General features: G+C 40.2%; 1 protein-coding gene and 1 long non-coding RNA gene across 3 annotated transcripts; one reads left to right on the top strand and one right to left on the bottom strand.

Moving 5' to 3' along the window:
• Positions 1-48,070: 48,070 nt before the first annotated feature.
• LOC113608906 (uncharacterized) lies at positions 48,071-122,524 on the bottom strand. Its single transcript, XR_003428446.1, has 3 exons — positions 121,528-122,524; positions 117,916-118,094; positions 48,071-48,366 (listed from the first exon to the last, which is right to left on the bottom strand). It is a non-coding gene; the product is annotated as an uncharacterized LOC113608906 (long non-coding RNA).
• A 200-nt stretch (positions 122,525-122,724) lies between these two features.
• LOC113605831 (spindlin-1-like) lies at positions 122,725-123,740 on the top strand. Of its 2 annotated transcripts, XM_027079472.1 has the most exons (2): positions 122,725-123,089; positions 123,393-123,740. In XM_027079472.1, exons 1-2 carry the CDS (start codon positions 122,853-122,855, stop codon positions 123,642-123,644), a joined length of 489 nt encoding a protein of 162 aa, XP_026935273.1. In that variant the 5' UTR covers positions 122,725-122,852; the 3' UTR covers positions 123,645-123,740. The 2 variants fall into 2 exon arrangements, with proteins under 2 accessions (XP_026935273.1, XP_026935265.1); XM_027079464.1 differs by having other exon boundaries at positions 122,725-123,740.
• The last annotated feature ends 20,439 nt before the right edge of the window (positions 123,741-144,179 follow it).

Raw genomic sequence — 144,179 nt, 5'->3', positions numbered from 1 at the left:
TTCCCATCCAGCCTCAGTGGACATTTTTTATGCACAATTCCTCAACCAGCACTGACAGTGATTTTCAATTGAAATTGCAGAGAGCCAAGGGCAAAGGTCATCTGAAATTTCTTTTGAAGTAGCTTAACTGGATTTTTACAAATAAATGGAAAATTGCTATGATACAGGGCTTATTTTTTTTTACTACAGTTTATAAGTTCCTTTATTCACCTTTTTCAGGAAGGGCAAACTGTTACCCTTTAGCTTAATGCACAATTTTTTGTGTGTGCAACAAAAAATTTCCAGTAACTACAAAAACAGTGATTTTATATATATATATATATATATATATATATATATATATATATATATACACAAAATTTTTATTCCTTTTCATATTTGTCACATGTTTCTTTTTCCTCATTTGGGAATCTCAAAGTATTACAAAGGGTAATAAATTCCCATTTTGTACATGGGTTAGAATTCAGTACAGAAGTCTTATTTATAATTTTATATAATCATATTGCTATAACTACATAACTCAGTGAATTGTTTTTTAATCTATATTTTAACTATTATCAGAAAAAAACAGAATACACTGAGCCCTTTAGATCAAAGCTATATCACTAGAGGAAAAATCCAGTCTCTACTTAGCATTGCTTCTGATTGGCATAGAGAAAAATGTGATAGATATATTTTTTTCCATATATGAGCCATTTCAAAAATTTTTAAAGTATACCTACAGAAGAGAATCATTTCAGCCAGCAAACTTTTATTTTCCACACTTACATTGCCAAAACCATATTATCCTTCACATCTTCTCATTTCTCTGATTGCCCAAGTTGCCTAAATAAGAAGTTGTGGGCATCTGCCAGCACCTTATCTAGTCAAAGATTTCTCAGCTAATTCCATTCATAGGCAGCTGATTGAATGGTAGCAAGAAGCCAAAGGAAGAAATCTGCCGTTCAAATAGGGAAGAATCGTTCTTCTCCAAAGTTGATATGGGGTGAGCCCTCAAGTCTAACCCAGGATGGAAAAATGAAAATGGGGTACAGTGATTAGAATAGCTGGGAAAGACTTATGCATTAGAACAGAACTAAATAAAGAAGTTGTATTTTTAGCCTAATCAGTCCAAGTAATATGAAACTACTGTAACTAGTATTAATAATATTATCAGCCAATCATTTTTTTTTTTTTTTTTTTTTTGCAGTATGCGGGCCTCTCACTGTTGTGGCCTCTCCTGTTGCAGAGCACAGGCTCCGGACGTGCAGGCTTAGCGGCCATGGCTCACGGGCCCAGCCGCTCCGTGGCATGTGGGATCTTCTCGGACCAGGACACGAACCCGTGTCCCCTGCATCGGCAGGCAGACTCTCAACCACTGCACCACCAGGGAAGGCCCAAGCCAATCATTTTTTTAAATTAATTTATTTATTTGTTTTTGGCTGTGTTGTCTTTGTTGCTGCATGCGGGCTGTCTCTAGTTGCGGAGAGTGGGGAACTACTCTTCGTTGCAGAGCGCAGCCTTCTCATTGCAGTGGCTTTTCCTATTGCGGAGCACGGGCTCTAGGCACGTGGGCTTCAGTAGTTGCGGTACACGGGCTCAGTAGTTCCGGCTCGCGGGCTCTACAGCACAGGCTCAGTGGTTGTGGTGCATGGGCTTAGTTGCTCCGCGGCATGTGGGATCTTCCCAGACCAGGGATTGAACCCGTGTCCCCTGCATTAGCAGGCGGATTCTTAACCACTGTGCCACCAGGGAAGTCCCCAGCCAATCATTTTTGAATACTTAACCTGTCTCAGCCACTAAGCGAAATTCATTACATTTTACAAGTGTGATCCTAATATATTTTCATTCATTATGACACTATCAGGAAAGCACAAATATAATCCCCATTTTACAGATGAAAAACCTGAAACATGAAGAGGTTAGGTAACTTGCTCAACATCATACAGCTAGTAAAGGACAGTGTCTGAATTCAAACATGTCATGACCCTGTGCCTTCTATTCTTTACACAATTCTTGCATAGTTTACCACAGAAGTAAAAAGGTTTTCATTTTGGACAACAGACCTCAGGTGGACAGAAAGGAATCAACCACAATCACACTTAGTAGTAATAATGCATAGCCTGCTTTTATTATTTTTTCAGTTAGTTATTCCTAATAAATGCAATAAATACCCACAAATGTATTTCCCAAAACAAAAAGCCAGAACCTTGACTCCAACCTCCATCTAACTTGGGTGTTCAGCATCCCAATACCCAAACTCAACTGATCTGAGGTGAATCTCATCCTAAATCCTATTATCATAAATCCCTCAATTTCTTTTAAATCAGTATTATTGCATCTATATGCATTCCTTACAAAGTATGTAGTTTTTCCTTTGGTTGTTTTTAACGTTGATTCATCTATGTTACTTCACACCTCTGTAGTTCACTATCTTCAACTGAGGTACAACATCCGTGACGGGAATACTCATTATTACACAATCTTGGCGATGGGCATTTGGGCTCTGTCCTGTTTTTGGTTTTGTTTTTGGCTTTTCTTTTTCAGTATGATGAACAATGCAGTTATACATTTTTACATGTGTCTCCTGTTATTGGTATCAAGTTTCTCTTGGGTATATATCCAGGAGCAGAACTGCTGGGGTAAAGGATACATGATGTTCAAGCCTAGGAGATAATGTCAAACTACTTTCCAGAGAGACGGCACCAGGGTACACTCCCACCAGCAACACTGAGATCCTGGTAATCTTCGTCATTTCCAATACCTGATGATATCAGACTTTAAAATTTTCCCCAATCAACTAAGTGTAAAACTGTACTTGTTGTGGTGTGGACTTGCTTCTCCCTGACCACTAACAATGCTGAACATCTCTTCATTTGTGTACTGGCTGAATATTTTCTTCTTCTGTGAAATACCTGACTCATGGGCCAAATCTTTGCTGGAGAAATTGCCTTTATTTTAGCCTTAGTTTTGGTAACTTTAGAGTTAATTCTAGATCTAATAGAAATAGGATAGTAACCCCATTTGATCACAGCACCTAATAACTGCTTAGGGATTGACTTAACTGCCTTGAAGTTTTTTCTGTTGTCTTTTTGCTAAAAATCGTTTGATTATATTTTATAACCACATTCAGAGGATCTTTTTGCATAATTAGATGATATGCAAAGAATCCGTAGTTTTTAGGACCGAATTTCTCCAAAGCACATGAATTTCTAGTGGCCAGAAACAACGACTGCTAAATATTTCACAGATCGAAGGCATGGTGCCTGATTCAAAGGTGTGCTTGCAAAGGCTGACAAGTGGGGAAAGACATTTGCCTTTATAAGGATGTCATAAGCAGCCTTTCACTTGACAGGAAATTATCAGTGCATACAAATGCTGGCTTAAAGCCTGGGGATATTCAATTGTACCCTACTCATTATTCTTTATAATTCCAGGTGCTAGCGTCCACAGCTATTGTCCAAAGTGTTACAGAAACAAATCCAGTAGCAGGAAGCTCAGACACCTGTTACAACTTGAACCACAAGCAGTACTTGTAAGACAATTCATATGGATACCGACAAGAGAGCAGCAAGTGTAGCCACTGGCCATGCCTCACTAACACAGAAGGGAATTACAACTCCATGGGAAGAGTAGACACGGTGGAGCTGGAATGAAAGACCCATCTGATTAATAATTCACACACACTCAGGACACTAGCCAAGCTCGCTGTGCGGTGCAGCAATTCCTGTTGGATGAGCTCTCCATCAGGAGATTTCTGTCCCTAACTATCATGGAAATGGACCCACCCGTCTACAGGCTCAGAAGGTGTGAAAGCCAGAGTACACCTCGCTCACCTCATGACCCCGCACTGTGAAGGGCATAGGAGCCAGACAGAGTAACAGAGGACCAGGTCTACAAAACAAAAGACCCACAGACCCATCGTGGACGAGTCTTTCTATGTCACCGACCATGTTTCATTTTTCATGTGGTTCATTTTTAACCAAACCTTTTATTTACCTTATAAACTGCCAAGTTAAATGTATTGTTTAGTAGAGTCACTTGAACAGAAAGAGCCCCACCAACTTTACAGTCACTCTCCTGGTGTCCTGACTGGGCAGGACAGATAAGTCCTGTTCAGCATAGGATAGCAATACACTGCTCTGGGGAAGCTTATCACCCACAGCACCCAAAAATGTGTTTCCATGTGCTCTTAACAAAAACAAACCAAAAAAATGTAGTATTTGTTGTAAGATTCTTTTCCACCTATAAAAATAGCAGTTGAAAATATTCAGAAATGTATAAAGTGAAAATATTAAAAATATCTATTGTCCCCCAACACAGAAAAAAGAAAAAAACTACAGATAACTGCTGATTTCTTTCCCTCCTGTTGTTATTTCTGTTTTCCATAATTTATATACAGACACTTTCTTTTTCTTGTTTTCCTGCCTCCTTCACTTCCCCCAAAATTCAGATCACATGGTTTTGCATTCTGATTTTTCTTTAAGAATATATTATTAGGGCTTCCCTGGTGGTGCAGTGGTTGAGAGTCTGCCTGCCAGTGCAGGAGACACAGGTTTGAGCCCTGGTCTGGGAGGATCCCACATGCCGCGAAGCAACTGGGCCTGTGAGCCACAACTACTGAGCCTGCACGTCTGGAGCTTGTGCTCTGCAACAAGAGAGGCTCTGCGACAGTGAGAGGCCCGCGCACTGTGATGAAGAGTGGCCCCTGCTCACTGCAACTAGAGAAAGCCCTCGCACAGAAACGAAGACCCAACACAGCCAAAAATAAATAAATAAAAATTAAAAAAACTATATGTATATAGTATTAGCGTTTCATTTTGTCATTATTCTTAGAAACACAACTTCTAAATATTGCATAATAGGCCATGATACGGATCTCTCACATTTTATTTAATTATTTCCCTGTTGTTGAACATTTGTTGTTTTACCAATATTGTATCATAAGATACGATGCCACATGAACATACTTGCACAAAAATCACTGTGTACATCTCTTATTCCCTTCGGGAAAATTCTTAAAAGTAGAATTTTGTATCAAGGGGAAAATTTTTAAGGCTTTTAAAATATATATTCCAAATTGTTCTCCAGAAAGTTGCATCTATTTATATCTCTATCAGCAGTGAATAGAGTGCCTCTCAACACAGAACATTATCATTTTTAAATTTCGGATAATTTGATGGGAGAAAAATAATATCACATCGATTTTATTTGCATTTCTTTGATTATTAGAGACTGAACTCGTGATATTTATTAGCTATTTGCACATTTTCATTTGTCAATTAACTTCGATATCTTTATTCAATACTTTGGCATCTTCCTATTTTTGTTGTTGATTCATAAGAGCCTTTTATATAATGATGGTAATAGTCTGTTGTATATGCTGCAATATTATTCAATAACGTTTTGCTACTAAGAATAAATTTAAATTTTTTATAGACATACAACATTTCTAAAGTTTCTTTATGTTGTCAGATATAACAATCTTCCTTTTAAGGTTTCTTTGTTTTTTTGCCTTAGAAAGTTTATTTCCATAATAAGATTTTTTTAAAACCTGTGTTTTCTTTCAGTTGCTTCATTTTAGTGTATAACTATTTTATCCACTTTGATCTATTTTGGTGTGTGGTACTAAATGAGAACCTAGTAAGATTTTTATTCAAATAATTAAGCAATTGTCCTGACATCCTTTATTGAATGTTCTCTCTTCAAACTAATTTGTGATGTTATTGTTATATATACTAGGTGATCTTTTATGATTTATTTCTAGACTACCTTGATTCACTGGGCAGTCTATACCTCTATCAGCACCACACGGTTTAAAATATTATAGCTCTAGAATACAATTCAATATGTAGAAAGTCCCCCCTCAGCTCTTACAACTATTTTATTTTTTTCAAAAGGTTTTATTCCATTTTTTCCCATTTATTCTTCTAGATGATATCTGTTCTCTACTTTAAATTCGTCCTCTGGTGGATAGGAGATGCAAATAAGAGACTCAAAAAGCATATTAAGACAGGATAAGTTTACATTCACACCATATTTACAAGCTGAGCTAATGATTTTAAGGCTTTATGCTCCTTTATTGGGATATACACTAAATTAATTATTAATTATTGATATATACTAGAATTAGTTATTTATTACCCACAATAATACAGTTGAATAGTATGCCTTAATAAAAATATTACCAAAATTTCATTTTAGTTAATATCTTTGACTGCTTTCCACTTAAACTCTCTACCAGTGCTGTTAGAAAAAAGCCAAAGGGAAAGCTTCAGATTTTGTTTCATTTTTGTTGTTGTTTTTTGACCTTCTTTGGCAGATGTGACAACAAATCCCAAAACTGGCTGATGATATATCCAGAGACCCCTCAGGCCTGCATAATCCTCCTACTGGAAGGCAATGCCCGAGAAATCAAGAGCAGAAATTTTAAAGCCATCTGTCAAGTATTTATTTTACATTATTTTCTTTAGGATTAAAGAAATACGAAACATGAGAATAAGCTATAGAGCTTCGATTGCAAAATCACTGCTATAATAAAATAAGAAAATATAAAATGAATAGAATCAGCTACTAGAGTCAACTAATCACACACTCCACTAGGGAAGGAATCGCTCTATAACACCCCATGGCCAACGGATGATTTTGTTTTGCATGAACTTACTCTCAGCGACAGCTCTCTGACCAACCCCAGGACATTGAAATAAAAACCTAAAAATAGAAATTAGAAACTACTCAAAGAAATAAATCCAAATTTGTTTAAAGGCAATTAACTTGGGATGCTCTGTGATCCCAAATAACAACTCCCAAAATAATTGCTAACATGTTTAGTGTTGCAATATTTGTTGTTCCACAGTAGAAGCTTGTGGATGAGAAGCAACTCGGCCATCACCATCAATACTAGCAAACAGATGGCAAGTAAGGCTCTGGACAATTCTCGGAATTCAAAGCCCAAGACAGAAGCCTCCCCTTGAGAAGCTGACAATCTAATTGAGTGGTCAGGGCACACACAAGCCTCACACAGCAACACGAGGTCACACGGAATCAACACCAAACAAGTATTAGAAGAAATAAATCATTCACTCTCTATGTTTTGTGAACAAATTCATTTGTGGTTCCAATTTACTTCCTACCCTTAATTCCCTTTTGCCTGAATGTTCTGACCTTTGTGTTTAATTAGCTTTGCTGAATTATATGCCTCTGATTCAGCCACTTTACTTCTTTTAGGGCAAGGTAAAGACACTGCTGAAGGAATCAATCGTAACGATGGAAGAACAGTTACAAACTGGGATACAAATAGCTCATCCACCGGGTTCCTATAAAATCCCCACACTGGCTCAGGGTCAAATCTTAAAGTCCAGCCTACTGCTAGGCTATCTTCCCAAAGTCATCCCTCACCAACATCAGACCCCTTAGCAGCATCATATTCGCTTGGCAAATATTAATCCCAACGCTCAAAATTCAGCTTCAAAAAGCTGCATTAAGACTGAAGCAGAGCTCTTTACACAAAAAATAAACCAGGCATCTCAAAACATTTAAAATCAAACAGATGAAAATGTTGCAATATGATTTTTTTTGGACCTTTACTGGGTCTAATTTGCTTTGGATTCATGATTTTTACGTTTTCTAAAGGATTTATATTTCTATGATGTATATGATATCCACACTGTTCCCAAATCGATATCAAATGAAAGGCTTCCCTTGCTACCTCGTCCCCAGCCTACCAAAATAGTGCTGTCTAATCAGGCATCTCTCTGCAGGAAACAGGCCTTCCTACGCAGGAAGCACAGGAAAGGGGACTGGAGACAGCCATCCCAGTGGCTTTTCTGCCAGAAAGGACAAAATGGCTCTCCTGGCAATTCCTGACTCAGGAAATCGCTGAATTAAGTAGTCAATCCACAAAGTAATTTAGCATGTCATCTGCTTCCTGGCAACAGATATTTGGAAGCATTTGTATTTTAATTCAACTCTGTCATCATCGGGGCTAGAACGCCTTCTCTCCGAGGACCTCAAGGTCAGAGATTTTCCTGCAGTTTCTACAGAGAAACTTCTTTTAGTTTCCTCCTCCTTTTTTCCAGGCCCTGGCAGTCTGGCCTCCCCTTTGATTTCTGTTGAGGTCAAGCGAACCCTTGTCTTCAGAGCTAAATATAAGTTGTGTGGGAGTGGGTGGAGACCCCCGCAGCTGTGGTGTGGAAAATACACTTGTGAGGTTGCAAAAGAGGGAAGGTATGAGGGCATGCCCAGGAGTCAAAGGAGCGTTGTTCCCTCTGGGGGACAGGGAATTGGACAAGAGGTCGGTAACATCCGTTCCGCTTGGTCATGGACTCTCTGTGTAATGCTGTACACATAATTTTGCTCCCTGTTCCTCCACTTCTCCGTTTTGGCAGTGAACTTAACCAAGTGCCAGTCATCTTCTTCCTTTGCAGCTGTTAGAGACAAGTAATGTCATAAAGCCATGGATACCCTGCATGTCACAAACCGATAGCCAAAACATGTGCATAGGGGACCTCAGGAGACATATGCTGTGGGTGACAAGAATCCTGCACATGGATAGAGCAGTTTCTTACAGCTGGTGAACACGTGTACCCACAAAGTAGCTAAAAGTGAAGCATAGAAAATATAAGCAGCAGGACCGTGTAATTCTTACTGTACACACACATCTGTAGATCTTTACCACTTGGGGAGAACGACGGCTAAATCCAGATGTGGATAACAAGGCGTCAGGAAGGTGATGATTTTTATCTGGGGCAGAGGTCGCTTTGCTCCTCTCTCGTCAGGGGCTCCCTATGGCTTCAGCAACCGGGCCCAGGAAAGTGTGTCCCAATGTCATAAATGGCAGAAAAGAGATCTCAACCAAATACCCAAGAAGCACTGGGTTTTGAGTCTCCTAGAGTTATGACCCATATCTTCCAGAAAAAGCTAAGCTGAGACAGGTGAGACCTTCCACATACCTTATTGCCTTTGGCTCTCGCAGCAATTCAGTGAGGTCAGTAGAATTATCCCATTTTACAGATGATGAAAATAAGACTTAAAGAGCCTAAACAGTATATTCATAGTTCATCAATGCACTAAGGGGTGAAGGTGGGATTCTGAATCTGTCTGATCCCGAAGTCTGTTCTCTTTCCACTGTTTCATGCTGTCTTCCATACACTATTTCTATTATTCTCTATACACTTAAGCTCTTGAATTTGTAAAATGGGGATAATAGTATCTAACTTTGTGAAACTGCTACAAAGATCAAAAGAAATTACATATGTGAGAGCATTACACAGAAATGTAGAGCATTATTCCAATAGCAATTCCATGCAACAATGTTTATATCTCTTCTATACCTCCAGCTTTGTTATTACAAACACATGGGAAAAGTGTATACTGGGCCAGGAACATGGATCTTATTTGGCACATAACTGAAATATCATTTTGCATTTCATTGACTTTAATGAATTTACATATTTTAACCCAGTTCAACTAGATTTTGAAGTGTTGTATCTCAGAAGTTCTAACAGATATCCAATTCTACATGAATAATTCATTTACTTTTAGTTTATTGCTTCAAAGGTCTCATTTAAAAATCCACCTGTACTTAAACACTGTCACATTCTTTAAGGACAAACTTGCATAGAAATCATATTATGGCTAATTAAGTATGACTGCAAATTCATGGGCAACTATCAAAAACAGGAGCCTAATGAAATAGAGGGATTTCTCCTAGCCCTGATTTTCTTTCAATTTGCTGCAGTCATCACCTCCCTGTTAGGCAAGGAGCAGAAATACACATCACCAGACTTGCACCAACCTTCAGGAAACAGGAATAAAATGTAAATTAAGATGGCTTATATATTATTATAAACAATTTGTTATTCAAATTCACAAAAGGGGATATTCATCAGGCAAACTATCCTAAAAAGCTTCCTATTAAGAAACAAATTCCAAAGTTTAACATTTGAAAACTACATAATTTGAATACATTTTTGAACCATCTAATGGAATATCAGATTGATTCCACATGTGCAGAGCTTGTAAATAGCTCAGTAATTCCTCCACTGTTTCCAGACACAAACTAATGGCCTCCTTTTCTTTCCCTGATAGAAAATTAGGCTTTTTTTTTCCAGGGTCGGGGGAGATTGTGGGGAAGCAAGGACTATAATGGAAAAATGTAATTCATTCAGGACTTCAGGGCAGTATTAGAGATTATGTAAATCTTTTCTTCACAGAGTATGTGCCTGTGAAGAGAAAAGCCCCCCACAATTTCAGGGATCAGCACACAGCCATGTAACAAGCTAAATTTTTGTCTTGTTTTTTAAAATCTTTGAATTACATTGTGTGCATTTATAACTGATAGAAAAGAGTTGTTTCAGTGAGGGGCACTAAATAAATAGAACAGGATTAGCCTTACATAAAAATACTTCCATATTCAGGAGTCATTCATTTCTCTCATTTTGAAACTCTTTAGTTGGAGAAATGCCAGATCATGAGACACGGGGGTCAGAACACCTGGATTTTTTTTTTTAATAAATTTATTTTATTATTTTTGGCTGCGTTGGGTCTTCATTGCTGCACACGGGCTTTCTCTAGTTGCGGCGAGTGGGGGCTACTCTTCGCTGCGGTGCACGGACTTCTCATTGTGTGCAGAGCACGGGCTCTAGGCACGTGGGCTTCAGTAGTTGTGGCTCACAGGCTCTAGAGCACAGGCTTAGTAGTTGTGGCACACGGGCTTAGTTGCTCTGCAGCATGTGGGATCTTCCTGGAATAGGGCTCAAACCTGTGTCCCCTGCATTGGCAGGTGGATTCTTAACCACTGCGCCACCAGGGATCAAATCCCAGAACACCTGGATTTGATCCAGATTTTGTGATCTCGAAATCATCTTATGCCTTGGAGTCAATCCCAGCATCACTTGCTCTGCCACGTGATTTCTAATGTACAATATCCTCCCATCCACACTCTGGGACCCCGAGATGATAGTGATTTTTACAGGGCTGTTGTGAAGATTAAGCAAGTAATGGCTAATATATTCTGTGTAGAACCATGCCAAGATGTGATACATGCACAGGAAATACTCATTTTTGTTCTTGCTGTCATTATTATTTAGATAATGGTTGCTAAATAATGGGACCTTCAGTTTCAACGCCAGTGCCATGTTACTTAAAATTTCATCAAAATAAAGCTAATTCTCCTGCCTGCTCAAAAGGAACACACAAGTATCTTTTAAATCTTTTCCATTTACTCTCTAGCATCTGAGCTCCTGTGTTATCATAAATCAGCTTAATTTCCTTTATTAAGAAAGGACAGGGATTTCCCTGGCGGGCCAGTGGTTAAGACTCCATGATTCCACTGCAGGGGACATAGGTTCGATCCCTGGTGAGGGAAATAAGATGCAGCATGCCTCAGGGCATGGCAAAAAAAAAGAAAGAAAGAAATGACAGAACACCTCCCCAGTGTGGAAACTCCCCACAGTTTTCCGGGGCCTATGGATGGTGTCTTGGTACTGATTTCCTGTTCCATTTAAGAGGGAGCTTAGTAACTGTGAACCAGAGAGCATTCGGCCAGGCAGCAGGCACTCACAGCGTCCCTGAAGAGTTCCTAGTAGGGCCTGCTTTCCAGAGAGATCTGTGAGGGAGCCTTGCCTCAGCACTTAGAGTAGAAAGTTTAAGAAGTCAACCCTATAAAGCCCCTGAAGATGAAAGGAAGTGTTGACAAAGGACTACAGATATCCTCTCTGTCCTTCAGTGTCCTCTGGGCTTATGAAAGCACTTTCTACAACAGATACTTAAATATTATTCACACTATAAACAAAAATCTTTTGAAATTATTTTAATTAGATTTGGGGTTTTTTTTCCATCTTGGGATGGAAACAGAGAGATTTCTGTTCAAAGAAATTATTGTTCCCCTTCAGAAGTCATAGGAAGTACAAGGTAACCTGACAGCCCTAGTCCCAGGAGTTTTCTAAGCTGCATTCCTTAGACCAGGTGCTTAGCATTAAGTTTTTCTGATACTGAACCAGGTGTTATTTCAGAAAAATAATTTTAGTAGACAGAGACTGTTTCAGCAAGTTTCCTTGCTCAATCAAAATCCATTTCACACTACTCAACTCTCTGAGAGACCAAAAATCTAAGCACCTGGTATTTATAATAAAGATCTTACTCTGTGCCAGGCACTGTTCCAGGTGTTTTATTACATTAAATAATTTAATTCTCTGGGATCAGTCCTATGAGTGTTATTATTGTCCCATTTTACAGATGAGGATGAAATTCAGAGACATTAAATAACTTGCCCAGGATCACACATAGTACATACGGGAGCAAGTATTTAAACCCAAGAAGTCTGGCCCCAGAGTCCTCCATCTTAAGCACTCAATTATATTACCTTTTACTTTTCCCAAAATAAAAGCTAATGTCTTTAAATTTTAGGATATCACATAGCATACTTCCACTATAATAAAATTCTCAATACCTCACTTTAGAATGTAATTAAAGGTAATAATGTATCCCAGGAAATCAACTTACCAGTTTAATGAGCTGTGGTTCCTATATATTTCTGTGTATACATCACTTCAGTCAATCCGCAAGTGTTTATTTTCAGCAAATATGTCATCTATACCTATATAGATATATACATACATATACAGCCTATATGACAGAGGACATTGCTCAGTCTATGCTTTTCTTTGTAATAAATACTTTTCTCTAGAGTAATCATTGGCATCAGTTACACAGGAGCATGTTCAAGGCCCTTTGTGCTGGCCTTCACAGAGGAGACAAAGTTATATGAGTTAACATTTATACCTCAGTCACCTTCGTCTTTAGAGTTTTCAGTGCTGTAAGTCAGTTTGAAACACAGTGCTGTCTATATACCAGGAAGTTATGTGGCTTAGTCTATAATGATTTTGCAGAAACCCAAAGTACCGCAGACATCTGAATGAGTGTTGAACCAATGATTAATTTCCAACACATATTGGAAGATATTTATTGATGAATAGTTATAATCAAATGTTGGAAATAACCTGACTAGCTATTTATAGGCACCAAAGTCCCTCAGTCACTTCTGAGGTTAGGGCTTCCCTTTCAGTTGCTATAAACACAACTTCCTCCCAAGACTCTGTTTATACGTCTGCTTGTCAAGCCAGCGCCAGTCACTGGCGCTCCCGTTTTTACTGCCACTGCCCCCTCATCCTGTTTATAGAGCAGAGAGGGCGACCACGGATGCAGAATTATTTTAACTCATCAAAACCCTGGAGAAACTATAGCCAGTTTTGTTTTGCTTTAAGACGATTCATTCGTCAGTTGGAGCTTTAGCTTAATATTGCTTTTCCAAGAGTCAGTCACATAAAGTTCATTGGCCTGAGCAAACAAAGGTGAATAATTTAAGGCAAATCATACCAAAACTAAATACCTATAGTTACAATCTTCCTTGACTTCCTCAAGGGAAAATTTACACTATCAACTCAGGGCAAAGGATCCCTTTATTTTTAAGAATGAGTCTTGTTAGAATTGCCTTGGGAAGTTTTTAAAAATAGGTAGATAGATAGATAGATAAGTAGTTAGATAGATATAGATAGATAGATAACTAGCTAGATACATATAGGTAGATAGATAGAGATAGATAAGTAGATAGATATAGGTAGATAGATAGATAAGTAGTTAGATAGATATAGATAGATAACTAGCTAGATACATATAGGTAGATAGATATAGATAGATAGATAGATAAGTAGTTAGATAGATATAGATAGATAGATAACTAGTTAGATACATATAGATAGATAGATAGATAGATAGAGATAGATAAGTAGATAGATAGGTAAGTAGTTAGACAGATATAGGTAGGTAGGTAGATAGTCAGATAAGTAGTTAGTTAGATAGGTATAGGTAGATAGATAGACAAGTAGATAGATAAGTAGTTAGATAGATATAGGTAGGTAGATAGATAAGTAGTTAGATAGATATAGGTAGGTAGATAGATAAGACAGATAAGTAGTTAGATATAGGTAGATAGATAGATAAGTAGTTAGCTAGATATAGGTAGGTAGATAGATAGATAGATAGATAGACAAGTAAATAGATAAGTAGTTAGATAGATATAGGTAGATAGATAGATAGAGATAGATAAGTAGATAGATAGATATTTGAGCCCCACACCAATCAATTAAACCAGTTTCTTTTTTTAAAAGCTCCCCTTTGATTTTGTTGTGCAGCCAAGATTATGAACCACTGCTCAAAAGTCAGTATCCATGACAAACAAATGACCAAAGACATGTTTTACATAGGATTGGATCAAAGAGATCCCTGCTCATTTTCACCCAAACCGTCCAAACAGATTGGCATGAAATGGCCATACTGGTTGGGTACAGAAAGCAGTCCTCCGGCACAGAAGACCACACTGTGTCCTCGGATTCATTGTCCTCCTTTGACAGAGCCTCACTGTAACTTGGTCCCTTTAAGAATGGGACAAGTACACTAAGGGTTAGCGTCCAGAACCTTGTGAGCATAAAGAAGAAATTAGGTTTTGATCCTTACCGTGAGGTTCCAGTGAAAGGAGAGAACTGGGAGACTCCCTTGAAGTTCAGTGCAACTTCCTCCATAGATCAAAAGACAGCCTTGAAGAGAAGTTATATAATGCCTTCACTGTAAGAAAGAAAGGGGAGATCAGAGATTAAAGCTCAGAGGTCCTATCTCTTGGGATGCCTTCACCCACCCAGGGATCTTTGATAAAGATGTGATGCTGCTGAAAATCAATTCAATTTCACGTTGAGAAAGAGCAGAGCAGTCCCCGACAGCAGGAGCTGGCCTGGTGCTGACAGATAGGCTCTGGTGTTCCCCTATTGGATGGAAAGGATTTCAAAGAACATCTACACTAGGCAAGGCCACTCTGTAGCCATGATGGATGAGGACAGACACGAGACCACGATGTTTCAACACAACACCTTGAACATTGTCCAAACAACAAAAATGAACCAAATCCACATGTCCTGACTAATATGAGTTCCGGCTGTGGATTTACTGATTACAGCTATAGGCGCAGTCTAGTCTCCCTTCCTTCTAGATTAGATCTATGATGATACCAATCACAGACAGTGTCCAATTCAGAGCAAAGCCCCACTTCCTCAAACCTTCACCCAAATCACCTAACACAAGCCCCAATTCTATCATTACTCATTTCTGCCACCACCCACAGTTCCCCATGAGGTGTGTTCTCTTTCACGACAACGAGCCATAAACAGATCTTGTTTACCTACAGGTGGATTCTTGGTGGTCTCTGCCAGGAAAGCATTGGCAATGTTTTCTTTAAGCATGTAGTGCATGCCACTTCAAGAATAAAAGAAATGTAAGATAGGTCTTAGTATTCAAAGTGTTGAAGTGGGATAGGAAGACCTCTAGGGAATGGAACAGAACCACATGATCAAGGCTATGTGTGCACACTGGCAGAGAGGTGCCAGACCACTCTTGAAAATTGTCAAGAAGGTGAGAAATAAGCTTTGCTTTGAGAGAAGGACAGAATTAGAAGATGTAGAAGTCAGGCACACGGGCAATGGGATAACATTCCATACTGTTTCATGACTTAGGGACCCAAAAGTTTCATTCTTCTCTTGGTTCAACAATTTCATCTGCTAGCATTTTACCCCATACTTTCTTGAAGGTCAATAATTTGGAAGAAGAAAGGCACCTAATACATTTTAACTTTTCAGATTTTCCTTCCGTGTTTTGAAGAAAGAAACAATGTCCAGTCCATTGTTGAGCCAAGTCCTAGAAGCACACGACAGGAGTAAAATAATGCCTGTGTTCTAAGATTGTACTAAATTCATGACACATAGAATTAAAAAAAAACAAAAAACAGCAACATGAAAATGTCTCTGTTGACATCAGCTGGGGAGATGCATACGGTGTGTTTGAAGATTATTCAGCTGAAAAGGAGAGTCTTTCAGTGAATCAGGCCAATATAATAACCCCACAACTAACTGCAGTTGTATGACAGTTTTGTTCCTTTTTCTCCCTCTGTGTTCCATTTCAGAGATTAATTGGTTTAGACGATCAGTCAAACAATACAACCCTGTGTTTCTCAAACAAATCACATCTGCATAGGATTTTATATATTCAGTCACCTCTTTATCCTTTCTGTAGTTCAGTGAGGTTTTTAAAAAAATTTTTAAGCTTTTTTTTTTCTTTCAAATGAAACTTCATGCGAGCTGTGATGCAAAAGAGAATAAAGGAAGAGTGCTATTGTTGAAGTGGGGTGGACCTGGGGAGACCCATAGTCACACTCTCCACCCCACCTCTGTGCCCTTGAAGGTCTCTGAGAAATTTCTAGAACTTCAAAGAACATGATTCTAAACAACTGCTCTGCTAAATCACCTCCACAGCTCTTGGCTGCTGCCTGTCAGTGATTGAAACTTGTGAACTGGCAGAAATTGAGACAGGAGAGAGGTGAACTGAGATCCTTGGCATGTGAAGAGAACATACATGGCAGAGGCTCATTACCGGCTAGGGCACAGCTCAGCTGCCTTCAAAACTTCCTCCCACGATGGAGCCACTAGAGAAAACAGTATGGAGGCTCCTTAAAAAACTAAAAATAGAGCTACCATATAACCCAGCAATCCCACTCCTGGGCATACATCTGGAGAAAACTCTAATTCAAAAAGACACTTGCACCTCAATATTCACGGCAGCACTATTTACAAGACATGGAAGCAATGCAAGTACCCATCAACAAATGAATGGATAAAGAAGATGTGGTATATTTATACAATGGAATATTATTCAGCCATAAAAAAGAATAAAATAATGCCATTTGCAGCAACATGGATGGATCTAGATTATCATATTAAGTGAAGTAAGTCAGACAGAGAAAGACAAATGTCATATGATATCACTTTTATGTGGAATCTGAAAAAATGATACAAATGAACTTATTTAGAAAACAGAAACAGACTCACAGACATAGAAACAAAAAGTTATGCTTACCAAGGGTTCTGGCAAGGTGAGGGAGTAAAAGGATGTGTGCTCACTCCCTCTTGTGAGAGCACTGGAATCACAACAAATTAATAACTAAGATCGCTGAAGAAATCAAAGAGGAAATCAAAAAATACCTAGAGACAAATGACAATGAAAACATGACAATCCAAAACCTATGGGATGCAGCAAAAGCAGTTCTAAGAGGGAAGTTTATAGCTACACAAGCCTACCTCAAGAAACAAGAACAATCTCAAATAAACAGTCTAACCTTACACCTAAAGGAACTAGAGAAAGAAGAACAAACAAAACCCAAAGCTAGTAGAAGGAAAGAAATCATAAAGATCAGAGGAGGAATAAATTAAATAGAAAAAAAGAAAACAATAGCAAAGATCAATAAAACTAAAATCTGGTTCTTTGAGAAGATAAACAACATTGAGAAACCTTTACCCAGACTCATCAAGAAAAAGAGAGAGAGGACTCAAATCAATAAAATTAGAAATGAAAAAGGAGAAGTTACAACAGATACCGCAGAAATACAAAGCATCATAAGAGACTATTACAAGCAACTCTATGCCAATAAAATGGACAACCTGGAAGAAATGGACAAATTCTTAGAAAGGTATAACCTTCCAAGACTGAACCAGGAAAAAATAGAAAATATGAACAGACCAACCACAAGTAATGAAATTGAAACTGTGATTAAAAATCTTCTAACAAACAAATGTCCAGGACGAGATAGCTTCACAGGTGAATTCTATCAAACATTGAGAGAAGAGCTAACATCCATCCTTCTCAAACTCTTCCCCAAAATTGCAGAGGAAGGAACACTACCAAACTCATTCTACAAGGCCACCATCACCCTGATTCCAAAACCAGACAAACATACTACAAAAAAAGAAAATTACAGACCAATATCACTGAGGACTATAGAGGCAAAAATCCTCAACAAAACGCTAGCAAACAGAATCCAACAACATTAAAAGGATCATACACCATGATCAAGTGGGATTTATCCCAGGGATGCAAGGATTCTTCAGTATACGCAAATCAATCAATGTGATAAACCATATTAACAAACTGAAGAATAAAAACCATATGATCATCTCAATAGATGCAGGAAAAGCTTTTGACAAAATTCAACACCCAATTATGATACAAACTCTCCAGAAAGTGGGCAGAGAGGGAACCTACCTCAACATAATAAAGGCCATATATGACAAACCCACAGCAAATATCATTCTCAATGGTGAAAAACTGAAAGCATTTCCTCTAAGATCAGGAACAAGACAAGGATCTCCACTATCACCACTATTATTCAACATAGTTTTGGAAGTCCTAGCCATGGCAAACAGAGAAGAAAAGGAGATAAAAGGAATACAAATTGGAAAAGAAGTAAAACTGTCATCGTTTGCAGATGACATGATACTATACATAGAGAATCCTAAAGATGCCACCAGAAAACTACTAGACCAAATCAATGAATTTGGTAAAGTTGCAGGATACAAAATTAATGCACAGAAATCTCTTGCATTTCTATACACTAACAATGAAAGATCAGAAAGAGAAATTAAGGAAACAATCCCATTCACCACTGCAACAAAAAGAATAAAATACCAAGGAATAAACCTACCTAAGGAGGTAAAAGACATATGCTCAGAAAACTATAAGACACTGACGAAAGAAATCAAAGATGACACCAAACAGATGGAGAAATATATCATGTTCTTGGATTGGAAGAATCAATATTGTGAAAACGACTATACTACCCAAAGCAATCTACAGATTCAATGCAATCCTTATCAAATTACCAATGGCATTTTTTACAGAACTAAAACTTAAAACTTGTATGGAGAAACAAAAGACCCCGAACAGCCAAAGCAATCTTGAGGGAAAAAAACGGAGCTGGAGGAATCAGACTCCCTGACCTCACACTATACTACAAAACTACAGTAATCAAGACAATATGGTACTGGCACAAAAACAGAAATATAGATCAATGGAACAGGATAGAAAGCCCAGAGATAAATCCACACACCTATGGTCAACTAATCTATGACAAACGAGGCAAGGATATACAATGGAGAAAAGACAGTCTCTTCAATAAGTGGTGCTGGGAAAACTGGGCAGCTACATGTAAAAGAATGAAATTAGAACACTCCCTAACACCATACACAAAAATAAACTCAAAATGGATTAAAGACCTAAATGTAAAACCAGACACTATAAAACTCTTAGAGAAAAACATAGGGAGAACATTCTTTGACATAAATCGCAGCAAGATCTTTTTTGACCCACCTCCTAGAGACATGGAAATAAAAACAAAAATAAACAAATGGGACCTAATGAAACTTCAAAGCTTTTGCACAGCCAAGGAAACCATAAACAAGACGAAAAGACAACCCTCAGAATGGGAGAACATATTTGCAAACAAATCAATGGACAAAGGATTAATCTCCAAAATATATAAACAGATCATGCAGCTCAATATTAAAAAAACAAACAACCCAAACAAAAAATGGGAAGAAGACCTAAACAGACATTTCTCCAAAGAAGACATACAGATGGCCAAGAGGCACATGAAAAGCTACTCAACATCACTAATTATTAGAGAAATGCAAATCAAAACTACAATGAGGTATCACCTCACACCAGTTAGAATGGGCATCATCAGAAAATCTACATACAACAAATGCTGGAGAGGGTGTGGAGAAAAGGGAACCCTCTTGCACCGTTGGTGGTAATGTAAATTGATACAGCCACTATGGAGAACAGTATGGAGGTTCCTTAAAAAACTAAAAATAGAATTACCATCTGACCCAGCAATCCCACTACTGGGCATATACTCAGAGAACACCATAATTCAAAAAGACACATGCATCCCAATGTTCATTGCAGCACTATTTACAATAGCCAGGTCATGGAAGCAACCTAAATGCCTATCAACAGACAAATGGATAAAGAAGATGTGGTACATATCTACAATGGAATGTTACTCAGCCATAAAAAAGAATGAAATTGGGTCATTTGTAGAGACATGGATGGACCTAGAGACTGTCATACAGAGTGAAGTAAGTCAGAAAGAGAAAAACAAATATCATATATTAACACATATATGTGGAATCTAGAAAAATGGTACAGATGAACCTGTTTGCAAAGCAGAAATAGAGACACAGATATAGAGAACAAACATATGGACACCAGGGGGAAAAGCGGGGGTGGTGGTGGGGGTGGGATGAATTGGGAGATTGGGATTGACATGTATACACTGATATGTATAAAATGGATGACTAATAAGAACATGCTTTATAAAAAAAAGTTATGATTACCAAAGGGGATGGGGAGGGGAGATAACTTAGGAGTTTGGGATTAATAGACGCAAACTATTAGATATATAATGATAAACAACAAGTTCCTACTGTATAGAACAGGGAACTATATTCAATATTCTGTAATAAACCATAATGGAATAATATATGATAAAGAATATATATATATATAAGTGAATCACTTTGCTGTATACCAGAAACTAACACAACATTTTAAATCAACTATACTTCAATAAAAAATGAAAAAACACTTCCTCTGCATCCCCCACTGCCTCCTCTAAGGTACTGCTATACTTCCTCAGGTGCTTCCTAAGTGCTCTTTTCAGCCAGCTCTCGAAAGTCATCAGCCATTATCTCCTCTCCTGGCCCCTCCCATTACTTAAATCTCTATCCACTCAACCCTCCTTTCACTTCTGCAGCCTCAGCTGGGCACTGCTTTCCCCTCTGGTGGGCACCACCCCAGTGGAATCATCCTTGCAGCCCAGCTCTGCAAACGTATCAGCTAGGCATCACCTGTACATCCTTTCTTATGTTACTTCTGTTAGGATGGAACCAAGTCATACTGCCTCTGACTGCCATGTCTTATGGATCCTTGAGTGAAACAAGTCTTGAAGAGCTCACTTCAAGTTAGAGTACCTTGTCATCTCTCTGGATGCAACTTCCAAAAGGAGTCTACTTCGGTTTAGGAAAGCCACCTATGTAGCAGATGTCACGTCATAGAACCTCCCTTTTCTCCTACCTCTCCTCTATTTGGCTCTGCTTGTTTCCTAGGTGACCATACATAGCCTCATGGTTCTAGACACCATGCATGTCCTAAAGATTCCTAAATGTATACCCCTAGCCTCAACCATATCCCTAAATCTAGATTCACACATCCAACTGACAATATGATATCCACCCTTGGATGTCAAATTTGTGCCTCAAACTTACACGCTAACAGATAAATATGTGTCTATATTCTGCTCTCCTCCCCAACCTCAGTGTTCCTCATTTCAGTAAATGACACCACCTTAGCACCTTAATGGAACTTAAAGCCTGTGACCCTGACTTAGAGAAAACTTGGACGACCACAGGTCAAGATGATTTGTTATGGCAATGTACCAAGCCGACTTTCATCTCAAGTTTTCCAGTAAAACCTAAGGTGAAGGAGTGTCCTACAGTGAAGCAGTACTACATGAAATTCCCTCCTAAAATAGTGTTGAGAGATTTTATCCTCCTTTTTTTTTTTTTGGGTAGGAGAATCTGAAAGGTGTTATGAAGAGAATAATATATTTTAAAAAACAAAGTGTCTCCTTCTTCTCTAAAAATGATTGTTCTGCCAGGTCTGAAAAGCAAATGTGGAATTTACTTCAAATTGGTTGGTCCACCAACACCAAAAAAGTAAATAAATAAATAAAAATCACAATCATGTTCTAACACACATTTATCTTCATCAGCACAATTTCAAGCCTAGGAGGATTATTTTGGCCCCAACAGCAAGAGCCGCAAATATCGTTTACAGAGAAAGAAACTGAGGCTTAAACAAGTTCGGTGTCCTCTCCAAACCAGAACAGCCAGTAAAGGCCAGAGGCCGCCTTTGCACTCAAGCCTGGTGGCCCCAGTGAAACGGCTTCCGGCCACTCTACAGCTCTATCACCTACTCAAGTCACATTTTCTTTGGTTCCCCTTTTGGTTTGAGCCACTTTGACTTGCACTTATTTAATCAGCTTTTACTTCTCAATCCCTTTGGGGAAACTATAGAAAATTGCTATTTCTCCTGTACTGTTTTTATTATATTTCTAATCCCCTTACAAGGATTTGGCTGGTTACAAGAAATTGGCAAGTTACAAATAAATAAACTCCAGATGGAGTCCATATAACATGTATACTTCAAGTTATTTGTTCTACTACTACTAATAAAGGTCTAACAGTATACACTGGTTTAAAGGATTTAATGTCATGCCAAACTGAGACATTGTCTCTGCCAGTCTTATGGAAATTTCTATTTGAAAATAGGAGGAGCGTGGAGCTGATATCTCCTTACTCATGGTGCAGGGGCATTTCTGGGGATGCATCTGTGACTTAGTGGCAGCCTGATTAACATCTCCATGTGAGGACATCTTAGAGCGCAAATAGATAAAAGACAGCACAAACTACTTTGGTTTCAGCCAAATGGGTGGGTGAGGAAATAGTTGAATTACATCAAATTGCTAGTTGGCTGGGGTTTTTTTTGTGTTTTTTTTTTCACTGAATTCAACCATCTATGGGTTTTGCTTCTCTAAATCTGTTCCTATGCATAGTCACAGCCTTATTTAGGAATTAAATCCATTTTTCATTTTGAGGCTCTTGATTCCTGATTCATCTCAGTCCACATACCCTGGCAGGCATCCACATACACACACAGGCCATGTTGCAAATGTTGCTTAGTAAATTAGATGTTTGGAGTGCCAAACACATTTTCTCCATACAAATCGTGTTACAGATGGTGGTTAGTTATCCAGTCCAGACAGCAAATGCTTGCATATACACCGTACAGGTGAATGACAATACAGAAGAGCCTTAGAGATGCTAAGCCTGCTGAGAGATGCTAAGGGTGTACCGTTTCAGGAAACTGGCATGGAGGCTCAGCTCTCTCCCTGGGCCAGTGCTCTGGGGCCCCAGGAAGAGCTTTGAAGATGGAGTCAGCCGGCTCCTCTGGGGATTCTGAACTAGATGATGAGAAGTCACAGCTTGTCCAGAGGGTAGCAGCTCCCATAGCAGTGATGCTCACTCCAGAGCGTGGCAGGAAGAGGGTGGTGGAGGCAGAGATGCTTCTGTGTGTGGCCATTCATTCAGGCAGGCTGCCTGCTCATCACGGTAATGACTGCAGGGTACAGTCCACCTCTAATCAAGTCAGGAGCCTGTCAATGAGGAGGAGAGGATGCCGGTTATTTGTAGGCAACCAGCAGTCTCTGGCCCCTCACGTGTCATTTCAACTAATTACAAACAGATTAACTCAACTCTAGATGTTATTCAAAGGGCAACTAAAATCCTGAATAAGAAACGTTAACATAAACTTTCCCTCCTGGAAGCACAGAGCTTTAAGAATAAAGAAACATCAACATCTGGTGAATTTCCAAAGCATTATAGATGTTTCCTTTTAATAGCAGTCCGAAGGCAAACCAGGATGTATATATTTTCACCATCTCTTGCATTAGGAAAGGACCTCCACTTCCACTCTTAACAGACTTGTTTAGGATTCAATTTTCCCTCTACTCTGATTTCAAACTATTAAAAACAAATGAAAAGAGCCAGGCTAAGCCAAACTTGCAAGGTTTTCCAATGGAAAACACTTCATGCTCTTTCAGGAAGCCACAAGCAAACCAGGTCTGACAGCTGACCTTGATAGAATTTTTTTCCCCTCTTTTTAGGTGGGAGGGAGAGGGAGACTTGACTTATAGAATAGAAGCATTTAATTTAAAATTTTCCCAGGGTATTCTCTATAGCGGATGCTTCTCCATCAGTCTATTCAACCACTGCTGGGAGAAGGAAGAATCAAGAATAATGGGTTTCTGGCTTGGGTGCTTGGGCAGAGAGAGGAGTATATGAAAATGAGTTCAATATGAGACATACTTAGTTCATTGTGCCTATGGGATATGCATGTAGTTAAGCAAATTGAAATGAATGCCTGGCACTCCAAAGATACATCTAGCTGGAGTCACTGTGAAAGTCATAAGGATATAAAAGTTAAAGTCTGGCACTGATGTGGTTATCCAGGAAAAGAGAAAAAAGAACACAGGACAGACCTCAGGGAACACCATTGTTTAGAGCAGGGCTTCTCAGACTTGAAGTGGCAGCAGGGGGCCTTGTCAGAATGCAGATTCTGACTCAGTAGGTCTGGGGTGAGGCCTGATTTCTGCATTTCTAATCAGAGCCCAGAAGTTGTTGATGCTGCTTGATTTGGACCACACTTAGAGTAGTAAGGATCTGTGGACAGCAAATACAAAAAAGGGACCTGAAGGACAATTAGAGGAGTAGAACGGGAAGAAAAAACAACCCAGAGGCTCGGTCTGTGGAAGCTGCAGGAGGAGAGGGTTTCAGTAAGGACGTGATCATGTGCTGCAAATAGGTCAAGATTAAAGAGAATGGGGTGTTTGGCAATGGAGAGGCCATGTGATGATCTTTGTAAAGCAAAAGCCCAAAGACAGACTTGAGTGGGCTGAAGAATTAGGGAAGTGAAGACAGTGACCATAATCTTTATATGCCTTGGAGAAGCAAAAATACCAGCAGTGGTCCGAGCGTCACCTTGGAGTTTCCCAAAGGAGAAGTGACTGTCCTCCTGTTGGCAAGGTGCCTGCCATGTGGTGCTTTGCAATTGTCACTATTAAGGGCCTCTGTACTTTGACCAAGCAGATTTAAAAGTAGCAAACCATTTGTCTGTCATGATTCCTTCCCAGGTTTCTGGGCAGAAGCTTAAACCAAAAGAATTACAATAAATCTAGGCGGGGGGAACCTGTGGATCATGCTCATAACATTCTAACTAACCCATGTGCACACCTGTGGAAGATGGAGGAAACACGTGAAAATGACAATAGTTGCATCACTATTGTGGGACTGCAAGTAACTTTCAAATTTTTCTTAATTAAAAGAAAGAAATAATTTATCATGTACGCCATTTTTTAAATAGTTCACAAATATTTTGGATATATAATAAAAATCTCAGAAAGAACCTAAGATGCTTACTTGCTTCTCAGCTGCTTGATACAACATACCGGACAATTTTTCCTTTCGTTTCTTGAATTAACATGGGAACAATATGATACTAAGCATATTCTGTGATGATATATATGAGCTCATTTATTTCAGATAGTATTATTTCCTTCCTATGTCTAGTCATTGCCAAGAAAATAAAGTTAAAGGTTCTATTTGTAAAAGAATGAATGTTCTTACTTGATAAATTTAGATAACTCACATTACAATTTATTCTTGGAGTCCTTCCCTTCCTCATCCATCCATTAATACATAATGCATTTCTGATTTTTCTTTCTCACTCAAAAGCTGTATTTGGAAATCAGTTAATGAACTAAACAAATCTGCAAAATTGTTTTTAAAGGCATAAGAGAAACCCTTTGATACCATTATATTAACACCAGAACTTTTTCTATTCCAACACAATGGCACATGTTTCTCTCTGTATTATATCTGAAGGTAAATTATTTAAGCAATTTTCTTAGTAACTGGCAAATGGTACTTGTGAATTCATTTATTTAATCACGGACAACTTAATGTAGGCCACTGCATATCTCTGTCTATTCTGTTAAAGCCAAAAGCTTGAAGAGAAATGTGTTCCTGGGAGTCTAAATGCCTTCAAGAAATTGAGTCTAGCAGGCTTACAGTGCCTTCTACAGAGAAGTGGGAGAAGCACACAGCAGGGCCATCCATGGCCTGTGAAAAGCAGTTAATGTCTCCCAGCCACAGATGTGTCATCATTCATAAAGCACTACTAAATATGTGGAAAGGTCAAAACAAAAGTCTCTGCTTTTGTACAATTCTGACCTAAATTTATGACTGGAAAACCTTATAGAGGATATTGTACTTCTCATTTTCTATGCTGTATAGAAAATCATTATCAGTGAAAATTGAAAGAAAAAAAAAAGGATTTCAAAGCAAAGCAATAAATTAGCTGTGAAAGAGAGAATTTATCTTACCATACCCTTTCCCAAACTGAGTATTATTACTTCTGAAATCCTTGTCAATTGATGAGTGGAAAATGGTGTACCATCGATGCTTTTGTAAGTGCAAGGCCCAGGAATTGTTAACTTCAATGCATCCTCCCTCCCATTCCCTTCCTTTCACTCTGCTTCAACTGGTTCCTCTCAAACACTCCCTCTCTCCCATCCAGATGGCCCTACAGTAATGCTTTAAGATTAGTATTCCAATAATCTCCTGATCTTTCACAAAACAATATTGTAAAACCTTTCTTTCTCTGCCACGTGCTTTACCACACTTCACAGTTGCCAGCAACTTTTTTATTTCCATGTTTATCCTTGTATAGGAAGGGGGCTTCAAACTGCATGTGAGTTGTATGCTCCAATGAGCTTCAGACATATGGTTGCATGTCTGTGAACTGGTGAGAAGGTCTACCTGACATCTATGTGCATGAGGACCCAAGACTTCCATTCTAAGAGAAGAGTGAGGTATGACAATGATTTAGTTGTCAGAGGGAAGAGACAGTTTGACTCTAACATGGTGGTTACTCCCAGCCTAACTCCCTCTAGAATTGTCTTAAGTCTTACGGTGAATGGTAACACTCAAGATGAGAAACTAAAAATCTGTTTTCCCAAGAGTTCTGTTGGGGCACAAACAGCAATGATTTTGTGCCTATTCAACAGAGAGTAACAGCAAAAGGGAAGAAAAGTACTCCTGACACGTCACATCACAACAGAACACCAACCCCTGCAGGACTTATGCTCTCCAGTAGCCCTGCAATATCCTGCTTAGTGGCCTTTGGTGGATATAGAGATACACAGGAAGAAGATGTTGGAATGGAAAGAGAGGATAAAAATCAAAGAAGCCTCATGGAAACCAAATACGACATATCCAATTCTTCCTGGGGACTCCTAGAAATAGCTGGAAAGATAGAGTCAACTTCACAGAGGTCTGAAGTCAAGGGAAGAAAAGCCAGTAAAAAAAATGTGTTTCAGTTCTCATAGGATTGATTTTCATCCTGTGCAATTAATATATTTTGGAACCAAAATTCTCTTGGTTCCTGAAAAGGTATATAGAGTAAATTTCATTATAGTTAGATTTTAAGTAAGGCAGATTTGCAATTCTGGAAAGATTTTTGTGTGCTGGTTTCTATACACAGCAAACTAAAGGGGGGGGGGCAAAAGTATCAGAAGAGAATATTATTTCAAGAGATAAGTAAAGATCAAATGTTTCTTAAAAATGGATGTTTGTTTCACTTTAGGTAAGTACTCGCAAATTTACATTTGTGGCTCAATAGTTATAAATCTGTATGTTATTTATCTTATCAATATCTATTGGATCCCTCTTTCTGACTTAAATTCTCATCAACCCCCAAAATTCCATAATGTTTTTTAACATGGAACTTTCCATTAAGATTTAGAGCCATTTGCCTTTGAATATTCATGGTCTCAGTCACATCAGAAATGAGAAAGTATGGCATCATAAATATTATATACACAATTCCAATCTCTGAGGAAATGGTGATCTGTTTTATTTTGTCTTGAAAATATTAATATTTTACTAAAATATGCCAATTTATTTGTCGGAAGAAAAATATAGATTCATCACTGAGAAAAGAAATCTGAAAAATCCGTAACACTATTTAGCACAGAGCTACATGATTATGCTGAAGAACAAAGGTAACAGAAATCTTAAAGACCATTTTCATTGGACCTCCTTTTGTCTTACAAACAAGAAATGGGCTTATGGTTACCCAGTGATACAGTACTAGAATGTTAGATCTAGTATTAGATCCAGTACTAGAATGTTAGCTTCCCAACCATCAGCCCAGCGCTTTTCTCATGCTGCTAGAAAACTGAGTCCTTGGGTTTCTCCAACATCAGTTTCTAGAATGATGCCTTAAATGTTTCTCCCTGGGCTCACAGAAGAAACCAGGTTCCTATCTCTGTTTCACTATTCTGCCCAATCTTAAACTTTGCCTTAAGGCATATTCTCTTCCTAGCTATGGAGTTGATAATAGGGACAATTCTCTTCGAAAATGCAGGAAAGTGAAGCAAGTACTACAACCCATGGTGAGAATCAGGCTCTCACTCATTCCCATCGTTCCTGTCCACTTTTGAGGTTTCATTGCAAATACTTCTTAAGAAGAAGTATACTCATGCAACCTGGAAGACTTCTTAACAGCATTTGGACTTTGTGACCTTCTGCCATACTCCATTCTCTTCATAGGAATTGAGTAAAGCAGACATGTCATTGACTAAAGAATTTTCTCTAGGCTTCAGACCTCTTCCTCCACTCAGATAAGTGGACCTATTTCATCTGCACTCTAACAGACTATTGCATGGGTAAGCAAATGTCCAGAAAGCTCTAAAGATGTGTGTTAATTAGGAAAGTGTTTCAATACCATAACATCGAAGAGTGAAGAGTGATCATTGTACTCACTGCCAAATTTCTAGGAAATTGACCAAGTACCTGATTTCATGACCATTAGCTATGAAGAAGGAAACTGGAGCAGCAAAACATAAAGCAGCTAATAACCTGATAGCAGTGAAAGAAGAGCCAAAGAGAAGACGAGGGATGAATTACAGCAAGGCTGTCTCACTGTATCTGGTTGAGTAAGTGCTAGAATGGGAAATCCCAGATCAAGTTCCATGTTCCATTGGGTTGTGTTACATAGAGTGCCAGGAATGCCTGCAGACTTAAGAAAGCTTCTTTCCATTGGCTTTCTTTTCATTTCACAACAGAGGGGAAAGAAGATACTGTCAGAAAGTGCCTGGGCATCTCTGAATTTGTATAAGGATAAAAGAGGGTCATCAGGCTTTTTATTACTGTGGTTGAACTTCCCACCAAGACCAGTTTTGCAGGTGGTATTTCTAAAACAGGAAGCACTGAGGCTGGCTGACATTCCAAGCTCAATTTCAAGTAGATACTACAACCTTCAGCATTGTCTACAGACCACAGCTAAATTTTGTAATACCCAGAGATTACCAAATTATTTGCACAATTTCTAATTTTTGACATTTTCCACTTCCCTCCCAAATTTTAAATATGTCAATGCTATTTTTATTCCTCCTCTAGATTATTTTGTTCTTAAAACTGACACTTAAAATAATTTTCTTACTAATGGGAGAAAAAATTTAAAAAGAAGACACTCTCAAATGAATACTTCCTAGCTAGATTCCGTCCAAGGGAGTTATGAGAGGTTCATGATACAGGACACCTTTAAGTATCACTTGAAGGATACATAGACTCATGATTTATAAGGTCTGTGATCTATGAATCATAGCTATGTGCTGGCAGAGATATCAAGATGACACTTATAGTGGGGTGTTCCAGGAAAGCACTGGACAACAGGAGAGGGGGTATCTGTCCGAAGTTTACTCTTGAGAGAGTGATGGAAGAGACTTTCAGAGGTCAGACAAGGGAGGCGACCAGGGAAACTCAGTGGATTACACAGGTTCTCACTCTTAGAGCCTCCCTGTCCAACACCCCTTTATCCTTGGTTTCTGGCCACTTCCCTAATACAGCCTGGCCTGCCAACATCTAGCTGAGGCCACTCAGGGATACACGGAGACAGTGATGCGTGGAAGTCGTGGTGGCAGCAAGACCAGGTTAGGTTTCAGTGAAGCCATTTAAGTCTCAATGGAAAGTCTTTTTTTTTTTTTTCTGCTCAATAACACATTCATACCAACTGAACAGGAAGCAGACAAGTTCAGTACAAGTTCAACTTCTACTCCACCTCTTCCCTGTGCCATGGTTTAAGACAGGCTGCAAGACCTAAACTTAGTTTCACATTACACCCACACATACTTTGGCTCCATTGTAAAGCGAGGTCAGCAGACAGCATATAAAACATGAAATACAAATCAGAGTTCTTGTGGATGTATTGCCAAGAGATCTAATCACTGGCAAATTCTACCTCTCGGGATTGTAATCTTTGGCTCACCTCCGCTGCCTGCCCCAGATGGCCCATAGGTAGACAGTGCAGGACCAGGCCCTTCTATATCCCAGGCATCATGCTCGTCACATTCTTAGTGACAAACAGTCTGAGGTGACAGTGTGACAGCAAAAACAGATGGGAGCCATAGTTTTAGTCATATCCCATATTTCTCCATTTTTTTTTACAAGCCAAGAAGACTGCTGCTGATATTTGAAATGAGATGTCAGTGACCAGCAGGGATGTCATTCTAGCAATAGTGATGGAGCAGGGGTGAGAGAGGCCAGCTGGACATGACAAATGTCAGATTAGATCAATAGTCAAGTCATACACATGATAAATAGAAATGGCAGTGAAGTATAAGGAAGGCTGTAGGTATGTGTATTTAATGAGACCACACCAGCATTTCAAAGGTTCCTGACACAGAAAAGGATTTCTATGGCTAAATAAAGTTGAGAAAAACTGGGTTAAACAAACACTGATTTCTTTGTGCAGGATTTTTCAGAGCCTTTAGTGTGCTATTGTGTGTTACAGATCTCCAAGAAGCAATTTCACCATCAAGCTCTTGTATTATGGACATTATTAACATCTCATGGGACATGTCTCCATTTGATAAATGCTAGACAGTTACCATATTGCATGATTTCTATTCAATGTGAGGCTTTAAGAAAATAATTATTGACATTTCTTTCCATTCCATTATTTTAGGTTCTACCATTTATTTGGGTAACAATAGCACTAAAGGATCAAACAGACAATGTTAGAAAAACTGATCTAAACAAATGGGAAATGATATAAAGCAACTAAACTTTGATCTAATAATTGACCAATAAATCATCATCCCTATAAAGTCAATGCTTCCAAAAACAGAAAGTAATTTCTGGAAAATACTGAACATGATTCAGTAAACATTTGCAATGTAAAAGAACATGGAGGAAAACTGCCAAGCAGATTAACTTATATGTAGCTTCAGAAAAATTATGTAGTTGATAAAATGTTATAAATGGGAATGTGATCATTATACTATCCCCAATAATAGCTACTTCTTCATTAGCTCATGTATCAAGATTCTCACTTCCTTTAAATAGTCACTGATGTCTCGAATATCAATCTTTTGGGCTTATTTTTTTAAATATAACAATATGGGAAAAATACTACCCCTGAGATTAAAAAAACAAGAGGCCCATGAACACGTTATGTAATGTACTTTCGAAAACTTGAAAATCTACAAAAGGAAATATGAATAAAAAAAAAACTTTAAATGATAATAAATTGTTCTCTTGCAAAGAAATGGAAAGTGTTTTAATCCTCTTAGCAAAGAACTATTTTCAGAAATGCAGACCTGAATATTTTTCAGAACTTTTCTGTTATTTAACATATTTTGCAAACTGAGACAGATAAGCCCTTATGTAAGCATTATTACCTTAAATAGGTATGTATTGTTAAATTTTAATTAGGCAAATTTGCTTCATCTCTGAAATATAAATATGCTTGCATATTTAGTTACCACAACAATAGTATGAGACTGGGGTGTTGACAGTGAAAAAGAATGCCTGGCTGTGAATTTTTGCTGTTGTTATCAAAAGCAAATTCCGAAGAATTTCTAAACTTGCTCCATGGTATCTTAGAACATGAGAGTCTGACTGACTAGTTCTCTTAAACACACACACACACACAGACATATGTGTGTGTTTGTATGTATGTGTGTGTTTATATGTATGTGTGTGTTTATATGTATGTGTGTGTATACATGTATATATCAATACATATGTGTATATGTGCTCCTTGGTTTTTTCAGTTAAACTTTATTGGAGGTCAAGCTATATCAATGCATATAAGGCTGCTTCATAATTTTTTTAGATTGCTGCTTAAAGTCCATTCTATGGCTATTTCATAGTTTACTTAACTGATTGCTTTTGAAAATTTAGATTTTATTGGCTTTTATTTTTGCTTTTGCTATCACAGAAATGGTAAAAAATATGTCTGTACATATTTGAATGTTTCTGAGTATGTATGATTAATTGCTAAAAATAGAACTGCAAAAGCAGAGACTGTGCATTTTTAAGTTAGCTAGATATTGTTAAAAAAAATGTCCTTCAAACAGGTTTTTACACCAGGACCAACTACCCTTAAGAGGGCCTGATTCCCCTTTTCTGTATCTGGCTCTATTTCTGGAATCTAGCCTATTCCGTTGGCAAGTACCACACTATTAAATTACTATAACTTTGTGGTTGGCTTTATTTTCTCTAGGGTAAGTTTTCTTTCCTTATTCCTTTTCATTCTGAATTGTCCTGGCAATTCTTGCATGTTTATTATCTCATATGAAATTTAGAATCAGCTTGAATAGATCTAAAAACTTAGCAAGAATTAATAGCTTTATGATATGGAATTTTCTATTCAAGAGTAAGCTATGCCTTTCTACTTATTCATTTGTTTTATGTTTTCAGTAGAATTTTAAAATTTTATTTTTGTAGACTTTGCATACTTTCCTTTTATAGTATTCCTAGGTATTTTATCTTTTTCTTTCTATTGCAAATGGGACATTTCCTTCCAATATATTTTTTAGCCAGTTGTGTAACAAACTTCTTGATTTTGGTTTATTAAGTGTAAATGTTTTTCTTAGTTCTCTTATTAATATAAGTTTTTCAGTTAATTGTCTTGAATATTCAAGTATAAGATTATATCATTTGCAAGTAACCATCATTTTACCTCCTTCTTTCTAAATTTACACACCTAATTTTTAAAATTTATTTAGTTACATTGGCTAGTATCTCTAGAACAAGAACAAAGAGCTTAATACATGCTAGGCAGTGTGTTAGACATTTTCATTTGTTTTGTTTGATCCTCATAACAACCCCTGTGGTTGTATTACTTGTCTACATTTCACAGAATCTAAGTGTAGAAACTGAGATCTTAGATTAAGTTGCTCAAAGTCACATCGCTGATAAATAGCACAGACAGATCTTAGAGAAGATGATGAAAAGTACCCAAAATAATTAATCATTAATGTTTGTGAAAATATCAAAGTGAAGAAAGCACTAAGAATTACATAGACTATTTTCACTTACCTGTTACGAACCTTAAGAAAAATTTAATAACTTTGTACCCAATATGGAGTTAATCATATGAGACTCCTTTTTCCCCTCAGTGAGACACAAGCACTATTTTTTTAAACAGAATTAGCACCAAGTCATGGACCTTTTAATACTCTAATAAATCCATCATCTGGAGAGGTCAAGCACACATCACAACCAGACTCAGGAATTGTAGTTTTAGAATCTGATCAAGTTATATTTTCTCTATTTGCTGCAGATAAAAAAAATGGCATTAACAAGTGAAACAGTCACATCTTTTCAGCATGCTTCCTTATTTTTCAGTATTTATTGTACAAGTACCTTGTGTCATATTATGGACTTTATTGCAGACATTCATCATCACTGGATATGATGCTGAAAATGGGGCTGTGTTTTCTTCCGTATTGGCTCAGAAAGGGCAGTCACAGACGTGAATGGATCTGAGCACAATAATGAATCATGGAACAAAGGACTATCATTAATAATTAGCACAGCTGGAGTAGGTTTCATCTGCATAATTACCTACCATCCTTTTTTGTCTCACAACTTTGACATGACACAGAGCAGTCACTGGAATGTTTTTGTTATTTTAGAAAAATATCTTCAACTGTGGTAAGGATGCCTTGGAATGTGGCTTAAAGAGGTGCCCTTCAGGATAAAGCACTTGACCTTTCAGAAACAGCAAGAAAAGTTTTTCATTTTTTAATGTATGTCTGAAAAGAGAGAGTGCATTATTTGTCAGCATAAACTCTATTGGACTTCTCATCCAGCCATAGAAGGTTTTGAACAAACACAGGCAAATGTACATGAATGCATTAAACTCAATATTGTTCTGTCCCAAATCCATAATAAGAGTAGTTCATATTCACCTGAAACAATTTATACCAAATTGTCCAAACATACACGAAAAGCCAATTCCTACCTGATCTCAGCGTCCTGATGTATTTGTAATAAAGCAAGGAATCTGTTTTTTCCTTTTCTCTTTTTCTGGTGAGTATTTATCATGCATGGTATGAAAACAAAGAATGTGAAAAACATGATAGCTAGTGGGAAGCAGCCACATAGCACAGGGAAGACCAGCTTGGTGCTTTGTGACCACCTAGAGGGGTGGGATAAGGAGGTTAGGAGGGAGACGCAAAGGGAGGGGATATGGGGATATATCTGATTCACTTTGTTATAAAGCAGAAACTAACACACCATTGTAAAGCAATTATACTCCAATAAAGATGTTAAAAAAAAAAAAGAATGTGAAAAACAAAGACGTCTTTTAAAGACAGAATAAAAACCTCATTTTGATATTGCCCCTATTGAAGAGCCAGGTTGATTTTTCTATTTTTCTATTCTATATTTCTATAGTATAAATCTGATCATACCACTCTCCTAAGTGAAGCCATTTGATGACTTCTCACTTCTCTTATCTACCAAACTCCCAGCATACTTATGGTCATATGACCCCTTGAGTTAATAGTCCAGCCATACTGCCCACCTGACATCCCACAGTGTATCGTGCTCTTTCTTACTTTTTGTCCTCAGCGTATGATATTGTCCATGCCTGTGATGCCTTCTTATCCTGTCACTTGTTGAATGCCTCCCTCTCCTGCCTGCATAGAGCATACAGCACTTACTTGCCTTTTTATGTCTCAGTCTCCCCCATAGGCTGTAAGTCTCTTGAAGGCAAGAACTGGAACTTGTACCATGTTATATCCCCAAGGCATGGTTTGAAGCCTGAAATATAGTAACCTCCCATTTATTGAGTGAATGAATGGAAATCTTATTACCCTCAAACTACTTATAAGTGATTAATGTGTGACAGGGCAATTGTTAAGGTTTTTATTACTCTGTGACAGACTAATCATATGGTATTTTCAATCTCCACTCTGGCAGATGTTGTAGGTTGATTTGCTTGACATGTTATGGTGAGGATGAGCAGCTCTGGGTTCCATTTCCCAGACTCCTGGAGCAAAACATGACTAGGTATATGACCTTGAGAAGTTATTTTGCCTTTCCATGCCAGAGTTTCCTCACCTGTAAAATGAAGATGCTTATAAACCTTTCCTTGTGGTGTTGTTGGGAGGATAAAATATTGATAAAGCATGCATGTTGCTTGGCACTGGGCGGGGCATATAGTAAAAACACCATAAGTGTTTGCCATTGTAATTAGAGCTTGTCACACACAAATGACTGCCAGTAAGCCTTGTTTCATTTGGGGTTTTCACCTGGGCAATTATCTTACTCATTTTTCTCCACATTTCCTTTGCATTGGAATAATAGAATTGAAATAGATCATCTCTAAGGTCCTTTCAGCTCTAAAATAGATTGTAAAATGTGTCCAGAGAACTATGCATTTGTAATAACCCAGAATGAAAGGCAGCAGGGTGGGAGAGGGTGTCAAGGATGGCAACGATGGATATAAAGAACAGGGAAGGAGTACATTCCAAAACATTTTCCAAAATAGCAATTAAGGGGGATTGAGGGCAGGAAAGGTGATCAAACAAAAAGCATTTCATTTTCATTTCTTCCTGTCAACTGTTTCAGCTATCAGAGAGGAGATACCCTTTTTGATAACTTTAGCCTTTGTGTATTGGTAATGCCAATTCTATGCATAGATAAAGGGAGACAATAGAACAGTTGGCCTCTAGTCTCCCCATGGAAGTAGCAGAAAGGATCCTATTGTAGAACTTACAAAAACACTGTCAAATTAAGCTGAGTCATTTAGGATTGCATTTGGCTGCATGAAAGAGAAACCAACCAGAGCTTAAACAAACAGAAGGCTATAGATCTCATTTTACAAGGACACTAAAGATGGACAGTCCAGGGCTAAGAAATTGTTCAGGGAAACAAGCTCCTTCTATACCATACTTTGTCACCCTTAACATGTGACCTTTGTCTTTATGATCACAGAATGGCTACTACACCTTCAGGTATAAAGTTCTCATTCCAGGCAGGAGGAAGGGGAATGGGCAAAAGACAATAGACACATGACAGCTGAGATTTTTCCCCTTTTATTAGAAAAAGTAAGGTTTTATTTCCTGGAAGCTCCACTGGTAGACTTCTCTAACATTCCATTGGCCAAAAGTGGGTCATATGACCACCCCTAGTTGCAAGGAATTCTGGGCACATTACCACTCCTAGCAAAAGCATGGAATTCTTTTACTGCAGAAGATAGATATAATAGACTTGGTGTAGGGAACCAGCATGTCTACCACTGGCCTCCTAGGCAATAAAGTAAATTAGGCTTGACTAACACACAATGAAACATAAAATATATATGTTGTTTGGTGACAGCTGAAATTAGATTAAGAGAAACAGGCTGACAACAAGACAACAATCTTTATATTGCTTGGAAATTAATCAGGTCTAACCTTCCTTCCCCTTGCACTCATTGGCCTCCCTTCCATCTCCTGCCCTCTGCCTAAAAAGAAAATTGCGTTTAGCACACCAAAAATCTATTACCACTGAGCCAAAAACCTTCCAAATAGATTTGTATGCCTTGTTATTTAACATATTTCAAGTTAACAACTCTCAATTTTTTCTACTCATTTTTATCAGATCTTCATAACACATTTCTATGTTAAATTTGTCACATTGTTTCTCAGTTTCTGTCCTTTCTACCATCACTATTCTGAGGGTGAGAGCAGTAAATGTTCCCAATTGTTAGGTCCCTGGAGATTCCAGATTGTAGGATCCACAATTATTCCTTTGTCTTTTCAATAGCTTGTGATACATAGTCTAAAATACAGGAAAGCTCAGTATAGAGAATACACAGACTATATAAAGGAAATCTTTAGAAGTAGATACTGTGTTGACTTTAAAAAGAAAAGTGAGGAAATGTGAAAGCCAGCAAGTTTCTTACATGTAGACATGCATCTAACTCAAAATACTTGTACGAGGTCATCTAGGAGATATTCAAAACATAACCCAAAGAGATAGCAGTAAATATCCAAGGGTCTAAATTTTCTAAAACAAGAAAATATCCAGGAAATTCAAAGGCAGAATTCTTATATCAAAAATTGCCCTTGGGCTTGGAATGCCAAAATAGTATCATGAAAATGGGAGAAAGCTTGACGCCATCTGCTGAGAGGTAAGAAGAGAATCTGGCAGTTCACCCTTATATTTGGGGCCATTGATTATTTCCAGATAACTTATGGAAAGTTTCCTGTGCAAATCAGATTCTCTAGATCTGAGGGATTATCCAACAGGCTCCAAATGCTTCTTTACACAATCTCTGAGACTATACATATGGTGAAAGGGTGATAATCACATAGGGATTTGATCAGAATTTTAGCCGAGGATGAGGAAATATATTTAATCCCTGTTGCAAATCAGCTCCATTAATACATAAAAATGTTTTCTGGTTGATAAAAAGACAAAGCAACCTATAAAACCATAGTTCAAGACTTGGACAGATACAAGTTACAAAACCACTCAAACAATTCTCTGAAATCTATAACAAGAAAAACAGATAGTTGAGCACTAGGAAAGGTGTGTTCTGATCTCATGCCTTCAAGGACAATGAATTGTTTGCTCTTGTTGCTTGTTCTTGCTGTCCTTTTTTGTTTATTAACTTTTGAATGTTCTCTTGAATTGCTGAGTAAAACGTTTTTAGTTTCTCATTCCATATTCTGGAGGTAAAAATACATCTACTATAAAAATATAATTAGCCAAGTTCCAGGATCAGTTAAAGAAAATTAATGACACATTTGTCCAGACCACATGCCAGTATGGCTGGTTGAAACCAGGATCAAGGAAATCAAAGCACTTACTCTGTTAATAAAAGTAGAGGAGGGGCTTCCCTGGTGGTGCAGTGGTTGAGAGCCTGCCTGCCGATGCAGGGGACACGGGTTCGTGCCCCAGTCCGGGAAGATCCCACATGCCGCGGAGCAACTGGACCCATGAGCCATGGCCGCTGAGCCTGCGCATCCGGAGCCTGTGCTCCGCAACGGGAGAGGCCACAACAGCGAGAAAACAGAGGACCGCAAAAAAAAAAAAAAAAAAAAAAAAAAAAAAAAAAAAAGTAGAGGAAAAACAATGGAAGCTGATAATAAACCTCTAGGCCATTGGAAGGGATACATTTAAACAGGACCAAAAGAAATGCCAATCTGTTGAGAATAAAAATCTTGGAATCATTTTTCAGTTGGCTGAAAAAAATAGAATATACCAGTATATGCAAATGATAGACTCTCTCCTTGCCCACTATCAGATTCCCCCTCTAAAATGTAACAATTTATATTTTAAACCACAGAGCAACATCAAATCTGCACTGCTAAGCTACTGATACCATGGAAGAGACAGTATTCACTACTTTTCCCAGCCACCTTTGCAGTGAGGAGAAAATGATGTGGCTGAGTCCCCACCAATGGGGGTATGAGTTGAAGGGGTAGGTCCCTGCTGGTCCAAAGCAATTGAAGTGTTTGTGAGATGTCCACACTCCTCTCTGCTATCCATGTGGCTAGAAGTAAAGCCCTCCAAAATGACAGTTTCAAAGTGAAAGCTGCCTAGATCCCTGAATCACTGTTGGAGCAGAGGCTATGAGCTGACTTTCTTGACTTATCTCATCCTATTCCAAGAGCAGGACAGAGTTGAGCTGCAATTAGGTTTCAACTTATTTGAGTGTGTTCTCATATTTCTCTTCATTTAAAGGAATGAATGGTCACACTGGTGAAAATGGAAATTTCCTCTTTTCTTTTCTCTAAGAAAAAGTTAAGAAGAAAAAAAAAGCCATCAATTTGGCAACTGAAGAAACAGTAAATGCTCTTTGTCCTAAGATGATTAATCAATAATAATTTCTTCCTTTGATGACTTAATAGCATGACTGGTTACATATAAAAAAATTGGTACATGGGCTTCCCTGTTGGCGCAGTGGTTGAGAGTCCGCCTGCCGATGCAGGGGACACGGGTTCATGCCCCGGTCCGGGAAGATCCCACATGCCATGGAGCGGCTGGGCCCGTGAGCCATGGCCACTGAGCCTGCGCGTCCGGAGCCTGTGCTCCGCAATGGGAGAGGCCACAACAGTGAGAGGCCCGCGTGCCACAAAAAAAAAAAAAAAAAAAAAAAATTGGTACATGAGTTCATTCAGCAAATATCTATTAAACCCTGCTAAATGTCAGGTACTGTTCTAGGCATCTGGCATAAATAGAGAACAAAACAAATAAAGAGTCCTGCCTTGAAGGAATATACATTTCTGTCAATCGCCAAATTATCTTAAATCAATTCCTCTTTTCAAAAAATTGTTTTCTTGGGACTTCCCTAGTGGTCCAGCAGTGAAGACTCTGCACTCCCAATACAGGGGGCCCAGGTTTGATCCCTGGTCAGGGAGCTAGATCCCACATGCTGTAACTAAAAGCTCCCGAGTGCCACACCTAAGACCTGGCACAGCAAAATAAATAAATTAAATAAATAAACATTGAAAAAATCATTTTCTTGATCAAATAATTTTTAAAAAAAGGATTTCTTCAACAGTTCAAATTTTTATACTCAGTATGATCTTTATCAAACGGCATCACCCTCACCATCCCCATCTCCAAAAAGAAAACTTGCTAAATGTATGTACCTCTTGATTTTCTATGAAATCAGAGCTTTGGCTCTGAGTGGTTATAACGATTTATATTTGCTGACCAGAAAGTCTTTAAAAGTGAGTACTATCATTGGTTCCCATGGGTGTTCTTTTCCATGAAGATGGGACGGCAGCAAAATGTTGTCAAAGAAATTAAAACAAGTAAGGAGTTTGAGACACTGGTTATGTGCCTTCCTTATGGGCATTTAAAGAAGGAAAAGGAAGATGTTTCTCACTGTAACACACTACTTTGCATATTACTATCAAACCTATCAGGTCACATTTTAATGTTCTTAATAACTTTCTCATGTTTTCAATCATAAGAGGTAGCATCCTGTTACCAAGCTTGAGTATCTGTTATCTCTCAGTATGGAAGGATTTAAATTATCTGGTGGGTGAATTCACTCATCTGTAATTTTTTTTTTTTTTTTTTTGGCCATGCTCTGCAGCATGTGGGATCTTAGTTCCCGCACCAGGGATCGAACCCTTGCCCCCTGCAGTGGAAGCATGGAGTCTTAACCACTGGACCACCAGGGAAGTTCCCCAGAGAATTCCTCTTAACCTCAAATGTTAAGTCTTCAGAGACACCTTGCCATATATTTACTCTACTTAAAATATCAAGAAAATGAAACAGATCAGTAGAACCATTAACATAACAGATAATCCTAAATTGTGTACATAGGCGAGCAAAACTTGCCACCCCAAAATATCTCTTTGGCATGCAGACTATTTTGAGCTGAAAAAAATTAAGGCCCAAAGGACTCAAGAAGGAAATTTGACCTTCTCCCTAACTGCCTAAAAAAAATTTAGATAGAGAGCCTGTTCCTGAATAGAGCCATCACCAGAGATGTCTGCAAAGAATATGGGCCAGGTGTGGTGGGGAAACTCTGGCAGGACCCAGAGATCAGAGTCCACTCTGTGTCCCATTGTCTCTGTGTGGTGAAGCAAACATTTGGTTCCCAAACATTTCCTTTTCTATCTTCATGTGAACAGCCTTCCTCCCCCTTAAAGTCCCAACCCACTACCCCCAACATCCTCTTTTGTCCTTAGCTGAAGACAAAAGGTGAGGATTTCAGCCATTTGGGTAAATTACTCAGTTTTCCTGGGTCTCTCCTATGTATACATGTTATAAAATTTGTTTTGATATTCTCCTGTTAATCTGTCTCATGTCAATTTAAGTCTTACACCAGACAAAAGAATCTAGAAGAGTAGAGGAAAATTTCTTCCTCCCTGACATATACGCATTATTTTGAGGCACGTTACTACTTGACTTTATTTTTTATAGGTTGCTGTTAAGAATAGTAAGCAATGGAATTCGGGCAATGCATGTGTGTATACAGGTTTTCCTATGGATTATGGCAGGAAGTGGATGTTGGACGTCATGCTCTCCCAGAGCTTGAAGAACAGCACAAGGCAAGGTTGAGTAAAAATGTTACAATATTAATAGTAGTAGCCACCATTTACTGGGTGTCTACTCTAGGCCAGGTACTTTATTATGCTATCTCATTTAACTGTAAATATTTTTCTCACTTCTTAGATGAATATATTAGAGCTCAGAGAGGTTAAACAAGCCCTAGACTCTAAAGCATCCAGCTAATAATAGAGGGATGATATTTGAATCTTGGGTCTGTCACTGTAGCCATCGTACTTTCAAATATGCCACAAATCCAGTTCCCATAAAAGAGAACACAGAACTGGATGAGTTTTCAGTGGTAGCCTGAGGGTCTAGACTTCATGTCAGACAAGCGTTAAAGGCAATGTCACCATGTGAGGCTGAGTGACAGGCAAACTTTCAAGCTGGTGGAGGAGTAATTGGGTACTACAAGGTGTCCAAATGGGAGACTCAGTGGAATAGAATTAAACAAAACTTGAGCCATTGTTGTTACAGTTTAGCTCTTGGAGTCTCTAACCTCCTTAAAAAGGCATCCTGTTCTCTTAGGAAGAAGCCTGACACCTGTGCTGCTCTGAGCCCTAGGGCTTTCCCAGGGAGTCCATAGGTAAAACAGGCTTCCCCTTTCATCTGAATTCCAGCATTCTAAGGGGACCTAAACCTGCTCAACAGGTTCTGAAGATGTAAGAAGCCCAGCAACAGCAGGACAGATGACCTCATTTTTAAAACCTTATTCACAACAACCCTCATCCTTGTCTTCCCCTTGACATTTAGGGGAAAAGGAGCTGAAGATCCCATGCAAAAGATAACTACCCTCTGATATCCTAGAAGCCATGAGGAGCTCCTGTATCAGGAGGCCAGGGTTTCTACAGCATTTGCTGGAATTTAAAGGACCAATTAATTACCCTCCCTTCCCTACTAGGTTTAGAACAAACTGAGAAACATACAGAGGATTCAAATGAAAGATCAGAATGTCAATTTTATTGCTGATGGAGCTGGATTTAGAATAATATTTGGACCAATGTCAAAGGGGCTTCCTAAAATGCAGCCTTACCAGGCCCACTGACTTTCCAGAACCATCTGCAACAGGCCCAGGTGTACATTTCCGGCCCCCACAGGCAGGGATCGCCCAGGAGCTTTGCCAGATGAAGCGAACTTCCATTCCTTGGCAGGGCAGTTGCAAAGGGAGAAGACAAAAGAGGCTGTCGTATTCAGCAAGGGGCCTCTGTCCCTTCATGGGAGGATCGCTGGTGAAGAGATGGCAGGTTCTTGCCATCTCACCAGTTAGATAAATCAGGCTTCCTCCCGTGGGTGGAGTAAGTGGCGTAGAAAAGGCCAAAGTTTAGTGCCTTGCTACTCAAAGTCTATCCTTGGGCCAACATGGTCATCTGGAAGCTTCTTGGAAATGTAAAAGCTGAGGCCCCATCCTTCCTTATCTTACTTACTCGCAATCTATGTTTTAACAAAGTCCTCAGGTGATTTGTATGCACATGAAAGTCCGAGAAGCATTGCTAAACAGAAGTGCTGTCACAGAAATTTCAAGACAGAGCAAAGGAATTTCCCCAACAGAACCTTAAGCGAGGTGACCAGAGAGGCCAAAGGCCATCTTCAGTATTTCATAGTGAAGCTTCCCTTGATGTAGGTAACATAGGATTTTAACAAATACTTGGGATTTTAAACTAAAGCTATAGTTTCAATTGTCTCAAATTAAGTGAATTAGCTAAATTCCTGGACTACTTTTAGTGAGCCCTTGCCGAGATAAAGACTGAGCAAAGACAAGGAAGAAAGTAACAGAATATGATTGCATTTCTTCACTTAGGAGTCCTTGGAGTCAAGCATTTCAAGAACTGAGAATCACCGTCAAATGGAATCTAAATGACAAATCCTGGGCAGGGTCCATCACATGGAGAGTTCTTTGGCCTACTTCTGGCTTCATTGAATCTATACTATGTCATCTTTATTTTATAGTCAGTTTAGAGTTGGAAATACAGGCTGAGAACTCTCTTGATGGCAAGTTTAGAGCTTATTGACAGATTTTGCCAAATACAAGTGAGTCCCAGTTATTTACTCAGTTCTTTGGTAACCTAAATATTATATCTAATTTCCTCTCCCACAGAGTGGTCAGAGGTACCATCAGTTCTATGACTTTCACATTTGTATAATCATAACCAAAGAGCATTTTAAAAAATTTTTATTGGAGTATAGTTGATTCACAACGCTGTGCTAGTTTCAGGTGCACAGCAGAGTGAATCAGCCATACACACATACATATCCATGTTTTTTTTTTGTCTATTTTGTCTAACCACGTTTATTTGTCTCTCCCTCAAATGCCAATGGTATATTATTGCCGGCAAAAGGCTGTTACCTCGTGGCCACAACCTGCCCTGAGTTTGAAAATTTCAACCTCGGGTTGCCAGGGTTGTTTTCATAACTCCTCTTAGGGCTCAGTGAAAGAATCCCTGCTTTGCCAACAGCACGGCTCTACTCTCTTTCTTGAAGTCTGTACTACTTGTGAGCTGTTAGCTGGTCTTTCTTCACGACCACTGATGGCACAAGGTAATGGATGGATGAAGTCTTCACACCTAGTGCTGCCTATTAAAGAGACAGAGATTGGAAAGAGTGCTTAGTTGATAAGAAGGAAAATAATTCACTCTTGCTCCAGAACTGAACTGGTATAAACTGGCACATTCCAAATGAGCCATTCCTTTTACTTCACATTCCACTTGGTTCCCTGTTCAGTGTTCAAAACATTCTGATATTGCTTATGGCTCTTTCCTACAAAGTCCAGTGAAACCTATTCAATGGCAGTGTGCCCAACAGCATATGATGCATAGCTTTTTTTGCTAATGGTATCTATTTACACAGAACATATCAGCCTATCACCTAAAGACACTTTGGCAGTAAACTATTTTAGAGGCACACAGGGGAGAAAGATGATGAATATGTAATTTTGATTTACTAAATGGTTTTTCTTCTTAAAATGAAAATGTCAAAGGCCCAGATTATGTGGGGAAAAAATCATTTTCCTTATGTGCTGTTCCTTCTGTGTGAATCTTTCTTTGTTCTGAAACTAATTTCACCTGAGAAGCCATATCAGCATAGCACAAAGAAAATTAGATATTTACTTACGAATTGTCTGATTTACTGGATAATCCAAGGCCCTGAAGAGCCTTTCGAATGGTGATTTGAGTCAGTTACTCAGGAAATTAAAGAGATGTCATAAACTTCAATAGGTAGAGTATGGTGCTAACTTATTTGTATTAGTTGTCTGGATTTTTCTGGGGAATTTATTCTCTTTCATTTCATCTTAGGTTGTATCAAACAGAGTAAACTACACCAAGTTGCTCTAAAGTTTGAAAATGATTGCTTATAATACTGAGATGATTTTATTTACAGAAAAAACACACTATTTTTAGCAATAATAACCAAGCAGCTAATGGTCCATCTTCTAATATTTTGCCATAATGCATTCCACTTCCATTTGAATAACTATTTCTCTAAAGCTGTTATTTATTTTAGTGCCATTTCTTGCTGGCCTTGCATGCAAACATAGATATAATAGTTTCATTTAACTGTACATTTGGAAAACATACTCCCAAAATGAAAAGCCATTCTTATTATAGTCAAGTCCATTTATATTATAGCAAACTATTATTAGTAATGTCAGAGGAATAATGTAGAAGGCTGTGTTTGAGCAGAATTTTATTAGAACTTACTAAGTGGTCTACAACCATTTTCTCATTTGCTTTCCACAATAATTCTGTGAGATAAGCAAGTCAGGTAGCACTATTCCTATTGTTTTATTGTTTGGGAAACAAGCTCAGAGAGGTGATAGGTCCTGCCAAAGTCATCCAGTTAGTAATGGATTTGGTCACAGACCCAGGTCCTCTGGCTCCTTGTCCAGTTCTATTGGGTTGTGAAAAAAGGCCCAGGGAGACATTTCTCACACGATGATTGTAAAACCCGAGAGAAATAAAAACATTCTCATTCTACGTTGAAAATTTTCTAACCAGATAACCAAGGAATCTTCTTTAAGGTAAAGCAGATGTGTCAAAAAGAGGAAATTTGGGGGCTTCCCTGGTGGTGCAGTGGTTGGGAGTCCGCCTGCCGATGCAGGGGACGCAGGTTCGTGCCCGGGTCCGGGAGGATCCCATGTGCCACAGAGCGGCTGGGCCTGTGAGACATGGCCACTGGGCCTGAGCGTCCGGAGCCTGTGCTCCACAATGGAAGAGGCCACAGTGGTGAGAGGCCCGCGTATCGCAAAAAAAAAAAAAAGAGGAAATTTAGGATGTTTTAATTTAGTAAAAAATTCTTATGTAGCCTTTTAAGACTCACTATAACTTGGAAAAATAATACCTTATACTTACACAACTTTTTACACTTCACAAGGCAACTGTATATAGGCTATCTCGTTTAATGTTCCTAATAGTCCTATGGTTGGTAGAACAGGTGGAGAAACTGAGTCTCAGAGTGTCTAAGTGACTTGCAAAGATTTCCAGGTGGCAGAGGTAGGGTCAGAACCCTGATGTTCTTCAAGGATGGTGTTCTTTCCACTACTCCATAGCTCATTGTCACATATCTTATATGAGGCTTAACAGCTTAACAGAATTAATTGGGCTTCTTGTCACCACTACTCACATTTTTCCTGTGCCACTGGGAGACAATCAACAAACACTGTGCAGCAAATCTGATGGTATGAAAAAGTTCAGCAGAGGAAGTTAAGCTGTAGGTACTTCTCCCAAGAGTATGGACTACCAGCCATATCTTTAGTCCTATGCTCTGAGAGGGAATAGTCACAGCTTTCTACTCAACTCTTCATTGAAGCGTACCATCATGGACATTTTCGCTGTCCTGTTTTTGGAGACAGGCCAAATCTGATACCCATTTGATAGGGGGGATTTGGAAATATAGAAATGTCTTAAGGATTAATTTTCACTGACAAGCCCATTAAAAATGCCTGACTTGAAAGAATGATACTTGTGAGAGATTATCTACATCCTACATTTGTTTCATTTCTTCATTCTTTTTTCTTTTGTCCCAAAATGTGATCTGCAATGATTTAGAGCTAATAGTTTACAGCTGAAGAAGATAAACTTATTCAAAATAAGTTATACAGTACTCCAAAATGATACTGACTAAGCCCATGAGGAGAAAATGCTTGCATCTCAAGATATAGAAGGGGAAGTTACCAGACATTTCTTATCCACATATAAGGATTTGAGACAAACACGATTTAATCAAGGAATGTGAACGAGAACACATTTTGAATGTCCTTTCCATCTTATTTTCCAGTAGCCTCAGCGTTCAACAAGAACACCTACTATACAGACGATAAACTTGTTAATCAGTTTTCTGCAATAAAGCTTATCTCTGTGAGTACATTACTCATTCAAGAAGTTCTAATGTAATAAGCCTACATGCGACTTTTATTCTCCCAGTAATCTTAATTACCCATTTTACTGCTATGTGCTCAACTGTCAGGATACAATTGGCCAAGAAAAGCTTTTTTGAAAATTATAAACATCTTGAGTTTCGAGTCAATAAAGTTGATGGCAATCTTGAATTTTATTATTAAATTTCCTCAAAGTTTTCTAACCCCTCCCTTCTTAATGGTACCCGTTGGCTTACAGCACTGTTGGCATTTGGTCTTATAGTGTTTACCACCCACTTCAGACCACTTTCATAAGCAATTTGGTTACAAGATGGCCCAGTCCTGGCACGTGGTGGGCTGCTACCAGCCTTACCTAAGCCAACCATAGACCAATTACCTATTGAGGGAAAACGAAAACAGAAAGCATGCTGGTTTTTTTTCATTTCAAGAACAAGGTATTTTCGGGACTTCCCTGGCAGTCCAGTGGTTAAGACTCTGAGCTTCCACTGCAGTGTGTGTGGGTTCCATCCCTGGTCTGGGAATTAAGATCCCATGTGCTACGCAGCATAGCCCAAAAAAAAAAAAGGTATTTTCAAGTCACTCAAAGTATCTCTCATTCAATCATCTATTCAATTATTTATTCAAGCATTCATTGAGTACCCACTACGTACCAAACCAGACTCAGCCCAGGCAACACAATACTGAATTAACTACAATTTTGCCACCCAGGCCCTCCACCTCATCCCACACTGATGCACCATTCTGCAAAGAATTTGCAATCCAGTAGAAGAGAAAACAGTTAATTATGATGCTATTAAGTAAGCACTAATGGATATATGAGCAGCAGTATGACTAGAACAAAATTCAGTTGAATTTGCAATACAATCTTAGTGTGTGTGTGTGTGTGTGTATATATATATATATATATATATATCACTCCCACCCCATCCTCACCCGGAAGGATTCCCAAATGAAAGCTATAGGTTTGTTCCATACTCTCTCTGATCCTCAATTTCTCTACCCACCTCCATGAAGCTAGTACCTTCATCTGAGGACGCCTCAGAAAAAGCTACTACTAGAAATTATCTCGAGTGATATACATGGCTAAACATTTTTGTAATCTTAAGCAAAAATATTTATTGATTTTATTTTTTGATGTAGAAAATACTCAAAAGTCAAGATCGTCTGCTAATTTTGTCACACGTTTTCCTATTCTTTTAGAATGTTTGAAATTTCCTATATATGGCAAATTCTCTCTCCTTAAAAAAATATAAATAAAGGAAATCTAATTTAAAATTAAAATTGTTTCATCCAAATGTGTTGTATCATAATTCAGTTTTGTTTGAAGACTGCCATTCTTTGTTTTTATGAATTTTAATATGAGATTAGAAATGACAGCAAGTGTGTTTGTGTGTGAGAAATCTTACAAAAACAGGAGGGTGCATTGTAATGCCTGGTCAAATTCAGTGCCATGAAGAAAATATTTAATCTGGGTAGTGAGCGGGGTTCATCCAAAGTTTAGGTCAAAGCCAGCATTAGCCAATGCTTGGTTCTTTGAATCATCTTCCTCGTCTTTACCTTCCGCCTCCTTCTCCTCTCCCTCACCACCACCACCATCATCATCATCACTACCATTTATCAAAACTTTGCTAACTCCAGGCGTAATGCTGGACACTTTATGCATCATCCTCACAACAACTCTTCTAGGAAACTGAGACTCAGATTAAGTAAACTGTGTATGCAGCTAGCTAGAGAGACAGAGCTAAAATAGAATAAAGTACATCTAAGCGTTAGGCCATTCCCAGTAGTTTCTTAGCTAAGGCAGAGCCACCCTTCATCGCAGCCCAGTTGCAGGACAGCCCACGTGTAGGGCTTCAGTGCGGCTTCCATAGGAGCGCTGAGCCAGCAGCCCTACATCCCAGCACTCACATGACCTCGGTCTTGTGACTTGCTTCTGCATCAGCTGGGGTAGTGCGAGAGAAGTCGAGGAGGAGAGGAGCGTGTCCTCAAAGAAGGTCATCTTTAATCCTTCTACGGCTTCTCTGTGCCGCTCCGATTCTAAGGCTGATTTCACATGAGCCCTGGTTTTCCCTCTAACTGGTTTCTTCTTCCTCTCACTCACTTAAAAAAAAAAAACAAAAAAACAAAAACAATTTTGTAGGTCAGATGCTGTAATTTAATAGGAATCTAAGAGTAACTGCAGATGGTCCTAAGGTGCCAGGGGTGGTTTCTACTGGCTTCTTTCCTTCCAATCCTGTAAGAAAGGTTGCCACCTGTTATCAGGGAGCAGCTCAATAACAAATTCCAGGATTGGAATTAAATTGCTTTAACTTCACTACAATTACTTCTTTTGTTGGGCAAAGTGTATTCAAATTATGCAGTTTATTGGATTTTTACCAATCTCTTCAACCCTTAGGTACCTTGTAGAATGTGCTAGAATGAGGTAGGAATTAGAGAGAAAACGTACTGGTTTTTTTTCAATCCAGACTTTAACACTGAAATTATTAGCAATTTTTCTGTATGAAAAAAGTCTGTAAAATCTCATTAAGTGTCATCAAGAAAGAAGAAAAAAGAAACTTTTAAGCTTCTTGTTCAATCACATATCCATTTTCAGATTTTATTTTTTTAATTGAAGTACAATTTATTTGCAATATTATATTGGTTTCTCATGTACAGCATAGTGATCCAGTATTTTTTACAGGTTATACTTGATTAAAAGTTATTACAAGCTAATGGCTGTAAGTCCCTATCCTATACAATATATCTTTGTTGCTTATATGTTTTTTACATACTAGTTTGTACCTCTTAATCCTATACCCTTAATTTGCCCCTCCCCCTTACATCTCCCCACTGGTGACCACTAGTTTGTTTATATACCTGTGAGTTTGTTTCTGTTTTGCATATCCATTCATTTATATTATTTTTAGATTCCACATATAAATGCTATCACACAGTATTTGTCTTTCTCTGACTTACTTCGTTATGCATAATACTCTCTAGGTCCATCCATGTTGCTTCAAATAGCAGAATTTCATTCTTTTTAAGTCTGTGTAATATTCCACTGTACACATGTAACATATCTTCTTTATCCATTTGTCTGTTCAGGGGTATTTACATTGCTTTCATATATAGGCCATTGTCAACAGTGCTGCTATGAGCATTGGGTTTTATGTATCTTTTTGAATTAGTGTTTTCATTTTCTGTTTTTTCTGGTTATGTACCCAGGAGAGTGATTGATAGATCATATGGTAGTTCTATTTTTAGCTTTTTGAGGAACCTCCATACTGTTTTCCATAATGGCTGCAATAAATTACAATCCTATCAACAGTGTAAAGGGCACTTTTCTCCACATCATTTCCAAAATTTCTTATTTGTAGACATTTTGATGACAGCTATTTTGACAGGTATTAGGTTGATACCTCATTACTGTTTTGAGTTGAGCTTCTTTAATAATTAGTGATTTGAGCATCTTTTCATATGCCTATTAGCCATCTGTATCTCTTCCTTGGAAAGATTTCTATTCACAACTACTACCCACTACCAACTGCATTTTTTTGTTTGTTTTTTTATACTGAGTTGTATGAACCGTTTATATATTTTGGATATTAACCCTTTGCCAGTCATAACATTTGCAAATATTTTCTCCCATTTTGCAGTTTGACTTCTTTTTTATTGGAGTATAGTTGTTTTACAATGTTATGTTAGTTTCTACTGTACAGTGAAATGAAGTAGAGTTCCCTTTGCTATATAGCAGGTTCTCATTAGTTATCTATTTTATACATATTGGTGTATATATGTCATTTTCAGATATATTGACTAACCTTAGAAATCATATTTTAAATATTTACCATGGGCAAGATGATCCCGTATTAATGAATATTCCTATAACCCCAGAAGATACTGACTAGATCCAACTGCTATGGAAGCCACTTCTACAATTAGCGTCCTGGCACTCCTTCCAAAAGGAAAGTATTTAAACTCTATAAATGAGTGGAATACCTACTTCAACTCCTGTTTCTTTCCATTTTGCCTTCTCTCATTGATACAATATAGCTGTACATAGACTACTACTATACTTCTAAAAATACTAGTTCTCAGGGAGGTGATGGGGGTATTCAGTCTGATAGCTCTCAGACATTTTCATGAGAGCGTTTTTGCAATACTATTCTATGAAAATTTGAGGACAATGAACGGTGAACTTCAATGCCCTTGATGATATGAGCCAAAATGGCACATCAGTGATTTCCAGTATTTACATATGATTTCATCAATATGTAGCATCACTGGGTCATCCATATTTCAAAGTATTCTGGCAATAAATTTCATCAGTTTAATCTCTAAACTAAAGAAAAATTATTATTATTATTGTTTTTTATATACAGCAGGTTCTTATTTGTCATCAATTTTATACACATCAGTGTATACATGTCAATCCCAATCGCCCAATTCATCACACCACCATCCCCACCTCCCCGCCACTTTCCCCCCTTGGTGTTCATACGTTTGTTCTCTACATCTGTGTCTCAATTTCTGCCCTGCAAACTGGTTCATCTGTACCATTTTTCTAGGTTCCACATATATGCATTAATGTATGATATTTGTTTTTCTCTTTCTGACTTACTTCACTCTGTATGACAGTCTCTAGATCCATTCACGTCTCAACAGATGACCCAATTTCGTTCCTTTTTATGGCTAACGTTCCATTGTATATATGTACCACATCTTCTTTATCCATTCATCTGTCGATGGGCATTTAGGTTGCTTCCATGACCTGGTTATTGTAAATAGTGCTGCAATGAATATTGGGGCACATGTGTCTTTTTGAATTATGGTGTTCTCTGTATATGCCCAGTAGTGGGATTGCTGGGTCATATGCTAATTCTATTTTTAGTTTTTTAAGGAACCTCCATACTGTTCTCCATAGTGGCTGTATCAATTTACATTCCCACCAACGGTGCAAGAGGGTTCCCTTTTCTCCACACCCTCTCCAGCATTTATTGTTTCTAGATTTTTTGATGATGGCCATTCTGACTGGTGTGAGATGATATCTCACTGTAGTTTTGATTTGCATTTCTCTAATAATTAGTGATGTTGAGCAGCTTTTCATGTGCCTCTTGGCCATCTGTATGTCTTCTTTGGAGAAATGTCTATTTAGGTCTTCTGAGCATTTTTTGATTGGGTTGTTTGTTTTTTTGATATTGAACTGCATGAGCTGTTTATATATTTTGGAGATTAATCCTTTGTCTGTTGATTCATTTGCAAATATTTTCTCCCATTCTGAGGGTTGTCTTTTCGTCTTGTTTATGGTTTCCTTGGCTGTGCAAAAGCTTTGAAGTTTCATTAGGTCCCATTTGTTTATTTTTGTTTTTATTTCCATTACTCTAGGAGGTGGATCAAAAAAGACCTTGCTGCGATTTATGTCAAAGTGTGTTCTTCCTATGTTTTTCTCTAAGAGTTTTATAGTGTCTGGTCTTACATTTAGGTCTTTAATCCATTTTTTGTTAGACTTACCAGGCAGATCAAAAAGGTAAAGTACTAGGAAATCTAACAAATAAAAAGTATTAGTTGTAGAAACAAGCAAAGAGTGATAATAAACGTGATAATACTGCTAATAAATACACAAAACTTAAATAAAATGGTCAATGTTTCCTATTACTAGAAATTTCTTCAAAGAATGAAACAGACTAGGTCTTTTAATTAATAATTACCATATTTTCTTTCTCCTGAAATCGATTCATACAAACATTTGTCAAGTACTTACAATGTGTCAGATTAGGAGCTGGGAATAAGTAGGAAGGAAACACAGCACATATGTCAGTAATATTCTACAATTATTTTGGTTGTACCATACTGTCAATTTGAGGGGAGGGGTGATATATATTTTTTAAAAGCAGAACAACCAAAAATATTCTTAACATGTAACATCTATGGGATAATCTTAATGAGTTTTCAAGTAGGTTTCTAGATTACTTCCATTGTTCCACATTCTTGAAAATATCTAAAATATAGGGCAGCCCGATGCAAATGAATTCTAGCCACCATCTCATCTTTGCCACAATCACTCAGGAGTCCATGCCTAGATGTGAGCTTCTGATTGGTTGAGCCAGGTTATAGTCTTGCACACCAGCCTTCATGAGACAGGTCCCTCAGTCTCTTTAATAAGAAGCAGGTCACTGCTCTCACCAAGATTAATCCTGTGTAAAACGTCTCCCAAATGGAGAGGGTACTCCACAGCTAGGCAACCAAAAACACAAGAAATGATCACATCACTCTCTCACCTTTGGCTCCCCAACATCTTTATACGCTTTCATTCCTAAACCATTCCTTCAAAAATAATAAGTAAATAACAAATGTTTCACTTAATATATCCACTGTTCTGCATCGGTAAAGTGGCAGGATACAAAATTAATACAAAAATCAGTTGCATTTCTATACACTAACAATGAACTATCTGAAAAGGAAAAAAGAAAGCAGTGCCATTCATAATAGCATCAAAAATAATAAAATACTTAGGAATAAATTTAACCAAGGAAGTGAAAGATCTGAACACCAAAAACTATAAGACATTGATGAAAGCAATGGAAAAAGACATAAATAAATGGAAATATATCCCATGATCTTGGATTGGAAGAATTAGTATTGTTAAAATGTCCCTACTATCCAAAGCTATCTATAGATTCAATGCAATCTGTACCAAAATTCCAAAGACATTTTTTTATAGAAAAAGAAAAAAAATCCTAAAATTCATATGGAACGACAGAAGATCCCAAATACCCAAAGCAATCTTGAGAAAGAAGAACAACAAGCTGGGATCATCACACTTCCTGATTTCAAACTATATTACAAAGCTGTAATAATCAAGACAGTATGATACTAGCATAAAAACAGACACATAGACCAATGGAAGAGGATCAAGAGCCCAGAAATAAACCCATGCATATACGGTCAACTAATATTTGAAAAGGGAGCCAAGAATACTCAATGGCAGAAAAGATGGTCTTTTAAATAAATGGTGTTGGGAAAAATGGATATCCACATGCAAAAGAATGAAACTGGACCCTTACCTTATGTGAGAAAAAGTTAACTTGAAATGGATTAAAGACTAAAATATTTTAAGACCTGAATCCATAAAACTCCTAGAAGTAACCAGGAAAAGTGCTCCTCAACATTGGTCTTAGCAAGCACTTTTTGGATATGACACCAAAAGCACAAGCAGCAAAGCAAAAATAAATAAGTAGGACTGCATCAAACTAAAAAGCTTCTACACAGCAAGAAAACAATCAACAAAATGAAAAGGCAACCTACAAATGGGAAAAAATATTTACAAATGATATATCTGATAAGGGATTTATACCCCAAATATATAAGAAACTCATATAACTCAATAGCAAAATATAATAATAATAATCTGATTTAAAAATGAGCAAAGGACATGAATAGATATTTTTCCAAAGATATGCAAATGGCCAACAGGTACATGCAAAAATAATCAGCATCACTAATCATCAGGAAAATGCAAATCAAAACCACAATGAGATATCACTTCACACCTATTAGAATGGCTATTATCAAAAAGACAAGAGATAACAAGTGCTGACGAGGATGTGGAGAAAAAGGAACCCTTTGGTTCTTTTGGTCCCTGTTGGTGGAAATGTAAATTGGTACAGCCACTATGGAAAACAGTATGGAGTATTTAATTCAAAAAATTAAAAATAGAGCTATCATATTATCTAGCAATCCCACTTCTGGATATAAATCTGAAGGAAAAAATTGACTATTTTGAAAAGATATCTGCACCCCATGTTTACTGCAACATTATTTACAATAGTCGAAACACAGAAACTACACAAGTCTCCATCAACAAACAAATGGGTAAAGAAAATGTGGCATATATATAGAATGGAACATTATTAGGCCATAAAAAAGAAGGAAATCCTGCCATTTGGAGAACATGGATGAACTCTGAGGGCATTATGCTAAGTGAAATAAGTCAGACAAAGAAAGAAAGATACTGTATGATCTCACTTATACGTGAACTATTAAAAAAAAAAACTGAACTCATAGAAACAGAGTGTAGACTGGTGGCTGCCAGGGATGAGGTTGTGAGGGAAATAAGTAAAGGTGATCCAAGAGTAACAACTTTCAGATGTAAGATGAGTAAGTTCCAGGGATCTAATGTACAGCATGGTGACTAGAGTTGACAATACTGTATTGTATACTTGAAAGTGGCTAAAAAAGTAAATTTTAAAAGTTCTCACCACACAAAAAATAAATAAAATAACAATGGTAGCTATGTGAGGTGATGACTGTGTTAACTAACCTTATTGTGGTATGCATTTTGTAATATATGTGTATATCAAATCATCACAATGTACAGCTTCAACTTACACAATGTTATATGTCAATTTTCTCTCAATGAAATGGGAAACAAATTTTAAAAGAACCCAGATAGGCATGTGAGAAGCTCAGCTTTCATTTCAGTGGACACATATCTCCCTTGGAATTTGATATCTCTAAATAGCTGAGACCAGAGTTGCAGAGATTAAAGACTTTTGTAAATGGTGTATCATTAAGAGTTTCATGTAAAGAACCACTTCAATTTACATCCCTTATACACACACCCATGTCTTCTGGTTCTAGAACAGCACCATGTACCACTGGCTGATTCATAGTATATGTTGCACCAGGCAGGACAAACACTGATTTGGCAAGATAGTATCTTCCAGCTGTTGTTTACAAAGTTTTCAGTAGGCTTTTCCATTGTTCTCTAACGCCACGTACTTTTTTTTTTTTTTAAATATTTATTTATTTGGCCGCATCAGATCTTAGTTGCAGCATGTGGGCTCCTCTTTAGTTGTGGTGTGCGGGTTTTTCTCTCTCTAGTTGTGGTGCACAGGCTCCAGGGCATGTCAGCTCTGTAGTTTGTGGCACGCATGCTCTCTCGTTGAGGCGCACGAGCTTAGTTGCCCCGCATCATGTGGGATCCCTGACCAGGGATCAAACCCACATCCCCTGCTTTAGAAGGCGATTCTTTACCACTGGACCACAAGGGAAGTCCCTAAGGCCAGGTATTTCTGAGATGGGTACATAAAACCTATGAACCTTAAGGATCAACCTTGTATCTTTTTCTATAAAGTGAGTTCCTAGATCAAAAGCAATGTTGTACAGGACACCAAGAATATGTAGAAGTAATTTCATAAATCTATAGCAGAAACCTAAAAGGCCATAAAGGCAAACTAAATCCCAAATAATTATCTACTATAGTGAGGATAAATTGAAGGAGTTCTCAACAAGGCTGATTAAGAAATGGGCAGAAAATTAGAACCTGGTGGGTCTAGAGCTAAAGGGCAAACTAAGCTGCCAGGCTGACCCCACTGCAAGAAAGTAAGCCTACCAGCCACTGCAGTGTCCAAGGAAGTTTGGCAACCCATGCAGGAAATGCCAGCACCACGGCCCACGTGGCCCTAGGCCAAGCAGATGGGCTACAGGAGGAGTACCTTTTGGCTGACACATGTTCACAAATTGATTAGGAGAAAGCATGGGAGCCTCAGGGGGCTGTCTCATTTGTTACACAGCCCACACAGTAGCTGAGTATTTGGGGAGCATGGTCATGCCCTCAGAGAAGAGGCTGTACTGTAACAAGGGCTCAGGAGTTCAGAGTGGAGCTCAGATCCAGGATTAACTATATGGTCTCAAGAGACTGACCTCAACTTACTCAGTACGTGATTTCAGGTGAAAGACTTTTCCAGATCATACATGTTGGTGAGGCCAGGGCTACCAAGGCCACATAGAGCTGGGAAAGCAAGGATTACACCATCGCTTTCTTTATAACTCACCTATGCTTATTAAATTCTCCCTTACTTGTGTCTTATTCTTCCATTTCCTCTCACTTGACCCACATTATTTTCTTTTTTTTTTTTGACCCACATTATTTTCTATAAGAGAACCCTACTCCCCTGTGCTCTGGAATAGGTAAGGCCCTAAGTATTAGTTTTTTAGCCTTGGTCATCTTTGTATTATCCTCAGAAGAGTCTATCGCTGTAGCTTGTCCATAAAGTTACTCAACTATGTACTGAACTGCATTGTTTTTTTTTTACCATATTAAGACCAAGTTACAAGGATTTACTTTCTAGAGCCATGTATAATCACTCTGATATAAAGTACCACTGTAAAGGCTGCCCATTTTGACATCAATATAACAGCTTGGACTCACTTGAAGAGCATTTTATACGCGGAGTGGTGTTGCAATTGCTAAGGCAGCTGCATTCTTTCTAGAGAATAGCAAAGATTCTTTGAAGCAATCAAAAACATATAGTCATTGTGTATGTTAGCGCTGCCCTTGAAATAACAAAAGGCCTTTTGATAAGAGTTCTAAACTACAAGTGTTTCCATGGGTGCTTGAGGATAATGGGCACAGATTCACACTCCTGCATTTATGGTTGACTCATCTCTTTTGTGACTCTTCCCAGTGAATAAAGAAGAATGAAATAGACATGAAGTGAACATATACTGAGTCGTGGTGTGGGGGATATTTTTGCCTAGTTTTCAAAGAAATGGTTTAGTGCACTGAGTTCAAGTACAGGGAATTGTGGGAGTTAAATGAGTTCAGAAAGTACCCATGGGTATTATTCAGCCCAAATCTGAGTCAAAGAATCCAATAAAACTCGTATTATAAACGTGTCAAAGAGAATCAAATTAGAGCTTTGTGAATTTCTGAGGGCTTTTCAAGTTAAATCACCTATTTTTTAAAAGTTGAATAAATGCCAAAGTCAAGTCTTTTCTTAACAAACACATTTCAACAGGAGGCAAACAAAGCAACGATTTCTAAGTCTCTGCTGATCCCTTGATAATCCAAACCCCTTACCACAGCCTTCAAAACTGTAGGATCTGGGTTTTGATCCACATGCCAGCTTCACCTCAGTCCCTTTCCTTCTGCCACACAGGTCACCTTGCAGCTAAATTTTTATATACTATGGGCTTTTGCTCATTACATTCCCTTTGCCCTAGAAAATTCTGCCCCCCTCCACACCTACCTTATGTAACTGGCTCCTTCTAATCCTTTATGTCTCAGCCTAAATGTGACTTTCTAAGAGAGATCTTCCTAAAATTCTGATTCAAAGCAATCCCAACACTAGCAGGCTTGTCATGGAAATTGACAAGCTGATTGTAAAATGTACATGGGGATGCAAAGGGCCAAGAATACCCAAGAGAATCTTGAAGAAGATGTAAAGAGCACTAAGGGTAAAAGTAAAGAGTGATAGACTGAAATACAATAAAATAAGAATTCTTTATCTAATGATACAGTTAAGACTGAAAAACCAAGCCACAAATGTGTGCATGTGGGAGGGGGGATAGGGTTGTGTAGTTTTGTGTCCGGAATATGTAAAGAATTCTTCTAAATCCATAAGACAAAGAAAGACAACCCAGTAGAAAAATGGGCAACAACTGGTGCAAGCACTCCACAGAATAAAATAAACAAATGACCTGTTAACACATGAAAAGATACTCAAACACATTAGTCATGGGGAAATGCAAATTAAAACCACAATAAGAAAACATATGCACACCCTCTAAGATAGCTAAAATTTAAAACTCTGACAATATTAACTGTTAGTAAGGATGTGAAAACAACTAGAATTCACATTAATTGTTGGTAAGACTATAAACTGGTACAACCACTTCGAAAAATAAAATTGGCACATCTACTAAACACATACATACTTATATTTATACATCTACATCTACATATATATTTATTCTTTTTCAAATTCTTTTCCCATTTAGGTTGTTACATAATATTGAGCAGAGTTCCCCGTGCTATACAGTAGGTCCTTGTTGGTTATCCATTAAATATATGTACAGGTCAATCCCATATACTTTAAGTCACCTATAGATTATTCATAATACCTAATACAATGTAAACACTACGTAAATAGTTACTGGCATATGTCAAATCCATGTTTTTCTTTTTTGGAACTTTCTAGAACTTTCTACCCCAAATAATTTTGGTCTGCAGTTGACTGAATCTGCCCACATGGAGGGGCAACTGTACTATGATACAGTGATTTCTCTCCTAAGTATATAAACAAGAAAAATGTATACATATGCTTCTCAAACAGCATAGTACGTAACTAAAAATGTACATAACAACACTTCATAGTAGCTTGAAATTGGAAACAATGCAAATATCTACCAACCACAGAATGGGAATGGTTAAGTAAAATGTGGCATATTCATACAGTGGAATACCAAAGAGTAATAAAAGGACAAACATTTAACAACATAGAGGAATTTCACAAATATAATGTTGAGTGAAGTAAGCTAGACACCAAAGAGTATACACTATATGATTTCATTTACATATGCTGAGAAAATAGGCGAAATAATCTATGGTGCTCTTGCAGTAGTGGAGAAAAACAGTTTGCCCACATTTAAAATTTTTTAAAGTAGTATTGTAGAACTAATGAAGAATTTATTTCTCCTTTCCACACTATATTTCCACATCTGTCTTCTCCATGTGGTTATTAACCAGATCATTTCTAGGTCAGAACTTCCAAAGCAATGCTGAGGACAAACTCTGGGGACATGATGAGTTCAGGACATGGGTGAATATATTTTCCCAGTAAAAACTGAATGTTTCTTTAAAAAATATAACCATATATTTGAAACAAAACAAAAATGTGTGCACACGTACACACTCATACTCTCGAAAACCTATGTAGAAATCACTAGACAAGACAAATTTGCCACTAAATTTATAGCTTATAAAAGCCAAAACAACAATGAAAGAGTCAAATAGTAGCCGTCTGTTGTATTTTGTCCATCCAGTCCCCCTTTCTCTTTTCTTTTGGTAACAGTACATATCTTTCCTTTAAAAAAAAATACAGTTTATGTAGTGTTAATGAGGCTGACTCTACCCATTCCCAGTCTCCTATAGGAAAGGCAGGAGTAAGCCCTCCCCTGGCCATTATGACTTGCTCAGGAATGGACCTATGACCCAACCAGGATCAGCCTGTGTCTTTGCTGAGATTTCATATGTAGAAGTAATACAAGCAAGGGTTTCCCCCTCTCTAGAGTGGCAAGTTGAAAGAAAAATGAAATCTGGGGTTGACTACAGTCATTTTTTCTAACCATGAAAAATAAGCCATCTTTTTTAGATAATAGATAAGAATGAGGACAATATGGAAGTGCAGTCAAGAGAAGCAGGATGGAGAGAGACAGAGCTCTGAAAACAAACTTGGGCCCCTCAATTCATAACATTTCTTTTTCTGCTTTAAAGAGTTTGTATTGTGTTTCTATTATTTGGAGCTAAAAGTCTCTGTGTACTCTAGACCAGAGACAAATATACCAAAAAAATATTAGGGGAAAATTAAAGATATCTGCCTGTGTTTATACCTATATAGGTTTTCATCAAACAGATTTTAAAGATTTTCCAGATTGTTTTAGCAAACTTCCTGTATTTACTAATTATTTACATTGAGTTGGTTTAATGATGTCTGTCAAGTCTTTCACAGTCAATTCTTTCAGATAAACTCTAAATTATTCATTTAAAAGAAATACATAGGCTCTCTGCACACATACTAGAGTCATTTTAAACATTTTACTGATCATAGCATCTTCATCAACAGAAGTTTGGGGAAGGAAAAGGGGATAAAAATCAACCATTTCCATAGTTTTTATTAACTTTGTGAAACAGTGTGTCAAGAGAAAATATTATGAGTTAAAATGAGTTTTCTGTATTATTTAGAGACTTTATTTACTCATTCTATCAGAGATGGCAAAATTGTAAACTTCATCTGGGGTGCTTACTTCAGTATCCCAAATCAATGTGGCTTCCTTCGCATTACTAGTATTTGGAAAGATCAGGTATTTTAAAACATCTTTTATGTCATGGGTTGTCCCAAGAAAAGAATACCTATTTCTGGTCATTTTAAGAGATGTTGTTAAAATTATCAGCATATGACTTTGGAGGCTTTGATTTAAAAGATTGATTTCTGCCATGCAATACCCTACCATTTGGTTTGTGAAGAGATATCTTCTCCATGAGTTATGAATAATCATCAAGGTAAAAGACAGTAACTCTTCCAAAGAGCAAAGCCATGGGCAGACCCACATCTGCCACAAGTGTCTCACCTCTTCTAGAAAGAATGGAAGGCAATGGAGTAGTGTGATATGAAATCTAGAACCCAGAAAACATGAAATGGATTTGTATATATCTAAGAAAGAAAAGGAAATAGAAAACATGTCCTTAGGTACTGAGAATTAGTATAACCCCTGTAATCTAAGCCCAAACTCAAGAAATAAACCTAAGGAATTTGAACTAAAAAATGCTTACATTCGTAACGGTCACAATCACTTCGTGAATCTTTAGCACTGGTTACTGGGACCAAAATAGCAGAGACCAATAAACTATCATTTGAACTCATCCAAACTATCAAGAAGCAACTCAAAATACATATCGTGGGGATGGTTGTTCATTCACATCGATCATACTGTCAAGAAACAAAATATATTTATTATTGATCTGGTCAAACAAACAACCGACTTTACCTTATAGTCATAACCTAAGAAGTAGTCTCTCTCCCTGATAAAGTCTTAGTGTATATATACATGTGTATCTATAGTAATATTTATGTGTTAACCATTTGTATTTTCTTTTTATTTTTTATACACTGCCAACAATGGTTTTCAAAAATTAAGAAGAAAACACAACATCTCCAGGGGTCATAGCAAGCCGTCTTCAAACAATATAAATCCAACAACACACGAGTCATACACCAAGTGAGTCAGTCCAATCAGAGGCTATGCTAAACCAGTGATTCATCATTAAACTGAATTCAGATTCACATTTTTTCCTGTCGCTTGAAGGCAAACACAAGAGATTAAATTATTTTTAAAATGCATCTTCTTGACAAACACACCAGAATTGCAAGTGAAGCTGGTAACTTCGTTTGATGCCAAACTTCTCCGAAGTAAATCAAATATCTCTGCACAGCCCAGACTGAGCCCTGTGTATCAAAGCCACTGAGAGGTGCCAACCACACAGGGCAACACAGGAGAGAGAAGCTGAAATGCCAGGTCTCGACCTTCTAGCACATCAGGGGCTTATAAAGGATGTTCAAAGTAAGGAAGAGGGGGCACTGAGTTCCCATTATCTTCCTGTGCAGTGTGGGCAGATCACTGTATTTCCCTGAATCCCAGTTCATCGCTGATGAAATTTAAATGATGCCAATTAGCCTACGTGTCACGTCAGGTTAGGGCGGAGATTAAACGTGTGGTTTGCTCTCTATACCCCCAAAGGAAAATGAATAAAGGAAAGCATCTCTACTCTGGCCCTGGGCCAGCAATACCTGTAATTCCCACTTACTACTGCTTTTGAATTAAGGCATTCATTCTCAACCCTGCTGCGTGGTAGGGTCACCTGGAGAGCTTTTTAAAATATCATTGTCTAAGCCCAATCCCAAACCAACTAAATTACCATCTCTGGAGGTGGGGTTTAGGCACTCACTGGTAATTTTTTTTGTTACCCCAGCGATTCTGATGTGTAGCCAATATTGAAAGCCGTGAGAACAGTCCCACACTTTTTGCATCATCTGGGAACTAACTTGTTAGAAAGGAAATTCCTGGGACCCACCTCAGATGGACTGTCAGACGCTTTGGGGACAAGATCCAGCAATACGATTCGCATTTTAACAAGCCCTCCAGGTGATACTGATGTAAGCTAAACTTATAGAATATTACAGTGGAATAAGGTATTAAAGATCCCAGTTAAAATTCAGTGTTATCTGGAAATAGTAACATGTTAAATCATTACACTGACTCTAGTACTTTTATTAACCTTTTCCTGAAAAAATAGGACAGAGAATAAGAAAGCTTAGATGGAAAAAGAAGTAGAATTGGAGCTGTAACCAGTGCTGTCCAATACAAATATAATATGAGCCACAAATTCGAGCCACTTTGTAATGTCACATTTTCTAGCTTTTATTTTTTATTATTAAAAAAATAAAAAGGAACAAAATTACATTGAATAATATTTATTTAACCTAATATATCTAAGATGTCATCACTTCAACATTAATCAATAAAGAAATTATTGATGAAATATTTTACATTCTGTTTTCATACTAAGTCTTCAAAATCTGGTGTGGTTTTTATACTTACAGCACATCTCAGTTTGGACCAGCTACATTTCAGGCTCTCAAGAGCCACATGCAGCCAGTGGCTACCATATTGGGTAGAACACATCTAGATGACTGCTTCTCAAACCTCGACATGTAGATGAATTACCTTGAAATCTTAGAAATGCACATTCTGATTTAGTAGATCTGGGATGGGGCTGGAGAACCTGTTTTCTTATAAGCTCCCCGGCCTGGCCAGCGGTATAATTTGGTGAGGACAAATGCAAGATGAAAATCCAGGGTCCCTTGTTTAAAAAGCAGGAAAAAAAGTACCTTCAAGGGTTTTTAAATATAAAACTTCTTCCTTTTTTCTGTGGTCTCTCTTCAACCTGTCATAGCGTTTTGTCTTTGCTGTTTAATGTTACACTCCCTGCGCACGGGATGGGGAGAGGAGGTGGGGAACGTGGAACGATATTCAGGGTTGAGCGCAGACCTTCAAAGGCAAGGGTAGAGGGGCTACCCTGGAGTTCTACACGTGTGAATGCACCACTTCATCCAGTGTACTTTTGTTTGTGTATGTGTGTGAAATCTTAGTTCCCTGACCAGTGATTGAACCCGTGCCTTTGGCAGTGAAAGCATGGAGTCCTAACCACTGGACCACCAGGGAATTATTCCCTGTTATTGCTCTTGATGTTGTAAAACCTGGAATTCTACATACAGAAGAACTCTACATACACAGTAGTTCTAAAATTTCCAAGATTTTATACCACAAAAGTAGGTCTTTTTGCTTTCCTATGAGGAGAAATTGCCTCTTTCAAACCTGAATCCCTTTACCTCCGAGAGAAGGGGGCTTGACTCTCAGAATCCCTGGCAGCTTGGCTCAAATGAGACAAATAAGCTGGCCTTTTAAACAGCAAGAGGTATCCAAAAAAAGCCAGCGTCAAGGAAACCTGACCTTTCCCTCCCAGGCCCCTCCTCCTGACATGCTAATGCAAAACCGCACAGAGTCTGACCATTGTCAGAAATGGTGTAGGAAAACTGGGTGTATGAGAATCATTGGAAATTCCTATCCTAGCTTTTTTTAATTAATTGATTGATAATCTTCCTTAAATCAAAAGGTTCTGAGGTGACTTAAAAGGAATATATGCCATATAAGAGCACAATGAAAATAAACACCAAGAAAGATATAAATCAGCTTACACTGTTAGAATCAGAGGAAAAAGTAGGACTCCACTTTATGCGCCAAAAGGTCCAACAAAGTAACAATGGTTGGTTTTACAAATCACTTCTGAGTTTCTTGCCACCCAAAGTAAAAAGGGGAACACTGTCAGTTTCATTGTTTTCACACATCCTTCATTAGGAGAAAACACCAGTTTCCCAGAGACAGCAAAACATTTTCAGTACTTAAAACTAAAAGAAATTACTCACCTGGACGCTGAGAATTATCATGGACAATGTCCTCAGCAATGTTAGTAGGGTGGCAGGGGGGAGGTTGCCATAACAGTCTTCTTTGGCTAATTTTTATGGTTCCTTTCAGTAAAAGGCAAAAGCACCCTTGAAAATATGAAATAGAACTAATGTCTGTATTCCCTGTCATTTCATTCCTCTGATTCAATTCCATATTGGATTAGTATATGTACATGTGTCCTCACAGCTGGGCTTGATAATTGGTAGGGGTAGAGTGCAGGTGGACACATAGGACTTGCTGACAAGCATCAGACAAGCTCTTTGAGGAGACAAGGTCTCCTGTTGATTGGTTATCTGGCACTGTGTCAAGCTGCAACAAAGAAAGAATTCATAGCCATGGTTGCATGGTCTCTGATGAAAGGAACAGGATCCCCTATGAAGACCAAGTTCTTATAGCCTGTTACTACTGTTATGGCTGGAAACCACTTTCATCTTCCCCATCTCTTAGAAAGCAAGTCATGCCTTTCTTTATACCCAGAGTGGAAGTCGGATAATGCAAAAGATTGCAGGCATTTGCTGAACTTACACTAGTGACTACAGTGACTGGTGGCCTCCTGAGAATGTCCAGACCTTCTAGATTAATGTAAATGATTCAGCTCTAAATAAAATGTCAGCCTAGCCAGTGTCAAGCTACTAATGCTAAAGAAGTTATTAAAACAGAACCAGGGGCTTCCCTGGTGGCGCAGCGGTTGAGAGTCCGCCTGCTTATGTAGGGGACGCGGGTTCGTGCCCAGGTCCGGGAGGATCCCACATGCCGCAGAGCGGCTGGGCCCGTGAGCCATGGCCACTGGGCCTGCGCGTCCAGAGCCTGTGCTCCGCAGCAGGAGAAGCCACAACAGTGAGAGGCCTGCGTACCGCAAAAAAAAAAAACAGAACCAGGAGACATGACCAAATGAGCTCACTATAACATGTGAAGCTATGGCTCAAGCCCTAGTTGAGCACTAAACAAATGTCCCTTACAGATGCAGTATCATGGCGATCAAGAGGGAACTATCAATAAAGGGTCTATCACTAAAATAAATTACAAATCCTTTTACTGCAGTAATAGTTTGCAGACCTTTGAAATCAAATTATATAGATTAGTGTGTGAAGTAACCAAGGGACAGGCAAGCAGTAAAGAGACAGTGGGCATGGGGGTCTGATATCAGGAGAAAGAGAAATCGAAATTTTTACAGGGTGAAGAAATGGGAAAACAATTACTTATAAATGTAAACTCTATGCACTTCAAGTTCTAAAATTCTATGAGAATATGATCATGAAGGAAGTAAGAGATTTCAGTGTTCAAATCAACTTTCTCATATCTGTTTTAGGTATGAAAAATTCTCTATGGCCAGTTCAATTTACAGTAAAGTTAATGGATAAACTTCAGAATTTAAACAAAACATCGTCACTTATATGTATTAAGAATTTATCATTTTGCCATAAAATTGGAACTCTAATTTCCTGAGAATTTATTGAAGACATTTTTAAAGTCCCACAAAGGGTTAAAGTATGTGTTTATAGTCACTTTTATTTTAGTTTTTTAAAAATTTTAGCCGTTATGTTACTACTTTAATTTTTTGCTACTAGCGCTAATTTTAATGTATTAAGTGTCATTCCTAACGGAAGAAAAGCAGTTTAACATCATCTGAAATTTGGTGGCGCCTTTGTAAAGCTAATTTTTCTGCAAAGATGGATCTTAAAAATGCCTCGACCTCATAGATTTGGAGCCAAAGTCATGTCAGTTTAACTTGAACTCTCAGTGACCCAAGAAAAGGATTACTAGAAGCTTATTAGGCAAATGAATATCGTCCTGAGTCTAATAAAATTCTCACTGTCCAATCAAGTCTTCAGCAACTGAGTTCATCCTCATTCTCTTCTTTTCAACTTCACAGCAGAAAGAATAATCTTGAGATGTAGGTCTCCATGGGGCCCAGCCTCTTCAATCTAGGGCCCGACATTGCTATGAAATCAGCACCAGGTTTCCATCCTCTGCAAGGGAATCCGGAGTGGACAGCACTCCCACTCCATTGCACAGATCACAGTTTGTAATCACAGGCTGTGTGATTATTTAATTCATGTCTGTTTTCCAACAGAACATAGGTGCCCAAAGGGTGGGCATAGTGCTTACTTTGCACCCCTTTGTGCCCTGTCCTGTGCCAGAGCCTTCCCCAACACACGATGATTGTTGACTGAATAAGTGAAAATGGAAGCTGGGAAGCTTCCAGCTTATGTCTGCCTCACCCTTAATCCAAACAGTAGAGACAAAAAGAGATTTGGTTCTGATTCTTATTTATACTTTAAACTTTTCTAGTTATATTTTATATAATATGTTCGTTAGATTATTTTAGTTTGAAAAGTATGTTTCGATTGATAGGCATTTAGTGTATTTACCTTTATTTGGTAAACAACATATATGAACAAGTCACTGCATAATAGGAGTACACAACATGGCACAGAGCTAAGGAACAGTGACAAGGAAGTTGTATAGGACACAAGGACTGAGAGGGGCTGAGGGCCTTTATGGGACCATAGGCCTCACGACCAAATTACATCCACTCCTGGGAGGATCGTTGTTCACTCTGAGACTGTGCCCAGCCTGGAGGGTGCCATAGACGTCGACATAGAATCTCCGATCTTTTTCTCTCATCTCCTAATTCTTCTCTCTATCACCTCCTACACCCAAAGCTGGGGAGGGCTCAGGGATATGCATTAGAATGAAAAGATTGTATTTAATCTGTTTCCTACCTTAATCACTTGACAGGGAACCCTGACATTTTTCTCCTTTAGATTGTTTTTTTCCAGGATAGATTAAATTAGAATCCCCCCAATCTTCAATCTTTTAAGTAATACATATACATATATATATATGTATAGATGTGTGTGTGTGTGTGTGTGTGTGTGTGTGTGTGTGTATCAATGATTAGGTTGTCAAAGGCATTAGAACATTTTTTTCACTCTAGGGGAACAAACAATCCAGCAAGGTAGTCAGACAAGCACTGCTCATTCAACCACCCCTAATCTAAAGGAAAAGGGTAGCCCTTGGGGCAAATTGTGAGGCAGGGTCATTCCTTTCTGGTTGGCCCAGAAAGGGTTTCCCCTCTCAGTACTCTTTGGCCAAGCTCCAGGGTGTACCTGGCACCCAGTTCTTATGATGATAACAGCACCTTCTGCCTACTTTGCCCTGCACTTTCGTGTGAAGAATCCCAGATTCCCGAATTACCTTCCCTGTCCCATTCACCCCCATCCAGTCTCTCTGCACCCAGATCTGGGATAGCCAGCCAGCAGATTTACAGTGGTGATAAACTGATAAAAATTAAAGGAGTTGGTCCCTGGAAGTATTTGTATTAGAGAAGCAAAGGAGCACAGGGCAGGGAGGTGCACTGAGTCGGTGAAGGTGGAAGAATATTAAAGGCTAACAATGGTACCGATTGGATTGGGGACCCGCAGTTCTCAGAATACACAAATACGTATAAGAAGGTCAGTTTACTTGGTAGTACATATACAACTGGTGAGACCAAAAAAAAAAAAAAATTAGAAACAAGCATCTGGAAAACGTGATGGAAGCAAGCAAAGGAGAGCTGTTTTGGTTGGTGGCATCCTTACACTTTCTGTCAGAGAGTCACTGGATGAATACACTTTGTTCACACTCTACCACTCGACCCTTCAACCACTGCTCCCTTTTAGGTCACGAAAACCTTAAATTCCTCTCCACGTATGCCTTTTCTGAAAACCTGGATCTTAATGTAGATGGTTTGAACTATGTTTATTAACCTAAGCTACAGAGAAACTCCTTAGTGTTCCAGCCTCTGAGGGCATGTAGACTTATCTTCCTTTTCCCCTTTACCTTTCCTCAGTGAAGTTTCCCAGTATTCCACAAAAAGGAGTAGGAGTTACTTTAAATAGCCTGAGAATTACTTCAACTTTCATCTCTCAGTGACCTTTAGCCATGAAGTTAATCATTACTCTTAAAGAAGCTCACTATCACTTCGAATTGACAATAGAACTGAACTTTTTCTCAAAAGCATCCTAACACTTCAAACCCAGCCAAGTTTTACAGCAATCAGAAAAAGCTTTCCGTTGGGCAGCAGGTGACAGGAAATGGGCAGGCCCAGGTGAGGCCACAAGGAGCTAATGATGGGCCAAGCAATGTGGGAAAAATCAGCACCACCATTACTCCAAGAGGGGTCCCACTGGGTCTCAAGGCCAAATGCTAGTATGGCAGCAGCTCTTATTCCCTCTTTGCTACCATTGCTCTATCTTACCTGTTCCTCTCCCTCACCCTTTTTTTTCAGAAGAAAACATCAGTGATGAACCATTACACATCATCTTACCTTCAGTATTTTAGTTTGCTAACTATGTAGGCTGTGTGCCGGGTCAGCATCCCTTGTGTCAAATCTCTTCCCCTCTTCCTAGTTGGGTCCTCCCCCCACCCCAAATCTAATCCAGCCTCTCTCCCTCCCAAACTCCTCACCTTCTCTTCTCCCCACCACTGAGACCTGTTTATCCAGGGTCTAATCACCTAACTGCCAGGACCTCCTTGGTTCCTCAGGGGATGTCTGTTCCTCAGGGAGTCTCACAGGGCTACATCCAATAGTTTTTAATAGTTTCAGGAAATCTCCAAAACAAGGCTGTTTGATGCAAACCGGGAGCAATTTTATGCAGACATGTGCTTATGGAGACAGAGAAATCAAGAAGTTCTAGCTTTAGGCATCAATTTGGGGGGAAGAGAAATCCAACAGTGAGAGTAAATGGCTATTAGATTATTAATAGTCCACCTACAGTTGTAAGATATTCAAGAAAGAGCAAGGACAGAAAAGGAGCCACCACCATAGGCAACACATGCACTAGGTATTTTCAATGCATCAATTCGATTCCATTCCACAGATACCAAGAGCTGACAATGGGCCAGGTGCTATGGTACATGCCAGATAAACAAAACATATCTGTTTCCTGTCCTCACAGAACTTGCAGTTTAATGGGCAAGAGACATGTGATATGGTATGAAAAGAGCTATGATAGGAGAAAAGGGTGAAGTTGGGGCCCATAGGAGGACTCCTACCCAGACAAGGTCAGGGAACACTTCTTGAAGACTTAACATCTCAGCTGGGAACTGAGGGCTGGGCAGGAATTATCCAAGCAAAACTCGGGATCAGGAGGGTAGGGGAGAGTTCCGTCTCAGCCATAATCCTGTGAAGTATGTGTGACTGGCTCTACTTTCCCAGGAAGATAACCAAGCCTCGCAGGGATTAAAGCAGTTACTCAAGCTCCCAAATCCAGTCAGTGGTGGATGCAGGCTGGGTCCTCAGGACACTCAAAGCCTGAGGCTGGGCTGGTTCCTTGTGCCACACCAGGCCTCTGGCTGTACCTCACCTCTTTACCTGTTCTAGCCCCAACAGGATGGAAATGTCTGGCCAGAAAGGATGACAGTGCTGACCCGTGGGGATTTTATCACTAAGCAACAAGACTCCCTTCCAATCACCTGAGAGTTCCTGAACATTCTCTCTCTCTCCTCAGGACAAGTTCTAGCATTCAAGTAAACTTATTCCTGGAAAAGGGCATACAAATGGTTTCCAAAAGCAAGAGAGAAGCTTTATTTGGAGCAGAACTGTCATGAGTACCTTTAAAGCAAAATCTTTTGCAAACATTGTAACATCTTTCTCTTAAAATGAGGCGTACCTGGCTTACTGGGAGCTGGCTTTTCAAATCATAGCAAATCTCAGGAGATCAGGGACTATCAGAGATAGAGAAAAAAGACCTTCATAAAATAGCCAGCTTTCATTCTGGCCTCCTTCAGAGGCTCGAAATCCTCTGAGAAGAACATAAAGTGACCGAAGTAAATGTCCACCACTAAATATATTTATTTAAAACCTGAATGGCAAAGGGCAAACATCGTAGATATTAATGAAGAAATAAAACAAATATTTGACTTTTTTTTTTTTTTTTTTTTACTCAATGATATTAAGCTTGTTTGGAAGCCTGCTTACCAGATTGGAGGCCAACATCTTGCCGGTCAAATGAAAGCCTTCGCAAGTGAAGAAAATTTCCTTTTGACATGAGTGAAAGTGAGAAGCAGGTGTGCAGGACACACAGATGTAGACAAGTCCTTGCCACTGGAAGTCTGTTTGCTGTGCAGGTAACAAAAAGAAACACATCTGGGGCTTCCCTGGTTGGCGCAGTTGTTGAGAGTCCGCCTGCCGATGCAGGGGACGCGGGTTCGTGCCCTGGTTCGGGAGGGTCCCGCATGCCGCGGTGCGGCTGGGCCCGTGAGCCATGGCCGCTGAACCTGCGCGTCTGGAGCCTGGGCTCCGCAACGGGAGAGGCCGCGGCGGTGAGAGGCCCAAGAAACACATCTAATGCTTTACTTTGCGCTCAGAGACCAGGATGGAAATGAACATTCCTGCAGCTAGGCAAGGCAAGGAAGCCTTCTGAGGTACCGGCTGTGCTTTCAAGAGGAGTCATGAAAGGTGGGGTGTGCACAAGGCTCCCATATCCGCTGACTTGCCTGGGTATTTCTGGAAGACACTTGAAAGCCTCATTTTGGTGAGGTGCTTTTCTCTCTCAGCTCTCTTCCCTTCTTCACACAGCAAAATTCAAAAAGCCTTCTATTGGGAGAAGCCTTTCTCGCTACGGCCCTTCTGGCCGTTGGCAGGTTGCTGCTACGAGCCTGGCTCCAGATAAATGCCAATCACCCACTCCCTCTCCTTTCCAACACCAAAGACATTCACCCTGACCGAGGGCTCCTCTCACACGTTTCTATTCCTGAGGAAATGAGGATTATCTCAAGTCGCACCAATGATTAGTTCCAACTTCCTTAAATCTAAAAAAGAGATGTTCTTTAGTTCTGCCATTCCACCTAGATTTCCCACATCTCTATTCCTGAAGGTATCTGATCTGAATTCATCCCGGTATCTAATACCAGTTATCAATTCTCCCTCTCTCTCTCTTTCTCTCATTGCAACCCTCACCACCGCCACCACTACCACCACCTGGGTGAACTCTGAAGTAAGTCAGGGATAAGTCGTTGACCTGGGAACCAGGCCTGTTATTTACTAAGTTGAGAGGGCCCACATTTCTATTATCATAATCTGGGGCTGCCATTGGCTTAAATAGCTTCCTGTTTTCTGCCTCTACTCTCTCCTCCGCCTTCAGCCCCCAATACACTTGCGCACTAGAGCCCTTGACCAAACAGTAATAAGAACGCTGTGTGTCATTTCAGTTCTTACATTTTAGCTGTAACTTGCTTCTCATTTACAACAAGGCTGAGATAGTGACTGGAAAATCAAGACCTGAGAGGTGGAAGGCAACTGGCACATTACCACCCACTTTGGCCTTGTTGCTTCTCCTAACCTAGGGTAGTGGTCAAGAGGACCAATTCCGGAGCCACGTTGTCCAAGTTCATACCCCAAAATTGCACTTTCTAGCATTGAGACCTTGGTCACTACCTGGCATCTGCACCTCTAGGTCCTCATCTGTAAAATAGGGAAAGAAACAGTGCCAATCTCTCACGGTTGTTACCAGGATTAAATGATTTAATATGTGTGAAGCACTCAGCACCTTTGTAAGCCACAGTAAACACTGGCTGTTGTGACACCAGGCAAGACAAGCTCTGATCTCAGCTGGTAAAATTTGCTGCTTCCAAAAGTAAAAAAAAAAAAAAAGGAGAATTTAAACTATTTTTTATTTTTCCTTGATACCGCTTTCAAGTTTTTAGTTTAATGTTACATGGGAGGTATTTTGAGGTTTATGCTCTAGAAAAGCTATGCATGATTGAGAGACTTTTACAAAGTAAATATAAAGTTTGATGGCTCCTCCCTCTGTGGATGTGGAGAAACTCGAAATGAGACATTCTTCTGAAATTTCTTTGTGAAAAGATGAATTGTCCAACTGGATCATGAGATCTGGTAAACTATAAATAAATCTCTTTCTCCAAATCACGTTGTTGGAAGACAGCTTTTTATGTCATGGCTTTTCATAGAAATAATGGATGTTGTTATGCTTCTAAAATCCTTCATCCTAAGAAAAGACTCCATCTATAACTTGCCGCCATATTTACATTCTGTCCTCGTCTAGATGGTATTAAATGTGTAGTCACACGGAAACAATCAGTACAAATGCAGTCTGCAAGTACATGAAGGCACCATGCCTGCTGGATACTGAGTGCCCAGATTAAATGTTGAATGAATGAATGAATGAAATAGTTCAACCGTGAAGCATTGAGCTGCTGTAGCAGAAAACCTATTTCTCTTGAGAATGATAACAAATTATTTTTCAGACGATGCTTAATCTGAGTTATTATTTCCACCCATAAAGCTTGGGAGTTATGGAAAACTTCCCCCCGCCACAGCCACAGTACAATTGTGCAGACATTCACAGGCATTTTAGCAGACAGCTGAGCAAAAGTCTCCCGTGGCACCAATTTGCATTGCAAAGAGTTGCCTTTGTAGCATTTCCAGTGTTTGCTCACTTCGACTGGTAGGACAACCATGGTCTTGTTTAATCAGTAATTCTGTTTTTCTGAAATCAAGAAAACCAGGCCCTGACTTTTCTAAGCTAGTGAGCATCTAAAAGCAAAACTCTAGGACTTGTTCTTAGGCGTAATTTCCTTTCATCTCCGATCCATGCTGTCACCCTTTGGGATGTGGATAAGTTGCAAGGGTCCCAGCTTCCCCATTTTTTTATGTCTCAGTTTGACCCTGAAAAGTTCTCTGCTTCTGCTATTCTGGCTACTGGCCAGGTCGATGGTTCAGCTCAACATATATTTATTTTATATTACCCTATGATGGGCTCAGGCGTTCTCTTTTGTACCCTCTCTGAGAAACATTGCCTTTGGCCCCTTTCTACCTAAAAACAAACATCAGGCCATCTGGTCAACCAAAGAGCCCCACCCTGGACTCCATAGGGTCAAAGTCTTCAGTGATCAACCTTCTGTTTCCTGTTGGTGACTCCCCAGATATTCTGGCTGAAATACATAGATACCATACATTGATCCATTTCATTTCCAGGACTTGTCTCACATTGTTACCTTCTTCTGGTCTGACAATTCCGATGTTCAGCATTGTCAGTAACTACTATCATCCTTCTCTAGAGTCTGGGTCTGATACCTGCTTGAATCTTTTCAGCATTTCTAAAGGTGCTACTTATCTTGTCCCGATGGATTTAGACAGGGAAAAAATTGCTTCAGTTCAAGAGTCTTCTTACAAAGATTATCTGCTCCTTTCTGTGTTGGTTGTTTTCCCCCATTTCTTTTTTTACAAAACTTCTCCCTTTGCTCTTATCTGTCAGTGTCTCTAGCTGAAGAAAACCTGATGACACTTTTAATATCCATCAACATAGTGCTGCCACATCCATTATTATGGATCACACATAAGAAGATGGAGCAGCTTCTGAAACACATGTTTAGAACCAACCAATAAAAATGGAAGTGTCTACAATATTTGACGTTTTCCAGCCAAATTATAATTAATCACAATCAATAATGAAATAATCCAAAAATGGGCAGAAGACCTAAATAGATAGACGTTTCTCCAAAGAAGATATACAGACTGCCAACAAACACATGAAAGAATGCTCAACATCATTAATCATTAGAGAAATGCAAATCAAAACTACAGTGAGATATCATCTCACACCAGTCAGAATGGCCATCATCAAAAAATCTAGAAACAATAAATGCTGGAGAGGGTGTGGAGAAAAGGGAACCCTCTTGCACTGTTGGTGGGAATGTAAATTGATACAGCCACTGTGGAGAACAGTATGGAGGTTCCTTAAAAAACTAAAAATAGAACTACCATGCGACCCAGCAATCCCACTACTGGGCATATACCCTGAGAAAACCATAATTCAAAAAGAGTCATGTACCAAAATGTTCATTGCAGCTCTATTTACAATAGCCCGGAGATGGAAACAACCTAAGTGTCCATCATCGGATGAATGGATAAAGAAGATGTGGCACATATATACAATGGAATATTACTCAGCCATAAAAAGAAACGAAATTGAGCTATTTGTAATGCAGTGGATAGACCTAGAGTCTATCATACAGAGTGAAGTAAGTCAGAAAGAGAAATACAAATACTGTATGCTAACACATATATATGGAATTTAAGAAAAAAAAATGTCATGAAGAACCTAGAGGTAAGACAGGAATAAAGACACAGACCAACTAGAGAACGGACTTGAGGATATGGGGAGGGGGAAGGGTAAGCTGTGACAAAGCGAGAGAGAGGCATGGACATATACACACTACCAAACATAAGGTAGATAGCTAGTGGGAAGCAGCCGCATAGCACAGGGAGATCAGCTCGGTGCTTTGTGACCGCCTGGAGGGGTGGGATAGGGAGGGTGGGAAGGAGGGAGACGCAAGAGGGAAGAGATATGGGAACATATGTATAACTGATTCACTTTGTTATAAAGCAGAAACCAACACACCATTGTAAAACAAGTATACTCCAATAAAGATGTAAAATAAATAAATAAATAAATAGTTTGCTAGTTCATGTTCTGGATAAGTTTTCTTCTTGTTTTGTGTGGTTTTATGCAAGAGTGTAGAAGACCTCAAGAGGCAGAGAAATCTTCTAAAAAAAGGATGCTAACATCTGCCATTAATGTGCTTAGAAGGAAACTGAAATCAAATAGATTTTTCTTAGAATTTCAGACTGGGTACCTCAAAGTGTGCCTGAACTAATCTGGAAAAAGACTAGATTCAGCAATTAAAAGGCTGATGCTCTGTCTCTAAGACCCAGCCAATTGCAAATAAATGTTGCACTTCCCTCTTGTTTTCCACTATTTTCTTTCCAACTTTGAGAACTCTTAAGACACCAGTGGCATTATTGAAAGACCAATACCATGAAGAGTCTAAGGAGGAAATATAATGCATTCCTTAATAACGGTGACTCTTTAAAAGCCAGATGCTTACTTAAAACATTCCACAGGAATGCAATGGAGATCTCTTCTACATGCTACTAGAAGCTTAATACTTAACCATATTATGGTCCAGTGCCTTCAGCTCTGTCCTGCCCTGCAGCATGTACCCAAGCTTCACAAGTTAATGGGTCATTCATCACACTGGATTTTTCTTAGCTCACCCATTTGCTTAGAATTCAGGATTTACTGCCAACATTCTCACTCTTCCACAAAATTAATATAGCACTATTAGGACCTGGTGTACCCTGAAAACATCTAGCAATCTTAATTCCACATTCAAACCTTTGAATCCAAGAAATATTAATCAAAAAGATAAAAGTCAGAGCAAAGGGAAACATTGTGTATAGTTCTAGTTAATCAATTTTAACTGTTTCCCATTTACAAAAAGTTAATGATAGTGACTCAAAATAAATTAAAATATTAGAAGACTAAGAAAGAAATGACCTTTTAATGAAGACTTGTCGAATTCCAGCAGCTTTTCATAAGTTATCCAATTTAATTCTCCCAACAACCCTGCAAGGAAGGCATTATTATCCTCATTTCATAGATAATGAAATTGAAGCTCAGAAAGGTTACTTGCCCCAATTTACATCTACTAAATGGATATATAAGCATTAAAAGTTATATATAGAATCAGAATTCGAATCCAGGAACACCCACTAAACACACGCTGCCTTCCTAAAATCAACAGATGGTGCCATTATTGGAACCATCAATTAATATTTTCCCTTTCACGTGAATAATAAAGTTAAATATACATTATTGACAGTGGTCACTCTTAAAGGAGAAATTTTCCAAGACCAGTAGTTCCAAATCTGGCTAATCACCTGGAGAGCATTAAAAATAATATTTCCTAGGCCCTGCTGCTGAGTCAGTAGTCTCCATAAATACCAAGGTATCAAGGCAATTTTTATAATCAGCCAATTAGGGAACTATTGACTCTTATGAGAGTAGTGACAAAAAAGAAAAAAAAAAAACTGCACTACCACTTGCAGACACAATGCATCAGTTTTTTCAAAGTATAGCAACAGCCTTTGTTTCATCTCATCCCCACGTACACTTGCTGGGCAGGATGTGGGGTGTATATATTTTATCCTTTTTAGATGCAAGCAGAAACCAAGTTCGATGAGGGAGGGAAACTTGAAGGAGCTTCTTCCACCTTCTTAGGTAAAAATGGACCACCCAGGAAAACAAAACTGGGTATGGCTATGCAGCATTAAGAATATAAATTCCACTTACTAGATGTCCCTCCCTTCTCCCCTTTCTCCAGGATCACTGTTTGGAGAGTGTTAGGGGATGGATTGTCTCCTCACAAAACTCATACGCTGATGTCCTAACCCCAGCACTTCAGAATGTGACCTTACTTGGAAATAGGCTGTTGCAGATGTCATTAGTTAAGGTGACGTCACACTGGAGTAGGGTGGACCCCTAATCGAATATGACTAGTGTTCTTACAAGAAGGAGAAATTTGGACACACACGCATGTACAGAAAATACCATATGAGGATGAAGGTAGAGATTGGGTGATCCCCAAAACCAAGGAAATGCCAAAGATTGCCAGCAAATCACCAGAAACAAGGGGAGTGGCATGGAACAAAGTCTCCCTCACTGCTTTCAGAAGAAACCGACTCTGCCGACACCTTGACCTCAGACTCCTGACCTCCAGAACTAGCAGACAATAAATTTCTGTTGTTTAAACACCAGCCAGTTTGTGGTACTTTGTTATGGCCGCCCTAGCAAACTATGAAATAGGAAACACCTCCTACCTGATGATCAGATTACTCGTTAGTGTTTCCATTAGAGAGAAAAAAGATCAATTTGTTATCGATAGGTTTCTGAAAGGCAGGTGTGATAGTGATAGCTCTTAGGAGGTACAAGTATCTCTGTAACAAATTAACTCAGAGAAATAGCTTACTTAGTCTATCTGTTGTGTTTTTTGTTGTTGTTGTTTTGTTTTTTTGGTTTTTGAAGAAGAAAAATACAATAAAATAGCAATAAAAATAATAAAATGGATAAAAACATCCTCACACATCTTACCCTTAGGCCTTTTCTCCCTTCTATTTAGTGGAAAAACACTAATTTGTATGTCTCTAATTGTGATCAAGGCAGTTGTATAACGTAGATAATCATGAACCAAAGCTTCATTCCACTTACCCACAAATGTTATGTCCTCACACTCCCAGGATTCTGGGATAAGGGGCTTCACATTGTTTCTATCCCCTCCTCTGGGGTGTGGAAGTAGTTACTCTTCAATTATGTGGTAAACATCATATGAGGTCCCAAAGTCCACATAGATGTTTCAGAAAGAATTTTGCCCCAAGATGCAAATTATTTAATGAAATAAATTGAACCTAACATGTCTTTGTCTTTCAAACAAAAATACTCCAGAGTAAGAGCTAGAAGGCTTTGTCAGGTATTTGCCAAATCCTCTCTATCTCAGATAGCTCTGTATGGCATCCTCGCAACCACACATTGTTTCGGTTAAGTCCTTTGGACTGATTTTTCTGCAAATAATAAGCACACTTTCCAGTTTCTGCAAATAATATTCAAAACTTTCCAGTTTTGAATAAAAGATTTTGTAAAACCGGCAGTGTATACATATGTTGATCATTCATATTGCATAACCTGTTTTAAAGGGCACATCTCATGGGTGACTTTTATGATGTAAAGATAAGGTATGTGGCCAGTTAAAAATATCTACAAGAGTACAAAGATCATGTCAGCATAACTAGTGTTCAGTCAATTATGTAATATTTTCAAGTATCTGAATATCTGGTCACATGTTGACCAAATACACATGTGTATCTTCTCTTATTTTGACATATCATGGTCATGCTATATAATTCAAAGGAACCCCACATGAGTTACTAAATCAAAAACACAGTCCATGCAATTCAGCATTTGGTCTGATATGGTGACCCCGGGAGAGGCTACATAGGAGCCTGAGAGCTTGCCTTAAAATCTGAAGTCACCCCCCACTAAAGTCCCTTAACCCAAAGTGCATTGATGGTACTTCATGCTCTACACTTACCTGTGTAATAACAGATCGGGCCTAAATTAGCAGAACATGTAGAGGAAAAAGCCAAAGAAATAATCTGGAATTATGCCACACATCTAACATGCAGTCCACTGGACGAAGTAAAACTTTCCCATGGAGGAGCACAGGCCATGTGTATACAACTGCAGTTAAATCAAACAGAATCGCATTTGGGGGTTTTGGTTGATTCATGGCTGCTTATCTACAAAGCCACAGGATGGCAATAGAGAAATTCCTGTTGTGCAACTATTGTCCAGATAGTTTCATGGAAAAAAAAATGTGGCCAAATGCTTTGGTTCTAGTCCAATTTGCCTGAGATCTGGGCAAATTGGTGCTGTAGGGAAGCCCATGCTCATTCTCGCTACAAGTATACACAGCCATGGTCTTTCATGATCTGACTCTATCTTTTCAGCCCACACTCCCACACTGACAATAACCCCTTCCCTCCTCCAATCTATGATCTTCCAAAATTAAGAAAAACACTCATTGGACATCTATCAGGATCCAAAAGCTGTTCTTGGTCCTGGAATTACAAGAGGGATAGAAACAGAAAAAAATCACTTTTCCACGGAGTTTATATTCTGACAAAGGAACACTGACACTAGACAAATAAATGTATAGTATGCGTGGCATAGATGGCCTTCTGTCCAGCAACGTTTCCAGACTTGAGTTGTCACTGGCAGTGACCCAGACAGTGACTACATTTCCTGGCCTCCCTTTCACCCAGTGTATCCATGTGACTAACTCTTGCCAATGTCATGTGAGCAGAACTGATGTCTGTCACTCCCAGGACAGGAATTTTAAGAACCTGGTGTGCCTTCTCCATTTCTTCTTCTTCTTCTGGTTCCTGCTGGATGCAGAAGACTCTGAGGCTCTGAAGGCAGAGCCTCAGGATAGAAGGATCTAGGTACCTGACTGCCAGGTGAAGTTGACTCCTCGTACAGCTTCCCCAGATCCTCCCAGTCAAGATTAATTGCTTTATCTACTGTGTTCCTGAAATGTGTTTTACTCAGCTTTCATATGAAGCTCATCACATTGTATCATTATCTGTTTACAAGTCTGACTCCCCATAGCATGTGATCTTGAAGAGACAGGATAATATTCTACTCACCTCCATGTTCCCAATTTACAACTGAAAGGCTGGATTCTAATAGTCTAATCGCTGCCTCTCCAGGGGCGGTAGACGCTCTTACCCAACCTAATCCATTTTCCAGACTCCAGTCAAAGTGATTTTCTTAAAAGCATAAATCAAATCATGTTATCCCTCACTTAAAACCCTTAATAGACTTTCCAACTGTTCTTAAGATAAAGACCAAATTCTTTCCACGGCGTCCACAGCCCTGCAGGACTCAACTTGGACTTAACCTGTTTACCTTCATTGCTTAGCAGTCTCCCTCTGCCCCTCACACTTCAACTGCCATGGCCTCCCGGTACGTCCAGAAGTGTCATGTTTCTCCCTGAAATCAGTCTCTTCTCTTTCCCTCCATCTGGTACTCTTCCGACCCTTCAGATATGAGTTCATATATCATCTCCTCCGGATGCCTTCCCTGACCTAAGCTACGCAGGGATGACTTACTACATACTCTCAAAGTACCCAGTCTTTTTCTCATAGCACTTACAGCATCCGTAATTATGTAGTCACATGCCTGGTCATTTAGATGAATGTTTCCTCCCATTTAAGTCTGAAAGGCCCACGAAGACAGAGACCACCACATGGCTTTGCTCTTTACTGTACTCACGGCACCAACCACAGCACCTGACTCATAAAAGTACTCCATAAATATTTCTTCATTGAATGAACTTCTTAAATTAGTAAATTGATGGTTCTAAAGTTTTATTTAATATTCTGTAAAATATAACCAACTTGGTTCCCCCCAAATACTTATATTTCCTGCACCAAAAGAGAACACTAACAAATACACACAGAAACACACACACACACACAAAACCAGACTTAATGAGTTTTCACACAGAGCTTTAAACTATATAACTAGACACATCAGGTTGTGGTTTGTAACTTCAAGCTATACCGAATTATTAAAATGAAGATGTGTATGTGGCTAGACTAAAGGCTATTCCCTCTCGAACATGAGTTATCGGGAAATCTTGCTGCACGGAATATTTCAGGGTGCACCGCAGGGCTAGATTCAATGCTCACTGGAGTTTTCCTGCGTAAAAGATTGCCGAGATAATGAAAGGCAAGTGTGTGTACTTTTGTGTGTGCGGATTCAATTAAGAGTCATTTCCTAAGCCTATCCCATGAAGTGGAAAGTGGACTCTAGTTGTCTACTTGCCATATCTTAATGGAATTTTTCAGACTATAAGCATTAGTGTGGTAAGAAAAAATATATAGTCTCTTTAGGGAAAACACCCGCTCGTTCACTTTTCCTCTCTTATGCGCTAGAGAAAAACATATACAGATGTGAAAAATAGGCAAAATATTAGGCATATATAACTAAATATATATATTTCTCTTTTTAAAGTTGGTTTTGGGGAATTCCTTGGTGGTCCAGTGGTTAGGGCTCCACGCTCTCACTGCCGAGGGCCCGGGTTCCATCCCTGGTCAGGGAACTAAAATTCCACAAGTTGCAGGGTGTGGCCAGAAAAACAATAATAATAAATAAAATAAAGTTGGTTTTCAATTAAGAAAAACAATAAGAATACAAGAATCCCTTACATTTCTTTCTTTTTATTAAAAAAATATTTCCTAGGAACTACTTTGGGGAAGTATTTTAACTTTTATAATAGACAATTTTAAACAAAAGTAAAGATAGTGTAATGAACCCCCTGTATCTACCATCAAGCTTCAATAATTGTGACTATTCTGATGTCATTCTCTCCTCTGAAGAAATTGGAGGCGGGTGTAATAGAGGTCAAATTCAAGTTGTTCAGCAGAGTTGCCCCAGTCTCCTCACCATCCTTCCTCCTCTCCACCCCTAGCACTTCTCTGACCCAACCAGAGATTACCTGCTTTTTGTGAAGCAGGATGAACTGTACTGCCATCATCATGGCAAATGGTAGAGGATTTTTCAGTGACCCACTCAAGAGGGCTCTGTAGTTAGAACACCTCCAAAATAATCCCACTCTTTTTAGTACGAGGCTTATATCAGAAGCATCTTAAGATGATTCTGACATGAACATATTCAAGATCAATTTTAGAAATTGATGTGCTACTCAGAATCTGACACAGACATGCTCATGACTCAATCTCTTTTTTGTACAGGCTGCTTTACAAATCCATGCAAAACGTAGTTCAGTTGCAACTATTAAAATTTATAATTATACTTCTTTTATATGCTGCTGGGTTTGAACTTACACTGGTACTTGTTTTTATGTTCAAGGAGCAATCTAATAATTTTTATACTTTGTCTTGCACTTTAGAATTACTCTGAACCTGGCTACCATCCTGGTTTTTCAATAGCTTTTGGCCAAGCACATGAAAAATTTGGCTTGAGTAAAGGAAGACAGAAATGAATATTTGAGTCATCCAGCATTAAAGTAACCCAGGGAGTAAATAGGCTTTCTGCATTGTTCCAAGAGAGAAGAGAGGTCTTTTGGCCTTATCTTGAACTTGGTCTGGTAACCTTGATAAAATTCGTTCTGCTCTGACCTTGGAGTGCACAGCCACCAGTGGCTTTGCACCCTGCACTCAGTCTCCTAATGAGTGATCTTGCTGGCACAAACAGTTTCAGCTTGCAGCTGAAAGACTGGGGGTTGTACCTCAAATCCTACACTGTCCCAGCCTCTGTACCTCCTTTAGATTAACTACATCTGCAGAGATGACCTGCACTGATTCCCCCTTAGACATACCTCGATTTGGGACTGTTATATCTGCCTTGCTTAAGGTACATGTGTCCTTACCTATTAGAAAGTACGGATCTGGTATCCACTCTCTTGAATTGCTGTCTAAATTTTCTTCTTGTTTAAATCCCTACCACACACAGCTGAGCCTTTATCACCTCTTGAAGTCTCCCTGGACTTTGCAGATATGGCCAATTCCACCAACACCCTCATCTTGGATAACAGGAAGCTCAGAAAGTACTAGGTCCTCGTAAGGGTCCTTCTAATCTCTGCTCATTTATTCATTCAATTAATGGTAATATGTTCAAGGCACTAGATGTTAGTTGTTCTCCACCTGACTTTCCATCAGTCAAGGCCTCTTTCCCGTGGACCTTTCCTCTTGTAGCCTTCTGAGTGAGGCCTGGGCAGTGCCACTTTCTCTAGAAGGTGACCTTGCAAATAATTGGCTGTTCCTGTTTCAGATATTTCTAACTCATCAAGTATAAGCTCAAGAAATGACACCTGAAGTGGCAGGTGTCCCGTCCAAGCATCCCCCAGGAATGTCATAAACACCCACCCTTCCCTGAAATCTCTCCTCTCAAAGGTTCAAATGTCTGCTTAATCCTAGTGAACTCATGCATGTTCTTCATTTCTCTGAACCTCAGGAAGCAGACACACATTTTCCAATACCCATGAAACGAACAGGGTGTGGAGAGTGCCCCCTGCATTTCAGAGACGTGGTGAGGCTGCCTTCCGGACAATGACCACGATCCTAGTGGGACCGGAGCACCAACAAAAAATTGAGGGCGGATTCTGAGGTGCACCATTCTTTATCTTCTTCTCAGGATTGTGAGGGATGCACTAACCACACCAAACTCTGCATCCGGGATGTAAGCTGAAGACCAGCCACTAAATCCTCTCCCCTTCTGGGCTCGGACTCTCCCCCAGCCACAGCAGCAACTGTCCCCAAAACTCCCTGTGGTCCCTGTTGAGGCAGGGAACCAGGAAACAAGGCAGGTGGCTGGTTTTCCAGAGCTGCTGAGCGCTGGCTGAAGCAATCTCTGTCACCTTAAGAGCCCTCTCTAGTTCACACACTTAGAAAAACATTGCCAAGTGCATACAGATTTCTTGGATCATTTTCAATTACTAAGGGAAGGTACACAATTGTTAAAGAAAACTAAAAAATACCCACAATGACTGGGAAATCTTTTCACTCCCCACTCTTTAGGTAATTTGTTCTGATTGCAACTATTTCAAAACACAAGATTACACACCAGGGAAGCAAAAAAGAGAAATCTGTTCTCTGCTGGGGCCCTATCAGAGCTCAACCCGTGTTCGGAAGCAAAGGCAAATTTTTTTTCAGCCCTAATGAAACCTTGTTAACTATGAACAGGGGGCCTGAACTGATCTAGTGAGAGGAATTGCTGGGTCACTGGGAGGTCAGGGGGTCATTGCCATTCGTGTTTTTTTCCTTAAATATTTACTAAAAATGTCTTCATTAAGATACATAAAGAAAATGAAGAATAAATTTGAAGTCCACCGTCTTTTTCAGGTAGAAATATGTATCACGGGCATTTATAAGATATAGACTAAAACATCTGAGTTTTCAAACCTTGTTTCTTTTTGCCCTATTTTGCTAGTTCTCTTTCACAGTTAGCAACTCTCTTGTCCTACTGTGATAATGTGGTATGTAGGTTAAGGGTATGCTATTTTGTTTACAAGGGATAAATTGTTGTTATAATTGCTGTAGGAAACAGCAGACCAATGACCCTGAGGACTCGCCAGGAAAAGTAGAGAGCGCTTCTGTGCGTTAAAATGATCTGGGCTCCACTTATGGTAAACACAAGGCAGAGCCATGGAGCTGGGTACTTCCTCTGGGTTGGGGGAAGGGATGGACACAGTTACAGCATTTGATCCACCACCATCTTCTTTCCTTGGAGTTCAACTCCCACCTAACTGAACACCTCTGAAGCAAACACAGAGCAAAGCACTGCTTTATAGAACCCTGTTCCAAGACTAGGCAAGAAAAGTAGCTTGAACACAATAGCTAGGTGTTCTATGTCATTCGTTTTATTCAGTGATCCAATAAGTTTTAACAGCGTTTCAAAACCCATGTGTGATCTCAAATTGCCTGCATAAGAGAATGCAGTACAGGGCCAACCTGGAGCACAAGTACACAGTTCCAGAGCTACAGCCCCTAAAAAGGAGTGATAATGGGAAAGATTACGATTCCACCCCCCCTCCCCCTGGGAAGCTTACGCTTAGATATTAGACATGAAAAGTAAAGGATAGAAAGGTACACCCTCTAAGATTCTTTCTAGCTCCACAGTTCTTTTCGTACAGAAATAAGATTTAACATGAGAAATGTTGTTTAGGCCCAGGAAGGATGCCAATCTACACAGGTGTGCCACTGTTGATTTGATTCCTGCCCATCTTTTACAGAGTTTATTTAGTTAAATAAAAACTGATACCTTTGTACAAAGAGTATGTTTACATAAAAGGCATCACTGAGGTTTGAATTTTAAAAATAAAAACTAAAAAGTAGTGGGAGAGACCTCAGAAATTACCCAGTCCGGGATTTTTTTGTTTTACATATGAGACACCCCGGCCAGACTCAGAGAGGTCTGTTCCTTCCAGGCCTCCTTACCCTGGGAGGCAGAGCTGGAAGCGGATCCCAGGCCCTGAGGCCAGCACTCTTACCTCTGTGATGTGGGGACCACCCGCGTGACAAGTCCCATTTGCCTAATGAGGAAACAGCATCATCTAGTGGATATTTATCAGAGTTTAGGTGAGCTGTGCTTCAGCTCGTATACAAGGGGATGAAAAAATCTCCCTGTCTCATCTCTGCTGTCCCTGATTGCCCAGGACAATATTTCTGGATCGTTTTCCCTTCTCTAAGTTTTCCAAAGCCCAAGCATTTCCCAGTGGGACACTCTCCCATAACCCCTTTGCTCTTCTCGAGCCAAACTCTCAACACAGCCATCAGCAATCATCCAACTCAAGGACCACAGCCATCATGGCTGTTGTCCTTTGAGTGTTTCCTGATTTGAGTTTTCAGCAAAATAACACTCTTAACCATGATTTCAGGCCTTCTGCCAAGTGATGTGTTTAATCAAAGAAACGTTGTCCTTTCTTATAAAGATCCAGATTATGCTTTTCATTCAGCCATGCTAATATAACACTTGCATTTCCCCTCCTCCCAACAAATCAGGACACTTCTGTTGCCTTAGAATTAATTCTAGGCGTTGCCCAGGACAATTCTGTGAACAAGCGCGCGGGCTAATTTCAGACGAGCACATCTATTCATTCATCTTTAATGTTCTCAAATATTTACCAAAATCTCTTACTATGTTCCCGTGTCCTCAGGACCCTAATTTTGGAGTTAGAAAACAAAATACATCAACAAATACTTTTCTTATATGATGAATGCTCTATTACAAGTAAGCTCAAAGGGAAGGGGAAAAAAACATTCTGCTGAGGTTAGAAAAAGCTGCACAGGGATGTGGATGGACCTGGAGACTGTCATACAGAGTGAAGTAAGTCAGAAAGAGAAAAACAAATATCGTCTAATATCGCTTGTATGTGGAATCTAGAAAAATGGTAGAGATGAACCTACTTGCAAAGCAGAAATAGAGTCACAGATGTAGAGAACAAACTTGTGGTTACCAAGGGGGGAAGGAGGGGGTGGGATGAATTGGGAGATTGGGACTGACATATATACACTACTATGTATAAAACAGATAACTAATGAGAACCTACTGTATAGCACAGGGAACTCTACTCAGTGCTCAGTGGTGACCTAAATGGGAAGGAAATCTAAAAGAGAGGGGATATATGCATATGTATGACTTATTCACTTTGCTGTACAGCAAGAAACTAATACAACATTGTAAAGCAACTATACTCCAATAAAAATTAATTTTAAAAAAGCTGCACAAAAGAGAAAACATTGGACCTGAGTTTTGGAGGTAGGTAGGCCTTTGGTTTGTGAAGAAAGAGAGGTGGCAATGACATGCTAGGCAGGGGGAACAGAAAGAACAACGGCCTAGAATGAAGAAAGTACATGGCATGATAAAGGATCAGCAAAAATCTACTGTATTCACCAAAAAAACAGGGTCCAAGAAGACCAATTGGAAGTGATGCAGAAAGGTGGTTTAGGATTAGAATACGAAGATGCTTAGATGCCATCCTGAGGAACTTGAATTTTATATGCAATAAGATACCATCAGAGTATCCGCTATGGTAAAAGACTGTTTTGAGGTCTCTAGGAAATAAAGTACTTTATTCATTCCAACCATTTTGAAGCCGTTTTCTTCATAAAAAATAAAAAGCACCCTCATTGAACAGCTGGTGGAACGGAGGCCCTGTACATGAAGTATTTGACAGTGTTGGGGCAAAGCCTCAGACCTGTTGGCCCCCAATCCACTTCTTTGTAATAAAGACAGCTAAGATCGTGAAATATTTATCAGAGGATAAAATAATGTTAAATTAGAAACTTTCTGGGTTTTCTTCTAATTTTGTTCCTGTATACATTTTCTGAAAGTACATTTATTCACAATCATACTTTTTAATCATCTCGTTCGCATTCAACATGGGCCTGCTTTATAAATGGGAAAATAACTTGATAGCCATTCTATTTAAAAGCACTAATAGAAGAAATGGGCAGAAGTTTTTCAGACTAAAAGATGTGATAAAAAGAATAAGGCACATGTAAACCACTATGGGCTGAAGAGTAAAGGAGCAAGAAGGGTCACCTGAAGCCCTGGAAGAGCACGGCTGTGTAAAGATTTCTAGAAAATTCCATTGGCTTTATGAAGACATCATTCCCATTGGTGTTAAAGATAATATACTAGCAGGTGTCATGAAAAGACAAGCTTGGCAACTAATTCTAACTTGGTAAGCTAGAGGCCAATGTTTCTTTTCAAGAATTTTCTGTTTCTGAACTTGGGCCAGTGTTTTCTTTCTGCTTTGCTGATACAAGTAGAGAATCTACCTACCAAAATCTTGCTTCCAAAGACCACCCTGCCATTCCTGCTATTATTTCTGTTTTTAACTACGTTCATTCAAGGATCAGGTCTTTCAAAGCTCCACTCCTTTACCTATGTCTTTGCCATAGATAATACAAGATAAGTGTCTGAGCCGGTATGTCTCTCCAAATGAATGCCAGACATTTCACATAGAGCCAAAAGCCGAAATCGTATGATACAGTGCTTTGGCCAATGCTGTTACCATAGTATTTTATGTCACGGCTGACATTCCATTCATCACGTGAACAACCAATGGGATGGAGGACAAAATGGACAGCCATGCTTCTGAAGGTACCAGACCACAAAGAGTAATTGGACTTATGCAGCTTCTCCTTGGCCCAGCTCCACAGTCCGCTCGTAGATCCAGGTGTGTCATTTCTAAGTTCCCCTCTCAGAAAAGCGGTAGCAGGCAGACCACAGTGGGTGGGAACAACCCAGGGCCGGGCTGCCCGCTAGGCTTCCCACTCTCATACAGCCAGATCCCTTGGCACTCTGCTCTGCTAGGAGCTACCTCCGAGGCCTGGAGCTTTCCGAAGCTGGATTATGGAGCTCTCAGCCTGCGGCCCTGCTGGCTCACCTCTGTTAGTTGTAAACAGAGCCATACGAGCACCGACGTCTCAGCTGGAGAATTTCTTCTCCATACCTAGCCTTCCGAAAGAGGATGTCCGCTTTGTGGTTTTCACCGCCTAACAAGTAAGAAATGGAAACTCTAAGCATTCCAAAAAGGGGGCAGGACTGAGGAGATTGAGAGTCTGTGTCTGGAGAGCCCCAGTCCCAGGCGCCAGCACACTACAAGGCAGAGCCCCCAGACCTCAAGGGGGCTATGACAAGGTGGGTGCCGTTTCTGAGGAGAATGGTTCACATTCAGTGGGACCACCTTTTGTGAGAAGCATGTATAGGGAATGAGTTCAACTGAACAGCTGTAAAAAAAAAAAATCAAAACATAAATGGCCACCGACCATGAACCCAGCACTGGGCTATGGAATGACCTTCGTCTCCGCTCTTCAGGAACTTACAGGTGACACAGAGCAAAGAGGGCTGGTCTGCTCTTCAATCCGAATCAGTAAGGGCCTCCCAGAAGAACTGACGTTGAGAATAAGAGAAAGGGGTAGAGGAAACCAGGGTCCTTACGGCATAGAAACAAAGGGATAAATTTCAGAAATTATTGGATGTCTTTGATTGACCTAGGCAGGACTGCCCTTCTAGAACAGCTGACATTTTGTCTTTCTGCTATTACATGGCCTGCTTAACTTTACAAAATACGGCCCCAAGACTCTACCCAGGTCTGCCTAGCACGTTTCTCAGGGGCAGCCTAGAAGGGGTATTGTAATGCCTCAGGTATCTGTAAACTCTGGCTCACCACCTGAGTTTGTAAATAAGTTTTACGGGAGCACAGCCACGCCCATCATTTACATATTCTCAATGGCTGCTTCTGCTCTCCAGCAACAGAGCAGAATAGTTGCAAGAAAGTATGGCCCATAAGGCCCCAAATATTCACTATCTGGCTTTTTACAGAAAAAGTTTGGCAATGCCTGCAATGGCTGATCGACACTTTGTGAACCAAATTTGTGAAATAGTAGTCAGGGATCTCCAAGTAGACCATCGCCCTTCAGACTGGGAGCTCACATGCCAAACGCAAAGCTTAAGACAGCCAAGGACAAGCCAGCTCGCAGAGTCGCATGTTGGCTCTAAGAGATGGAGAGCCTGATGAACCCCCTTCCATGAGCTGGCACCCACATATTTGTGGAGGTCATCAATATCAGACTCAGAAGAGTATATTCCACTTAGCAGAAATACGGCCCATAGCACCAATGTGATTTCGCAACAGCACTCTGGACAGTGGATCAATTTTTCTTCCTCTGCAGCGGGAAATGACTTCCCATGAGGGACACGCTTAACTGGAATCCCTGGCACGATGGCTTCAGAAAGGATGGAAGCGACCTGGATACAGAGGCACCATTGATTACAGAAGGTGAGGGTATGATAAGACAGCTGGGTCATCAGAGGGATCAGAGAGAAGCATGGGCAGCTTCACGACAGAACACTGTGAAATAGTCTTCCCACAGACCACTGGTTTCCTCAAGGAGGAGGGAATGGGGTCCATGCCGACCAGGAGGTAGAAAGCAGTCTGATTGACCAGGCCTTGGTTAATGACACCACCCAAGTCTCACACTTCAGTGCAATGGGACACAGTGCTTTCTGAGGCTAAGAACTAGGGTATGATCAGGGCAGAAGCCAATGGGGTGGGTTCCAAGGGCTAAGCAATGAAAAAAGGACTCCTTCCCGGGCCAAGACTGGCCACCCATCATGGTGACAGGCCCCTACTCTGGGTGCTAGAAAGCTGCGGACACTTAGAGCCAGCAAGAAAATCCCCCTGTAAGAGGAGAAAAAGCAGGGAATCGCCATGTCTGTAGAGGATGGATAAAGGGATCAAGTAGGCCTTTTATTCACAAAATGTGCCCTTGGGAAAGGCTGAGAAGTTCATGGTGTTTGACCACTCTTTCCAAGTTCTCAGGAGGTCTTGCCAGGGCTTTCCTTGTGATCCCAGACTGCCTTCTAGTTTTACTTCAGGGCTCGTTGCCATGGTAGTGCATCCATGCAGACCCTGATGGAGCCTATGGATGAAATTATTGGCTTTCTCTTGCCGGGTTGAGCCATGGCATTCTGTGGCCCTAGGGAGGAGCTGGCTGCCCTGTAACTGAAGGCACTAGTAAGCCCCTGACAGCGTGAGTTCCAACCTCATTTCCTGCTGGCAGTGGCTGCTGTGAGAACAGGACAGTGGGAATCATGCCCCCTGTTTTCCCTTGAGCCTAGAGTACTCAGCCATGTGAGCAGTCAGCCAAGGTTGAAGGTGGACCCCAGGCAAGGAAAGCCATAGTAGCCCAGGGACGACACTCCAGCCACAGCCGAAACACAGGCAGTAAGTTACGATAAATTCACACAACTGGCAATTCAGGGATTGAATGTCTTCCAAGACAAATGAGGATCTGGGTTACCAGACACAGGCCAGGTAGGGCTAGCAGTGATTTGGTGCTGGCCCACAAACTGGGGAGCTGAGGATGACCAGGGCCGAAAAGAACACTAAGCAGACGGTCCACGAGAAACGGCAGCTGAAATAGACAAGAAGGAAATGTGACTCTTAAATATCCAAGGCCAGAGGTTAGAAAGCAGAGGGGATAGAAGGGTGCTAGAGGGCAGAGCTGGGAGAGAGCCCTGGGGCTGCAGTTAACACCCGCGGCCTTCTCTGTAGGTGAGCGGGCAGGCCGTAGGAGCAGAGCAAGCCAGATACTGGGCGAATCATGATCTGCTAACCCTACCTGACATCCTGGGTGTTAGTGAGTAGTAAAACTATTGTTTCCAGGTGAGTATGTTATGTAACCTTGGATAGAGATCTGGACTGGGTACTGGGCTACCTGAGACCTTTCTCTGCTTACCAGGGACTGTGCGTGTCTCACTGAACAATTTCTGAACCCAATCTTCATGGGCTCTGACCTAGAGATTCAGCCTCGTGCAGAAACTTCATAGGAGATGCAGCCAAGAACATCTGAAGGTCACCTGTCGTGAGCTGCTTGGAGAAATGTTTTCCATTATTGACCTGTCAGATTTTCACATCTGTATCCAAGCATGAATCTGTTCAGATTCTGTTGATGAAAGATTCCACATATGTTTAGTATAAAAGGCTTTGCCAAAGGAGTCAGAATACCTGACTCTGGCTGTGCCACTGATGAGGTCCTCCAACTTCCCATCTGTGGTTACTTCCAGAACAATACCTTACAATTATTCATAAATCAAACAGTATACTGTGATAAAGCATGCTGGCAAAAGACAGGCCCATATGGACTTGTACAACCCCCATAAAATCAATTATTAATGAAGTCCTTGGCTTGTAGATGCTGTATACAAGGATTGGTCTGGTGCCCACAATGTAATCGTCTGTTCCCATGTACAAATCAAAGCTATCGTGATCAATAAAGCCTTGTTAAACATTACTGAAGGAGTGAACAAACGGCACAGAGTTAATAACCTATTACCCATGCTATTGTTATCCCCTTGATCCAAAATGTCCCTTTTTCCCTGTGCTCTTTCACGCTTGCAGTACACACTTGCACTAAACATACTCTAACTCATTTAGCTCTAAAATCAGGCACTATTCAGAGAGAGAGTCATTTCACATTGATTTCCTGAACTGGCCCCAGTTCTGTAATAGAATAAGAGTGAGAGTTTAGCCAGCATGAGTAAACTGGAAAACTCGACGTTTTAGTTGAGACCTAGAAATGTTAACGAAACTGTTTATGAGCTCATTGTGCAAAGCAATTATTTGAGTAAAAGCATCCTGCCTTTCTGTATTTGTTTAGTCAGAAACATCAGCATCAACTAATGGGACAAAATATTCTCTAGTTAGGTGTTCTGTATTCAGTCACAAACAGCTGAGGATTAACTTGGACCAGCCTTCCCAGTAGACTCTGATTCATCAGGACTCCACAGTATGAATATGTGGTTACTTGAATTCAGTTAAGATGCTGTTAACTTAGCACCGTTGGCCCTCTGTACCTGAGGATGTGGAACCCGTGGATACGAAAGACCGGCTGTACTGCACCATTTTATACAAAGGACATGAGCATCTGTGGATATTGGTATCCGTGCAGTGTCCTAGAACCAATCCTGTGCGGATACCAAGGGATGACTGTACAACCAGGTGATGATAATAACAGCTAACCAACCTAGAGGGCTTACTTCTGTCAGGCCCTGGTCCAACGTCTGTAAATATGTTACCTTGTTTAATCCTTACACCAACCCTATGAGATGCGTTCTACTACACTCTACACATATGAAAATTGAAAAGTTAAGTATGTTGGCTCATACATAGTAAACCCAGCCAGCCTAGTTCCAGAACCCCAGAATTATTCCAACTGCCTCCCTCATGTGCATCTCCACTTTGTTTTTGTAGAGAGCCCATTATAAGTGAATCTTGGCATAATTAGAGGTATAGAGAATTTTTTCGCGTTTACTACGAAAATCAGAGTATCTTGATGTTGAAAGACTCCACAGAGATGGTCCAGTCCAATCCCTACTGCATCCCCCCCAGCGGAAGCAGCCACCCTTCTCTCTGCTCACCCCCAGCAGCAGGGACTCACCAAGCCCTGTAGCACTCCCCTCCCACTTCAGAGAGCCTGGACCATTGGAAGGCTTCCTTTCCTTTAAGTGAAATATACTTTTCTATAATTCCACCCGCTGGCCAGAATTCTGCTACCTGAAGCCATCGTAGAGACGTGTATCCTCTCCTTCTCCTGGTAGCCTGCAAACATCTGGAAGAGTAATTATGTACCATCCCAAACTGCATCCTCCCCGCCTCCTCGCTCAGCCCTCAAGTGCCACTCTTTCAAGATCCAACCATCTCACTCATTCTTCACTGGGCTTTCTAAGTTTGGGGTAAATCCCATTTTGAAATGTGGGACTGGAAACAAAGACAGTTGTAAGAAAGCCTGAAGATGCCACAACGATTGCCCCCATGACCTTAGGACACTTTTCTAGGTGCACCTCGAGACCACCTCTGCAGGTCGATAGCGCCCCCGACAGCTCACTCACATCTGACCTGTAACCCACCACGAGTCCAGAAGGACCTTTTTTCCCTATTAAACGCATCAAACCAAACCTTCCCCATTGTATATTTTTTAAGTTACTCTTTTAAACACAAGTTTAGAATTTGTCCATGGAAAGGCAAAGACAGAGAGAAACAGAGACAGAGATTACTCTGCATTCATTCCACCCCACAAATCTTTTCTATGGACAGTGAAGAAATTCAAAAGACCTGTTAGTTAGCTCACTAGACGTAATGAGTCTAGTCTAGGTGGAATTAGCACAGAGCTGAGCTGGACTCTAAAATATAAAAAATGCCAAAACAAAGAGAAGGTGTCAACAGCTTTCAGGGGCTACTCTCCTACACTGCTCCCCTTGTTGGAAAAGTTATCAATCAGATGCTATAATTTCAAACATCTATTGAAACAAGAGTCAGGCCAAACATCATAGAGGCTGTACGTGGCATATGGGTCATTGTTTCTTCACACATGACACTGTTTCCATGAACAACAGGTTGAACCTGGGGAAACTCACCAATTGACTCTGCCAAGCTCGGCCAAAATTCTAACCAAAAAGCAAGTCAGGAAGCTGAGCTTAAAGAGAGTAAACGATTCCTTCAAGATTTCTACAGCACCACTGAATTCACAGCACCAAAGGAAGAAAACGATTATTCATATTTTTAGACAATTGTTCTTTATGTTGCATAAACTTTGGTTAAATAATTCATAACTACAGAATCAAGATCCCACACACAAACTGCGATAGATTTTATCTGTGCATACCAGAGGGGTTTAAAATATTTGAAGTAGTGTATTCAGAGATGGTTTTCTTTTTCCTTCCAAATCTTTTCATATTCTTTATCACAAAACAGATTTCAAGTTTAAAAATCAACAAAGAAAAACTGGAACATAGAGTTTAAATAATAAGAAATAAATTAACATTGAGAACACCTCCTCCCCCCCCCCTTTTTTTTTTTTACTGAAGGATGGAACTGGCTTGTTGCAAGCTAGAGAGCTAATAATTAAATCATGGTGTTAGTGGGTTTTATTCCATGTTTTGAAATCCAGTGAGACAATATGAAATGTGAAAGGGACATAATAGAAAATATCTTACTATTGTGTTGACTGAGGCATCAAAGACACCTTAGATGTCCATAACACCTACTCTCCCCAAGCAAAAGGGAAACTGAGACAACACAGTAACATTTTCCAACGACATTTAAAAGGTTTGTGGAAGAACTATAATGAGAATCTATTATTTTCTGACCCCTCACTGTCTTTCTTCAAGGGCATTTTGAATAAGGAGTTACGAAAGCTTAACATTTCCTTGCTATAATAATAAAAGGAACGCGATCACAACCACTGGTGAGCTGGTAATTAGGAGTTGTGGGACAGGAGAGAGAGGCAGCTTTTCCCATGTGTCCCACAGCGATATTGACCAAGACATCAATCTCCTTGGCAAAGATGGACAACCTCTGCTTCCTGTTTCCCCAAGGCACAAAGGCATCTGTATCTATGCCATTACACTGGTCACAGGAATAAAAGAAAGGAAAATGAGTACTAACACACATGATTTATTGTAATCAACTTTAATCCCGTACCCATAAACGTAGGGAGGAAGAAGGAAAACTGTCTTGCTATTATCTAGAGAATTTAATGATCATTACGTGGGGGAAAAGGCATACTGAAAATACACGGTATTCAACAAAATGGATATAAGCAGAAGACTTTTTTTTTTTCATGAATAGTCCATCCATGGACAATAAATATAGCTGTCAGAAAAACAGCAACGTGTATATGTGTGTACCGTCTATTTGCCCAACTTTCTGTCTTGTTCTATCCATCCTTTCCTCAACCTCTATACCTACTAATTCCACAGGGCTGTGATTTTCAATTTAGATACATTTTGAGTATCTGAATACTATTCTAAAGATGCAAATCAGAACTCGGCTACAAGTTCAGTTGGCAATGTCTTACTTTTTTAAAATGAATTTGTGATCCCAGAATTGGTAAAAATATGTATTCTATTCATCTCCTTGTTTTTAACAAACATATCTCCTTGAGATTAATGACCTATGAGAAGTTTTGTTTGCTGTCCACATGTTAGGAACCCAGGAAGGAATGTCATTGGGGGAGGTTTTGGCAGGGATTTTTGAGTACAAAACACAAAAACACACAATGGGAGTTGGAAAATATTTGGAAAACGCAAAAACAACAGCTTGTGTTAATTCTCAGCTGATTTGTGGCTCGCGTTCACTTTTCACCTCATTGAGACTGATGGCAAAAGAGCAAGCCGGGCCCCGTGCAGCTCTGGCTGCAGATGTTTTATTCTAATTCCATTGTTAAGAGAAACATGGACCATTGTGGGTGCCATGTATGTTTATTGCGAAACAGAAATATGTGGCAATTAAAACAATCCTATCTGCAATTAAAAACAATCAGGCACAATATACTAGATTTATGAATATGGGTCCCCTAACAAGATCTCCATTTTCCAAGATAGAAACAAACAATAAACAAGAACAAAACAGAACAAAGAAACACCTTATAACACAGAACTGCAGCCAAGCACTTACGTTTAAGAAAACACAATTGCACGAGTTACTGATATTTAGACTAGTGATTTCAGAGATAGTAAAGCTCCAGAGCTCCTTCCCCAGTGGAAGCCCAGTGTCAGAACAAATAAGGTTGCTGTTGCAGTGGGTGCAGCAGAGAGGTGGCTGGAGCTCCACCAGCTCAGCCCTTTCTTGTTCCTGGGGGAAGCCTCGGGATCAAAGAGACAGAAGCTTGGCGAGATTGACTCCATCAAAAGGATTACTGAAACATATCTCTGACACCAAAGTGTTTAAATATTTAAAAGGCAACATATGCAAAAAAAATTTAAATGAAGTTGTTTAAGGGAATGACTTTATTCAATTCAATGAGTACTTCAAAAGAAAATTCCTTTAGCCTACTATTGTATCTGGATAATTATTTCTCCAAAAGAGGTAGAACTATATACTCCAAGCTCAGTCAACGGCACCAGCCTTCACTTCTCTTCTTCCACATCTCTGTTCAGCACTTGCCTTGCATGTATTCAATTATCAAGTTCTGTTTGTTCTATCCTTGAACATCTATCAGATCCATCCCGTCTTCTCCATTCACCTAGCAGCCGCCTTAACTCAGACCCTTATCAACTCTCTGCCTGGATCCTAAAGAGATCGTGCTAAAAGCCAACAATATTGATGACTTCGCTCACCTGCTCAAATCCTCTACTGGCCCAGTGTTTATGGAGTCAAATCCACACTTCTTTTTGGAGTACCCCAAATCTGTCTGGACCTGGACAGGCTGCCTCTCCAGTTCTCCCCCAAGGGGAACCCTTCCCAGCACTCCACGTACCCTTATGCCTCTGTGCTTTTTCACGTCTGTGCTTGCTGCTTCAAATGCCCTTCATTCTCAACATTTCTACAACCTTGAAGTCATTCCCCATCCTACCTTTTCTGCTTGGCTTCTACTCTTCCTTCAAGACTCAGATCCTATGTCCTCTTGTAAATCCTCCCTGGTATCCTTAAATGGAGTAGAAAGTCCTTTCTCTATGCTGCCTTACTCTATTACATAAAACGCTTTGACAGCGTATATCTCATTGTATTATAATCGTCTACTGACAAGTGCTTGTTATTCTCCTATATTGTGAATTCTTCAAGGATAAGAATTACTTTTATTCACCTTTGCATCTGCAGAATTTAGCTGGGACTTAGTAGCAGTCAAGGCATGGTTAAAGAATGAATGAATGAGGGAATGAATGAATGCATGTGCTGGGAAACCCGAGGAGGAAGTTTACCAGATAAAAGGTAAAGACTAAAAAAAAAAAAAAAAAAGGTAAAGACTTACATCAACTCAATTTCGTGAAGCTGATGGGTCAGTTAAGCCCTGACTCTGTTCCCACACTTAATTTGTGCACTCGTGTACTCATTCATTGATTTAACAAACATTGGTTGAATGCCTGCCATGCTTCAGGTACTGGACCAGGCACTGTAGGTCACAAATAATAATATATACTCCCTGCTCTCAAAAAATGTATAGCCCAGAGGGGGCATCAGATGTGTAAAACGTAAGTGTCATCAAGAGCCGTAGGAGCCACAATAGAAAAGTGGGGCCAGATGGAAGTTGAAGAAGCGCCCGGTGTGTCCGACTGGGGCAGCCCTCCTCGTGGAAGTGCTTCCTGAGAAGTGTCCTGAGAGGCGAGCCTGAGGGCAAGGCGGAGGAAGGCATAGCCAACCAAGGAAGAGAGTTGGTGCAAATGCCAGGGAGGTGAAGGAGTATGCTGTAATTAAGTGAAATGGACAGACTCTAAGGCAAACCCAGGCTCTAGAAGGCAGCCCTGTATGGAAATTTCAATTCACCACCTGTGTGGGCTTGGGAACACTCCACCTGCTGTCAGGTGAAGTAGTAATAGTACCTGCTTGGTAGGAGAGCTGTGAAAATTAAGTCAAATCAAGCAAAAAGTAGGTGAAATAGCTGGCACAGTATGTGGGGCTTCATGACGATGATGATGATTTTTGGGGCTACAACATGGTGCAAGATGAGTCTGAACAGCTGGCAGGGCCCACCTGGAGGAGGGTCATCTACAACACGCCATGGAGTTTGGACTTTAATCTGTAGTAGTTGACAGAAAACCATGGAAGAATATTAAGTAATAAAGTGCTTCATTATCAGATTTGCACTTTAAGATCTCTTAGGCAGCTGTATGAAGGATGAAATGAAAAGTAGCACAAGATGATCCGTGAGGGCTGGACTGAGACAACAGTTTGGGGGGATGGTGAGGAGAGGACAGACCATGGAGATGTTAAAGTAGAGCCAACCAGACTTGGTCACAGACAGTTGATGGGGGAAAAAAGAAGGATGTAGGGTTGAAAATGACCCTTAGATTTCTGGCTGAAATGAATGAAGTGGGAGAGCCATTAGCCAAGAAAGGAAACACAGGAATCAGAACCAATTCGAGGGGAAATAGGAGTTTCATTTTAGATGTCAAGTCTGCCAGGATATGGAAGATACAAGCAGAACTGCACGATAGGCTGTTGCTAGATGAATCTGGTTCTGGCTGGACTTACAGATGTGAGAAGCAATAGCATATTATTTATTGTTACTTGGAGCTACAGAAATAGACTTATTCATCTGAAAAAACAAGTAAAAGGCCTGAAGAGAGGAGAATGTTGGTTTCCCAGTGCATATAAAAGTTAAGTTTACACTATACTGTAGTTAGTCTACTAAGTGTGCAATAGCATTATGTCTAAAACAACAATGCACAGACTTTAATTAAAAAATACTTTATTGACAAAATATGCTCATCACCATCAGACCCTTCAGCAAATTGTAGCAGTAACATCAGAGACCACTGATTACAAATCACCGTACCAAATATAGTAATAATGAAAACATTTGAAATACTGCGAGAATTACCAAAATCTGACACAGAGACACGAAGTGAGCAAATGCTGTTGGGAAAATGGTGCCGATAGATTTGCTGGACACAGGGTTGCCACAAACCTTCAATTTATTAAAAAAAAATGCAATATCTGCGAAGCACAATAAAGCAAAGTACAATAACACGAGGTATGCCTGTACTTCTATTGCCTTTTATACCTCTTAACTATTTTTTTCCATTCACCACAGGATACAGATTTCTAAAATTTCAGAGACAGGATGAGGCCCCCATGAGATCCAGCCCAACACAGTAAATCCATCAGTTCTGCTTTTACTTTAGTCATGCAAGGTCTTGTTTTGTTGAAACATTTTTTTCAGTAAGGTCTAATCAAAGAAGACTCAAGGAACAATCAATATATTAGTGGGTATTGGACCTTGTTTGTTTCTTCTCAAGTGAAGGTTGTGTCTGCACAATAATTACCTGACATGCCCGTTCTTAACCAGATCTTTCATGTCCTAGAGGTGCAAACTCCTTCAGAAAAAAATAAACATAAGTTCTGAGATAATGTTATACAGGCACTATATGGTAAACAGCTCTTAAGTGTCACAACACACTTATGAGGTAGGTTCTTTAGGTCCTTGTTTTTAATCCTTCATTTTACAGATGAGGAAACTGAGGCTCAGAGAAGTTAAATAATTTGCCCAAGGTCACACAGCTAGTAAATGGCAAGGTCAGGATCTGAACCCAAGCAGTCTGATGACATCAGACTTGCAAATCTTAACCATTACACTTAATATTATGTGTAACATCATTAATGCTAGTTTGTTAGCAATCATTTTGCCTTGTGCTCATAATTCCTTTGATATCTCTTATTCCTAACTGTCCCCGTGTGGATTTTATTTATTAGTGGGAATACTAGGATGATGGAAGGGAGAAGACAGCATACGAAGTAATTACATAAATTTCCCAGCCACCAGTCCTGGATTTCCAATAAGAACTTGAACAATCCTGTATGCTTCAAAATGCAGAGTGTTTTATCTCCTGAGTTGCTGGCTCTTCACATTAGTGACTAACCTACTTTTTAAATGTGTTTGTTTTAAAGTGGCCACTAAAGATGAAATCTCCTGAATGAATCCAAGATAAAACTCAGAGTCACTCAGCTCTACAGAGACAGGAGGCAGCTGCGCCCAGGAACAGGTTCAGGGTAAAGTGGTCAGATGAATTCACATACTTGGAACAGAAAACACATTTGAGTGGTGAGAGAGGAGACAGTCAGCTTGTTTCCCTGGAGAGACCTTGAACGACATTCTAGCCTCTGCCTGAACCTGCTGGCTGAAACTAAGATGTATCTGGGACCAAACGAACGTAAGTGTCACAAACTGCTGGGACTGTTGACACTGACGCATGCAGTCAGCTGGGCAGCCCCTCAATGCACCTTTCCAGGTCCCGTTCTATGCACTCAGCACTATGCTCAGAGTTGGGAATTCCATGGTGAACAAAAACAGACAGGAACGGTCCCTTCTAGCGTCACTGTTTTATGTTGGAGTCAGAAACTGAATTAAATGATCTCACACATGAATGAAAAATCCGAATAAGTGCTATGAGGCAAAGAGGCAGGGCTTTGTGAGAAAAAGGAACAAAGGTCCCATGGAAGAACTGACACCTTAATAGAAACATGAACAGATATCAATCAGACAAAGGGCAATGGACTTCTAGGCAGAAGGAACAGCATGTGCAAAAGCCTCATGACAGCAAGGCCTCCACTGGCCGAGAAGCATCTTTGTGCAAATTAGAAAAAAGGCACCACTTCCTCAAGATCCTTTGCTTCTGGAAACTTGTTATAATTCACTGGTTTTGTTAGAACAAGACTTTTTAATTGGTCAACCTCCAAAAAACTTGTTTATACAATTCTATGTTATCTGGAATGTCAATGGCACAACGCCCAATATTATAGTAACTAGTCACATTTGGCTACTGAGGACTTAAAATGTGACTAGTCTATGTCAAGATGTACTCTAAATATAAAACGCACTGGGTTTTCAAGAGTCAGTGTGAAAATACTTATAGAGAGTACCTCGATTATTTTTTATTGATTACATGTTGAAATAGCACTATTTAGACCTATTGTGTTAAATAAAATATCGTATTAATTTCTCTTGCTTGTCTTTATTTTTATTTTTAAGGTAGCTACAAGAAAATTTAAAATTCCATGTGTGACTCAGGTCTGTGACTTGCGTGACATTCTTACTGGCAGCATTGGCACAGCCTTTGGTGGACTGGCCTTGTGTACTGCAAACCATACCGTGCGCCCTAAGTGGCGGGAATGGACCTGATGAGCACGGGAAATGAAAGGACAGCAGGGTCATTGTCGTCCGGAGGCCAAAGAGGAGTGCAATGCAAGATAAGACAGGGGGCCAGGTCATGCCAAACCCTGCCTCCTAAGTCTGGAAAGCTTAATAAGTTTCATCCTTTGCTTCATGTTCATGGATACCTCCCTTGCTTTGTCTCAGCAGTGATTTATTTTAAAAGCATTTACTGAGCACCTATTGTGTGCTGAGTACTGTGCTGGGAGTTACAGATGCAAAAGTGAACAAGAAAATCTCTATTGACACAGGGCCTACAGTTTGTGGGAAACATAGTCAAGCAAGAGGACCATTCAAGAGTGTGAAAGTCCTGCTGACCGTGCTGAGCCCTGAATGCTAAAAAACTGTGTACTGCTGCTGATACAGCGGCTGGGCAAGTGAATGTGGAAAATTCAGCAAAGATTGAACCACCCCTCCTGAGAAGAGCATATGCCTTACACTCTCCCCATTCAGAGCACAGGTCACTGAAGGGTGTGGCAAAGAGAAACAGAACCTACCCTGCCCCGGTTCCTGGAGATCTCTCAGTGTCCAAGTGGGGATGCTTCTTTTCAATAAGAGGCCTATACAACTCTTTTTAGCATTCTGGATGAGGATAATCTGGGTTTGCCCAATCTGCTAGTAGATGGCAGAAAAGATACAGCAAAAGACCTGAATACGGCAGAGAGAGGGCTTCGCTGTAATTCTGGAGAGGAGGGCTATCTGCGCACTGGCTACATGTATATGAACCTCCACCTTTATAAAGCATTGCAGGCGGGCCCCCGGCTTCCCATGGACCCTCCACCTGGAGAGGCCCTTCCAGTGGGGCACTTAAGGAGCAGGGAGAGCAATAGGCTATTGCCCGGTCCTGATGTAGTCCTAGGAGCACTCAAGGTAAAGACGTTACCCATGAAGCAGAATGTGTTTAAATAGAAAGGTGACCAGACTTGGAACTGGACCAATATATTGGATTCTTAGGTTTCAGATTTACTTCTTCAGCGGAATTAATAAAGTCATACCAGCTCTTTGGAAATGTTTCCTAATCCGTAACATGAAGGGTTAATGCTGATGAACCTTAATATCCCTATTACCACGAACAACCTATAAACCGTGAACAAACACAACAGAACAGGGGCTGGAAGCTGTGGGTTCTGGTCTCAGCTTCTTTCCCTTAAATAATGCACCTTTATTATTTGATCTTTAAATATTTTTGAATCTTTAAACACATCTTCATTTTTGAAAATTTCTCACTAAAACATCAATGATATATAGAGAGATGATTTTCAAAAACAAATAAAACTGGTTTAAGAATAAGGAAAATTGAGCTCTGGACCCAGTTAAGACATTAGTTCCTTGTGGGATCATGAACAGACAGTTTGCATTTCCCTATGTATCAAACAGGGACCATATTAGAACCTAATGAGACAGTGAAGGAAGCAGGCTCTGAAGCCTGCGAGGATTGGTACAAATATATGACTTCCTGTTGCCATCTTAATTACTAATGCGTCAGATTGAAGTAGCCAGATTTAATATAAATAGCAGGTATGGCACTTGCCTTGCGTTACCTCCTCTCTCAGCGCTTTGCACTGGTTAGGCCATTGGAACCTCACACCACCATTATGGGGTAGGTGTTATGATTGTCCCATTTTACACTCAGGAAACAGAAGTACAGAGATACTAAATATACCTGGGCACATGGCTACTACATGGCCAGGCAAGGCTTCAACCCAGACAGGGGTTCTTACCCAAGTCCACATGGCTTAGAGCTCCAGGTGCCAAATATCTACCTATGTTTCACTTATGAGGAAAAAAAAAAGACTACTTCTAAAGATAAATTAGAACACTAAACTTATAATTTTAAGTATTCAACAAAATAGAAAGTAACCAGATCCTCATTTCTAATATATTAGTAACTTAAAACGAGGATCATTTTAAGGTATCCAAAGTGACTCATTTTTTTCTTCATTCGGAGATCAGTATGACTGATTTTAAAAGCATGAAACAGTAGGGACTTCCCTGGCGGTCCAGTGGTTAAGATTCTGAGCTTCCACTGAAGGGGGCACAGGCTTGTCCCTGGTCAGGGAACTAAGATCCTGCATGCCGCACAGTGTGGCCAAAAAAAAAAAAAAAAAAAAAGCATAAAACAGTATGCAGAATTGCTCTCAAGGTTATTTCTTACCAAAGACCCGAATTGGATGGTACCGTGTGCACACATTAACCCTCAAGGTCACGTGCATTGAGACGGCTGCCAGTATTGCATCAGAAGTGAGCGCCAAGCTTCCTCCATCCCGCCCGTTGGGAGGTATCTGGGAGAGGATGAGGTGTGTCTGCACAGACCAATCTACAGCAAGTGACGCCTGTGTCCTTTAGGGGCCAGAGTGGGCTGACGTCAGTCACAGGGTTGGCAGACAGCCAGGTGGACTAATCTGTTTGTGCAAATAACCTTTGCTGGAGGCCCATCCTGTGCCAACATTCAGACTGGGCCACCCAGAGCTCCTGCACACACATGGCCTCTCCAATTGTTTGTTTTTCAGTACCCTGCAGTGACCTCGCTAGAATGGAAGCAGGAACACAGCACTGGGATCCAGACTCTGGACACGGAGCCTGGTAGGGAGCCTGGCTCTGTCATATCTCAGCTGTGCGACCCTGAATAAGTCCCCTGTCCTCCCTGGGCCTCAATTCCCCCTTCAGTTAAGTGTGGGTATTGATAGCACCATCTCAGGGGGCTTTTGTGAGGATTACAGGATGAGCATGTATCGAGCCCTTAGAACAGTGGATAGCACACAATAAGCATGAGACGCTGTTGTCATTCAGAGCATAGCAGGACCTGCCACCCCCAATGCCACCTTCTATCAGTCCTCATCTTAAGATGACACACTATATATTTTTTTAATTGAGATATAATTCACATAAAATTCACTCTTTCAAAGTATACAATTCAGTGTTTGTGGTATATTTGCTGTGTTGTACCATCATCACCACTATCTAATCCAGGATGTTTCTTGTCACCCCACAAAGAAGCCCTACCCAAGAGCAGTTCCTCCTTAATCCCCCTTCCCCACCCCCACACACCCACAAATCCACCTTCTGTCTCTGTGGATTTGCCTTTTCAGGATATTTCCTATAAATGGAATCTTAAAATACATGGCCTTTTGTGAAGATGACACACTATAAAAGAAGCCTTTACACTTCAGAAGCAAAATAACAGGATCCCACCATCCTCCCCCGGCAAACTAATAAAGTGTCAGTGCACTTGCTTCCCATAACAGCCTCTCAGTGGGCTGCCAGGAGGAGGTTCAGCTGGATTTGGGCTTTTGAAATGGTTTAAGCTCTGATGTTCCCTTTCTCTCCCACATCACACAACACAGACGCAGAGAAGTGGGCCTATAGTCCCATCCTCCTTCTTCCCTGGTTTGTCTACAAAGATCAGCAGAGTCCCACCCCCGACCATGACTAAGTCTCATTACCAACCAATTATCTCCCCTGGCAGGAGACGCACCCCTCCAGACTCAACCTATAGGAGGAGACAGATGACAAAGTTTCATAATATGCAAACTCTTCCTTAAGCTCACAGAAGCCCCAGGCTAAGAAACCCCCTGGGCTTAAATCACACTGGCAATGGCTCCTGCTTTAAAATATACTGAGGTCATCCTTCCACCTGAGAAAACCCCGACACTGCTCTGGAGAGACACAATGCAGAAGAGAGGATGCCTCATACCCATTCCCAGTTTGAGAACAACACAAAGGTGCATTTTATTCATTCACAATGTCATATGTCAAATATATCTCAATAAAGCTGGAGGATAAAAGGTTTTTTTAAAAAGAAAGCATTGTTTGGAGAAGGGGGAAAAAAGCTTTATTGAGGTGTAATTGGTGTACAAAATTTGCACGCATTCAATGTACACATCTTGATGAGTTTGTACATATACATACACCCCTGATAACTTTCAAGGTTCTAATTGTCTCCATCACCTCCAAAAATGTCCTTGTGTCCTTTTGTGTGTGGTTTTGTTTGGGTTGGGTTTTTTGTGTGGTAAGAACACTTAATATAAGATCTATCCTCTTAACATATTTTAAACTGCAAATCTTGACTCCTTCATTCAATGCCCTCGTGACCTTAGACAACCAACTACTCCTGTTTCTTTGTCCTGGACTCCTTCAAATGTAAAGCAGGGATGACCCCAAGACCCCTCCAGCTCTAAAGATCTGCCAAAGTTTCTCTCACTAATGCATTAATGTGAGAATGCAGCACCAACACCACCAGCATGGCTCTCAGGACTAAGTGCTTTCGCATAGTCAGACCGAGTTCAAGGAGGGAAAAGTAAGTGGTAACTTTTGGCCCACTGAGCTCCTTCCTGCTCATAAGTAGGGGTATGAGAACTGAATAAAAATTCTAGAACACCACTGGTCTTCAGTCAAGCGAAGATACGATTAAAGAGGAAAGTATTTTTTAAATGTTACAATGGGAATGAAGAACACAGGTGTACTTATCACTCTTACTTTTTAATTGTGGTTTGTTAAAATGTTCTAACATCTCTTTAGAAAAACCAACATCCTTCTGAAGGAGTTAAGCTCCAAGCTGGCTAACAGGCAAGCATCAGGAAAGAGCACAGAACATTGGCTGGGCAATCAGCCCCTGAATAACAGAGAGCTAATTATATAATGAACCCAATGTTGGGCTCCATCGTTACCGGTCACTCACTGCCCTTCCCTATTGGATGACCTGGGAAAGGCTGCTTTGTCACCCGAGTGGACTTGCCTTCTGTGCCAGCGGCTAAGAGTGCCAGTGCCCATGTGGTTTCTCTAATTACGTGATTCCTCAGGCTGGCTGGGATTTCTTTGGTCTAGATCAGTCCTTTTTCTCAAAGGACCCAGTGATGATCTCTGGACATTCATTCCTTTAAGGTACCAAAGCTATCAATGCAGTGAGATCACATTACACTCTGGCCAGTCTGAACAGAGGTAAGAGGTCTACTGTACATACTGTACCTACTTCTGTGGCTGGGAGTTGCCCTGTTTTATAACTTCTCTAGAACTGAGACTCAGAAACGCACTCTAAAAATTCAGGAACAGATTTGCAAATCACACACGTGCTAAAACCACCTTCTGGAATTAAGGCAGCTTGCATTTCCAGTTTGACCTTTATCAATAGAACTCACGAATTAAAAGCAAATCCTAAGCCATTTGGACCTCTTTCCTAGCCCCAAGATTTTCATATGGTTTTGTTTCCCAATCCATTTGAGCCAAACGGGATAGATCAGCTTGCATTGTAGTCAGAACATTTTGCAGAAGCTGACAAAAAATTCTCATCATGAGGCAGATAAGAGGGTCCTCGTGATGTGGAAACAAGGTCAAGCAAACTTCCAAGTTAAACACATATTTCTCCTGTTTTGAACATCCTTTCTCGCTAAGTTTAAGAAACACGGTTTTTAATTTTCTAAGTATCCTCTCCCTGCCAATGCTCAAAACTGAATGTCTCCGTTTCTTTGCTTATGTTTGTAAACTTCTCACTATTGGAGCAGCCCAGGTGGGAGAAAACATTAATCACAGAGTAAGAAATTAGAGAGTCAGGGAAGAAAGTCACCCCAGGCCTGAAGGCAGTCCCTCAACAATATTTATAGATCACCCACTACATGACACCCTATTTGCCATTTGCAGGGAGGCTGCTGCCGCCCCTGCTGGAAAAACACAGCACAAAGGTTCTCCTTGAACCCCCAAAGGACTTGGCTTGCGGGTGGGTGTTATTGTTTGCACTGGAGCAGGTGGTGGAATTTTATGTAAACTAGTCTCTGCTTTTCAAAGAATCAGGGTGATCTTTTTTTTTTTTTTTTGATGTGCACCATTTTTAAAGTCTTTATTGAATTTGTTAGAATATTGCTTCTGTTTCTTTATGTTTCTGGTTGTTTTGGACACGAGGCATGAGGGATCTTAGCTCCGCCACCAGGGATGGAACCTGCACCCCCTGCATTGGAAGGTGAAGTTTTTACCACTGGACCCCCAGGGAAGTCCCCTATTTTTCACTGTGTATCAGATGATAACCGTCAACAGTCCCACATTAAAGGTCAATAGTGGAAAAGTGTGAAGCCCCCAAACCGTCTTTCATTGTGGTGTTATGACTCTGCCATTCTCACTGCTTAGAAATTCCTTAATCAGCATTTTTCCCTCTTGGGAACTGTTACTTGCAAGTACTGGAGTACTTTCGAGAGGGGCAGCATCTATCATTGGAAACAAAGCTAAATACTTGCATGCATGTTTCTCTGCTGAGGTCACGGGTGCTGCCTTTCGTTTTTAAAGCAAAGAATGCATTGAAAGATGGACAGCCCAACAGATGTCGAATACGAAATGAGACAGGATAGATCTACACAGAGCAGGGTTTCTCAACCCAGAATGTTGTCATTTGGGGTCAGACAATTCCTTGTTGAAAGGAATTCCGTGTGCATCGTAGTCTATTTAGCAGCATTGCTTTCTCTCCCCTAGATGCCAGTAGCACTCCCCCAACTGTAACAAACAGAAACCTCTCCTGACCTTGCCAAATAACCCCTGGGGGGCAAACACCCCTGGTTGACCACCACTGACTGATTTAGATGAAAAAAAAAAAATTGGGAGTTTCCTTTGTTGTTTTATTTGGGTGTGGGAGGGGGGATGGTATGGTGATTAAGTCTGATAAAGGATCTGAAATGGATTTCTAGCAATCAAAGTAACATTCTAAAGTATACAAACAAAAGGATGGTGAGGTCTGTAGAGAAAGCTAGGAGTTTTCTCTAGCCTCTGTTAACACATCACAGTCTTGTTTGGCGAGCTCCTGAAGAAGCAATTGACTTACCTGCAAGAGTGAAATAAATTATACTTACTCTTTAGAAGATACAGTGTTTTCTAGACTAAATTATCAACTAAATAATAATAAAAACTAAATTCTAGACTAAGTAGTCAAGCTGGTCCAATTTTTGCTTTTGATGTCCTAGAATATACTACTGATAGAAATGAGAAAAATTAAACCTAATTTCTTAGGTTTCTGCTAAGCCCACAAAGTTGATGGCTAGTCTGTGACTTTCTGAGTATCTATACTATGCATACAACTGTGTTTCGTTTCGTGTATTATAAATACAGTAGATAAGATTCCGTAAGCAAATATTTCAGCAAATCTCTCTCCTTCCCTTTCCCCCCACCCCCAAAACACACGTTCTGAGCTTTATTAATCTAGTTACGATTTTCTCTGTAACTATTCATTTTAACCTACAGTACTAATTTTCTTTATTAAAAAACAATCAGCTTTCTTCCAACAATTTTTAGACAGAAACTGAGCTTGTGAAACAAGTCACCTCCCTTCCTCTCCCTCTGGAGCTATTCTTGAAGTGGAGTTTAAACCACTGACCTAGTGAAGAAAATTAAATTGTAATTTCTTAGTTATTATAGACAATGTGAGGCATAATGATATAGGTAAGGTTCATAAGCATTGTAAGGTTATGAACTAACTTTACATGTGGCAAATTCTCAATTAGCCTCAGGAAAAAATTAGTAGTTTCCAAAGACAGATATAGGTTAACATTATAAAGGAAGAACAATACTCTTAAGGTCTTAAACAAGCAAACAACACTGCAGTGAAAATTCTGTTTATTGTACAAAGCTCTTAGTCCGCGTATTTAATTAGAATTCCTCATTAAATATCAGTTCTCTGCCGTGAGAAGCCGCCCCTCAATTCAAAACCTTCCAAGAACTACGCTGAATTCCTATCCTGCCAATCCGCAACCTACCAACCTGTTATTCGGTAGCCCCTCCGGCCTCAACACAGCCCCATGTCTTCAAACAACCAGGCCACCACAGTGCTTTGCATGTTCCTGTTTAACAGGAAGTCCCACCTCCTGGTCTCCATCAAGTTAACTGCTTTGTTGTTTTGTTTTTTAATTTAGCTTCAAAATTTACCTGAAGTCTTTCCTAAGCATTTCTTTCTGGAAAGACCTCTGCCTACCTTTAAGACTCCTTGGAATCTCTGCGTTGAGCTCAATCATTGCCTGGCCTTTGAATTCTCCTGGAGTTGTTTCAATGAGTAGGTTAATCACAGGGTTACACCTAACCGACAAATTCTTCAAAGACAAGTCCCTATTTTTCTCGTTCCCTCTATTCCCTACCTGTTGTCCATAGGACATACAATAGCTTTCCAATAACATGTGCTAAAATGGAATTGCATATATAGTTTAAAAGAAAACGAACTATTAAGAACCCAGGTATAAACAGTCCAGTCATGGAAATAACAGCTCAGTCAGCTGACAGAATGTGGTTAATTTCATGCCTCAACTTGACTAAGCCACAGGGTGCCCAGATATTTGGCCAAACGTTATGCTGGGGATTTCTGGGAGGATGGTTTGTGATGAGATTAACATTTAAATCAGTATATTGAGTAAAGCTGATTGCCCTCCAGAGTGTGGGTGGGCCTCATCCAATCAGGTGAAGGCCTGAATGGAACAAAAGTCATACCATTCTCCAAGTAAGAGAGAATTATCCTGTCTGACGGCTTTTAAACCGGGACATCAGCTCTGTAGATTTTCGACTTGCTAGCCTCCATAATGATGTGAGCCAATTCTTTCTAATCAATCAATCAATTTCCTATTGGTCTGTTTTTCTGAAGAACACTGAGTGATACACAGAGGAAACTAAAGAACTGTTAATAACTATTACAGGGCTCTATCTGAGCATGAAAGGTCTAACCCAGCTCCTGAGAAAGAAGCAACAGAAACAGAATGCATGACTGGCCTCAGCTTCCTAGGTCAGGAGAGGCTGCCAGCATTACAGGAGGAAAATGACACACAGGTCTAGGGTCACCCATTTAGCCACAGAGACAGAGACAGACTCAGGTTTTGTGGTACTTGAAATTTAGACCATTGTGCATGTTGGGGAGGAGGGAGGGAAGGATGCTTTTTAAGAAAAAGAATATGAAATTAGAAAATTTTCAGAAATATATAAATTCAGGTGAACATGTGAACATCTAATGGCCTTGGGAAGAGTCCATCTAAGTGATGGACCCTCAAGTTTACGCTTCATCCACTTCACAGTAAACCCACATCTGCACCGGAAAATATAGCAGAATGATCCAGAATCATCCTCCATCTGAAGATTCTGGTTCAGGGCTTACCCAGCTTCAAAAGTGTTGAGGAAGAAAGAAAAACAGAAGGGAGGAAGAGGGCTGCTGTCAAATTTGACAACTAACTTTTGAAATTATTTCCAGATTTAAACAGGTGCCCTCCTAAAATAAAAACAAGTCACAAGTAAAAACGATACACGTAGTTTTACAAAGAAAAAAAATTCCCTCAGTAAATAAAATATGGTCAGTAGATACAAATGAAATGTCAGCTGCTTACAACCCTGGCACTGAGTCAATGTGCAGTCAAATGAATACTGAGGGTACTGAGGGTACACGGAGTGACAGCATCTCAAATCTGAGACAAGGGCACTAAAACTGGCTCATTTCAGAGTTGCTCAAAGCCAGCAGAGCCATTCATGCTGGCTGCATGTTGATAAATGCAAGCTACGGGGGTGGGGGGGGGTAAAGAATGCTAGTTTTTTTGTTTGTTTTTAATTCTTGCAATGAAGAGAATGAGTTGGCTTTCTAGAAAGTCTTCAGGGCTAATAAATTTCATGTTTGTACAAATGAAAGACAGTTTTACACTGGGAGTTAATTTTGGTGAAAACTGACCATACCTCTTCAAGAAGCAGCGAGCTTCCACCCAAATTTCTTTCTAACTTAACACAGGTTACTTAACGGCGTGATGGGGAAATAGCTGTTTTGTTCTCTGCTACCGTCAGATAGATTATGTGATTATAGGCTCCATTTCTTCCTTTCAATCCTTAGAATCTTAATGTATGAATGAAAGATTCACGACTGCCAAAGCCAGTCATGGCTCTTGGCTTTACTCCTTACAAAGATGCGGTCCTCTGGGACAGATAGAAATGACAACCTGCCTAATTCCGCGGAATCTGGTTTCCCTGTCCTGGCTGCTGAGCCAGCATGGAACTGAAGACTACCGGGTCCTCGGCTCAGATGCTCTCAACCAGCACAATCACAGCTACCCAAAGAAGAGCAGGCAAGTCCTACCTTCTCCCCAGGGAAAGGCAATACCGTAGAGGAGTGATGTGTTTAGCTTTGTTATAAATCTCACTGGGATCAACCTGAACTATGGAAGGCTGGCCATGCTTCTGTATTTAGTAAGCATTACCAGGAGTACTTTCAACTTGTTCACTATCAGAGAGCCTAAGGAAAAGAACTAGTGTGCAGAGCTAGAGTCCCAGGAACAGGAAGGAAAGAGGGAAGATAGAAATGAAATTTATAGCAGTGATCACAAGGCCAATAGAAAAGGGTGCCGTATCTTCCATGAGAATCTCCCCTCACATCAGTGTCATTACAAATCACCTACTAAAATCAGTCCTTCCCCTGCCTCAGAATCATGTGCATGGTGGACTTGTAAAGTGATGAACTTGCTCCATGCAGCCCCCAGATTTTGTATACGCACACGTGCAGATTTTATACACACACACATACGTATATATATACACACATATATGCAAGCATACGCCATCGATTCTCATTATTCACGGAAGATAGATTCTATGAAGTCATCACGAACACTGAATTAGCGAATACTGAAGCATTGCTCCTAAAGAGAAATACAGAGTATACAGGGTTGGGTTCCTACAAGCCTCGGGTCACATTTTCATTAACCAATCAATATATAACCTTGTTTTATGTGTGCATCTATTTAAAGATGCCTGTAAACGGGCATCTTTATGTTGACTCATTAACACTGAACTCACAGCCAACAGCACTATAACTCACAACTGCACAAAGTTTATCTGATGCATGTATTTTCTCTGTAAGGCACATCAGCCTTCTTGCACTTTAAAACACTGAGGACTAAACACTTCAGCACTAAGCTTGGGGGCTGTTTTAAACAGTGAAATCACCAACAAAAAGCACAAAAACGTGAAAAACACAGCACTAAATACACCAAGCAAAAGACCCTTGTATGTAGCCTGGGAGCTGAAACTAGAAGGCAGGTTTAGGCTTGTTCACTCTCAGTGTGCACGATGGGCAACTCAAATTCGTCACCATTCTGTCCATGTCCGTAAATGACAGTGAAAGCACTGGGAGTGTTGATTTGGGGGCTACAAATAAACTTTAGCGAGTGGGTGAGTTTGTAAATATAGAATCTGCAAATAACGAGGATTAAGTATATGTGTGTGTGTGTTTATAAAATCGGTGTCATTACTTTATAGTTAGATTATGATTCAAACAATATTTATAAATGCCTACTATTGGCTACACGTACACATATGCACACTATGGTAGATGCTTAAAGAGTGCAAAAAATATGGGTTTCCCTGGTGGTGCAGTGGTTGAGAGTCCGCCTGCCAATGCAGGGGACACAGGTTTGTGCCCCGGTCTGGGAAGATCCCACATGCCGCGAAGCGGCTGGGCCCGTGAGCCATGGCCGCTGAGCCTGCGTGTCCGGAGCCTGTGCTCTGCAGCGGGAGAGGCCACAGCAGTGAGAGGCCCGCGAACCCAAAAAAAAAAAGAGTGCAAAAATATAATTCACAATAGCTTCCCTCAAGGAATGCATAGATTGTTGGGAAGTCAGAGCATTTGTATATAAAATGATAACCAGTAAAGCCAGGAGAAAGCCATTGTTTACTAGTGATGGAGACAGTACATGTTATATAAAAGTTATGCAGATTTTATTCCTGTTACAGATATTTCATGAATTATTTTCTACATAGACTTTGGAGGAAAAATAAAGAGTTTAGACCTGCACTGTCCAACTGTGGTAGACGCTAGCCACATGTGGCTATTTAAATTAAAATTTAATTAAATTAAAAATTCAGCCTCACTAGCCACATTTCAAGTGCTTAATAGTGACATGTGGCTAGTAGTTACTAAACTGGACAGTGTAGCTATAGAACACTTCTATCAATGCAGAAAGCGCCATTGGACAGTGCTGATTTAGATTGTTATATGTGTGGAAAACAATGAGGAAAAATCACAAAAGGCAAAAAACTTCCCATCTGGAATTATTAAAGCTATAAATTACATAGAATATTTTAGGTTTTACTCTTATACAACTTGAAAAGGAGAGTTTTAAACTTGTCATGTTTTATACACTGGCAATATTGTATGGGAACAGCCCCGAAACACTATGAACTTTCCACAAGGTCTTCAGGTAACAATGACATATCTATGATAAATACATAGCAATCTCCTGACACTGTGTGCTCAGTGAGTCAAAAATAAACATATTCTATTTTTCTATTTTCTATTTCTCCATCATTTGTGCTAGTAAATTCTCTCAGAGAGGCACTAAAAGTTCACATGTACTGATAAGCCCTGGAGAATGAAGCAGAAGACAGAAGTTTGATCACAATTCTATCACTTATTATGTCAACTTTAAAATACAAGGATCAAGAACTTGGGTTAGAGCTGTGCTTTCATTCACTTCTATGGAGCTACCCAGAAACTTCCAAATGTCTTCCCACCCACTCTGGGTCTCCAGGAACCCTGGTAGCTTCTCCAACTTAGAATCCCTCTGCCACCAGCTCTATGGATGGCAGCCACTTTGTGAGGGCAGAGGGGCAGTTCCCCAGAAGGTCTGCAGTGCCCAGGATTTAACCAGAACAGATCTGCTCGATTTTCAGAACCCCAATAGAAAAGAGTATTCCATAGTATGCCAATTCCCACCCCACCTGTTCAATTCCAAACTCTCTTCTCATTCCCACCCCAGCTTAGGATGCATTTTCTACTGTCTGAGGAGACAGGGCAAAAGAAACAACTCTGGAAAGTCAACACAACAGTCTACTTCAGATATCTTTCTATATCTTGCACTTGGACCTGTAGCATTTAAGATTAGAAGATTAAGAACTTGCTGTCTTTGTTCTCAAGTACAGTCCTGACAAATTCCCCAAGTCTCCCAGCCCAGCTGGGGTATGGTCGAAAGAAGAAGCAAAGAATATCCAGGTTGATTCTCAAGTTTATTATCCCACCACAGACACCAACCTATTCAAAACAGTCAGATCAGTGATCGGTCTTACTTGAACCAGTATATCAGGTCGTTCCAATACCTGAGCAATTTCCTACCCCATTATCATCAGTAGCTATAAAAGACATAAAGGAACTAACTTGGAACCAGGAATGCATATTTGATCAGATCAACACGACAAACGTACTTGTGACCAAGTGGTTTGACGTTGGATACTTCTTTTTATACTATACTTTTAAAAAAATTACTTAGTTTAGTCCTGAACTTCCAAGTTTACATTCAGAGATTGCTTAAGAAAGAAAGGGAAACGGAGATTGTATTCCCTGAAACTTGTGAGAAATGCTCCTGTCTCCCACCCCCTGCTTTAAAAAATAATCTTACACACCAAGGAGTTCATTTTTTTCATAAGCTCCATGATGCAAGAGATGTTGCCAGCCTCTGACAGGTTTAATTTTTACCAAGAAATAGCATAGATTACATGTGTGATTAAATTAAAGCATGTTAAGTTAGGGACTCAGGGGAACCTGCCTCAACTAGCACCAGGAATTCAACATACTGTCCTAGAAACAAATGTCCTTCAAAAGAAAGGACACATAAAAAAATTTAGGGAATTCCCTGGAGGTCCAATGGTTAGGACTTGGCTATCTCACAGCTGGGGCTCCGGGTTCTATCCCCGGTTGGGGAACTAAAATCCCATAAATTGCGGTGCAGCCAAAAAAAATATTTTTTTTAAACAAAAGTCTTTACCGTAAACTTTTCTGAATATGCAAATTTTTGTTATGAAAAATGCTTTTTAGCACAACTAGCAATTTTCCAGTAAGTGAACACAGTTGCACAGCTGCCTGCCCTCACCTAGAACATGAAGGGTGATTTTCATTAAAAAATATAAGATAGCAGATTGAGTAGGCCATTTAAAATATGATGATGCAATGGTTTTATTGGTTTCTGGTAAGAAATTCCGAGGATGAATTCCATCTCCAGGTATGATATTTTGCAGGAAACAATGGATTTCAGTTTAATCAGCAGTTCTGGTGATGAGACATTTTGATTCCTGATATCACTCATTTGTGAATTACAGATGGGCTGAGGTCACATTGGATGACAGTACCGTCAAAGGAGGAAAAGATGCTGTCTTACCAAAGTATGATTGTGTGTGTGCATGTGTGTATGCATGTGTACACTCATGCACACAGCAGTTGGCCTACAAGGACGTTTTCATCTGCTTCTTTTTCTCTTAGCCTCTGACTACACAGCATTGGGTTTACAATTTTCCAGGGACATTCAGCCTCTGAGTCCGTGGGGACCGCCGTGTGAGGAAGCAACGTGCTTGGGGCTCCTCTTTCACAGACTCCTGGGAACAGATATCGTCTCTATGCCTGTGTCACTGGAATCTATTATACCTGGCTTCCTTTAGAATAGGATCTTACTGTTTACTATGGATGATTTCCTTTAAAAGAATGTGTAAGGGCTTCCCTGGTGGAGCAGTGGTTGAGAGTCCGCCTGCCGATGCAGGGGACGCGGGTTCGAGCCCTGGTCTGGGAGGATCCCACGTGCCGCGGAGCAACTAGGCCCGTGAGCCACGGCCGCTGAGCCTGCGCGTCTGGAGCCTGTGCTCCGCAACAAGAGAGGCCGCGACAGCGAGAGGCCCGTGCACCGCAATGAAGAGTGGCCCCCACTTGCCGCAACTAGAGAAAGCCCTCGCACAGAAACGAAGACCCAACACAGCCAAAATAAATTAATTAATTAATAAACTCCTACCCCCAACATCTTTTAAAAAAAAAAAAAAGAATGTGTAAAACATTACAGCAACAAGGCAGCCATGATAGAGGACAATTGCATCACTTACGCAAGTCTCATGTTTACCTAGTGTACATACCTAGCATATTTAACACATGGAACGCAGCATTTTTCACTCTCCTCCTTTTTGGAGATAAAACTATCTTTAGTACAAATATGAAATGAAATAATAATAATAGAAAGTAAATGCAGACAGTTAACATTTTCTCTTATTGAATTTTATATATCATGCCAATACAATTAATAAGCGATTTTAATAAAGCTGAAACATCCACAAAAGTTAAAATTTAGTTGACTTCTAAATCATATCATTAATGTAATGCTTTCTCTCCTTCATTTTCTTCTTTTAGTTTAAAAATAACTAACAATTTTTAAAAGAATAAAATTCAATTTTAAAGATATTAGGCAAATTCAGAAAACTCTATCCTGCGGGAATTAAATTTGTACTAATCAAGCAAAAATATTACACCCTGTAGCTGGTGTTGCTTCACTGTTTCTAATTTAAACACAAATGAAAACAAAATGAGAAAGAGGAATTGAAATAACTCACTCTGTTCTTTCCTCTTTATAATATCTATAGTATCATTGTTTATATCAAATCTACTGCTTAAATGCAGGAGTATGTAGCGTGCTAGGAACTGGGGGCTTGAACTTTGTTGGAAGCCTGCTAAAACAACTCCAAACTGTTATGAACTTACCCTAGAAACAAGCATTTGTAGCTAAATTCACATGTGTTAGAGCCAACAAGATAGCTGGGAACTCTCCACACTGACTTCTTGGTAGAATACAATGTCTATTAAAGGACAAGTGACAATACATGCAAATTTGGAGCTAATATGTATATATTATTAAAACTTAGTAGTAACTATAAAAATTGGAACTTAAACCAAAAACGGATTTTTTCGAGATTCATCACTGCCATCGTTTAGAATTACTAGCACATGGTGGTGGTACAAAGCAGACTAACCTGCAGTCACTTCTCTATAGACAGTGCACTTCCGTACTGCTACACAGAGGGCTGGCTATTCCTAGAGCCCCACCCTCAGGACACCACCGACGTCTAATAAAGGATCTAAAATAGCATGTAACTGCAGAAACTCAATTTGCATACACATATCAGAATAAATTCCCCATGTTCGATCCAGTCCTTCCCTGGATTTTTGATAGTTTCACTTAATGTTATAACATACAGGGGATCATGGCTGACACTTATTTCACTTCAAGAGGTTTGGTCTTAACATGAAATGTAATTCGTTTTCTATAATAACTTTTGGTACTCCTTTCATTCCAGAATTTTTCTGAACGCTTTTGGAACCTATTTATATTTTCATCATGGCCCATGTTAGGGCTTATAAGCACTGTCGCTTTAATACTTGCTATTTTCTACCTCTATCTATTACTCTCTTTAAAGCTATTCTTTCAAGCTTTAAGGACCGTCTCCTGAGCTCTGGATTCCAAGATTTGGTTATATAACTTTGGTTACATTTCCAGTATATGTTCAGAGAACATCAAATGAAACCATGTTGGTTGTTCTATCATCTTCAGATAATTTTTCACCCTCCCACCTCACGTTGCTAATTAAACATAAAACTGATTTGAGAAAGGAGAAAAGTAAACCCTCCAGCTATAACCGAAGCTTCATTTGCAATAACAAGCCAGCACATTCAACAGTTTAGAGACCGTGACAATGTACCAGGATCCTAGAATCAAGAGGCTGCCTTCGATTTATATTTGAAACCTGGAACGCTTGAATGGCATTTGTACCCTCCATTGAGAACACAGACACACCTGTGCTTCCAATTTCTGTTCACCTGCTAACTAATAAACACCCCCATTTTGACTCACAATGACTTTCGCAACAAACTACTTTAATGTAATGTTTTAACCTATTAAATTCCGGCTGTAATATAAATGTGTTCAGCCCAATCTGCCTATAGCTGGATATAAACAGGGAAGTGCTGGAGCTGGCTTCTACCAGCTTGCAAGAGCTGAAAGTTAGGGGGCATCTCCTCCCAATTTATGTTCAACGATGTCACACTGGTGGTTTGAAATTGGCCCTGGAGGAAACATTTACACAGAAAATGGCAAATGCCACAAATCCAGGCATCAGGGTTCCCCCCACCAATAGAGCTGGTTTTTAAATGTTTACCAGCACACTCCTAGGTATATATACATCTGTTATTACTTAACACAGGGAACTTCATCCCCATTGCTTCCTAGTCTGGCCTGGTGAAAACCACAAGAATGCACATACATGAATGACTAAAAAGGAACAAGAGTTCACTTCAAGGGGGACCTATTCCCCCTCAATAAAATGTGCAGAAGAAAAAAGGATACCAAAGCTTGCCAGCACAAACGATACTGCTTTAAATATCTAATATAAGAAAGCAAATGTCCTCTGATCCATGAGTCTGTATCAGTCAGGGTCTTAGCACTGGCATACTTAAAGGCTTAACTGAGAACAATGTAATGAAAAAACTATTTGCAGAGGGGTGGGCAGAGTTGAAGAAAGTAACAAGGAATGGTGAAGCACCCAGGGACTAGCAACTGAAGAGATGGGAGCCGTTACTAGGTCTGAAGGGAAAATGGGAGGAAATGCTCTTCCTGGAGCCAATCAACAGGAGCTCTAGCTACAGGCAGAGAAGCTTCCAGAACTATAACAAGGCATGCAGAGGCAGGGTGGATAAATACCCAGACCTCTCTCTCAGCTTCCTTCCCTCCCTGCTAGTGCCTCCCATTGGCCAGACCAACCAGAAAGCAGAGGGCAAGAGCTTAGGGGATATAGTTCATTGAGGTCAGATCCCAAGGAACAATGTAGGGCAGAGGACGGAGCTGGGGAACAGAGGCATAGGTGAATAACCCACCCAGGCTTCTCGGCTCTCCTTTCCCTCGTTCTGCATTCCTTCTGCTACCTCCACGCAGCCCCAAGAACAAGTAGGGAACTGAATCACTTAGCTCTGCAGTCACATGTTTTGAAAAAAATTAAAAGATTGGTTTTTAATCCTATGAAAAGAAGGGCTTTGAGAGAGAAAGAAGGGATTTGGAGGAGGTTAGCCTGCTGCAGCTATAATTTCCAACAGAATTCAAATTGTAAAGCATTTTTCATATTTTACTTAGAAGAGCCTTAAAAGTGCAGAATAAAAGGATTGTGTAAATGTACTCCAGCATCAACTTTAACAGTGAAATGAAGCTAAGACATACCCTGCTTTTGACACAGAACAGCAGTGTCACTCCAGCAATTCTGCAGAGCCTGACGAATGGACAATTAAGCCAGACGACTGAATCGCTCAGCGTGAACGAGTTCAGGATAGTTTCTTGAGTTCAGCACTCCACAGCACTTATTGAACAGACACTCCAGCTTTCACCTTCTCCCTACAGGCCTGGGTATAAAGAAAACGCACTTTAAAGTCAGAAAAGTTCTTACAATGTCCTAGCCCTAATAACACTCAGTAAAATTCTAACAACAACCGATGGCGGCCCAAAGAATCTCTACATAGTAAGCAACACTTCCACTCATGCCTTTGGTCAGGGTATTTGTTAGGACCAATGTAACAAAATACTACACACTGTATGAGTTTAATAGGAATTTTTTTTCCTGACAATTCTGAAGGCTAGAAGTCTAAAATTAAGGTGTCAGCAGAGTTGGTCTCTTCTGAGGCCTCTTTCCGTGGCTTGTAAAAGGCTCTTCTCCCTGTGTCTTCACAAGGTCTTCCCTTTGTACCTGTCTGTGTCCTAATCCCCCTCTTATAAAGACACCAGTCATACTGGATTAGGGACCACCCTAATGAACGAATTTTAACTTAACTACCTCTTTAAAGACCCTATCTCCAATACAGTCACATTCTGAGAGGGTTAGGACTTCAACATATGAACTTGGGAGGGGCAGGGACACAATTCAGCTCATAACAGTGAATATTTATTTCTTTTCCCCGGTATCACCCACGCCATAGTTTCCTCAAGGAAGGACATTCTGCTCTAGTCTTCTTTTACTCAAAATGCACTCAAAATGCATCATTCCTCAGTTCCTTTCTTTCAGTCCATACTTTGTACTTTCAAGTGGCCCTTCACAGAAGTTGTTTGCCAACCCCTGCCTTACAGAATCTAGGTCATCTTGCACCTTCCACTTTCCATCCTTATCTCAGATGCTCTCCCAACACTGACTATGCTTTTGGCCACAGAAACTGTTCTTCACACAGGCTGGGCACATTTGCAACCCTAGGGCCTTTGAACTTGCTGTTTCCTCTGCTTGGAATGCTCTGGCTCAGCTCTTCATTGACTGGCTTCTTTTTCTTTAGGACTCAGCAAAAATGTCATTTCTTCCAAGAGACTTTCCCTGAAGATGCTATAAAGTAACTGCCCAGACCACCTTCCATGTTCTATTTGAAATTAAATAATTTACCTCCATTTATACCAAGGCATTAAAGAAAGTTTTAAGTTGTTGAAAAAGAATATATTGTCTCTTGGGACTTCCCTGGTGGTATAGTGGTTAAGAATCCACCTGCCAATGCAGGGAACACGGGTTTGATCCCTGATCTGGGAAGATCCCACGTGCCACGGACCAACTAAGCCCGTGCACCACAACTACTGAGTCTGCGCTCTAGAGCCTGTGAGTCACAACTACTGAGCCCAAGTGCCACAGCTACTGAAGCCCATGTGCCTAGAGCCCGTGCTCCACAACAAGAGAAGCCACTGCAATGAGAAGCCTGCGTGCTGCAACGCGTGCTGCAACGAAGAGTAGCCCCCACTCGCCACAACTAGAGAAAGCCTGCGCACATCAACAAAGACCCAGTACAGCCAAAATAAATAAATTAATTTTAAAAAAAGACGTAATGGAAAACTACCAAAGAATCAGCCAATAAAATTTTTAAAAAAGAATATATTGCCTCTAATTTTGAAGCAAAAAACTTAAGCAAAATTAGAGTCACTACATTTTAATAGTTTATTTTCTAAAAGTGATATGTGTCTATTGAGGTGATTTTGGAAACTATAGAAGAGTATAAAGAAGTAAATAAAAAGCACTCCAAAACACTATCACCTTCAGCTTATTACTTTTAATATTTGATGTATATATCCTTCTTAGATTTTTCTATATAGCTTTGTTATTTAAACTAAAGCAACAGAACTAGTCCAAGATTAGATTGGTCTAACTCTAAAATATGCATGTTTGTTTGGTGCTATAATACATATTAGAGAATATCAATTTATTAATTCCTGAATTAAGATACTATTTGTATTGTAAGTAAGGGATCATGGCTGCATACATATGTAGTACCTAATCTTAATTCTGTATTATGAAATGTAAATGTTAATGCTTCTACTACATGCTTGGGGAAGTAAAGGAAAAGAAAGGTGGAAGGGAGGGGAAAAAAGAATAAAGAGAGAAGAGGGAGGGAGGAGTTATTTTTCCTGAGTTTAATTATATCTTTACAGAAAATTGCACACCCATCTCATTTTCTGTGTATTCTCTTTAAAGTTTCATAGAAATTAGCCTTTGAGCAAACACTTTGGAAACAATCGCACACAAATTGCAAAGTGTCCTTGAGCTGGCCTTTTCATAGACCTTCAGTTTTGTTTCTCACCAGCACCAGCTGTGTCACCATTCCCTTCTGCTTGGTGTGGCAAGTGTCAAACACACCTGAAAATTATTTAACAGTCCTTCCATTGGGAGGTGTGGTCCACAGCTTGTGACTGTTTCAACCAACAGAGTATGACAGAAGTGGTGGTATACGATTTCTGAGGCAAGGCCAGAAAAGGCCATGAAGCTCCTAGCTGACAACCAGCCTCAACAGCCAGCCATGTGAGTGAGACATCTTAGACATTCACCGCCCCACAACTAGCTATTATGGGTTGAACTGTGTCCTCCCAAAAGGAATGTCAAGTCCTAACCTTTAGAACTTGTGAATGTGACCTTATTTGGAAAGACGGTCTTTGCAGACATATCCAAGTTCAAACGAAGTCATACTGGACTAGAGTGGTCCCTAACCTAATGACTGGTGTCTTACTAGAAGAGGTAAATTTGGACACAGTGACACACACAAGGGGAATATGATCCTGTGAAGAGACAGGGAGAAGGCCACGTGACAATGATGGCAAAGACTGAGCAGATCCATCTATAAGGCAAAGATTGCTGGCAACCACCAGAAGCTAGGAAGAAGTAAGGAATGATCCGCCCCTAGAGTCTTGCACGGCCCTGCTGATACCTTGATTTTGGACCTCTAGCCTCCACATCTGTGAGAAATACATCTCTGTTGTTTTAAAGCACCCAGTTTGTGATACTTTGTTACAGCAGCCCTAGAAAACTAATGCACTAGCCCTCAGATGACTGCAGCCCAGCCCACACATGAGACTCCAAGTGAGAAATGCCCAACCATGACTCTCCCTATTTCCTGACCCTCCCAGTTGTGAGCAAAATGAGATGGTTGTTTTAAGACTTTAAGTTTGGAGGTAATTTGTTACATAGCAATGATAACTGGAACGCTTGGATCACTCCCATTCACACTTCAAGTTTCAATTCAGCCATCACATCTAGGAAGCCTTCTCTGACCTCCTCATACCTGCCTTGCACGCCCTCCTCCGAAATCCCACAGCACCTCGATTTACCCCACTTTTCACTCTGCATTGTCCATGAAACCCATATGTCAGCTGTCCCCCAAAGCCAGCCTTTCCTTTTGCCACACCCCCAGCAACTCTTCACATTCACCCAAAACATGAACTCACCCTCTTCACCTCAAAGTTTTACTAAACGTTTTGTAGAGGAGATATAAGAGAAAAATTATAAAGTGCACACACATGGCAGATAACTGAAATACTCACCATTAGACATTTTTTTGTTTGTTTGTTTAGCCTTAAGTCTTCCAGGAGTTCTTTACTGCAGAAGTTCTCAGAACCCTTCAGATGTCAATGATGCTCCATAAGGAAAAGAAAGTATTGAGGGCTGGTTTCCCAAACTTATGAAGTCACTGAACTCTTTTCATGGAGTAGCTTGAAAGGCATGGCATGTTCCTAAACGTGAGTCAACTATAAATACTCATGGTTATTATAAATTCCTTCCAAGTAATATGTTATTCTTTCTTCAAAGTTATGGACTCTGGAAATGGAGCAGGACCCTGGGCATCTTACTGTGGCTTCTTTATCATCGTTAAGAAGTCTCAGAACGAGTTTCTGGAAAGACCTTTGAAGATTCTTATCACTCTGACTCATGTCTAATGTGCTTCATATCACGAGTATTACAGAACAGCTAAAAAACTCCCACTTCTCCGGTGCCCAAAGCCAAAGAGAGAGTCATCTGGGGCACACCAAGTACTCAATTTTCCTGCTTTTTTTTTTTTTTTGAGGCATAATACTAGTAGACTATCAAGAAGTTTACGGCTTCTACATACAGGGCACAGAGAAGGTCGAATCGAGCCAGAAGGAAGTGTTGACGGTACAGCAAACATCTTCAAGTACAGTTCTCTGACCTCCCAAATGACCTTAAGTGTCTGCTAAAAAGTTTTGTTTGCAAATGTCTGTCGAGGACAAAGCAAGTGACATCATTTTGATCCCGGCACCAGTGGTGGCTGTGTCGAGGGCAGAGGAAAGCTCCCCCCATCGACCTCTTCTGTTTCCTGTTTCTCAGTGTTTGGGCTCCGCGTGTGCTCATTTGTCTCATGATCCTCCTCTGTACAGTTTTCCTTAATCGTAAGAGCTTGCAATGCAAGAACTGGGCATATTTGACCTCTTATAGAGTGAAGAGAAAACCAACCTTTTAATAAATGAAATTTTGCGACGACGATAAAGACTTCGGCGTCCAGTCAGCAGAGGCCGGCGTAGTCAGGAGACGCAGCGCGCGTCGCCGGGGGCGGGGCGGCCGCCGCGAAGCCCAGAGTGGGCGGGGCCCAGAGTGGGCGGGGCAGCGCCCTCCTGCCGGTTAGCTCGGGCGGGAGCGCGCTGCTGGATTGCGGGGTCCCGTGGCACAGCGGACGTTGGCCTTCGTGGCCTTACCGCAAAGTCATGATTTAAAATTTTTGCTGAACTTGTAAAAGAGACACTTGGATGATGGATTAATAAGAACATTGAAATTCCGTGAAAAGTTTCAAATTGGCGAATCTTGAACGTTCATCCCGGTCCAGCAGCTCTGCTGGTCACGTAAGTACAGAGGAATGAAGACTCCACTCGGGAAGACAGCTGGCCAGCGGTCCAGAGCTGATGCAGGCCATGCTGGTGTATCTGCAAGCAAGATGAAGAAAAGGACGTCCCACAAAAAACATCGGAGCAGTGTAGGGCCCAGCACACCTGTTTCCCAGCCCCCGCGGAGCATCCTAGGCCGCAGGATTCGGCATGAGTGGAAAGAGGGGAACAAGCCTGTCACCCAGTGGAAAGGAACCGTTCTGGACCAGGTGCCTGTAAATCCTTCTTTGTATCTTATAAAATACGATGGATTTGACTGCGTTTATGGACTAGAACTTAATAAAGATGAAAGAATTTGTGCACTTGAAATCCTCCCTGATAGAGCTGCAACATCCCAAATCAATGATGCACACCTAGCCGACACAGTGATTGGCAAAACAGTGAAGCACATGTTTGAGACCCAGGATGGCTCTAAAGAGGAGTGGAGGGGAACGGTCCTAGCACGCGCCCCCATCATGAACACATGGTTTTACATCACCTATGAGAACAATCCTGTCTTGTACATGCACCAGCTCTTAGATGATTATAAAGAAGGTGACCTTCACATTATTCCTGATTCAATTGATTCATCTCCAGCAGAAAGGAAACCAGGAGAAGTCCTAGAGAGCCTGGTAGGCAAACAAGTGGAATATGCCAGAAAAGATGGCTCTAAAAGGACTGGCATGGTCATCCGTCAAGTGGAGACCAAACCGTCGTCTGTCTATTTCATCAAATTTGATGATGATTTCCATATTTACATCTATGATTTGGTGAACACATTCTAGATGTCATCACAAACTTGGCCAAATTTATGGAAATATATTAAATATGCAGTTTGTAGATGTAAAGATTTGATTGCTTTCCATTTTAATGAGAGCTTAAATGTCCCTACGAACCCACAGTTTGCCAGCAGAACTGGTTTTGTTCTGAAGAGTATAGGTATATGTGAACACAAAACATTTTGTGTAAGGAACTCCTTCCTCTTAAAAGGAGTCTGTCTGTTTGGAGGGGAGTTACAGGCAAGTTTGGCAAAAAAAAAAAAGTTAAGCTAGTATCAGAGTCATTTAAAACTGTAATAGATTTTATCAATTTTCCCCTTCACTCTTAACATTCTCTTATTCTGCTGCCACAATGCAAGCATAGTTTGATATTTTTGTTTATGCCTTTTTGGATATATATCTATATATCTATATATATATAAACACATACACCTATCTATATCTGTGTGTATACATGTATTATATATATGCACACACAGATCTGTACACACACACACACACACACACACACACACACACACACACACACACTTCATTGGCAGTCCTTTATTTGTGGATTGGGACAGGGGTTAAATAATTTTCTCCAGTTCAGCATGAGTGCTGACCCAAGTCAATCGTATTTGGTACATTACTGCTGTTTGTCGAAAATTAAATTTGGGCACAGAAAGCACATCGGGACATCCAGCTTGTTTTGAAAGTCAGAAGTGCAAAGCACCTTTTCAGCCAGAAAGTCCAAACAAGAATCATTCATGAACCGTTAATGACCCATGTTAGAATTTTACCAAACAGTTAGAAATCTGGGCAAAAAGTTGACTTTGATTCTAAGCTTTGTAAAATTTTTGTTTACAATTTTTATCATAAATACTTTTTTTTTTTTGTCAGAGCCCAGGTACTTGGTCCACATAGTGTAATGCAGGTGTGTTTTGGGCAGTACTTTTGGTCCATTATTTGTACACACCAGTAATCTGGATTTTAGTACACGATTTAAAAGGCAACAGTATATCAGTGGTTTGTGTGTATGTAGTAAGTTCCTGGGAGAACATAAATTTTAGAAATGTAAGTTTAAGAATGGCTTTGTTGCGCTCTAACAAGTCCTCTGGGACACTTTTATTTTTATGCCGATTTTACTGATAGTATGATTATGGTCAGAAGGCTTTTTCTCCCTGGCTTTTCCCCACAAAGAATGTCTGGTCAAATAACAGCTGAAATCCCCTGACACCTTTTGTGGTGCTGCGTCTTCTTGCGGTCAGTGTGCTGTTGACGTGGATTCATTCCACTGAGTGGACCCTGCCACGTCAGGGTCAGTCACCTGCGTTGCCCTGTGAATGTGATTGATAGCAGCCCCCAGCCACAGACTCCTTTTGTGGTTTATCCCTGCGAGGTTGTTTTAACCAAAAAGAACTGCAAAAGTGGTTGGTGTAGCAGCGAAATGGCCAGCTGTCACTTTGTTTTGGATGAGTCCCTGCGTTTTGAAAGCTAGGAGAAAGGCGGTACGTGGAACCAGTCTCTTGTGGAGACTGGAAATCTGACCTGAAATATGGGGGGAAGGTTAAATGCCTACGCTGTCAATCAAACACCAGAGGTCCCCACAACCTCCATCGTGCCCGTACTTAACACGTTAGAGATTCTGTAGTTACGAGGCCTGGCTGTGAGTGGTTTGTGTGATGCCCATTTCCACCTTCAGGAAGGCTGTGCCTTGAGCTGTTGGCTGGTAACCCCTCACACCCCATAAATACAGCCCTCCGTTTTCTGCAGTGTGCCCAGAGCCTCCGGAGGTTCAGCCAGGGCTGAGCTTCTCCAGGAAGGGAGTACCCAGGTCTGAGACGCTCCTCCCCGGCTTGAACAAGGTCATGCTGCATATCTGTCACCTGTTTTCCTGGTTGCTCTTGTAAGAGTCCCTGCATGTGAATCTCAAGGCTGAGCCTGGCTCCCCAAGCCCAAGCAGACACGTGTGTGTCCTGCGTGCACTAGGAAAACACCGTACAGTGACTTCGGGATGAAAAATAAAGTTCTCTGGAAGTATCCAGAAGGTTGGGTCAGTTGGAACATTTCTAGCATCACTTAATGACTTGCACTGTGGTTTTTCTGCAAGTACCTTTGGCAACTTGAATACCACATGACCTGCCAGTCTCTAGACAAATGTGCCATGTCATCATTATCATCATTATTTTAATCTTTGTTCCATTTATTGCCTTTAGGGTAAAGGAAGGGGAAGGGGGGGTCATTGTTTTTCCATTTTATCCCATCCTTTATTCTTTCAGTGGATTAAACCACACTTCCTCACACAGTGACTAACTCTGCTTCCCATCTGAGTATTTGAGGCTTCGTTTAGGCTCGTGTTTCAGATCTCTGTGCATGGCTTGCCTTTTCCTGGTATCTGAATGTTGGTTCCTTGTTCTAGGAATCCAACGTGAATTTCCAACGTTATCATCGTGGGACTTAACGTGACATGAATCTGTATAAAATGTATTGGCCTTTCTCACTGACCTGCTATAGTATTATTGTGTCGTGTGTATGCATGCCTCTGTGTGATGTCTGGTGCCCAAAAATCTTCAAAGGAAAACCTTAAAAGCAGACCATCCTTTTTTGCGTGTTATTCTAGTAGAATGTTCAACGTAACTAACTAAAGTTGCATGTTAAAGATACTTAGGTTTTTTCGTGTTTTTGTTTTTCTTTGTTTTCAGTTTTCTGTATATTTGCCTACTGTGCTTTTCTGGTGGTTGTAGGATAAAAATGCAATGATGAAGCAAGTACAGTGCCAACAGAATGTGGTTTCCCAGTTGTATATATCATGCAATATTTGAAGGGACTGCAAATTCTGAAAACAATGACAGTTGCTTCTAAACCAGATTTCGTTTCTATTACTGTTTTACATGCCAAACCCCAAAGAGCCTTGAGCTTGGATCTCTGAATGCCGTGGACCCATTAGAAGACTGTTTTGATTGTCACAAATTGTAGCACCTGGAAACATTCTTAAGCTGCTTGTCTTTTAAAAAAAAATTAAAGTTCTCCAAAGACAGGAACAATTATTATAACAGAAAATTATTGTGGCCAATATGTCTGTGGTGTTTTGGAAACACTGCATTTTTTGTGTTTTCCATCATGAGTGCAGTTTGAACGAATGTGTATGGTTCAAGAGGTCTTTGTGTTTGCATTTTAAAATTAGGCAAAATAACCTCACCTTTCAAGCTTGAATTTGTTTTTTTTGGTTTTTTTCCTTTAACATCTTTATTGGAGTATAATTGCTTTACAATGTTGTGTTAGTTTCTGCTTTATAACAAAGTGAATCAGTTATACATATACATATGTCTTCATATCTCTTCCCTCTTGTGTCTCCCTCCCTCTCACCCTCCTTATCACTCCCCTCGAGGTGGTCACAAAGCACCGAGCTGATCTCCCGGTGCTATGCAGCTGCTTCCCACTAGCTATCTATTTTACGTTTGGTAGTGTATATATGTCCATGCCACTCTCTCACTTTTTCCCAGTTTACCCTTCCCCCTCCCCGTATCCTCAAGTACATTCTCTAGTAGGTCTGTGTCTTTATTCCCATCTTGCCCCTAGGTTCTTCATGACCATTTTTTTTCTTTTTTTTAGATTCCATATATATGTGTTAGCATATGCCATTTGCTTTTCTCTTTTTGGCTTACTTCACTCTGTATGACAGACTCTAGGTCCATCCATTACAATTACATCCATTACTCTAGGTCCATCTCATTACAAATAACTGAGTTTTGTTTCTTTTTATGGCTGAGTAATATTCCATTGTATATATGTGCCACATCTTCTTTATTCATTCATCTGTCGATAGACACTTAGGTTGCTTCCATGTCCTGGCTATTGTAAATAGAACTGCAATGACCATTTTGGTACATGACTCTTTTTGAATTATGGTTTTCTCAGGGTATACGCCCAGTAGTGGGATTGTTGGGTCACATGGTAGTTCTATTTTTAGTTTTTTAAGGAACCTCCATACTGTTCTCCATAGTGGCTGTATCAATTTACATTCCCACCAACAGTGCAAGAGAATTCCCTTTTCTCCACACCCTTTCCAACATTTATTGTTTGTAGATTTTTTGCTGATGGCCATTCTGACCGGTGTGAGATGATATCTCACTATAGTTTTGATTTGCATTTCTCTAATGATTAATGATGTTGAGCATTCTTTCATGTGTTTGTTGGCAATCTGTATATATTCTTTGGAGAAATGTCTATTTAAGTCTTCTGCCCATTTTTGGATTGTGTCGTTTGTTTTTTCGATATTGAGCTGCATGAGCTCCTTGTAAATTTTGAAGATTAATCCCTTGTCAGTTGCTTCATTTGCAAATAGTTTCTCCCATTCTGAGGGTTGTCTTTTTGTCTTCTTTATGGTTTCCTTTGCTGTGCAAAAGCTTTTAAGTTTCATTAGGTCCCATTTGTTTGTTTGTTTGTTTGTTTTGCAGTGCACGGGCCTCTCACTGTTGTGGCCTCTCCCATTGCGGCGGAGCACAGGCTCTGGACGCACAGGCTCAGCGGCCATGGCTCATGGGCCCAGCTGCTCCGTGGCATGTGGGATCTTCCCGGACCGGGGCACGAACCCGTGTCCCCTGCATTGGCAGGCGGACTCTCAACCACTGTGCCACCAGGGAAGCCCTGTTTCTTGTTTCTTGAGGTAGGATTGTATTGCTATAAACTTCCCTCTTAGAACTGCTTTTGCTGCATTCCATAGGTTTTGGGTTGTCGTGTTTTCATTGTCATTTGTTTCTAGGTATTTTTTGATTTCCTTTTTGATTTCTTCAGTGATCTCTTGCTTACTAAGTTGAATTCATTTTTAATTTTAGACAATGTGTAGATGGTTCCCTGTTCTCTGCATTTAGAAGTATAAACAATATAAATCTGTTAATTCTGTAAGTAATTTTTATAATTATGGTGTAACGCTATCCTTAAGACATTTAAAATAAACCCTACATGTGCAAAAAAAAAAAAAAAAAAAAAAACTTGTAACATGTTCTGTATTCCTTGGTAACAGTGAGGTCACCTGAGGCTTGCCTGTCTTTAGGCTCAAAGTCCTTCATCCCCTAAACTGAAAATATACCATCCTCATCCCTCAACACACTCAGTTTTCTCATACATGCACACTTTTGTGTAACTGTCGTTCCTCCTATGACTCACCCCCTAGTACACTTCATTCTACTTACCGGGTTTCTAAGATAAAACTAGAAGTCACTCTTGATTCTTTCCTCTCTCTGTCCATCAGCCTTGGGCAGCTACCACTTGCTGCAGTCTATCTTTCTACCAGCCCTGAACACCATCCCCTCCCCTGTCACCTACTGCAGCTCTCTTCCCACACTCAGCCCTCTGCATGTCATCACCAGACCCCTTGCCTCTCTCTTCTCTAAAGGCACAGACACACCTTCCCATGGTCTTTGTGTCTCAGTCCCTGACAACATAGCGCCTGGCAAATCATGTTTGCCAAATGAATGCTTTCTTTTATACAACCTCTTCATGCATTTGCAAGAACATACGGCTGCCCAGGTGGTATGACTGGAAGGCATCGAAATGGAATACAGGAGTGATTCAAACCCACCTCCTTCATGACATTATATAATGCCAGAAATCTCCACTGGCAGAATAGATTTAACTCCTGAGATAAGCATTTTGGTTCCAGAAGGCCTGTATTAAAAATCAAATATGGGACTTCCCTGGTGGTGCAGTGGTTAAGAATCCTCCTGCCAATGTAGGGGACATGGGTTTGAGCCCTGGTCCAGGAAGATCCCACATGCTGTGGAGCAACTAAGCCTGTGAGCCACAACTACTGAGCCTGAGAGCCACAACTACTGAAGCCTGCGCACCTAGAGCCCACACTCCACAACATGAGAAGCCACCACAATGAGAAGCCTACGCAGCACAATGAAGAGTAGCCCCCACTTGCCACAACTAGAGAAAAGCCCGCACGCAGCAACGAAGACCCAACGTAGCCAAAAATGAATAAATAAATGTATTTTTTTTAAAAATCAAATATGTCCCACAAATCAAAACTACAATGAGAGGGGCTTCCCTTCCCTGGTGGCGCAGTGGTTGAGAGTCCGCCTGCCGATGCAGGGGATGCGGGTTTGTGCCCCGGTCCAGGAGGATCCCACGTGCTGCGGAGCAGCTGGGCTCGTGAGCCATGGCCGCTGGGCCTGCGCATCCGGAACCTGTGCTCCGCAACAGGAGATGCCACAGCAGTGAGAGGCCCGCATACCACACACACACAAAAAAAAGTCTACAAACAGTAAAAGCTGGAGAAGGTGTGGAGAAAAGGGAACCCTCTTGCACTGTTGGTGGGAATGTAAATGGGTGCAGCCACTATGCAGAACAGTATGCAGTTTCCTTAAAAACCTAAAAATAGGGACTTCCCTGGTGGTCCAGTGGTTAAGACTCTGCGTTTCCATTTCAGGGGGCACGGGTTGGATCCCTGGTCGGGGAACTAAGATCCCTGCATGCCATGTAGTGGGGAATCCAGCAATCCCACTCCTGGGCATATATCTGGAGAAAACTATAATTTGAAAAGATACATGCACCCCAATGTTCATAGCAGCACTATTTACAGTAACCAAGACATGGAAGCAACTTAAATGTCCATCAACAGATGAATAGATAAAGAAGATGTGGTATATATACACAATGGACTATTACTCAGTCATAAAAAAGAATGAAATAATGCCATTTGCAACAACATGGATGGACCTAGAGATTATCATATTAAGTAAAGTCAGTCAGAAAAAGACAAATATCATATGATATTGCTTTTATGTGGAATCTTAAAAAATGATACAAATGAACTTATTTATAAAACAGAAATAGACTCAAAGAAATAGAAAACAAACTTATGGTTACCATAGGGGAAACAAGGAGGAGGGATAAATTAGGAGTTTGATATTAAAATATCCACACTACTATATACGGAGTAGACAACCAACAAGGACCTACTATAAAGCACAGGAAGTTATATTCAATTCTCTTGTAATAACCTATAATGGAAAAGAATCTAAAAAAGTATATATAACTGAATCACTTTGCTGTACACATGAAACTAACACAACATTGTAAATCACCTGTATTTCAATAAAAATTTTTTTAAAATCACATGTCCTCTAAGATAAGAATTATCACTTCAGATTATTTAGTCAACTATCAAGGTTAAGAATGGGACATAGGATAGATGACTTTTGGTGGCTGACTAGGTCAAGTGAGAACCGTGGCATAACACATGAAATCCATATGGAGGGACTGGGTCTAAAGGAAAATCACAGAAAGAAAACTCAGCATTTAGGCTTTGCCTCTAGAGTGAGATAAATCACAAGAAAGAAAAACCAGTACTTTGAGTCAGAAATAGGAGAGGCCTTACTTCCTGTCTTGGGCCACAACTTCTATGCTCTGCTTCCACTTAGAGCGATAATTCTCATTCTAGACATGTATCTGATAAAACCATGTGTTTGGATTTCCTGAAATTTCTCTGGCTCTGAATATGGACTTGTTCCCAAAAACTTCCACCCCCCATCTGCCCTCATGAATGGGCAGTTCCCATGAGGCTGGCAGAGGGGACATGGGGCGCTGCCTGATGCCTGCCCACAGCTGCCAGATGTGACACAAGTGGCAGGTGGAGATGTATCCTCACAGAGATGTACACACCACTGAATTCACCTTTTAATGTATTGCCTGTGGCAAAATAGAATGAAATAAGAGCTAATAAAATAACCCAGTTGGCCAGAAATTGTTCTCCATCTTATTTCTTCCAAGTGCTCTAAACCAAGGTGAATCACCCCAGCATCTACCAGATGTCAGAGGTGGTGAGCTATGCTGTAAGTCTCTGGGCTCCCTCCCACCCGCCCTCTTCTCCTCCTTTTCTGTTTTCTTTCCCTTCCTTCTTTTCCTTCTCTTCTTCCTTTCCTCCCATCCTTCCCTCTCCTCCTGCTTTCCTTCCTTTCATTCATTTCCTTCCATCCTTCATTCATTCAAAAAATACTTGCTGAGGGCTTACCCCGGGTCAGATGCTGCAAAGAAGAATGAGACAGAACATGGTACAGAACCCCTTTTCTTCACACACACACACACACACACACACACACACACACACACACACACCCCTATTTGGGGATGACCCCGGCAGCTCCTCAGAATGAGATGGAGGTTGGCTTTTGTCACATTGCACTTAGTGGTGAGGCATACCTGATGCATGCTAACGGCCGAGACAGGATGGGACAGCGAAGGCGACTGCTAGAAAATCTGTGTTTGACTCCGGGCTCTGCCTTTGACTCTGAATGACCTTGCCCAGGGATCTGGGCTGTAAGATCCTAGATGCCTTCTCAAGTCCTCTCAGTGTCCTCAACTGATTATAAGATCTGAAAGATCTGAAGTGTTCAGGGATAATAACGAGGAACCTGGTCTTTCAAGGTCAGAAATATTAAAATGAAAGCAATTTTTAAAAATCTGACTTTTTGAAACCCTTGTTTATCAGGGAACATATGATAAATGTAAGCAATTCCTATTTCCACTAATGTAAAATATTCAAATTGCTTTTCGGGGTCAGGCCTTTGTAGCAGCAATGCGAATGAGAGGGAGGCTGTTGAGCGGATCACAAAAAATTTCTGCAGAGAAGCAGCGCCACCTGCTGGCATTCCGTGGTGCTGCATGTGGTAAGTATAAACCATGAGGACTCGTCAGTCTGGGGTTTCACTGAATACAGAATCAGGAGCGTTAGTCTTAATCAGAAGATGAAACTTTAAATTTTGACAAGACCATCAGACTGTGGAAAGATTTCTCTACAGGTTAATTTTAGCCATGTCTTAGATTTACTTTTGTATCAAACTGTTCATCCATGCTATACATCTTTCTTTATAAATCAGCCTCAATAATACGTACTAATAAAAGCCACTTAGTCAAAATCAGTTATTTTGAGTATATAGCTAGGTTGAAAGGTCTAAAGTGTTCTTTAGTTCAGAGTCCATTAATCTATCAACCAACTCGTCAGCTCTCCAAATCTCCCTCCAGCTCTAGAATTCAGCCACATGGAGAGTTCTATTACACACAGGACACTTTCTATATTGAGGGAAATATACAGTGTACGATGCATTCCTGGTCTCTCATTGTGGAGAATTAACATGAAAATATACAAACATAAATTGCAACTATAAAAAGTAAATAATCAGGCTAATCAACAAATAAAGTGTGTCCCAGAGTGGAATGGCCCTCACTGCTTTGAGAACCAGGGCTCTAGGCAGGAGGCCAGAAAGGGTTTTACGGAGAAATGGTTTCTTGAGTTGCATCTGGAAAAATTACTAGGATTTGGATAATAGGGATGTTGGAAAAAATAGAGCAACACAAAAAATGGAGGCAGAAAACATGTTAAAAGTTTTTTATTAAAAAAAAAAAATGAAACACAAGGCGTTTGATAAACACCAGGAAGATCAACTTAACCTGAGTAAGACTTTTTAGGAGAATAGTGTGAGATAAGGCAGGAAAGGGAAGTTGAGACATGATTAGATGATTTCGTAAATGCAAGAATAAGGAGTTTGAGCTGGTTCCTGTAAGCCATTGAAAAGCACTGAAGATTTCTGGGAAAGAAAATGATCAGGACTGGGTTTTAAGATGATTTACCTGACAACGAGATAGATACAGGATGAAATGACTCTAAGATGTGAAAAAATGCCCTGAATGTGTAAAAGACACAGAAGTGAAAAAGAAGGGTTTTTTAAGATCACAAATGTGTACACAAAAGCAGAAGAGGAATCTGACTCTGCAATGCTTTTCTGAATCAATGAATATATAATAAAATAATTCTGAATATTAAACCAAGGGGAGGCCCACTATACAGGAAGAATAAAAAAAGGACCCCCTCCACCACTGCCAAAAAGAAGCTGCTGTAGAGAGAAGAAAGTGATCCTGACCCAAAGCCTGAGGGAGGCAATAAGAGTGTTAAGGCCCCAGAGACTTCTAGATTAATAAGAACTGAGAACAGAATTCTTTAGACATTGCCTCCACATTCTAGACAATACATAATAATGAAAGAGCTGATTGGTTAATTGTTTAATACGCTTTTATTATAGAGGCTTGGACACCTCCCTCACAATGCAGTTAACAATTTGAGCGACACCCACATAATTAGCTTTCCAATATCAGTGTCGTGTCCAATGACGTGAGCTTTGCTATGCCAGGTGGACCATTCGGAGGTCTGTGCCCACCCAGAGGCAGGCATTGGATCTCACTCTCATACCTCCCAACACCCATTCTTTTCCCTAAGGCTGGATCAGCACAATCATTCCGGATTGTCTATTTGTCAATGTCCTGAAAACGAGGGACCAGCACGGTAAGCACATGGCTCTAGAAAGGCCCTACCAATCAGAGCAGTGAACAGGAGATAATGTCTTCCTGCTTCAGTTCATAGAACAGAGTCTGCGGTTGTATTCAGCTTGGGTCTGGGCTGGACTCATGGCCGAGACTCTGCATTAGATCCTCAAGTGAGCAAGGTCACTTCCATCCTGTCTGTGCACTTGGCTGTGCTGGACCTCAGTATGGCATATTTTTTACATTACTCCCTAGAGACTTTTACCTTTTTAATAGCATTTCAGCCCCCCACCTAGCCCTGGACCTAGTACCTGGTAAATATTTCATAAATATTTAGTGGATGAATAAGTAAGTGAATAAACTTTTAAAATTTAAATTCTGTCAGCAAATATATTTACCCTTCGTCTCAATTTCCAAACATCTAAGAATCTGACAAGCCTACTCTCCCAGCTAGGAATGCTTCTGGCAGCAAGTAACAGAAAAGTTCATGCACAAAAAAATGTAAACAAATAAGTTTTTGTTTTTTTTGTGTTTTCTCGTGTAATGAGAATTCTGGAAGTGGGCAGTCTGGACTCATGCTGCTGTTCAGTGACATCATCGGGGACCATGTTTCCTTCCATCTTTCCAGACCTATCTTCCTCAGATTATTTGTTTTCATCCTCGTGCTGTTTGTCTCTTGGTCTCCAATGCCTTTTGCACCTACAGACATCACATCCACATTCTAGGCAAGAACAAGGGAAAGCAAAATTTTCCCAGAAGTGTCACCTTGCAGACTTCCCTTTGCATCTTACTGGCCAAAACTGGATCACACAGTCATCCCTGGACCAAGAGGAATAATTGGTTTAGAATAATCACAATTCATTCCAAGGGATTAAGAGTAGACCCTTTCCTTTCTGAAATCAAAGGACTTCTACTACTACCCAAACAAATTTGGGTTCTGTTAATAGAGAAGGAGGGGTATGGATACTGGGTCAACAAAGAGAAGTGCCTGTCACTCGTGCCTTCCACCATGTATATTCGGATAAGCGAGTGTTTGTGTGACTTTTTCCAAGGTCATCAAAGTCATGAAAGTCATGCTATTAGTCTAGAATTTAATTGTAGACCCTGAAAATGACTTGTTTTTATGCCCAATGGGGTCATTTATTTTCTATCATGAATCTGGAACAGGAATTTAAAAGAACCTTAAAATGTATAAGTGTTCCAATTTAGGATTTTAAGTCTGCCTACTTTGACATCCCACCAGCACCCAAGCGTTTTCATTGCTTCCTTTTATGTTCTAGATCTGACTCCCCATAAAAATACAAGTTTGTGTAGGGCAATGATCATGTCTTATCCATGCCCGGTTCACCAAAACCTAGCACAGCAGTTGGCATGAGCTCAATGAATATTTATTTTAAAAATGAAAGTGTAGGTTGGTGATGGATTAGACAGAGTATTATAAAATGAACGTTCTATTTCCATTAGAAAATTTATCTTGGAAATACATTTTTGGTGCAACTAAAATTTCAGCAGGTTGATTTTCTTCTTGCCTATATGCTTTATTGAAACAATACTTGTAGTGAGTACTTAAGAGTCAATTTACCTGTATATCCATACAATTGAATAGGATTTAGCAGTTTAACAAAAGAAAAAAGAACAAACTACAGAAATATACTGTGGCATGGATGAATGGCAAAATCATTATGCTCAATTTAAAAAGCCAGGAACAAGAGACCACATGTTATGTGATTCTATTTGTATGAAATATCTAGAAAAGGCAAAGATATAAAGAAAAAGTAGACTCCTGGTTGCTGGGGGGAAAGTGGGGAATGGAGATGAGCAGTAAATGTGTATGTTAGAAAAATGATGAAAATGTTCTAAAAGCAGATTTTTGCTGATGGTTGCACAACTGGGTAAATTTACTTAAAAAAAAAATCACCTGAAAGGGGTAAACTATATGCTATGCAAAATAAGCCCTGATCATGTATTTTAAGTCAATTTAGGTCTCTAGAAGTTTTTCAGCATTAACAAGGAGGAGCACCTTGAACATGAAGTTCAAGTAAACATGAACTTCTGCCATTGGCAGGGCAGGTTTTAAATGCAGAGCATAGCTGCATTTGAGAAGCACATTACCCCACAGATAAATCTTCACATGGACCCTCCACCATACCTAGATTGAAATTTCCAGCGCCAACATTGGCAAAACTATACAGACATTGTCTCCACTAGACCCACATAAAATGCTCTCTGGGTCTCTGTGCCCTCCCTGACCACAGACCTTCCCGTGAGCACACCAACTGGATTCTGTGGTAGATTTGCTAGTTAATGCTGTGGGTCCCAAGGGAATGAGAGACACACAGTTCTAATATTGACTCAAGGTGTCTGCAACAAAAAACACAAAAAAGCAAAAAGAAACAACAAAATAAAAGACAGTAAAAACAGATCTTTTACTCTGTCCACTGTGATTACTTCTTAGCACAACTCTTACTTGCTATTCGTTAGTGTGCTTGAAAGCCTCTCTCTCTCTCTCTCTCTTTCATTTCCTCTCTGACTCCCCATAAAAATACAAGTTTGTGTAGCTTGTAGAAGCGCTCCACCTCAAAGCGCTCTATTATAAGGACTCCATTCCATTATGCTTTGTATGTGCCCTGCCTCTCTTGGGAGACAGAAAAGCTTCAGGAAGGGAAAACTGAGGAGGAAAACCCCAAACCATCAGGCCACCAAAAATGTAGACATAGTGTTGTTAAAAACACTATGCTTTTCAACAAAAGATGCTTGAAAAGCATAGGATGCTTTTCAAACATATTTCCTTTGTAGAACATGTAGTTTATGTGCAGGTTTTCACCCTTTTAAATAAGGCTGGAGGAAGAAGCATGTAGCTAAATCATTGTGAATATTTAAAATATTTTCTGAAATAAACTCCTAAAAGTGTTATTGCTGATTGAAATTTGTGCACATATGTATACAGATTGAAAAATTACTCTCTAAAAATTTTGTTCCAACTAACCCTTAGCAGTATATGAGAGTGCTTGATTCCTTAGTCATTGGCTATTGTCCTTTTTTAAAATCTCCATTAGTCTGATAGGTAGCAAATTGTATTCCTTGTTTAAATTTGCATATCTATAAGTATTCATGCAGTTGGATGATTTTTCTATTTTATTAGCCATGGTGTTCTGCTCTCATTAGCTCTTGGTGTTTAAATTCACAGTTCAGTTAAACTGTTTGAGAAGAAAGCCTTAGCTCATCTGCAGCTTTCCCAGTGGTTAAGGCTCAAAGCAAACTATGGACCCAAGTACCAGCCGGCAAAACCAACTCCAGCGTTGGATTTCAGGCCAGGAGCCTGCAGTTCTGAATGGCTCTCCACCACTTTCAAGCACTTAACCAACTCTTGAAGCATAATAGATTTCTTGGTTACAGATTGCCCTGGGACACATAATTTAATCAAAAAACTTTGAAGAGTTCTCTGTGCTACCTCGGAGGAGATAGATAAGCTCAGGGGTCTTGGAGGATGTAATCAGATCAGTACAGCCCTATTGAACTAAGAATCAGGCTTGCAATAGAATCTTTGCAAGATAAATTTAAATAACAATATACTCTTTAGTGTAAAGTTAAAGAGAATGAGAGCCCAGCTCACCTCTGCACAGTCCTCAGGGTCCCATTGTCATTGATTAGTAATTCCCTTCCTTCCTGCCTGCCTGCCTTTAGCTCTTCCTATTTGGAAATACCTGTGCAAGGTCTTTGGAATTTCAAAACAAAGAAAGTAAGTAATAGACTCTGTTCCAAAGGTATGCATAGGACACACATTCAGAAAATAATTTTTAAATTAGGGTTTTTTTTTTTTTTGAAAGGAAAAATCTTTCACTGTTTTGACACCTTTGCTTACTACAGCCTAGTAAAAAAAAGGAAGATTCCCAAAGGTGAGCTATTCATGTTTAAATTTTTGTATAGATGAAAGTAGCAAATGTTATTTTAAAAAGTTAGGCAATATAAAATTGTGTAAAGCAAATAGTAAAAGTGGCCCCGTGCACGCATAATACCACCGAAAAGAAGCCACAGATGTTTCACTCCCCAGTGTGAATGTGCCCTTGCGGACATTTTCCCATGTCCATGCACATTTGTAACACATAAGTAGCAAAATGCTGCATGAGTCTTCTCCCTTAGTCTTGAAATTTTGGCTAAAGTTCCAAAGCTGAGGCCGGTAGTCTTAACATAGCTTCATGTTGTAAACACAGTGCCAAGGAGCTGTCCCAACTCCCTTCAGCCTTATAAAGGTTGGCCAAAGGGATCCCTTACCCTCACCGCACTGCCCCATCCATCCTCCAGAAGCAGGTCAGTCTCATGGAAAGAGAAAGGGAGTCATCCAGGTAGTGCATAAGGTTATACCCAATTAGGGTGGGTCCTTAATCCAGTATGACTGGTGTTCTTATGAGAAGAGGAGAAAAGACATAGAAACGCAGGGGAGTGATGGTGTTCAGGGCAGGTCACCCCAAGAGGTGCGACTCTGGCATGCACATTTCAAGCTGAAAACAATAGAGACACAAAAGACTCAGGAAGAACCTTTGAACTTCCCCCTCACTGCCTACAAGAATGTATGACAGGAGGCCTGTCCCAGGAAGGAGCTATCACCTTGCATAACTATAGTAAAGATTAGGTGTGGTGAACAGGGAGGAACCTAGCAGAGCCCATTTGATCCAAGTCCTCTCTGTGTCCCATTGTCTTTGGATGGTCCAGCAAACATTTGTTTTGTTCCCTGTGAATTTGAGGTTCTTGATGTCTCATCACAGAAAGAACTCAGCGAGAGACAAAGCTATAGGTAAGAATTGGATTTATTTAGAGAGGAACACCTACAGACAGTGTGGACAATCTCAGAAGGTGAGAAAGCCTCAAAATATGGCGTGGTTAGTTTCTATGGGCTGGGTAATTTCATAGGCTAATGAGTAGGAGGATTATTCCAATTATTTCAGGGGAGGGGCAGGGATTTCCGGAATTGGGCCACCGCCCACTTTTTGACCTTTTATGGTTGGCCTCAGAACTGTCACGGCACTGGTGGGTGTGTCACTTCGCATGTTAGTGTATTATAACGAGCACATAAGGAGGCTCAAGGTCTACTGGAAGTTGAATTTTCCACCATCTTGGACCCAATTGGTTCTAACCTTTCTTTGCCATGTCCTATGGCTCTGTCATTCTTTTAAAGGGTATGCCCTGCCCCCTTCCTTCCTGTTTCAGTTTACCAAACATTAACTCTGCTTATCTTCCTGTGAATGACCTTACTTCCTCTTAAAGCCCCAGACCTCTGCCTCCTTCTCCTTCGTTCAGAATATGTACTTCACCTTACCTTGCTGTCTTTGGAATTCTTCCTATGTATGCGAATTCCTCGTGCACACATAATCAATTCAATTTTTTCCTATTAATCTGCCTTATGTCATTTTAATTGCCAGAAAAGAACAGAGATGGGAAAGAGGAGGTTACCTCTGCCCCCATAGGAGAATGCCACATGGTAACAGAGGCAGAGATTGGAGTGATACTTCTACAAGCCAAAGAATGTCAAGATGACCAGAAACTAAGAGAAAGGCATGGAAAAGATTCTTCCCTAGAGCCTTCACGGAGAGCATGCCCTGCTGACACCTTGATTTTGGACTTCTAGCCTCCAGAACTATGAGAGAATAAAGCTGTTGTTTTAAGCCACCTCGTCTGTGATGCTTTGTGAGGGCAGGCTTGGAAAACTAATACTGAGGCCAATTGATGTGTGGTCAAGAAGAGGGAGGGATCAAAGATGACCTAGAGGGCTTCCCTGGTGGCGCAGTGGTTGGGAGTCCGCCTGCCGATGCAGGGGACGCGGGTTCGTGCCCCGGTCCGGGAGGATCCCGCGTGCCGCGGAGCGGCTGGGCCCGTGAGCCTTGGCCGCTGGGCCTGCGAGTCCGGAGCCTGTGCTCCGCGGCGGGAGAGGCCACAGCAGTGAGAGGCCCGCGTACTGCAAAAACAAAAACAAAAACAAAAACAAAACAAAACAAAAGATGACCTAGATATGCCTGGCGTGGGCCACTGGGTAGATGCTAGTGCCATAAGCAAATAGGTAGGGGATCCCCCGAGAAAGAAAACCAGGCATGGCTTTCTTGACATAAGAGAAGCCATTTTTGACCTAAGCCATTTTGTGATCTAAGCCTGGCCAAAATGCGTGTCCTTGAACAGGTCTCAGTAATTAATGATCTTAAGAGAACAAAAGAATGCAGGAACAAATGACTGTTATCAGGCAAGAGAAGTAACAATAGCAAAGATAATATATCATCGCAAAGACTCCCAGGTCCATTTCAACGGTAAAGATTAGCCTGAAGCGCTCAACCACCAGGTCAACTGGAACCTAACGGATGATGATGTTGACCTTTTCTGACCCTCAGTGACATCAGTCAACTAAAGCGTGGACTCTGTCAACCTTTGCTCCAATTCTATGCTGAATTCTCCTCTGCTCAAACCCCATCATGAATATGCATACACCACCCAAGCCCCTTCATGAATATGCAGGTACCCTTAGCTTAAAACTTCCCCAATTTTGCTGTTTGGGGAAACACAGCTTTGGGAAAGATCCCAGTGTTCCTACTTGTTGCAAGTAATAAATCCTTCCTTCTCCCGATCTTTGGTTTGGCTGTGTCTTTTGGCTCGAAACCCACCAAAAGGTGAACCCAGTTTTCCAGTCACAGTGCCATGAACTGTAATAATGGATATAGAAGATACACAAGGAGGGGCAGTTGAGTTGGGGCAGGGCACGAGTAACGAGTTTGGTGTCTGACATGGTTAAGTCACAACTTCACGGTCCACCCATTTGGATATGTCCAGTCAGTGTTTAGAAGGCGAAGCTAAGCAGATCAAAAAGTACCTGGAGGTACAGGTGATGCCTTGGGAGATGTCAACTTCATTTGGAAAGTGTCCATATTCAAACTGGAAAGGCTTCATTCTCTCAAATTGACAGACTCTGCTCTGTGATAGAAACATTAATTTCTTGGCAGATTTATACCCAGAACCAATCTGGTGAGTTCTGAGAACTAGATTTATTTCCCACCCACAAAGGATCCCCATCTTGAGCTGATAACTCTAGAGCTGACATGGGTCTGCTCTGGCTCCCTCCGCCCCACCCCCTACCCCCTGTGTGGTGCAGGCAGCCCGGCAGCCCAGAATGTGTGAAACTCACTGCGGGAACGGTGGGAGGTGGGGAGTGGCATGGCCTGTCCCTGACTAGAGGGCAGCCCTGGCCGGGATGCTTAACTCTCAGATCCCCATTCACAGTGAGAAACCACAGTGGGACGATACATAAAGGAGAGTGAGAACTGAAGTAACCTCACAGTCAGTAAAAGCAGTTTATTTTACAGAGGAGGAAAATCAGACCCAGAAAAGTTCAGTGGTTTACTCAAGGTCACAAACAATTGGGGTTCAGGGCTGAAACTGGAAAGTGCTCTTTTCATTACAGCATTTCTAAGGTCTCTTTCAGCCTTTAAACCCTATGCTTTATAAAAACAGTTTATAAATAGAATGGGGGTGCTAGAAGTTTCTAAATAGCACCACACACCAAACACTGCTATTTATAAGAAAGAACTAATTGGAATTCGTCAATCTCACAATTCAGTCTCACATTAATTTTGTGCATTGGAGCGAAACTTGTATGGCAGATCATTTGAATGCAGGTCGGTCAATCCGATTGTGTCTTCAGATCTTCAAGAATGTTCAAGAGGTCTGTCAAAATCCTTTCATGCATGTGGGATTTTCACTGATGTTCCCTGCGACCCAGCAATTGGGTTGATTAAAAATTTTCCCCAACGTGCCCCACTCCAACTCAAAAAGGAAAGCAAACGTGGTGCCAGCAGCCTTGCCCTAATCTCAGTATCTGGAAATTGTGAAAAGTAGCAACTGATGGCTCTCCTGGGTGAGGTATTCCCTGAAAAAGGGCTTCCCTCAGGCCAAACCAAGGCAGGCTCCCGGGGCTGAGCTGAACTTGGAGTGTGTCTGACAAATGAAGGGTGGGGTCTACAGAGGAGCAGGCTGCGGGTGCAGTCACCTGCCAGCTTCCACCTCCAGAGGGAATCACAGACCAAGACTCAGCTGTTGCTGGAAGCTGCCAGCTATAGAGCAGACAGTGAATCTTCCAGAGAGCAAGAGACAGGAAGGCAGAGAGGATGCCCCTCTCCCTGACCCCATCTCTTTTTCTCTCTTACTCTTTTCTCTGTCTTGGGCCATCCGATTTCCCCTCCTTCCCTTTTCTTTGTCTTCATTCTTATTCTTCCTTCTCTGTTCCTCTTCTTCTTTTTACATTTTCCCCCTTTACCATGTCTCTTCCCCCAAATCCTCTACTCCAACCCTGATCTATTACTGGATACATAGAAATGAAGTCACTTTCAATCAATATAAGTCAATAATTTCAATGCCTTAAAAAGATGAGTTTTATGGTAATAAATGGGGTCTGTTCTTTCCTCCAAAAAGGCTGAAGTGAGTACAAATGGTCATGGACTGGCCACCATGGAATCAGGGATCACCAGCCCAAAGAGGACACACCAAGCGCCAGAAAGGCAACACCATCTTGGTTCCCTGATTTCCTGGATGGCCAAGCATCAAAATCTTCAAAAGTTAATAATATGGATTCCTTGCTCCATTTCTTAACTGAGATGGTAAACTGGACGTACATAGGAACTACCCCTTCTACTCCCACCATATAGAACAGGTAGAAATACTGGATAAGACATATATATTCATATATACATACATATACATATATATATATATATATAATTTGCTATATAACATATCTATATGCTGTATAATACAGCCAGATTCAAAAGAAAGAAATAAAATCTTGAGGATAAGACGTCTAAGGACAAAGCTGTGAGAAGGTGTTTGAGCCCGGTAGCCCTCATATGTTTCGGGAGGAGCTATGTGTCTCAGAACTGTTGCTCTAGAGTTTTAACCTCAAGCCCCTACTCAGCAGGTAGTTGGAACTGCGTAAAGCCAAGAGTGAAAAAGCCAAGTGCCATCCCTGAATGAGTGGCCAGAAAATTCTACCCCAAAGTTATAAAGCTGGTAGCATTTCTTCCAACCACCTTTGAGGCTGATCAATCCATACCTCTAATAACCGGCCCTCCCTGAAAGTTTTAATCTATGCAAATGACAGAACCAGAAGAATCTTGCAGTGAAACCTGCTTTAATTCTGTATTTTGCATCTCATGTCAGCAAATAGGCAGTTATCACAGAAATAGGCCATTGATATCTACAGCCAAATCTTTGGAATGCCTGGAATCAATCATTCTTTTATTTGCCCAAATCCTGTACCAGACATAGGTCAGATGTATCCAACAGGCACCCGTTACTGGGTTTTATGGATGTTAATTAACAGCTTCATTGTTGGCAGGCCATTTAGAGACACTCAGCTGGAAAGACGGGCTGCTCCACTGAAGCTGTGGATGTATCTGGCCTCCCATGGAGGCTGTAAGTCTTAATGGAGTAGCAGCATGGTAGGGTGATTCAGGCCCATGTCGATTTTGCAGCATGCCTATGAACAGCTGTCTCCTGTCCTGCTCTTATTTTGATTCTAACCCTTTCCATCCGCCTGGGAGGGTCAGCTTCCAAATACTAACCTAAGGAAGTGGTGGTCGCCACTTACCCTCCAGGTCACCGAAATATGAATTTACAACAGGCTTTTCCACGCCCTCGGGTAGTAATGCCTACATGTGTGTAGAATTTTATAAGTTTACAAAATACTTTCACAGGATAACCCAGTTCCTCTGAGATAGAACACGGGGTCCTAGTTTCTAACCATAAGTGAGAAAAAGAGGTCAAGGAGGCTTGGTGACCTGCTCACTGACGAGCTGGGCTTGGGTCCAGGTTTCTGGCTCACCTCACCAGTGCCCAGGTGGCTTTTCCTTCCAATGACCATGACCTTCTATTATCCCTCTCTTGACACATTGACTTTAGCTATCCCATACTTTTTTTTCTTATTGTGGTAAAATATACATGACATAAAATTTACCATTTTATCCATTTTTAAGTGTACAGTGTAGTGATATTAAGTATATTTGCCTTGTTGAGCAAACACCGGTACCATCTACCTCCAGAACTTTTTTCTCATCCCAAACGGAAACTCCATACCCATTAAACAATACCTCCCCAATTCCTGGTAACCACTGTTCTACTTTCTGTCTTTTTTTGTTTGGCCTCGCCATGCGGCACGCGGGATCTTAGTCCCCCCACCAGGGATCAAACCCGTGCCCCCTGCAATGGAAG

This window comes from Aethalodelphis obliquidens, unplaced genomic scaffold (genome assembly GCF_003676395.1).
Source record: "Aethalodelphis obliquidens isolate GAN/ISIS:26980383/991018 unplaced genomic scaffold, ASM367639v1 scaffold3, whole genome shotgun sequence".
Taxonomy (NCBI): Eukaryota; Metazoa; Chordata; class Mammalia; order Artiodactyla; family Delphinidae; genus Aethalodelphis; species Aethalodelphis obliquidens.
This window is presented reverse-complemented; position numbering and strand designations above follow the sequence as displayed.

Coding starts and splice junctions, on each gene's coding strand:
- LOC113605831 (XM_027079464.1), top strand. CDS start 122,853: ATGAAGACTCCACTCGGGAAGACAGCTGGCCAGCGGTCCAGAGCTGAT.